General features: G+C 44.6%; 3 protein-coding genes across 3 annotated transcripts; 1 reads left to right on the plus strand and 2 right to left on the minus strand.

The window, feature by feature from the left end:
- The first annotated feature begins 13,692 nt into the window (after window positions 1–13,692).
- On the plus strand, window positions 13,693–40,825 carry LRP3 (LDL receptor related protein 3). The gene is made up of 7 exons (XM_043984061.1): window positions 13,693–14,273; window positions 20,605–20,652; window positions 27,426–27,564; window positions 35,161–35,369; window positions 35,888–36,974; window positions 38,252–38,384; window positions 39,110–40,825. Exons 1-7 carry the CDS (start codon window positions 13,817–13,819, stop codon window positions 39,806–39,808), a joined length of 2,772 nt encoding a protein of 923 aa, XP_043839996.1. The 5' UTR covers window positions 13,693–13,816; the 3' UTR covers window positions 39,809–40,825.
- Window positions 40,826–40,955: 130 nt separating this feature from the next.
- Window positions 40,956–94,210, minus strand: SLC7A10 (solute carrier family 7 member 10). Its single transcript, XM_043984062.1, has 11 exons — window positions 93,970–94,210; window positions 56,622–56,826; window positions 55,002–55,153; window positions 52,930–53,055; window positions 52,634–52,787; window positions 49,254–49,377; window positions 49,026–49,129; window positions 47,540–47,636; window positions 45,942–46,091; window positions 43,798–43,975; window positions 40,956–42,593 (listed from the first exon to the last, which is right to left on the minus strand). The coding sequence occupies exons 1-11, from the start codon at window positions 94,142–94,144 to the stop codon at window positions 42,463–42,465; spliced, it is 1,596 nt and encodes a 531-aa protein (XP_043839997.1). The 5' UTR covers window positions 94,145–94,210; the 3' UTR covers window positions 40,956–42,462.
- Window positions 94,211–110,814: 16,604 nt separating this feature from the next.
- LOC122738997 (26S proteasome non-ATPase regulatory subunit 8-like) lies at window positions 110,815–111,635 on the minus strand. Its single transcript, XM_043980865.1, has 3 exons — window positions 111,601–111,635; window positions 111,046–111,415; window positions 110,815–110,952 (listed from the first exon to the last, which is right to left on the minus strand). Exons 1-3 carry the CDS (start codon window positions 111,633–111,635, stop codon window positions 110,815–110,817), a joined length of 543 nt encoding a protein of 180 aa, XP_043836800.1.
- Window positions 111,636–144,179: the final 32,544 nt, after the last annotated feature.

Here is a 144,179-nt window from a genome sequence, read left to right on the forward strand (position 1 = left end):
CCTGCCCATGTGTCTTTCAGTTGCCCTCAGGATCATTTGTAATTCTGATTCTTCCAAGATAATAGCATTCCTTGATTGTGGCCATATAACATTGCCTTGAGAATGCTCATGTTAGATACAAGTTCTTGAAGCTACAAGCAGTTTGGTATTTGAAAACATGACACAATTTCCCAAATGTAATCCAATTGATCTTCTATTCTCCATTCTGTCAGAAGAATTATACCTGTGCCTCATGAATATTTCCTTTGAGAATAAAGTCAGAAAGCACTAGCAAGCCTTAAACTATATCCTGACTGATTATATAGAAGTAGCAGTCATTTAAGAATTAGTGGTAAGTGTATAGTCAGATCATCACCTGTTTAGAGTAAGAGTCAAAATAAATTCCAAATTAGAAGATTGAAGATTCCCATGAGGCAAACCTAGATTTCAACAAGTGTGAACACTAAACAAACACTTAGGACATACTTTTCCCCTAAGGTTCACTGCTCAGATAGCAAACCATTACAAACTTTGGGAAGATCAAGGTGGCTACTAAAAATACTAGAACTTTCTTCAGGGAAAATGTTTCACTAATTGAGACAGGAAAAAATAGCATGTAGTTAGTACTTAGGCAAATCCTTCATTCATCTTACTCTTTCCTTTCTCAAGTGCCACTGCCGCAGGACAGAACCTGTAGCCAGTTAGAACAGAGAAGTAACTCCCTTGGGCAGTCAGTAATAGCTCCCCTTTCTGGAACTTCCTGAGGCATCAGCGTAGACATAAAAGAACTTCTAGCAAAGTGACCAGGAGAATCTGTACACTTTATTGAGACATGCCAAACAGACTGGTACTGTTTCTGTTGATTGTATGCCTTTGTCTTCTTCTCATTGTGGGAAGAGGATCAGGGATTTGGAATGGAGGCCTGATTTTGGCAACTGATCTCTCTAAGGTTACTATTGGTCTCTGAGATAAAGCTGTTTACCTCTTTTCTCTCCTCTCACTCATTCCCTAGCCCTTTTGTAATTTGGCTTCTGACCTCCCCACTCAGCTGAAATGACTCTCTCCAAACTTACTAATGGTTTCTTGGTTTTCAAAACATCTTTTCTGAAGATTTTTTTGGATCCTATCCTTTTTGACCTCCCCACTGCATTTGACACCATTGACCACCTCCTCCTGTATACTCTAGCCTTTATGTTTTGTGACATTGCTCTCTTGGCACTCTTGGCACTCTTCCTACTTGTCTGACTGCTCCTTCTCAGTATTCTTTGTTGGTTCATCATTCATTTTATACTCCCTAACTGTGGCTGTCTCTCCAAGGTTCTGTCCTGGGCTCTCTTCTCTTTTCATTAAAATATTCTTTCTCTAGGTGACCTCATCAGTTCTTATGGGTTTAATGATCATTTCTATATAAATAACTCACAGACTGATAGAGCTAGCACCAGTCTTTCTCCTGACCTCCAATGCTGTATCACCAACTGCTTATTGGATGTTTCAAACTGGAGGTCCCAGATATATCTTAAATTCATCTGTATCATGTTCCCTATCAATCAGTGTTCCCCCCAAACTACATCCTGTGTCCCCCTTTTTTTCTCTGCACTCTTGGTGATCTTATTAGCTACCATGACTTCAATTATTATGTCCACAAATATGATTCCCATATTTATATGTCCAGTCCTAGTCTCTCTCCTGAGCTCCAGTCCCACCTCACCATATGCTTGTAAGACATCTCCATCTGTATGTCCTGTAGGCATCTAAAAGTCAAAATGACAAATTGTCTTTCCCCAAAACAGCCTTCCTCCTAACTCTTTTTTGTCAGACAATAAATGTTTATTAATCACCTACTATGTGCCACAAACTTTTAAGCACTGAGGATACAAAGAAAGTCAAGACAGCGCCCCCCCCCTTAGGAGCTGGTAGTATAATGGGGAGATGACATGTAAACAACTATGTATGAACCAGATAGATAAAGGATAAATATATATTATTTACAAACTATATACAAACTATATACAGGATAAACTTCCCTACCTATGTCCAGACCGCCAACATCCTTTTAATTATCTAGGTTCTTGACCTCAGAATCATACTTGTCTCTTCACTCTCCCCTCAGTTTTTACCCCACCCCCTCTATCCCATATTGACAAGTCCTGTACCATTCTCTTCCTTCAAGTCACTACCTTAGTTCAGGCCCTGGACATTGCAGTTAAAAGCCTCCTACTCATTTTCCCTGCCTTCAGTTTCTTTCCCTCTCAAATCAGTTTTCCACACAGCGGCCACATTAATATTTTAAAAGCACAGGTGTAGGGGCAGCTAGGTGGTGCAGTGGATAAAGCATTGGCCCTGGATTCAGAAGGACCTGAGTTCATATCCGGCCTCAGACACTTGACACTTACTAGCTGTGTGACCCTGGGCAAGTCACTTAACCCTCATTGCCCCACACACACACAAAAAAGAAAAAAAAGAAAAAAAGAAATAGTAAAAAAAAAAAAAAAGCACAGGTGTGACTATGTTTCTCCCTGATCAAGAAACTTCAGTGGCTCCCTATTGCCACTTGGATAAAATAAAAAATCCTCACTTTGTCTCATCAAACTCTTCATTATCTGACTCTGGCTAATCTTTTTTATAGACTACAAATCACTTCCTTCACACATGCTACATGTCATTCAGGCTGGACCACCTGCTATCCCTCCTGCAGTCTACCTCCCATTTCTGTGACTCCATGGCTGCAATTCTCTCCTTCCTTACTGCTGCACCTTAGAACTCAGCTCCCTTCAAGGCTCAACTCAAGCTCCTGCATGAGGCCATTCCTTATTCCCTCAGTTATTATTGTCTTTCCTACCCATTGACTTCATATATATTTTGCATTTATATGTACATATATTGCTACTTCCTTATAGAATGCAAGCTTCTTGAGGGCAGGTACTATTTTGTTTTTCTCTTCATACCCTCAGTGTCAATCTCAGTGTCTGGCACATTATAAATTCTTCATAAATGCTTGTTGAATGAATGTATGAATAAATGAATGTAGGGACTAGGACGCTTAGTTTTGCTTGTTTACTAAAGGCGTTGACACTTCAACTTATTTCTGATGCTTTGACATTGAGAAAAAGCATTACATTTCAACCTGGACTATTCTCTCTCTCTCTCTCTCTCTCTCTCTCTCTCTCTCTCTCTCTCTCTTTTTTTTTTTTTTAGTCAGTGGGGGTTAAGTGACTTGCCCAGGGTCACACAGCTAGTAAGTGTCAAGTGTCTGAGGCCAGATTTGAACTCAGGTCCTCCTGAATCCAGGGCTGGTACTCTATCCACTGCACCACCTAGCTGCCCCTACCTAGACTATTCTAACTGGGAATGTGTGCTCTCTTGTATTTAATATTAAGCTGGATGTAAAGGCCCACCGTGCCTGTCATGGGAGAGTAATAGCATCAGTGTAAAGAAAGTTTTTATTATCACGTTATTTCCAATAGCAATGGCACCATTTAATGGAAGCCATAGTGTTGAAATAGGCAACTGGGAGAAATATTTTGGTGGGGTGAGGGGAGGATGGTATGGGAATATTGTTAGCAAATGGCTATGGAGTTTCTGAATGACAACTTCCATACCTTCTCTATCTATATTCCCTCAGGTTTTAATGGAATCATAGAACTGGAAAGGGTTCCAGAGACTAACTATTCCTACTTATACTTGAATAAGAATCATGGAACTTTTGCTTGAAGATCTCCAATGACTGCCCCAGAGATAGGCCATTCCAATTTTGGACAGCTCTAAGTATTAGGACATTTCTCCCTTACATTATGTCTAAATTTGACTGTTTGTAGCTTCTGCCCACTGCTTCTAGTTCAATGTCTCTGGGAACAAGTAGAACAAATTAGTCAGTAAACATATATTAAGTGCCTACTATGTGCCAGGCATTGTATTAAGTACTGGGATATGAAAGGAGGTAAAAGGCAGCCCCTGCCCTCAAAAAACTTGCAGTCTAATGGAGGAGACAGCAAGAAAACAAATACGTTCAAATATGCATAAATAAGCTATATCAGGATAAATAGGAAATAATTAAAAGAGGGAAGGTACTAGAATTAAGAAATGTTTTGAAAGAAGATGGAATTTTTGCTGGGACTTGAAGGAAGCCAGAGAAGTCAGTAAGCAAAGAGAGCATCGGAGGCATGGGGAATAGCTAGAGAAAAATGTCCAAAGTTGAGAGATGAAGCATTTTGTCTGTGGAACAGCAAGGAGGCCAGTGTTACTGGATCAGAGTGTATGGCAGGGATTAAGATGTAAGTAGACGAGAAAGGTAAATGGGGATTAGGTTATAAAGGGCTTTGAATGCCAAACAGAGGATTTTGGATTTGATGCTACAGGTGATTGGGAGTCATTAAAATTTTTTTGGGGGGAGTCATTAAAATTAATTGAGTAGGGGGGCAGCTAGGTGGTACAGTGGATAAAGCACTGGCCTTGGATGCAGGATGACCTGAGTTCAAATCCAGCCTCAGACACTTGACACTTACTAGCTGTGTGACCTTGGGCAAGTCACTTAACCCTTATTGCCCTGCAAAAAAAAAAATTATTGAGTAGGGGTGTGACATGGTTGGATTTGTACTTTAGGAAAATCACTTTGGTGTCTGAATGGAGGATGGATTAGAGTGAGGGGAGACTTGAGGCAGCCTATTATTTTTTTTTTTTTTGCAGGGCAATGAGGGTTAAGTGACTTGCCCAGGGTCACACAGCTAGTAAGTGTTAAGTGTCTGAGGCTGGATTTGAACTCAGGTCCTCCTGAATCCAGGGCCAGTGCTTTATCCACTGTGCCACCTAGCTGCCCGAGGCAGCCTATTATAATAGTCCAGGCATGAGCTAATGTGGACCTGCACCACAGTGATGGCAATGTCAGAGATTAGAAGGGGGTATATTTGAAATATGTTGCAAGGGTGAAATCAGCAGGCCTCGGCAACAGATCGGATACAGAGAGAGAGTAATAGTGAGGAATCAAGGCTGATAGTTAGGTTGTGAGACTGAAAGATTTAGGAGATGAAGTTGCCCTCAATAGTAATAAGAAAGGGAAGAATTATTGGGAGGGGGAGGGTTTAGGGGAAAAGATGATGAATTGTTTGAACAAGTTTAGAATAAGTCTGATTCTTCTTCTGGTGATAGACTGTCAAATACTTGAAGAAAGTTATTATGTCTCCCTTAAGTCTTTTTTTTTTTAATTTCAGGTAAAACATCTTCAGTTCTTTAAAGTAAAACCTTTCAATATCCTGATTGCTCTCCTTTGGATGTGTCCAGATTGTCAGTGCCTTCCTAAAATATGGTTCCCAGGATTGTATACTGTACTCCAGATGTGGTTTGACTAGGGTAGAGTACAGTGGAACTATAACCTCCCTAGTTCTAGATATTATGCTATGCCTTTTAAAAAAATTAATAAAGTATTTTATTTTTTTCCCCATTACATGTAAAGATAGTTCTCAACTTTTGTTTATACAAGCTTTCCAGTTTCAGATTTTTCTCCCTTCCTTCCCCCCTCCCCTAGACAGCAGGTAATCTGACATAGGTTATATATATACACACATAATAACATTGAACATATTTCTGCATTAGTCATGTTATAAGAGAAAAATCAGAGCAATGACGAAAAACCTCAAAATAGAAAAACATCAGCACCAAAAACAAAAGAAATAGTATGGTTCATTCAGCATCTATACTCCACAGTTCTTTTTTTTTTTTTTCCTGGATTTGGAGATCCTCTTCTATCATGAGTCCCCTGGAACTCTTCTGTACCATTGCATTGGTGAGAAGAATATAGTCCATCACAGTAGATCAACACTCAATGTTGATGATACTGTGTACAATGTTCTTCTGGTTCTGCTCATCTTACTCATCATCAGCCCACGCAAGACCCTCAAACTTTCTCTGAACTCCTCCTGCTCATCGCTTCTTACAGCACAATAGTATTCCATTGTATTCATATACCACAACTTGTCCAGCCATTCCCCAATTGATGGGCATCCCCTCATCTTCCAATTCCTTGCCACCACATAAAGAGCAGCTATACATATTTTTGTACATGTGGGTCCCTTTCCCCTTTCCATGATTTCTTTGGGCAAAAGACCCAAAAGTGGTATTGCTGGGTCAAAGGGTATGCACAGCTTTATCGCCCTTTGGGCATAATTCCAAATTGCTCTCCAGAATGGTTGGATCAGTTCACAGCTCCACCAACAATGCATTAGTGTTCCAATTTTTCCACAGCTTCTCCAACATTTATTATTTTCCTTTTTTGTAATTTTAGCCAATCTGATAGGTGTCAGGTAGTACCTCAGAGTTGTTTTAATTTGCATCTCTCTAATCATTAGAGATGCCTTTCTTTTTGAAAAAAGATTGATCTTTTTAATTAACTAAAATGCACTTTATCTTCCTCCTACCTTTCCCTGATCATTCAGAAATAATGAAAAACAAAACAAATGTGTAGCCAAGCAAAATGAATCCCTATATTTTCTATATAAAAAATTCAACCTATACCCTGCCATGTTCCATCATGAGTCCTCTGGAATCATGATTGGTCATTTCATTAGTCAGAGTTCTTGAGTCTTTCAAAGTTGGTTGTCTTTATAATATTGTTGTCATGGTATAAACTATTCTTCTGATTTTGCTTCTTTCACTTTTTATCAGTTCATATAGGCCTCAGGTTTCTCTGAAACTATCCACTACATTTCTTATAGCACAAGACCATTTCATTACATTCATACCATACTCAGTCATTGCTCAATTGATGGACATCCCCTTAATGTTCAATTCTTTAAGATTGTAAAAAGATCTGCTTTAAATATTTTTAGACATGTGGGTCCTTTTTCTTCTTTCTTTGGGGTATAGAGCTAGTAATGAGTCTAGTATCTCTGGGTTAAAGGGTATGCACACTTTGGGCAGTTCCAAATTGCTCTCCAGAATGGTTGGATCAGTTCACAACTCTACCAACAATCTATTAGTGTCTCAATTTTCCCACATCCTCTTTTCATTTTTTTTGTCATATTAGTTAATTTGATAAGTGTGAGGTGGTACCTCAGAGTTGTTTTAATTTGCATTTCTCTAATCAAAAATGATTTAGAGAGGGGCAGCTAGGTGGCGCAGTGGATAGAGCACTGGCCTTGGAGTCGGGAGGAACTGAGTTCAAATTTGGCCTCAGACACTTGACACTTACTAGCTGTGTGACCCTGGGCAAGTCACTTAACCTCAATTGCCTCGCCGCCCCCCCCCCCCAATTTTTTTAAAAAAGTGATTTAGTGGGGCAGCTAGGTGGGGCAGTGGATAGAGCACCGGCCCTGGAATCAGGAGTACCTGAGTTCAAATCCGGCCTCAGACACATAACACTTACTAGCTGTGTGACCCTGGGCAAGTCACTTAACCCCAATTGCCTCACTAAAAAAACAAAAAAAAAACCCAAAAAGTGATTTAGAGCACTCTTCATATGATGATAGATAACTTTGATTTCTTTGTCTGAGAACTGCATGTTCATATTCTTTGACCATGTATCAATTGGGGAATGACTTGTATTCTTATCAATTTGAATCACTTCTCTATATATTTGAGAAATTAAGCCTTTATAAGAGATATTTGCTATAAAGATTCTTTCCCAGCTTTCTTCTTTCCTTCTAATCTTGGTTGCATTGGTTTTATTTGTGCAAAACCTTTTTAATTTAATATAATCAAAACTCCCTATTTTACATTTCATAATGCTATCTGTTTCTTATTTGGTCATAAATTCTTCCCTTCTCTATAGATCTGACAGGTAGACTATTGCTTGCTCTTCTAATTTGCTTATGGTGTCACTTTTTATGTCTAAATCTTGTACCCAATTTGACCTTATTTCGGTATACAATTTAGGATGTTGGTTTATACCTATTTTGTGCCCTGTTGTTTTCTACTACTTTTCCTAGTATTTTTTTTGTCAAATAGTGAGGTCTTATCCCAGAGGCTGAGGTCTTTGGGTTTATCAAATACTAGGTTACTATGGTCATTTACGATTGTATCTTGTGTACCTAATCTATTCCACTGATCTACCACTCTTATTTCTTAGCCAGTACTAGATAGTTTTGATGATTACTGCTTTATAATAAAGTTTGAGATCTAATATTGCTAGGCCACCTTCCTTTACATTTTTCATTACTTCATTACTTCCCTTGATATCCTTGACCTTTTGTTCTTCCAGATAAATTGTTGTCATTTTTTTCTAGCTCTATCAAATAATTTTTGGTAGTTTGATTGGTATGGCACTAGGTAAAATTAATTTAGGCAGCATTGTTATTTTTATTATATTGATTTAGCCGATTCATAAGCAATTGATATTTTTCCAGTTGTTTAGATCTGATTTTATTTATGTGAAAAGTGTTTTGTAATTGTGTCCATATAGTTCCTGGGTTTATCTTGGCAGGTAGACTCCCAAGTATTTTATATTGTTTACAGTTATTTTCAATGGAATTTCTCTATCTCTTGCTGCTGAGCTTTGTTGGTCATATATAGAAATGTTGATGATTTATGTGGGTTTATTTTATATCCTGCAATTTCCAAAATTGTTCATTATTTCAAGAAGTTTTTTAGTTGATTCTCTGGGATTCTCTAAGTATACCATCTTACCATCTACAAAGAGTGATAGTTTTATTTCCTCACTGCCTATTCTAATTTTTTCAATTTTTTTCTCCTCTTATTTCTAGTATAATATTGAATAATAGTGGTGATTATGGGCATCCTTGCTTCACCCCTGATCTTACTGGGAAGGCTTATAGCTTATCCCCATTACAAATAATGCTTGCTTATGGTTTTAGATAGATACAGCTTATCATTTTAAGGAGTACTCTTTTTATTCCAATGTTCTTTTACTAGGAATGGGTGCTATATTTTGTCAAAAGCTTTTTCAGCATCTACTGAGATAATCATTATTTCTGTTGGTTTTGTTATTGATATAGTCAATTATACTGATAGTTTTCCTAATATCGAACCAGCCCTACATTCCTGGTATAAATCTCACCTGCATCATTTGTTGCCTTGCTGGTATTTTATTTAAAATTTTTGCATCATCAATATTCATTAGGGAAATTGGTCTATAATTTGAATGAAGGAATGAATGAATGAAAGCATTTATTAAGTGACTACTATGTACAAAACACCATGTTTAGTGCTGGGGAGATACATAGACAATCAAGACAGTTCATACCCTCTAGAAGCTCACTTTCTTAAAAGGGAGACAACACATATGCCATATTTCAGTTGCGAGTCACTTGGTAGTCCCTGGGGTGCAGTGGCAAAGCAGATGGCTATATTTTTTCTTTAAAGTCATTTTCCTTGAAAAAGTTATATCTTTTTTTCCCTAATTTTGAATAATTTGACAATGCCAAAGACATATAATGGTGAGGACTTTCTTTTCCAGGTCTTCAGTAGCTGTGACTGCTGAGGAGGTATGGACTTGTAGCATCTTCTGATGCACTTGACAGTTTGCATATCCACAAAAGTTGCTTCCCTAAATGATGTCACTAGGAGCCAGGCTTGAAACAGGATTAGTAGTTGAGGGAGGGAAGACAAATGCTATTCCCTGGGCTCTTAGGAATAGATCCATAGGACACTTTACTTGAGACCTCATATTTCCTTGTGGGTCTAGCCATTTGGGGATAAGGGGGGGAAAGTTGTAGTTTTATATTATATCTTTGTTGCCTTTCCGATTTTCTTGATTTTTTTATTTTTAAATTTTAAAAATTCTATTTTAAGTTCTGAATTCTTCCCCCATCTATTGAGAAACCATCAAGAAAAACCAAAAACCATTAAAAATATGTATTGTCATACCAAACAAATCCCCACATTAGCCGTATTCTCCCTTCCCCCACCTCCCACCAAAAAAAAAAAAAAGGAGAGAGAGAAAGAAGAAAGAGAAGAAACCTTATTTAATCTGTACTCTGACTCCATCAGTTCTTGTCTGAAGGTGGTTTCATCCTGAGTCCTTTGGAATTGTGACTTGTCTTTGTGTTGATCAGAGTTCCTAAGTCTTTCAAAATTGACTATCTTTACATTATTTCTGGTATTGTATAAATTGTTCTCCTGATTCTTCTTATTTCACTTTACATCTGTTTATACAGTTCTTCCCAGGTTTTTCTGAAATCATGTTCCCTATCCTCTTTCCCCATGCTGGTTTTCACGGATTCCCTATACAAATAATGAGATAGTTTTCAGTGACCCTCAGATGACTAAGTTTTGCTACATGATACTCTGGGGATAGAATTTCTAGACAAAGTTCAATCATCTTGTTGGAGAGATAGATCTATAAGCCCATTGCTAAACACGCCTAGGCCTATGGTATCTTAGAAAGTGCTCTATATCCAAATAAAACTGCTTGGCTCAGGCAAGTCCAAAGCTTTTGAGAAACTGGAATAGAACAAAAGGTTGAAGTAGAATGTTATAAAGCAGTTAGGTGAGCACATTTTGGCAAGTATGCCACCTGGATAGCGTTCAGAAGATGGGGCCAGGGAACAGAGGAGCAGGGGAGAGGACTTATGTGCCTTAGAGAGTTTGGCAGAGAGGCCCTCTGGCAGTTAGCTCAGCCACAAAGCTAAGGTAGCAACATAGTTGAATATTATTTGGGTGTCCAGTCTCTGGCATATCCTTGGTAGGATGGCTTGCCAAATGGAGTCTGCTGCAAGTGTGGGCCTGGCCACGTGCTTGGTCAATATGGAGTAATGTTAAAATATCTGTGATGGCTACTGTTTTGTGATGTGGATTCAGTTCTTGGGGATACATTGAGTTTCTGCTCTTAGAGTTTCTTGTGAATTGCACATCTTTCCCATAGACTATAGATTGCTCCATGCCGTACATACATAATCAATCTACTTTCTTGCCATAATCATGACTCTTAGATAGCAAAGGGTAACCCTTTGAGGGTAGGAGGTTTGAAGATGTAAAGAGTCAAAATATCCCTAGACTCTTATAACCACCCTGCTACTTCATTAATTCATAACCCAAGATGACTTAAATCTATAGGGGAGCAGCCTTGCCTATGGAAAATCAAAATACAAGCCACCAACTCTGCTGCAGAAGATATAAAGGGGAGAATGTCTCTAACGGATTTCCTTTCCATCCACTTCAGTTCTGTTGTTTCTTTTTCAGTTCTTTGGCTGGTTGCTGATATCATTATACCTGGTTATTAAAGGCTAGTTGGCCACCACCAACTGGTATGTAGGAAAGTGAGTCAGAGAATCATAGGGTTAGAGCTGGAAGGGACTTCAGAGTTTATCTGGTCCAACTTCCTCATTTGACAATCTTTCCCCCTTAGCTTCTTTGTAAAACTCTAGCCATATCTCAGAGAAAAGCAATATATTTCGATATACTTGTTTTGAAATAAGAGTAAAAACTATGAAAATCTAAAAATATGAACTTAGAGAATATAGCTTTCTGATCTTAACTAACACATATTGGCTGGACTGTTATATCATACCATGAACTGAATCAATCTCCGTTTCTAAATAACACAGATTGGCTGGACTGTGATAGCTTACAGTGCACTGAATCAGTCTCCATTTATTTTACCTTGCCTCAACCCTGTTTGGTTAGTAGCCATGTGACTGGCTTATTGGGTGCCATATTTAGCAGAAACCATTCAGATTAGTAGCTGGTTATATAGCCAGTCATTTCCTGTTTCAAAGCCCAAACTCCTTTTTGGGCTGCATACTAAGTTCCTGTTTTTGCTCTGAGAGGAACCTTCCAATTTTCAGTGCATTTGCTGGGCATAGATAGCTGACATATTCTGAGCTAAATGAATGGTGAAGCCTTTCCTGTCTCAGGTTACTAGCTCTGTCCCCTTCCCTAAGTAGTTTTGATGATTCATCTCTCAGGTGCCACAGGGGAGATGATTTCTAGAATCCTATCACTACAAATTTCCAAGGGGAAAAGGGAGTATTCTATAACAAGGAGCAGCATGAAGAAATGGAAAGAGATTGAGGAAAGGTATTTTTTATGGTGGTGGTGGTGGTAGTAGTGTGTGTGTGTGTGTGTGTGTGTGTACAGGGATGCATTAGAGTTTTCTCAGATCACCTTAGGGTCTGTGGACAGAAGAGTTGTCTCCTTTACATTTAGTAATATAAGATCTCAGAGTTCAGAGCAGGGAGGGTTTTTATAGCTCAAGGTTACACAACTAGAAGAATCCTGAGATTCTTACTTCAGTTTCCTGATTCTGGATCCATTCCTCCTCCTACTGTACCATGTTGTTTCCTCAGTGCCCCTTAGCTTATCCTTAGTACCTCTCTTCCCTTATCCCTTACCCCTTTACCTTGTACTTATTGGTGTTGGGACTCTGAAGAAAAGTCGTAAGCATGGCTGTAGCTTTTGCTCTGCAGCACACCCTCCCCCACACACCCTAATTTATGTTCAGATCTTTGGGTTCTCATGGCTGTAAATGTTTGAACAGCCTTTTTTTAGGGAGCACTTGCTGCTTCACCCACAGCCTCAAGCCTGGGTTGCTCAGTGGATATCCCTCCTGTTTTATGGAGGCATTCAGCAATTTTGTGTCATTTAGGACATCACCATCTTGAAAAGGGGGCTTCTGTTTTTCCATATGCCAAGACTTTATTATTTTTGGGGGGTGGAACAATAAGGATTAAGTTACTTGCCCAGGGTCACACAGCTAGCATGTGTCAAGTGTCTGAGGCCGGATTTGAACTCAGGTCCTCATGAATCCAGGACTGGTTCTTTATCCACTTCGCCACCTAACTGCCCCCAATATGCCAAGTCTTTATGCTTCTCTTCTATTGGAGAAGTTGATACATAGGTTTCCTATGAGGTAGAAAATTTATATATAGCAGATAGACTTTTTTCCATTGTCCTATGGAGAATTAAGTAGCTTGATATTTGAATTGTGAAACCCCGCTGGAGAGTAGATCTGGCTATTGTTGGTTTGGGTAAGAAAATTGGATGCACAGGCTCTCCCTGCTTAAGATTTAGAATTCTCTCGTAGCAGGAGGGCCAGGCCTTAGCTACCAAAGTGAAGGGAGCTCAGGAAAGCTAAATGCAGCCTTCTTTCTCTGCTTACATTCCACCTTGCATTCCCCTCCTCCCTAGGGGCCCCAGTACCCTCTTCCTCCCAATGCCAAGGCTCTTTCTTTCCCAAAAGAGACCAGATTGGAGGTGGAAGTAGTGCTTTTAAATAATAAGGTTGCTTATGTTTTTTACTGGTCTCCCCTCATTTCAGAAACTAAGGCCTGGCCATCTATTATGAGTGAATTTTAAATCTTCAAAAGGAAGGGCCCAGTGCATCCTGTTCTCCCATCCAGACCAACAGTCAGATCCACTATTTAGCAGTGGCTATACCATTGACTTAAGTCTTTGAATACTCTGCTCTTATGATATAGACACAGACGACAGGCGTCTTGGAAAACGAGAGCTGGTGGGCGTTTAGGTAGGCCTCTTAGAGGATCTTAGAGATGAGGCCTGCCATGACGTGCTGAAAGGTCTGGGTCGCACAGCCAATATCCAGGTATCTATCCACCCCGCCATCCCTAATGGAGCAGTGGCGGCTACTCTTCCTTTGCAGTGCCCAGTGGGGCAGGCGGGCGGGCTGGCATGCAGCTTTCAGGGGAGCTGTCCAGCAGGGGCCTGGGCCTGGGGGCGGGCTACACTCTAGCTGTGGACCCCTCCTCCAGGAGAGGCCCGCCCAGCCAATGGGCTCCCCGGGCCGGGCCATTGCCTAGCCCACGGGGCCGTCACGTGTCAGCCGTCTGGCTCTGCTGGGCTCGGTGTTCGTCTCCCTGCTGGTGTTGGGGAAGCAGGTTCGGGGATTGGCATCTGCGGGCGCGGAGCCGGAGTCCCGGCCTGCCGGGAATGGATGCGCTCGCGTTCCTCCGGCGCCACCGCCTCGCGCCGCGGCTCAAGGGTCCAGCAGGCAGCGGGCAGAGGCTGGCCGAGCCCGGGGCGCAGGGTGCCTCCTCCAGGGCAGCCGCTTCTCCAGCTCCTTCTCCTTCTTCTCCGTAGCAGTAGCAGCCGCAGCCGCAGCAGCAGCAGCAGCAGCAGCAGCAGTAGCAGCAGCAGCAGTAGCAGCAGCAGCGTCGTCCTTGAAGCCGCCAGTTGCAGCCATCCCGGGCCCGGCGCGGCCGCCGCGGATGTGGCCCCCCGGCGCCCCCGGGCCTCTGCACAAAGAAGCCTCCGCAATTGCAGGAGATCGAAGAGCCAGAGGCTCCCACGGCTGGCCAGCCCTCGCCCCGGCTACAGCATGGAGAAGCCACCCGCTGCCGGGTTGGAGGGGGGCCCCGGAGCCCGGGCGCAACTCGCTGTGGTCTGCTTGGGTGAGTCCGGCTCGGGTGGGGCGTTGGGGGGTGTGTATGGAAGAGGGGGACCTACGGCTTTGGGACGTGTGTGTGTGTGTGTTTGTGTGTGTGTGTATTCTGAAAAGACTTGAATTCCTCCCTGCCCCCCACCCCCACCCCACCCGATTCTCTCAGCACACCTGCCGGGTGGCTCCTCCTCCCCAAGCCCCCGGAAGTTGGAGACTCGCCTGAGGTTGCCCCTAACCTACATTCCCCCCCCCCAATCTGCTCTGGGTGCTTTGATTACTGTGATTTGGAGTGCAGATCTTTCTTAGGGTAGCGGGGGGCGGGGCGGGAAAGGGGGAGAGGATGTGCAAACCCAAAGCCCTCCAGCTGCCTTCGGCGTAGCCCGGTCTGCTGCTCTTCTGACAGGGCTGCAACTGGGCCTGGGTTTAAAAAAAGGGGGGGGGAGGGGTGTAAAAAAAATCATTAAATTCCCTGCTAATTGGAACTGCATCCCTCCCCTCCAGGTAGCAACGCCACCTGAACTGAGCCCTAGGTTCATCTCAGAAGGTTGAAGAGGTGGGCCTGGGTCTGTTTTGGCCCCCATCTTCCACCAAACCCATCGGCCTTTCCCGAGGGTAGGAGGTCACAGACAAGACTTAAGGTTTTAAGGGAACCCATGTTGGAGACTTTACCATGACCTAAAGACGGGTCTGGGGTCTCCCAGAGAGAACCCAGCATCTCCCAGAGTCTCATTGGACAACCATCATCATTCTAGACCTCAAAACCGATAAAGATTCCATACAGTAGCTCCCAGTTGCTAAAACCTGAGGCTTCATGGCTCTCAAACCCAGCATTCATTAGGTCGAAGGGAAGAGGGGCTTACAGAAAGCCGGTTGTGTATATGGGGTGGGGGAGGGGCAGCGTCTACTGAGGGATTGTTGCATGGGACAGGGCTATAAGAAGTATTGAAGCAGGAATAGTGAGGTCTACATACTCAACTATGTGTAGATTTTGTTTCAACCTCCATCCCTTTCCTTAATTTCCCCGAAATTTGAGCAGCTGGTTATCTCTCAGATAAAGTAAAATTGTTCCCTGGGGAGGGAGGTCTCTTGCAGGTTGGCCTAGTTAGAACTGGCCCGGTTTTGTGCCACCTGCTATTTAAATAGGGTCTCTGATTTAAGTGGGTTGCCCTGCAGAGAGCTGGACTTCTGAGACTTCCACATGATGAACAGAATGAAGAGTATTTTAGACTGATAAGTTTTTATACTAAAATGACCTCAAATGACCTGTTCTCCATTTGTCTCCAGGCACTTTTGTCAAAGAAGCCTGTTCAGAGTATGTAGGGGTGGTGATGAGTCCTGCAGTGGAGTTGGGGGGCTTTCTCAGTTGGAGACAGAAGGGGAATCAGAGCTCTTTCTAGGTATCTTTTTGCTAGCATTTTTTTTTATGACCATCTCATTCCAGCCCCCCCCCCCCACTATTGTTTGGATTTTGAAAACTCAAAGTATACACTAAATTCTTTAATAAGTGTACTTCCAGGGGCAGCTAGGTGGCACAGTGGATAGAGCACTGGCCCTGGAGTCAGGAGGACCTGAGTTCAAATCCGACCTCAGACACTTAACACTTACTAGCTGTGTGACCCTGGGCAAGTCACTTAACCCCAATTGCCTCTAAAAAAAATAAGTGTACTTCCAGTTACTTTTAAATTAGCTAAATTTTCATGATCCACCAATACAGATAGATGAGTGGGGGTGTTCAATAGAGATACAATGGTGGGGGTGACCGATACAGATGTAAGGGTGAGGGTGATCAGAAAATTAATCATAGTGTTTAATATTCACAATTTGAATTTAATAAAAATAAAAGTTTGTATCTTTTTAAGAAAAAGGTGTATTTCTAGCTACAAAAATTTAAGAACCCAAAAGTCTCTCCCTTTCTCCTCTCCCCACTGTCTTTACCTTCCTGGGGTGGCAGGAAAAATCCCCACCAGACTCCCTGTAGGCAAATTGAATTCTGATTTTAGAAACTGCCTAAAGCTGGTTCAGACTTGGGGAGCTGACTCATCTTACCTAAGAGGAGTAGAGCTCTCTGGGCAATTGAAGGAGCCCTCTTGTGGTGTGTGTGGTACCTGGCATTGCTGACATCACTGGCATCACTGATCAGACCCCTTGGGGGTACTGCCAGGCTTACATCTTGCTGCTGCTGCTGCTGCTGGTTGTTGCCTGGGTCTGAAAGCTATTTGCTGCAACACTGCTCTGTTTCTTCTGTAGCTTCTGATTGGGATTTTTCTCTGCTTCTTTAAAGGCAGAACAGGAAGGGATAATTGAGGGTTACCTTTCTTTTAGCCTTTCTGCTTAGGCTCATATTGAAGTGATTCTTTTAGGCTTACATAGCACTCTAGGACTGGGGAAGAGAACTAAGTTTCTGCTTCAGGACTCTGGGCATATGTTTTCTTCATTCATTCATCTGATCTCTATTTGGCACCCTCTGTATGCTAGTCCTCCCTACAGGGGTTACAGGGATTAAAATATAAAGACCTATCACCCCCCCCCCTTCCTTTCTTCTCTTGGCCTTTTGATCTTCTGTCTCTCCCTTTAGTTTCATCTCTTTAGCTTCTCTTTGTGATCCTAGCTTTGTTTCGGTAAACAGAGTTAGCATTAGATTTCTAGAAACCCAGGAGGAGGGTTGAAGTCCCAAGTCAATAGGTGTAGTAGGAGGATCCTGAACTTGGGGGAAGCCTTTCTTTGGGGGAGGGGAGAGTAGAGGCCAGAGCCATGGTTAGTCTTCTTGGGGATGATGAGCTGTTCCTTCCAGTCTTGGAGCTCTGCTAGAAGGTGGCTATTGAATTAGACAGCTAGTGCCACTCACAGGGATGGGACCCGAGCTCTTCTTTGCCTTCCCTTTCTTCTTTTTTAGCCTCTAAATACAGAAACAGCTCAGATGGTCCTACTTGGGGTCCTGGCAAGGTAATCAGAGCAGGGGTGGGTACAAGGAAAGCCTGGAGTTCTCTGTTACCTAGCTGGAGAAGGTGCCTGTCTAGTACCTGTCCACAATGTGGGCAGGGAAAGGGATGTGGCCTGGAGTTTCAGGAAGAGCTGGAGTTAGAGAATGGGGAGAGTAGACACCCCCAGTTTGGAGCCACAGGCTTGATAGGTTGAGTGTTCCCTTCAGTGACTGGAAAAACATACAAATCTGCTTTAGCTTTGAGGCTGGGTTTGTACAAAAAGGTTATTTTGGCTTTATAGTGGGAGAGATACCTCAGAAGGTTTTTTTTAGTGATTTAGAGTCAGGCCTAGGATGGGCTGAGAATTCGGGTTCAGGGGTTGATCAGATAGCCCTTTCTACCTTGGTTTTATTCTCCCTGTGATTGCACACACCCTGCACCCAATTCTATGTTTGAGGTGATCATAAAAATTTCAATTGTATGTGGATTTTTTGAGTCTCTTCTCATTGATGGAAGTAATCTAATTAACTAAGCAATAAATGATTTGGGGTAATGACTATGACCACCAGAAAGCTGGGATTGTAGAAAACTCAAATGAACTTCACTAATAGTATGCAGGTAGGCAATCCCATATTGACCATTGGGAATTCTGGAAGTGACAATTTTGAGGTTGGGGAGTGAATGGGAGTGGTCAGCCTAGAGCTGATCTTGGTTGATCCAGGGCCATGGGGTAACTAGATTATTTTAGAAGTAAAATGTGAATTAGTCAGACTGGAGAATTTTTTTTTAATTATTCTACTTCAGCATATTATTTCTAAATTTTAGAATTTTCTTTTGCCTTATAATTCAGTTCAGTGAATATTTATTTTGTGCCCAGTGTAAACAAGGAACTCAGTTTAGTAGATGTTAGATAGATAATGAGGAAAAATGACAGAACCCCTGCTCTCAAGAAGTTTGTCATCTTAATCCTAGGAAATGTATTGTAGCTGCTTGGAGAGATGGGATGGGGAAAGGCAGAAGGGAAATGTATGCCAGGAATCAGATACTTATGGTTTATCAGATCTCTGAACATAGGAAGCTAAGAAGGCTTAAAGTCTAGGAAGCTTAAGGTCTAGAAGCGAAGTGTTTTGGGTTCAGCTTTAGAAACCAGTAGAGGTAAAGAAAAAATAGAAAGAAAAAGAAAAACAAGGGAAGGTAAAAGCCCTGGCATCAAGGGCAAGGTCTCCTGGATCAGTTCCAAAGAGGACATGAACTCCCTGGAAAGTTGGGGGAGAAGCAGAGAGGCCCAGCCAAGTTCTAGGACTGGACCCTCTTGTAGCACTTAGCAAGTATTTGTTAACTCATCCCTAGCATTGTGCTGCCCACTGAGACAAGATGGGGCTTGCCTTCTAGAAATTCCCAGTCTGGTGGTGGGGATTAGCCAGTTAACTATATAATACAAGGTAGAATACTGTAAGTGCTTAGAAAAGGAAAGAAGAGCTGGGGCATGGGGTGGGAGGTGCTTAGAGGAGGGCAAGATCCATTTTAATTCTCAATCTTACCTTGTCCTATGCTTTTCTCTAATTGTTTTACAGGTTTGAGACTTGCCTCCCCAGGCAGACTGTGAACATTTTCCTGGGTGTTTTCCATGCCACCAAAGCCTCCTAACTGGGCAGGATGTGTGTGTGTGTGTGTGTGTGAGAGAGAGAGAGAGAGAGAGAGAGAGAGAGAGAGAGAGAGAGAGAGAGAGAGAGAGAGAAGTCAAAAGGCCAGAGAAAACTAGGTACCTGAAACTAGTCACTTAGGGGCTTAGGAAGGTAAAAGAGGTTCTGGGGGGCGGAGTAAGCCCAGGGATAAACACTGGGAACCAGCTGTGTTGTAGAGGAATGGAACCTGGCTATTGCTGTGGGGAATTGGGGGAAGAGTGTTGGATTGTGTTGGGACCCTTTCCAGGCTCAACTTATTATTTTTTTTACATACTAAATGACTACAACACTAATCCCCACTAATTAACTGCCCTGTGTAATAGAAAACCTTTGAAAGAGCAGCTTTGGAAAGCAGAGTCCCCTTTATGGGACTAGGGGAATGAACAATCGTTTGTGTGTGTGTGTGTGTGTGTGTGTGTGTGTGTGTGTGTGTGTGTGTGTGTGTGTGTGTGTGAAGATGAAGATGAAGGAGGGGGAAGTCTTCCTCACTAACTGTGCTGGATAGTAGAAAGAGCCTTGGGCTTTCTTTGTCAGGAAACCTGGGAAAGCTGGGCTTAAGGGGGCTAGTTTTGTAAAAAAGCCTTGGGTCAAACCATTCTTCCACCTGGGCCTCAGTATTCTTGTTGTTGTTGTTCAATCGTGTCTGACTCTTCATGACCCATTTAGGGTTTTCTTTGCAAAGATAATGGAGTGGTTTTGCCATTTCTTTCTCCAGCTCATTTAACAGATGAGGAAACTGAGGCAAACAGGGTTAAATGATTTGCTCAGGGTCACACAGCCAGTAAGTATCTGAGGCTGGATTTGAACTCAAATCTTCTGACTCCAGGCCTGGCACTCTATCCACTGAGCCACCTAGCTGTAGTATCCTCAGTAACCTATAAATTGAAAATAATAATACATACACAGGAACACTAAGAGATAGTTTGGCATAGTGGAGACAGCTGGCCATGAAGTTAGGAAGAATTGAGATCACAGTCTACTTCTGGCAAACACTGGCTCATGTGAACCTGGGTCAAATCACTCAACCTCTCAGTGTCCCCAACTACTATCTAAAGCTATAAATGGCAGAGCAGGTGCCCATTTGCATGAAGGGAGCTCCTCATTGGGGCGGGGGGGGGGGGCTCCCTAGACTGATGAAATCAGAGGTTGATGCAAATGTGTATGTGTACATGTAGGTATACTGGTCAAGCTCCAGGTGAGAAACTCCCTCTCTTAATGCAGATGGGCACCTAGTTTGCCACATATGGCTTTGTAAATATACCTATACACACATACACATACATTTATATATACACATTGCCTATTCACAGGATGAAAGAAGATAAGATGCTGAAGTAGTTATATTTATTTATATATATGATATAGAGTGTGTATGCACGTATATGCTATATTTTGTATATATGTGATATATGTATATATGCTTTATTATGTGTAAATGATATGTTGTATCTGTATATGCTATACATATGTATATATTATGTTATAGTGTATGTATGTGTTATATTGTATGTGTATGTATGTGTGCTATATTATGTGCATGTTATGTTGTATGTATGTATATATATGTATGTGTATGTGTGTGTGTATATGCTCACAATTAACTAATTGTGGGGGATTTTAAAAAGCAAAGCGCATAGTCTTAGTTAGACTGTGGCTTACATCATTAGTCCTGCTGTATGTGGCCTTTGGGGAATGAGATAAGGTTGGTAACATACTATTTTTGTGTCTCTTGCAGTGAATCTCTTCTTAACTGGGAGGCTCAGCAGTGCAGTTCCTTCCTTAGGTAAGATGCTCCTATCGTTTCCTCCAGGGGATTGAGCTTCCTACTTCCTCTGCTGCTGATGTTGCTCTTTTATCCCCCATTAGGTGACTTCCTGAGTCTGAGCAGAACAGAATCTGACTCTGAATTTATTTTCCCCTCTGTCCTTGTTTGGCACTGATAATACTGAGAAGTGAAGTCTTTTTTTTTTTTTTTTTTGCTTTTCTATAAAAGCTTTGCATCTGTAACCCCTAAGGCCACTCTAGGAAGTGAGGCTTCTTCCGGGCAAAGGACCATGTCTGAAATGTAGTCTCCAAAGTCAAATATGTATATAGATGATTACCTACCCCAAGACAGAATTAGCCAGTCAAGTGGCAGCTGAGTTTTCTTATGTGCTCAGTACTGGGTGAACTATACTACAGGGAGGCCTGGCAAAGGCGGAGGTGGAACAGCAGAAGTTGGTGTAGATTGTTTTTCTCTCCTCCTCCCATCCCCTCCCACACTTCCTGATTTTACCAAATTCTGCTTCTGTCCACATTTATTCGAGGAGTCCCTTAGGGAACAGGATTTTTTTAGGGGCCCATAATCTGACCGAGACCAATCATCATGAACTATTTTTTTTTTTTTCCGGAGAAGCTCAGAAAAGTTTTTCAGGGACTCTGTGTTTCAAAACAGGTCGGGGTCCATTAATTATGCGTGAGCTTTTCCACCTTCTCCCCCCCCACCCCCACCCCCCAGCGCCACTGCAGGCATGTTAGCCTTTGCATTCTGTGCTCTTAGGCTGAGTCTGGGGCTTGCTTTTTGTAAATTGATTTGGAAGAAATAGGCAAATCTTTATTTCAAAGGTATCTCCACCAAAGGCTATTCTACACCTCACTTTAAGGCAGCATTGCCCTTTTTTCCTAATTCTCTTTAGTATATGACTCAAATGATCTTATTTCGATCATATTTTTTTTGGGGGGGGGTCCCTTGTGAGAACAAAGGATAGTATACATCAAGTCCTTTATCCTAATGCTAGATCAGGAATTCTTAACCTTTTTGGATCATGAACCTCTTTGGTAGTCTGGTGAAGCTTAGGAACTCCTTCCCAGAATAACATTTTTAAATAATTGAAGGAAATGCTAAATTTCAGATAGTGGTTAATGAAAATGAACAGGTAATTTTTTTCTCCATCCAAGTTCATGAACCCCCTGAAGTCTATTCATGGACACCAGGGTAACAGCCCTTGTCCTTGAAGCTACTTCCCTTTTTCGATTTTAGTGGCCACGGCTTTGTGGTTTTTCTGTGTTTTGTGTCTCACAATTGTGTCATCTCTTCATAATATTTTCATGCGGCTTTTTGGACCATTTGGCCAGTCTCCTGGGAGCATCTTTTTTCTGAATTATTTTAGGAAGCTTTTTTTTGTTTTGTTTTGAAATCAACAGTGACTTATCCCCTGTAAATATTAATATTCCCATTTGACAAACCCTTTGGCTTCTTTTGGATTAAGCCTGGATTTTCTTCATCACCTAGTCTGTGGGTAAGATCCTCAGGCAATGTCTGTAGAGGCAAATGTTCTGCTTTACCCTTGCTCCAGGAAGCACAGAGTATATTGGGGAGCTGGAGACATATGGGGTTCTGGTGTTTGTCCTTCGGTATATCTTTGTGATGGAGGTACATAGAACTTAGTTTTTTTTGTTTGTTTGTTTTTGTTTTGTTTTTAGTGAGGCAATTGGGGTTAAGTGACTTGCCCAGGGTCACATAGCTAGTAAGTGTTAAGCATCTGAGGCTGGATTTGAACTCAGGTCCTCCTGACTCCAGAGCTGGTGCTCTATCCACTGCGCCACCTAGCTGCCCCTGGTACATAGAACTTAGAAACAGCAGGGATATTGTGAGCCACAAATAGGGCTTTTGGTCAGAAAGGTATGAATACACTTGTAGGAAAGAATAGCCCTGTGTCTGCTGTCCTGGAGAACCTTTCATGGGCCCCCTCTTCACTCAGACTCCTGTGAATGATGGTCAGATTCCTGGAGGCATACAAGTGCACCCCTCACTTTGGCTGAGAGCAAATGTATATATCTGGAAAATCTCCAAGCAAAGGCCAATTCTTTGGAGAAGGTGCTAGGTTTTCTTACTTGCATGCTGCACTCAAGGGTTAGAACTGAGGGCAGAAGACTCAAGTATTGATCTCCTTTTTTGAAAATCGTTTCAGCCAATAGTTCATGATCAGTACTTGAATTTAAATATTTTTAGAGATAGGAAATTATTGTTTTGCTTTGGTGTTTCCTTGGCCCAGGAAATTGGGGAAAGGGGTGATTTGAGTGTTGAACTCTGCCCTGAGGAACATGCCAAGCTGAGATGGCATCTTGACCCATATAACTTAGACAAGTGTGGTTTTTGTGTCTGGCTTGAATAGAGCCAGTGAAATTGTCTTTCTCCACCCTCCTGTTCTCTAACCTCCATCACCCATTGGATTTGACTTCATTTGGACCTGAATTTGATACCTGGTTATACTATTGACAATCCATATGACGTTGGGTAAGTTATTTCACCAAAATCTGAGCCTCAGTTGCCACATATGTAAAATGAGAGTGATGAACTAGATCATCTCTCAAGTTCTTTCCAGCTCTTAATCTATAATCTTGTGTACACATGCATTCTCTCTTTTACCTGAGACACCGCTGAATGCAGAAGTGGCCATGATCTCAGGACTCTCAGGTTTAAGGGACCCTCAAACTCCTTTTAAAATTAGACTGTATCATAAACAGTGACACCCTCATTGACCGAGACAGCTTGTGACTATTGCCATAGATCTAGCCTGTTCTTCATGGCCCTTGCAGGATCCTCTTACCTTTTCTCTTTTATTTATTTATTTATGTTTTGGTGGGGCAATGAGGGTTAAGTGACTTGCCCAGGGTCACACAGCTAGTAAGTGTCAAGTGTCTGAGGCCAGATTTGAACCCAGGTCCTCCTGAATCCAGAGCCAGTGCCCTATCCACTGCACCACCTAGCTGCCCCTATCCTCTCAGCTTTTATAAATTTTCTCATCTTCCAACAATACTGACAGGCTCCATTTTGTATAGTGGGATCCTGAGACAAGAGAAAAGCAAATGCCAGGATACTGGAGCCCTGACATGCTCCCTGCCCCTCCTCCCCAACCTATCTCTTTTTCTGAGGGCTCAGCATTTCAGCTTTCTGGCCAGAATGATTCCTTAGGGCATGTTAAGTTGAAGAAATTTATTAAAAACCACCTGCTATGTAAAGGATTTTGCTTTGGCCAACCAAAATGAGCAGCTGGAGGACTCTTGACTGTCTTAAATGAAGTTTGGTCAGACTAATGGTCTCGAAGGATTGGCAGTTGATTTATGCTTCTTGTTACTAAGGCCTGGGACCATGGCTACCCAAGAAGATGGGGGAGCGAGTAGCCTCTTACTGATGCTAGACACATCCTAAAGCATCTTGCTGGCCTATATCTCTTTCTTACCCTTTGAGGCTAGGTGGACAGAAAATAGAGTCTCAGAGGTTAATGGCCTTGCCCAATGGCCACAGAGCTAGTAAGTGCCAGACGAAAATGTGAACTTTGGTCTTCCTGGATCCATGTTCAGTGACTTATTTTCTACATTGTGCTGCAAAAACGGTGCTGCTAGTTCTGAAGCTTGTTTCTTCTGGGCTGACCAACTTTGTCTCAGTAGGAAGGAGTCTGTTCAGTGGAGAAAAAGCAAGCTTGAGGTATGGTCAATTACACCCCTGAGATTTCCAGAATGCTCTCTTTCCCTCTCTCTGTCTCTTCCTTTCTCTCCATCTTTGTCTCTCTCTACATCCCTGACCCCCTCTCTCTGACTCTGTCTTTCTCTTTGTGTCCATCTGTCTCTGTCTGTCCCAGTTTTCTCTCTGTCTCTCTTTCTGTCTCTCTCTCCCTTCTTTCCTCTCTTCCTCTCTCACTCTGTCTCCCTCTCTTTCTTGCTACCTCTCCCCATCTTTGTCTCTGACTCTGTCGCCTTCCCTTCTTCTTTTTGTCTCCTTCCCTCTCTCCTTCCTCCTCTTTCTCTCTTCTCAGGGAGGTTCTTCTCCTCTTGTCTCCCCCAGCCTTCCTGTCCTCATCCCACACTTCCAAAATGGAGATGAGTTCACACCTGCAGCCTCTTGTGATGATCAAGGATTAAAATGTCCTATTGCAGAACTAAACTGGAAGATAGAAATTTTGGGGCCCGCTTACAACCCTTTAAACCCATGGTCTGAGTTTACAAAGGAAATTGGAATCTGAGGCATCTGACTTTTTTCTTAAGTGTTGAGAAACTTGGCCACTGTGGATGTTCTAAAATATTCTGACCAGATCAGCAAATATGTGAAACTTCACAGCTCTTCCTTGGATCTCCTGATCATGACATGCTGATTACGTTCTTTTATAATTAACTTTAGAGAATTTTTTCCCAGGATCATAGATACAGAACTAAGAACGACCTTAGAGGCTAGCTAGGCCTTTGTCCTTTTACAGATGAGGGAAAAATTAACAACATTTTCTATTTCTGGGAATGTCTCTTCTTAGATCTTTTACCTATATATAGTCTTGGGCTTTTATTCTGGCAAACACTACATGATCCAGAATGCTTTATGTATGATTTCTATTAGCTGGTGCTTCCAAGCTCTGATTGCAGTCATCTTTCATATTTGTACAACATTTTTGGCTTTCTAAGGCACTTTTTTATTCATTAGTATAGGCAAGTAGATTGTGTAATAGATAGAGTGATGGAGATGGAGCCAGGTAGACCTGAGTTCAAATCCTTCTTTAGTCACTTACTAGCTTCATGACCCTTACTAGCAAGCCACTTAACCTCTCACCATCAGTTTCTTATCTATAAAATGGGAATAATAATAATAACAACTGCCTTACAGGGTTGTTATGAGGATGCAATGAGATTATATATGGAAAGCACTTTGCAAACCTTAAAATTGTTAAGGGCTAAAATTCTAGCTAGATTGTCTAAAATCTAATGAGTGGTCGCCAATAAATTATAAGCTTTAGCAAGAGTTAGACTTTTAGGCATTTATTAAGGAGAATAAGAATTTGGTAAAGAGAGAGAAAGGCCTACATTCATCTATCTATTAAAGGGAGAGCACATTTCTAGCTCCCTTCTCCACCAGAGTCCTCAGGAAAGAGCGTGAGACCTAGTGCCAGTCTCTTCCTTCCTCCTCCCACTAGCCTGCGTCACTTCCTGACGCCAAAGAAAAGACTCCTGGTCTTGCCCTCAAAGACCTTCGCTTCATGGGCGGAACTCTTCTACAGTAAGTTTCCAGCAGGTGGCGTCATTCCAATCGTTACAAAATACTATGTAAACCTTAGCTATTTCTCTTGAACCTAACAACACCCCCTTGAGAAAGGTAGGGCATATTATGGTATCTCCATTTTATGGATAAGAGAACTGAATTCCAGAGACTAGCTGTGTGATCCTGGGCCTCAGTTTCCTCACCTGTATAATGAGGGAGTTAGACCACGTGGCCTCTAAGGTCCCTTCCAGGGCATAGTTTGTAACAAGCACTTAAAAATGCTTATTGATTGATGGTCACAAGGTAAGTCGGTGTTAGAGCCAGCACTGCTAATATATTACATGTGTATAACACTTTGAAGTTCTCCCGGTGTTTGTATGAATGTTCCTTATTAGAGCCTCACAACAACTCTGTGAGGTAGGTAGGGAGTGAGGAAGTTGATGTTCAGAGAGGTTAAGGGAACTGTAGAAAGTTACACAGCTAGCAAGTAATGGTATAGCCAGGAACAAAGTCTTCTTACCATGCTTTACTAGCTCTGCTATTTGGAAAGGATTCAAATAGTTTCAGTCTAGTTTTAATGTTGAGTATATGGTTTCCAATACATTGATATATTTAGTGATAGCTAGGTGGCACAGTAGATACATAGAGTGCTGGCCTTGGAGTCAGGAAAACCTGAATTCAGGTCTAGCCTCAGATACTTACTAGCTATGTGACCCTGGGCAAGTCACTTACCCTGCCTGTCTCAGTTTCCTCATCTGTAAAATGGGAATTTTAATGGCACCTGCCTCCCAGAGTTGTCAAATGAGATAATATTTTTATGAACTTTGCAAACCTTAAAATGCTATATAAATGCTAGCTATTATTATTTTGCAAGATTTGCAGCCCTTTGTATGTAATTCCCACCTAGACCATTAGCTTCTCAAGGGGGCAAAGCTGGTGCCCTCTCTCTTCCTTGCAATGTATGGTAGACACTTGGTTATGATCAGTTTAGCCTATCATTGATTTGTCGCCTCTGGCCTCTGTTTCATGTGTATGGTCTGAGCGCCTTCAGCCAGCTGTGTCTTGTCTTTCTTTCTTTAAGGCAAAGTTAAATCTGTTGTTAGGCACATGGGAGGAGGTAGGAAGAGGCAGGAAGAGGCAGGAAGGGGAAGTAATCAAATGCAGGTAGCAGCAATCAAGGCCCCTCTGCTTCCTGAATCTGGGTTCTGACCCTATTGACTTCTCTCTTCTGGTGTTATTTGCAAAGCAAACCTTGCCTCTGGTGGGAAGGAAGTATCTGCCAGATCTGGCCATGCTAGGGGACAGATTCTAGTGCCTCTGCCTGCTTATAGACAGCTTCAGTGTGGGAGCTCCCGGGCCTGGGCCCTGTGCAAGTGGAGGGTAGTAGTCTTGGGCCTTCTTTCTTGCTCATGATCCTCCTTGCTCCTCAGCCTGAAGCTATGGCGCATTTGGGGTGAGTCTGGGATTTGGTGGGAACGGCCCAGGAATCCCTGATTCTATTTCTGAGCCAGCCTGGCTTGGCTCATTTGGTTTCTCTGCTCTGTCTCCTTTAGCTGCCTGCAGTGGGAAGCTGGAACAGCATACTGAGAGGCGTGGAGTCATCTACAGTCCATCCTGGCCCCTCAACTACCCCCCTGGCACCAACTGCAGCTGGTACATTCAGGGGGACCACGGGGACATGATCACCATCAGGTACGGATGGGCCCTGGAGTTGGAAGAAAAGGCTTGGGGTCTATTCAACTGATCAGCTAGCATTTATTAACTAATTGCTGTGTTCCAAGTGCTGGACTGGCATTGGAGACAGGCCCTGCCCTCAAGGAACTGCCATTCCCTTCCTGAGCCTGGGAAGAGAGAGCCTTTTCCTGCGTTGGTTGAAGCCACCTCAGAAAGCCTGGGTAGAGCCTGGGGCCTGTCTATATGGTCTTACATTTATATGTTTGCATGGATGATCATATGGTTATGAGTGTCAGGCTGGAAGGGATCTTAGAAATTATCAATTCTCTGACCCCTCTTTTTGAAACCCAGAGAGGTTAAGTGATTTACCAAGAGTCACACAGGTAGCAAGGGGAAGAGTTGGGATTGGAACTCGAGTCCTTTGCCTCTAAATCCAGTGTCCCCTCCACCATGCCATCCTAGTTTGAGAGGCTGTACCTTCTGTGCATGAGTCTTTACCTAGAGATTTTAGAAATGAGGGCCTAATTCAGTTGTCAGGAAACATTCTTGTCTAAGGACGTCCTGCATTTCAAAGGCCCCAGGACTTGAATGATAACCACTGAGCAGTAACCTTGGTGCCAGTCCTGAGTCTTTGCTAAGGGCTAAGAAGTGGGGCTCCCCAGGCTGATTGAGAAACCCTTTCTAAGCTGCTGAAGCTCAGGGAAGTCCTGAGGGGGAGCAGGACTGACACCCCTTCCCTGCTCCCCTCCTTCACAACACAGACTTAGAGGAGAGGCCCACCTCCTGAAGCCTGCTTTGAGATATGTCCCCAGCTCTTGGCTATTGGGTCTTTTCTGCATGTGGGAAAAGAGAGGCCTGGAAATCATGTAGGACTTTATCTGGAACCCTCTCTCATTCTTGTGCTGTTTCAGGGATATAGTGAGTAAGGGAAGAGCTGAGGATTAGGGGGCCTCATGGGGCACTTATAGGAGTACTTTGAGCCTCAGTCAGGAGTTGGTGAGCAGCTTCTTCCTTCGGTGAGAATTCTTTCTCTATGTCAAGGTCCCCGGCCCCATTTTGGGGGATCAGGAAGCAGTGTTGGGAAGCATCAGGCTTCCCCCATCTATAAAATGGGCAACATCCCAGAGAGGGTAAAAGGAACGTGATGAGCTGGGTGGGAGCAGTGTGAGTCCAATGTGACCTGGGCTTTTGGGATGCGGGGGTGGGGGGTTGTTCTGATGCTGGGTGAAGTGTGGGTGCCCAGGGGTGGAAATCCTCAAGCAGTTGAGAGATGGCTGGCATTTGCATACATCCTGGGCTGCTGAGTCTAGGTGCCACCACTGCCCGTGGCTGCCAGCAAACACAGCCACCTTCCTGCTGGCGGGTGTGTACAAGGCAGTGACTCATTCTGCTCCGCACCATCTGCCAGCTCAGCTGCTGCATGTGGCGGGAAACACAAGCTGCCTCACCATTCCACTGCTAGTGGAGTGCTTTTAAATGCAATCAAAAAGGTCAGTCTGACCATGGGCAGGAGTGGACAGGGGCTTGGCCTACAGGCTAAAAATCAGCCTGTGGACCAGAAGCCCAAGAACTGGTCCTCACAGTCCTAAGTTCCTAGTCCCTGTGCCTTGGCATTTCTTAAATCTCCTGACTGACGGCTATGATAAGCTGTGGAAGTGGGCAGAAGATAAGTGAATCCCACTGAATAATTTTGCATGCACTTAGCTGAGGAGAAACTCGCTGGGGGGGCTGAGGTCCTGGATGCTAGAGTTTTGTTTCTTTGGATATTGGCAAAGGCAACTCTGCCCTTCATGGGGAGGAAGTCCCTACTTTACAAAGTAAGAAAAGTGTTGGGGTGTGGAGATTGGATCAAATTAAGTGAGGAGTGCTAAAGACCCAGACCAGGACCAGGGGAGAGGAAGTGTGGAAAATGAAGAAGTCTGTGAGAAGTCAGTCTGCCAAAGGCAGACCTTGGAATCTATCTGCCTACTCTGACGCTTGTAAGGTATCAGTCAACTTCAGGCATGTTTCCTAAGGAGATCTCTTGGCCGCTACTTACCAGACCTGAGGGTTATGTGGTTTGAGACACTCAGACTAGGGACTATCCCATGGTAGTCCTGACAATGGAGCCCTAATTCTATCTACACACTTTGGGGTGATTAGGATAGTCACAGGAAAAAAAAATCCTGCAAATCCCGAGTATTTGTTGCAAAGCAGAACTAAATCGATACAAGCGGATTTGGACGCAAATGAGCTTATACCATGCTTCTTAATGACTAATCACCTGATACAATCACTTCTGAATAGACATCTCAGGTGTCAGAGGCACAGAACACAAACCCCAGAGCATACAACTAATGTCAATGTTGGCTCTTGAGGATGAGGCTATCCCAGAGGGCCTAAGCTGTCTTCTAGTTGGAGATCCGGAAGCATGTGTCTGTATTCAAGGGCAGTGGGCTGTGATTGGTTTAATAAGCAAACTTTCTATGGTTAGGGTAGACTTAAGGGAGAACGTAGGAAAAGGTTATTGATTCTCATGAGTGGTCTGAACATCATCTAGTTACCACTGCAGATAGTGGGTCCCCCTTTCTCATAATCCTGCTGATCTTGTCACCCACTTAGTCCCTTTTTCAGGAAGGAAATAAGCATTTATTAAGCATCCACTGTGCTAAGGGCTTTTAGATATTATTATCTCATATAGATATTTATAGATATTATTGTTTGATTCTCACAGCAACCCTGGGAGGTAGATGCTATCATGATCCATATTTTATAGTTGAGAAAACTGAGGCAGACAGGTTAAGAGACTTGTCCAAGGTCATACAGCTATCCAGTGTCTGAGGCCAGATTTCTGGATACCAGGCCCAGGGCTCTATCCACTGCACCACCGCAGAACAGGGAGCTGGTCAAACATCTCTATGTGAGTGTACAGAGTTGGAAGAGACCTTAGAGGTCATCGGGTCCATTTTTTGGATGAGGAATAGAGGAGGAGATCTGGGATTCTGCAAATCCTGTGCTTTTCCACTGTGGCACACGTTATTTTTGTCCACACAGATCCAGGTGGAGGCAGACACATGCTCATGTGTAGGTGTCTGTCATCCCTCCCACACCTCCTCCTTGCTGTGTGAGAGGGCAGACAGCTGGCCCAGCATTCTCAGCATGGGGCAGGTGTCTGGACTGTCTTCTTTCCTGGCTCCAAGGATGTGCAAGGCTGCGCTTTCCAGCTGTTGGCAGCTGTTGTGTTCCTCTGGGGGTTTGGTTAGAAGGTGTGGGTCACAGCCATGGTATAAACATGGCGTGACTTGGAGGAAGAAGACTTCACTGGGAGAACATGGGGCATCTGAGACGAGATTTGTGCAGTGCCTCACACCAGGTGGGAAGGAAATCTGTGGGCACATGTGCTGACCCCCTTGGGTATTTAGGGGTTGTTAGGGAGTTTTGACCTGCCTCTAGCTACATCATGTTTTGCTAATATTTTCTTAAAAGAAATTGAATCCTTGCCTCTAAATGATACCTACAGAAAGAGGAGGAACTGTGAGCTTGGGGTAGTAGGCAGCTGCACTCAAAAAGACCCCCAAGAAAAGGTTGGATTGGTCTGGGTGTGGCAGTCAGATCCAGCAATAAGGATTTTTCTATTCAGATTTTCTAAAAGAATCCTAAATCACTCAGATTTTTTTCTTAGCTTGGTTGACTTGAAGAGCACAGAACTTTCCCTGTTCTGATAGACCTCAAAGGAGACTTTGTCTCCGTGGGGTCACAAATTTAACAAGCTGCACTCTCCCCATTAGATAGAGATGGTTTGGGAAGGCTTCCTAGAGGGAGGAAATTTTAAGTAGAGTTTGTCAGGAGAAGGAAAAAGGATCTTAGGGTCATGCATCTAGAGTTAGAATGAACCTTAGAAGCCAATTAGGTGGGGCAGCTAGGTGGCACAGTGGATAAAACACCAGCCCTGGATTCAGGAGGACCTGAGTTCAAATCCGGCCTCAGACACTTGACACTTACTAGCTGTGTAACCCTGGGCTTAATGCCACTTAATGCCAATTGCCCCCCCACACACACACACATTAAAAAGCCAATTAGGTCATCAGCATTTCTATACATGACCAACAAAGTCCAGCAGCAAGAGATAGAAAGAGAAATTCCATTTAAAGTAACGGTAGATAATATAAAATACTTGGGAGTCTACTTGCCAAGACAAACCCAGGAACTCTATGAACACAACTACCAAACACTCTTCACACAAATCAAATCAGATCTAAATAATTGGAAAGATATCAATTGCTCATGGATAGGCAGAGCTAATATAGTAAAAATGACAATACTGCCTAAATTAATTTACTTATTCAGTGCCATACCAATCAGATTACCTAAAAATTATTTTATACAGCTAGAAAAAATAATAACAAAATTCATCTGGAAAAACAAAAAATCAAGAATATCCAGGGAAATAATGAAAAAAAATTCACAGGAAGGTGGGTTAGCGGTACCAAACCTGGAGCTTTACTATAAAGCGGCAGTCATCAAAACTATCTGGTACTGGCTAAAAAATAGAGTGGTAGATCAATGGAATAGGCTAGGCTCAGGAAATGCAGTAGTAAATGACACTAGTAATGTAGTGTTTGATAAACCCAAAGACTCCAGCTTCTGGGATAGGAACTCAGTATTTGACAAGAACTGCTGGGAAAACTGGAAGATAGTATGGCAGAAATTAGGCATAGACCAACATCTTACACCTTATACTAAAATAAGGTCAAAGTGGATACATGATTTAGACATAAGAGGCGATACCATAGGTAAATTAGGAGAGAAAGGAATAGTGTACCTATCAGATCTTTGGAAAGGAGAACAGTTTTTGACCAAACAAGAGATAGAGTATATTATAAAATGCAAAATGGATGATTTTGATTATATTAAATTAAAAAATTTTTGTACAAACAGAAGCAATGCATCCAAAATTGGAAGGGAGGCAGAAAACTGGGAAACAATTTTTGAGGCCAGTGCTTCTGATAAAGGCCTCATCTCTAAAATATATAGGGAAGTAAATCAAATTTATAAGAATCCAAGTCATTCCCCAATTGAGAAATGGTCAAAGGATATGAACAGGCAGTTTTCTGATGAAGAAACCAAAGCTATCTATTCCCATATGAAAAAATGCTCTAAATCTCTAATGATTAGAGAGATGCAAATTAAAACAACTCTGAGGTACCACCTGACACCTATCAGATTGGCTAAAATGACAAAAAAGGAAGATAATAAATGTTGGAGAGGCTGTGGGAAAATTGGAACACTAATGCATTGTTGGTGGAGCTGTGAGCTGATCCAACCATTCTGGAGAGCAATTTGGAATTATGCCCAAAGGGCAATAAAGCTGTGCATACCCTTTGACCCAGCAATTCCACTTTTAGGTCTTTTGCCCAAAGAAATCATGGAAGGGGGAAAGGGACCCACATGTACAAAAATAGTTATAGCTGCTCTTTACGTGGTAGCAAGGAATTGGAAGTTGAGGGGGTGCCCATCAATTGGGGAATGGCTGGACAAGTTGTGGTATATGAATACAATGGAATACTATTGTGCTGTAAGAAATGATGAGCAGGAAGAGTTCAGAGAAACCTGGAGGGTCTTACGTGAGCTGATGATGAGTGAGATGAGCAGAACCAGAAGAACATTGTACACAGTATCATCAACATTGAGTGTTGACCTACTGTGATGGACTATATTCTTCTCACCAATGCAATGGTACAGAAGAGTTCCAGGGAACTCATGATAGAAGAGGATCTCCAAATCCAAGAAAAAAAAAAGAAAGAAAGAACTGGAGTATAGATGCTGATTGAACAATATTATTTCTTTTGTTTTGGGTGCTGTTGGTTTTTTTTTCTATTTTGAGGTTTTGCATCACTGCTCTGATTTTTTCTCTTGTAACAGGATTAATGCAGAAATAGGATTAATGTTATTATGTGTATATATGTGTGTGTGTATATATCTATATCTATATGTATATGTATAGAGATATATAGACATAACCTATATCAGATTACCTGCTGTCTAGGGGAGGGGGGAGGGAGGGGAGGGAGGGAGAAAAATCTGAAATTGTAAAGCTTGTGTAAACAAAAGTTGAGAACTATCTTTACATGTAACAGAAAAAATAGAATACCTTATACATTAAAAAAAAAATTTAACCAAAAAAAAAAAAAAGAAGCCAATTAGGGAAGGACAACAGAAAGGGTCAGTATTTGAAGGGCTGTCATCTAGAAGAGGCATGTGAGATATCCTGAATTTTTTGTAGTTAATTTGCTATAGCTATAGATGCCAGTTTTGGGTAAGCATATTATCATTTTATTAAAATTATACCAGTAAAGGATTGATCACCACATGTCTCCCTAACTTCCCATGGCCTCAGGCCATGTGATAGAGAAAGTAGGGAGAGAGCTTCTGCATGAAAGTTAGTGCAAGAAGGAGAAAAGCCCCCAAATACCCATGCTATCTCCCAGAGAGACAGCAGGTGGTCTCAAGGAGACCCAGAGGGTTCAGAAGACCTAGAAGACCCCGCAAAGACCCGTGCTGTCTTAAAAGAGAGCCCCTCATGGTGTCTTCCAAGGATTTTTATCATCTTTTGATAGAGGCAGATACATTTATCAAAGCTAATTGGTTAGCATCATTCAATTCCATTGGTTGACATGACTTGAAGGTGGTCTACATTAAAATGAACTCTATGGATGACAAAGAATGCAAAAGACCCTCACTGAAGTTGTTCAAGGACATCAGTCCTTTACCCATCTGCACAAAAGAATCTATCTCCATTTCTTTTGTTCCCTTGGGTTTGTCCCAGATGAGATTTGACAAACTTTCTCAAGGAGAACTTGACTTTCTGGAGTGGGGTTGCAGGGGAAGGGAGAGAGAAAGCACTGAGAAACTGATCTCTGGGTCCCCCCAAGTAATCCATTATTAATCATTATTTTCTCACAATACCATTTGGTCCCAAGAGGGCAGAACGGAGAGCTGTGGGTGGAAACTACAAAGAGGCAAATTTGGTTTTGATGTCAGGAAAAAATTCCCCAGAGTTAGTTACCCCAAAGTAGAATGGGCTACATGGGGAAAAAGTGGACTCCCCTTTGCTAGAGGTACTCAAGCAAAGATTGGAAGGCCACATAGGGGTGCCTCACATGGGAAACTCCTCTTCTGGTTTGGGTTGGCCTGGGTGGTGGTTGAGTTCTCTTTAATTCTGTGATTCCAGAGCTCAGAAAGAAGCAGGAGACACAAGATACACACTTACATATAAGAGCACGTGGTTGTCTCTGTCTGGGAGAGATAAAATTCCATTGTTCTCCTTACTCTCCTTTCAGCTACCAGAACTCTAGGTTACTCTAGTCTGAGGGCACTAGATCTCTTATTGGCAGGTGGGGGCCCTTGGGCATAGCTTTTGAGTTGGGACTTGTGGTGGAGAGGTAAAAAAGTAAATCTTGAGTTCTTGGCTGTACGTTTCAGCTCAGATGTTGACTTCTCAAATTTTAAATCCTTCTCTCTGACCCCATGTCCCTCTCTCCTTTCCTGGGATGTGAGTCCCCATATCTGACCCCATGGTCCCTGCCTCTGGTTTGCTAGGCCTTCTTCACCTGTCTCTCTACTCCCCTGCCCTAGTTTCAGAAACTTTGATGTGGAAGAATCCCACCAGTGCACCACAGACTGGCTCATGCTGGGCCCATCATCTCGCCGGGATGATTATCGGATCTGTGGTTCAGCCATCCCCCCTGCCTTCATCTCAGCCCGAGACCACGTTTGGATCTTCTTCCACTCAGATGCTTCTAGTTCGGGCCAAGCCCAGGGCTTCCGCCTGTCCTACATCCGAGGTAGTGATGGGCTTCCCCACAAAGAAAAGCATGCCATGTTCAGGGTATTTTGTCCATGACTGAAGATGGGTGGGAAAAAGGAATTGGTTGAGGTATCCTCTCCCCAACCCTAACCATTCTCACTTGGCCCCACTTCCTCACCTTCCCCACCATGCCCATCCTAAAATGCGATCTCTCATGGGGAACTGTGCTAGCCTTTCCTCAAGTCCTCACAGGAGGTTAGGGACAGGCCCCCATACTACAAAATCTCCTAGATGATTTAATCCCTCAAGGGCAGGTACCTCTAGCAATATTACCAGTCCACACAGTGGTGCTTCAATTAATCTGGCACCCACTGCTTCACCTAATCCTTAGAAAGCTTTATGAGGTATGCAGTGTGATTTTTGTTCCCATTTCACAGATGAGAAAAATGAGGTTCTGGGAAGCTAGATGACTTATCCAAGGTAACATACTTAGTAAGTGGCAGAACCCAAACTGATACTTCCCTCCTTCCTTCCCCCGTGTCCCGTCTCCCGCAGGAAAGCTGGGCCAGGCAGCTTGCCAACCAGATGAATTTCTCTGTGGCAACGGCAAATGCCTCCCAGGCCCTTGGCACTGCAATGCCATAGACGAATGTGGGGATGGGTCAGATGAGAAGAACTGCTCAAATGTACCCACAGAGATCCCACCTAGCCTGTGCCCCCCTGGCACATTCCCCTGCAGCGGTGCCCGATCTACGCGGTGCCTGCCCACCGAGCGGCGCTGTGACGGAACTCAGGACTGCGGCGACAATTCAGATGAAGCCTATTGCCCTGACCTTTCCTGCGGGAGGCGGCTAGGCAACTTCTACGGGTCGTTCGCCTCTCCTGACCTCTTTGGAGCTGACCGCGGCTCTGATGACCTGCAGTGCACATGGCTTGTGGACACACAGGACGCCCGACGTGTCCTCTTGCAGCTGGAGCTGCAGCTAGGCTACGATGACTACGTGCAGGTCTACGACGGCCTTGGGGAGCGTGCGGATCGCCTGTTGCAGACCCTGTCCTACCGCAGCAACCACCGCCTGGTCAGCGTGGAGGCCTCTGAGGGCCAGCTGACAGTGACTTACCATGCTCGAGCCCATAGTGTTGGCCACGGCTTCAATGCCACTTACCAGGTGAAGGGCTACTGCTTGCCTTGGGAGCAGCCATGTGGGAGTGACGAAGGCTGCTTTTCGGAGATGCAGCGCTGTGACGGCTGGTGGCACTGTCCAGGGGGGAAGGATGAGGAGGGCTGCCCGGCCTGCCAGCAGGATGAATACCCCTGTGAGGGGGGCAGTGGGCTGTGCTATGCGCCCCCTGACCGCTGCAACAATCAGAAGAATTGCCCCGATGGCTCTGACGAGAAGAATTGCTTCTCTTGCCAGCCGGGGACCTTCCACTGTGGCACCAACCTGTGTGTCTTTGAGACGTGGCGCTGTGATGGCCAGGAGGATTGCCAGGATGGCAGCGATGAACGGGACTGCTTGGCAGCGGTGCCCCGGAAGGTCATCACCGCTGCCCTCATTGGCAGCCTGGTCTGTGGCCTCCTCCTCGTCATTGCCCTTGGCTGCGCCTTCAAGCTCTACTCCTTGCGCACACAGGAGTACAGGTGAGCACCTGGGGGGAGGCTGGGGCCCCCTGCCCTTCCACTGGAAATCTGGGTCACAGGATAAGGCTTGGGCAGCTAGGTGCATCAGTGGATAGAGTACCAGCCCTAGATTCAGGAAGACCTGAGTTCAAATCTGACCTCAAACACTCAACACTTACTAGCTATGTGACCCTGGGCAAGTCACTTAACCCTCATTGCCCCGCAAAACAAAACAAACAAAACAAAAACAAAAACAAAAACAAAACACAGGGCAAGGCTCTAGGTCACAGAGTCTGAACCTGGAGTCCCTAGATCACCAAAGAGTCAATGGGTAGATTTCACGGAGTCCATGAACTTGAATGGGAACCCAATTACATCTTCATTTTCACTCACCTCTAACTGAATTTTGGCATTTCATTCAATTAAAAAACAAAACAAAAACAAAACATTCTTCTAAGAAGGGGTCCATATTCTAAGAAGGCAGTCCACCAGACTGTCAAAAGGGTGCAAAAAAAAAAAATTATGAAGCTCTGTTCTCATCTAATTCCTACTGAATTGTAATTTTTTTCTTCTGGCTTTCAACTCCATGAAGCACAATCACATTTGTAGGCTGTGTACATCACAGCTAGGCAGGGGTGATTGTCAACATTTTGTGAATGAGCAAATTGGAGTGTGGAAGAGAAGGAAAGCAAGCTGCTTCCAGAGCTGGACTTTTGACTGACCACTAGGTGCTGTGGTTCCACTGGTGGGATATGTGACACAGAGGCTGGAACTCCCAAGTTTTGTTTCTGGGCCTGTCCCTCCTTCCTCCCCACCCCTGCATGTGCTAGAGATCCTGTTGGGAAATCCTCTTTGATCTCTTCATATGTTGGTTTTCCCTTCTTCCTGATAGGTTTGCATTATTGGCATCTCTTCCCATAGTCATTTGGAGATTTTGAGGCAGGATCAGTCTCTGATCAACCTGCATTTGGGGTTACTTTTGGAAGATCCTGTAGGAAGAGGGGTGTGTGTCTGCATACTAACTCAACTACCAACTAGGCACTAAAGTTAACGGGTACCATTACCATGGAACCCAGAGATAGAACCAAGTCCATTGTCCAAGAGTTGGGCCTTGGGGACTTTCTGTAGCAAGCATCCTGTGGCCTTGCCCTTTGAAGGTTTAGGTTAGGAGCTTCAAAATGAATATATGGGATGGTGCTTGGGGACAGGGAGAGGCCTATATCCCACGTGGCCCAGGCAGAGGCTCTTGTCTGACATAGAAGGAAAGGTGCCTATAACAAAGATTCTATTGATCCCAGGGCATTTGAGACCCAAATGACTCGCCTAGAGGCTGAATTTGTTCGAAGAGAGGCCCCTCCATCCTATGGCCAACTCATTGCCCAGGGCCTCATCCCCCCAGTGGAGGACTTCCCTGTCTACAATGCATCTCAGGTAAGGCATGTCCCTGGGTCTTATTTTTGGATTCCCTTCCCTGAGCCATGGGGGCCAGTGGTGATGATGGGTGTGTGTGGGGGAGGGCAGGGTTGTGTGTTGGGGTGCATTATGGAATGCTTCAAAGAGATTTAATTTCGTTTTAAAAAAAAACACCAATACAGGCTATTTGGCCCTATTAGGGACGAGGGTAACCCTAAATCAGAATACTATTGGGTGCTAAAAAAAAAAAGATTGGATAGAGGCAGCTAGGTGGCACAGTGGATAAAGCACCAGCCCTGGATTCAGGAGGACTTGAGTTCAAATCTAACCTCAGACACTTGACATTTACTGGGCAAATCACTTAACACACATTGCCCCACCAAAAAAAAAAAAAGATTGGAGAGGGCAGGGGTGTCTTTGGCCCATGGCCCAGATCAAAAATGGGAGGACATTTAGCCCATTTCCAAGCCCTCTGCCTCTATCTGTGACATTGTGGACTCAAGTTAGCTATGGGTCTCAAAGTAAAATGTTTAGACCCAACAGAGATGGCAGATTGAGACATGGACCAGGTGATGTTTTCAGGGCCACTCAGGCTTTGGGTTCTCAGCTCTTTGGGGAAGTTGGGGAATTTATCTCATGACAGGCTGTACAGAGGGAGAGGATTCACCATAGATCAGAGGGAAGAAGGAGGAAGGTATAGTGGGAGCTAGCATCTCGATGATGATGTTGGGCTTGTGTTGCAGGCATCGGTACTGCAGAACATCAGGACGGCCATGAGACGCCAGATGCGGCGCCACACTTCTCGTCGGAGTGCCTCCCGCCGCCGCCTGGGCCGCATCTGGAACAGACTGTTCCACCGACCCCGGGCGCGAGGGCAGATCCCACTGCTGACTCCATCACGTGCCTCACAGACTGTGCTGGGGGATGGGATCATTCGCCGGGCCGGGGGCACCTCCTCGAGCCCCACTGTGTCCTCTACAGGGCCTCCTCCCATGCCCCCAGAGACTGTAGGTCAGGTGGTGGGGGATGGGCCACCAGCTGTTTCCAGCTGTGCCCTGGTAACTGAAACAGAACCCTTGGGGTCCCCCGCCCCAGGCACTGCAGCTCCTACTTGTGCAGCACATGGCCTAGAGCCCAGGCACTTGAACAAGGAGCTCAGAGCCACTGGCCCTGCCGAGCCAAGAAAGGCCTTCAGAGACCCCTTGTCCGAAAGTGTTGCCGAGAGGCTCCAAACCCAGGGTGACCCCCGAGGTACCAGTTCTCCCCCGCGGAGTGAGGGACCGGTTCGGCTGCCCCTCAGGAAGCGGGAACCAGTCTCCTCAGGTGGTTCTCTGCGTCCACTCCAGACATGCCAAGAGGAGCCCCTAGGTGTCCATGGGCCAACTTCACCCCACTCCTTGCTTTCTGATGCCAGTGATGATGAGTCCCTCCTGGTGTGCTGATGTGGCCCCTGCTACAATGGAGTGGCGGGAAGTGTCTCAAGTCTGACAGGGTGACCTCACACTACTTGCTGTGACCATTTCCCGGGAGAGGTGACTGGACTAAACATGGGTGGTTGGGGCCCCTGGCGGGCATATCAGCTGTCACCATCCAGACTGGGGGAATACTCCTGCCCTTCACCACCTCTCCCAATCCTCCTTGTCCGTGTTTTACAATCAGGGAATACAAGATGATTTTTACCCTTGTTATGGTTTTCTTTCTTTTCTTTGTCAAGGATTCCTCATTAGAGGCCTGGCTGGGTAGGTGGGGTTGGATATGGTGAAAGGGTCACATGTGCTTGCCTAGAAGTGTCAATGTTTTCTTGAGAGAGCTCAGAGCTCTGTTAGGCACCTAGCTGCCTGAGTGGCCTTTCCCAGTGTGGGCATGATATGGGTGCTGGGTTTCCCTGCCAGCTTTTTCTGAAAACTTCATTCAAAATTTGAGGTGTCCAGTGAAGAAGGTTATATACCAAGAAAGGGACAATGAGCCCAGTTCTAGGACAGTCTGAACCTGGTTTGGGGGGTGCCCAAAGAAGTTATGGCTGGGATAGCCTGAGTGAAGTTATCTGTATAAGGCATGAGCTTGGGCATGTATCCCTTCAAAAGATGGGGTAAGACCAGTTCCTTTGGGGTATGGTAGGAACAGCTTGAGGGGGAAAGGTTAAATATCAGAGTACTCTACTATAGTCCTTAAATCTATAGGCGGAGAAGCAAGACCACCTTAGGGTTGAGATTAGGCTCACTATGTAACTAGCCTGGAATGACCAGGGCTTTGACATAGGGCACCAAATTTAGAGGGACCACCCTGAGATGACTTGTTCTGTTATTTCTCTTGGACACACTTTGTGGTATAGAAATTCCTAGTAACCTCTCTGGTATCAGGTGCTATTGGCCACAGTAAGGGCAAAGATCTGGGGGGCCAAGATGGAAGTAGGGGATTTCATATGGCCAGTCCATTCTTTGCTTCTTTATTTTTGTCTCCAATTCTCACATATATGGAGATGGCTGAGCAAGCCCGCCTATTTGTTCTCCAACACATTCACCTGTGTACATACGGCCAGTGAAGGTTCAGGAGGTAGGTTGTAAAGTATTATTGGGAAAGAAAGCTGGGGAGTGGGGACAAAGATTCAGAAAAGCTCAATGGTTCCCGCTGCTGTGCCCCTCCTTGAGGTTGGCTGGGTCCCAGAAGCCCCAGACCTCACCATCTTTTCCCTCCTTTAGAATGCTCACACCATAAGATGAAGCCAAGTTCAAGAGGACCCATCAACATTCAGGGCTCAGGGCAGTGTTTGCACATATCTCTGGGTCTGGATACAGGTGGTGGTTATTGACTGATGTAGCTCCTGAGGCCTCGGGACTGAAGCTGCCCTCCTGCTGCTCACAGAGCCATGACAAGGGTAATTCATCCTGTGACTAGCTCTAGGGTGGCAGAAATGTCTTTCATCAGGGTGACATGCAGGCACCCACAAATTCTTGTGGGTTCTTTCCCTGTGCTGCAGTGGTTTGGGATTTCTGCTGCCAAGGGGAGGAGCCCCTCTGGATCAGCTGTCATTCAGATGAACAGCTATGGTGCTCATCCTAAGCCTCGGTTTTACCAGGTCCATTCCTGACACTTCCACCCAGTCCTGTTCACTCCCTTTCAGTGCACAAATCAACCTCATTCCAGCTGTCTTGCTTGGTCACATCTTTATAGAGGAAGGGGCAGCCCCCCCAAATCTTTTCTTCCCCCCTGCAAACCTTTTTAAGTTGACATTGCTATTTCTGTCTTTTAGAGAAGCCTGCTTTGTTAATCCCAGTTCCACCCACGGCAGATGGAAAATGCTGGAAAATCAGCCCAATCCTCCCTCCAGCCCTAGCCTATCATCATCCTTTGTTGTCTCTATCTCTTCCCCCTGCTGTCTTTTCCTGGCGTCCATTATTTCTCGTACCAATCAAGTATGACTAGGGGCCAAGAATAAGTGAAAGACAAGGATATTCATTTTTTCTTGAAAAGGTGTTTGAGAAAGGAACGGGGTCCCCATATTCAGACTACAGGATCCTCTCAGGTATGAGTGACTGGTGTTTCCTCCATTCTCAAGATTAATCTCCTAAAATTCTCCTTTCTTTGCATAAAGGTGGAACTCCTTCAAACTTGCCTACTGACCATATGCCCTCAACCTGTGGCCATCCAGGGCCTGAACCATGCATGAGCTGTGACTATATTATATGGAATTACAAATCCAGTATATGTGACCATATTGGTTCTATTTCTTTTTTCCCCCTCTGAGATGGGAAGCTGTCAGGCAGAGGTATGAGTATGGGCCTGTATTCCCAGTTTGGCTGGCCCATCAGGACTTGAGCTAGTTCACCTGGCCGCCATACATTGTACTTCCAAATCAACCTTACTGATAGACTGAACCAAGTGTCAGCATTAACCAATTGCATCCTTGTTTTATTTATAGACTTCCTGCTGTTTGCATAGCTAGGGTGGGCTGATCTAGGGTGGGAACTGGTGTTTGGGAGAGGGTTGCTATTAAAAGTGTCTACGAAACATATCTTTTTTTTCCCCAAGAAAACTTTTTCAAAAACAAAAACATAACATGTAAACAAAAAAATCTACTTGAGTCTTGATAAGCATCTCATTGTGTCTTCAAAGTCTTTTCACTTCCAGGGAGGGTGGGGTGAGGGCAGGGACCATTTTCCTCTTCAGGGGCATCACTCTGAGGGTATACCACGAAGCACAACTTCTGGCCCCACCATGTAATGCACTCTAAGGGCAGACAGAAGCCGTTAGGCGAAGGCTAGGACTGGCCACCTTGCTTTGCAAATCACTTTTTGGTTTGCAGAAATCTGAAATGTATCCCAGCCAGGATTGGAAACCTATGCAGGTCTTGCTACCCCTCAATAACACAACCCCAAAGCAGCTACTTCTTAAATATGTCCCTTGGAAAACAACCCCCATTCCCATACCTGCTGGTCTCTGGGGTCACAGAATCACAGACTGTCAGAGCTGGGAGGGACCTTAAAGATCATCTCATTCAACCCCCTCACTTTACATGTGGTGAAGAAGGCCCAGAGAAGGGAAGGGACTTGCTGAAAGTCACATAGGAAGTTAGTGGTAGGGCCAGGACTAGAATCCAGCTCTCCTGACTCCTGGCCCAGGGCTTTTCCTACTGCCTCACAGTACAGTGTTATCTAGTTATACTAGGAGCTGGTCTAGTCTTCCCTCCCTCCCTTCCTTTCTTCCTTCCTACTTTTCTTCCTTCATTCCTTTCTCCTTTCCTCCCTCCCAAGTTAACCTTCCTTTTCCCCTTCCTTCTTCCCTTTATTCCTCCCTTTCTCCCTTCTTTCCTATTTTGTTCCTTTATGCCTTTCTTCCTTTCTCCTTTCCTCCCTACTTACCTTCCCTCCTTTTCCCCTCCCTCCCTCCTTCCCTTCCTTTCTTCCCTCTTTCCTCTCTTCTTTCTGAGATGACTAGGAGAAGGGAGTGTGATTGGAGGTTCACAATGGTGAAAGAGTCCTCTATCAGCATAATGATTTGTCCAGAGCTTAGAGGCCCAGAAGATCAACTTTTCCAGGGACTTTGAAGATCAACTTTTCCAGGGACTGGAGAACTCTCCTCTCCAGTGGAGTTCCTTCCATTTAGCCTTTAATTGTATGTGTTGGCTTTTCCTGGCCAATCAAGGCTCTGCTCCCTTTGGGCTCCTACAGGCCAACAGATAGCTTAGTAGTGTGGTACAGTGGAAAGAGGGCCAGTTCTGGAGTCAGAGGACCTGGGTTCAAATCTTGCTTCTGATAGCTTACTACCTGTGTGACTTTGGGCAAGTCACTTAACCTCCCTGGGCCTCAGTGTCCTCATGGGTAAAATGAGGAAGTTGGACTAAATGGGCTCTGGGGTCCCCTCCGGCTCTAGCTATCAGTTCTATGATTCTAACCCTCCTGCCAGCCACCCCTCGCCCAGTCCCCTCACTCACCAACGAGCCTGTGCACACACTTTGGTTTGTTTCTCCAGGACACACCCAGGAAGAACACAGGGACGCCTGTGAGAATGATGATGAGGCCAATGCCACAGACCACAGGCTCTGAGTAAAAGCTGAAGATCAGCAGAAATGCCCAAAAGGTCAAGTAGGTGATTGGGATGAGAAGATTTACCTGGAGAAAGAAAGAGAGGGAGAGAGAGCGAGAGAGCAACAGAGACCAAGGGGGCCAGATTCTCCCAGTAGCTGGATGCCCAGTCCATGCGCACTTATTAAATGCCTACTATGTACTTTGCACTGTGCCAGGCACTGGAGAAACAAAGACAGAAATGAGACCCAGACAACTCTATTCTCTGCCCAACAATCTTCTATAACTCCTCATCCTTCCTGCCTGCATCTCCCCTTTCCCAACAATTATTAGAGAAGGGACTTGATTTTTGGAGAGAAATCAGTGAAAAAGCATCTATCAAGGGCTCCATGACAAAATACTGGGGATACAAAGAGAAAAGTCAAGACAGGGTCTGCTCTAGGGGTTCATGGCCTAATCACAGGGACAACATATAAAAGAAAAATCAACTGTGGGGCATGCAGAAAGACATGGAATGGCCAAGACTGTAACAAGGAGAGAATTCAGTGCCATCTAGGTACAAGTGTGTGGCAGCTGGGTTTCACAGTGGATGCAGCATAGGGCCTGGAGTCAAAAAGACCTGAGATCTGGGGCAGCTAGGTGGTACAGTGAATAAAGCACTGACCCTGGATTCAAGAGGACCTGAGTAAAAATCCAGCCTCAGACACTTGACGCTTACTAGCTGTGTGACCCTGGGCAAGTCACTTAACCTTCATTGCCCCGCAAAAAACAAACAACAAAAAAAACACCCCTGAGATCAAATCTGACCTCAGACAGATACTAGCTGGGTGACCCTGGGAAACTCACTTAGCTCTGTTTGCCTCAGTTTCCTCATCTGTTAAATGGGGATAATAACAGCACCAACCTCCCAGGGTTGTTGTGAGGATCAAATGAGATAATTGTAAAGTGCTCAGCACAGCACCTAGCTGTTATTATTAAGTTGGGTCATTGAGCAGGGTCATACAGGTGGGGTGAAAAATAAGAGACAATTTTGATGTAATGAGGGTGTGTGTGTGTGTGTATGTGTGTGTGTGTGTGTGTGTGTGTTTCCAAACTGGCTCTGAAGGTGATTCCTACAAATGTTGAGAGCAGCAGCAATGTTGCTTGTGTAAGTGCAGTCTCCAATGGGACTCTGGTGAGAGGAAAATATTCCTTTAGATGCACAAATTCTGGTATGTTCCTTGGGGAGGATTATTTTGCTCTATCCTGCTCAGCCTTGGCTGATGACGAGGCCTTGAGGTGGGACAGTGGATAAAGAGAGAGCCAAAAATAAACATATAAGAAAGACTCGAGTTCAAATAATGACTCAGACACTCAGTAGTTCTGTGACCCTGGAAGAGTCACTTAGCTTTTTTAGTCTCAGTTTCCTCACATGTAAAATAGGGGTGATGATAGCACCCATCTAACAAGGTTATTGTGAGTATTTAATAATCATCATCAATATAATAATAGCAGATATTTATATAGCACTTTAAGGTTTGTAAAGCACTATATAAATAACTTATTTTATCCTCACAACAACCCTATTCTAATTATTACCCCCATCTTACAGATGAATAAACTGAAGCAATGAAAGATTAAGTGACTCGCCCAAGGTCACACAGCTACTAAGTTATCTGGGCTCATATTTGAACTCTGGTCTTTTTTATTCCATTTCCAGTTCTCTAGTCAATGTGCCACCTAGCTGGCAAATGAGATAACATACGTTATGTTTGCCAACCTTAAGACACTATAGGGGAAGCTAGGTGGTGTGGTGGATAAAGCACTGACCCTGGATTCAGGAGGACCTGAGTTCAAATCCAGCCTCAGACACTTGACACTTACTAGCTGTGTGACCCTGGGCAAGTCACTTAACCCCTGTTGCCCTACAAAAAAAACCCCAACCCCCCCCACACACCACAACAAGACACTATAGAAATGCTGCTTGTTATTGTTTTTGTTGTTTTGGTCTCGGGGCTACCTGAGAGATGCTCATATCAGATTCAGTCCCTGGCTGGGGTTGAATGATACTTACCTTGATGGGTCTGAAGAGCTTGGGTCTCCTCCATCGAAGCACAAGCAAGCCAATGATGGTCACTCCATAAGAGAGGTAGTTGATGAAGGACACATAATTAATTAATGTATATGTGTCTCCCACAAGCATAATCACGGCTGTGGCCCCACACTAGAAGAGAAGGGGGGTTAACTGTTATTGCATCGGAATGCCTACAGATGGATTGCTCTGGTTGCCTTCAGTGCCCTTACCTACATGGACCCATTTAGGACTCAGCGGTGCCTTCTCTACTGCTACTTAAACCTCAGGTTCATTCCTTGCAAAGCTGGACCCAAGGAAAAAGAGGGTTAATGTAGTTTGGTAGTTTTAACGTAAAGTTGGCTTCCTCCTGGGATCTCCCAGGCCAGGTAAAGATGGGATAAAGATATTTGAGAAGGACGCATATCTTGAGGGTAGGGGATCCTAGAGGAAGATCCTGGGACAGGTGAGGGTTCTGTGCTAGAAGGAGGACTAGGTGATGCCCAGGGAGTTGGCCCTGGTGAAAGGAGGCAGAAGATAAAAGGAAGGCAGGGTGGGAGTTGACAACTTTCATCATTTCTCAGAAATCCTCTCAGGGTGAGTGAGAAAAGCATGGTCAGCTCTCTGTATTATGGGTGGATATCTGTGTCTTAGCTGGGAGAGATGGGGGGTGGGAGAGGGTTGAGAATCACAAGGGAATAGTGGAGAGTGCTCAGGTTAGCATAATGGGCGCAAGAGATGGTTAATGTCAAGATGGAGGTGGGAGAATGGAGTGGAGGAAGGAAGTGGAGCGGAGGCTTCATGTACCTATTAGGTCTGGCCTGGTACTACTTGGAGAGGTTTTCTGGGAATCTTCCTATTATCTGATAGGAGGTCCCTCGTCTGATTGGAGTAGGGGTAAGTCTGAGATTCAGAGAAGTCATTTCTTTACCCAGTCCTGCATGCAGTGCTTTATGGGAAGCTGAATGAGGTCTAGCTTTTTGTTTTCATTTATTTCTGAAGTGTGACAACTCTCTTGCCCCTGCAACCTTTACTTTGCATGTGTATTTTGTAGGAAGGTCCCATTTCTCATAGCTGCCCTAGAGGAACCTGCAGACTACTGCATCCCATTCCAAACCACTACAGTTGCCCCTTGGTCAGGGATGTTACTTCTTCCACCAAGACCTGATCTCATATGATGAGTCCTAGATCAGGGATGGAGGCCACTTGGACTGGTGACATTGTTAGGGGATCTGTGTAGGATAAGGGGAGTTCATGGGAGGTATATTTTCTTTTGCCTCTGAAAAGTTGGGACCAACCCAAGGAAAACCCTTAGAGTCCTACCAAAAAAAACCAAAAAAGCTGAAAAGTGACCCTCTTACAGCGATTGTGTAGACAGATTACGTACTTCAGCCAATCTACGGGTCATAGCCATGTATACTAGCAAAGTAAACCAAAGCTAATTATTTAGATGATTCAAGAAAGTTAATTTTCACTGCTCATGAGGTTCTACTGGCTCTGGCTTTGTGATTAAGGGTATATAGGAAGTTAGCAGGGCCCAGTTGAGCTCCAGAATCTCCTTGAGCAGGGGGTCAGGTCCAATCAATGATAGCAAGACTTACACAGACGAGAAGTGCAGGAATTGGGGTGCAGTGTTGGACATGAATCATGGCCAGCAGGCTGGGAAGGTGGCCTTCACGGGCTCCAGAAAAGCATAATCTGGAAGGAATAAATACCAATCTTGACCTGGAAAAGTTCTACACTGGATACATCAGACAATGGGGAATAGATGGCAGTAGAACATAGAACTGAGCCCTAGATTTCTCATCCCTTCCTGGAACCTTATTGATTGGGTATCTAAGACACTGGTTTGATTAGACTGTGACCAGTGGCTAGGTGATCCCTTTAACATTCCCCTCCACTGCCCAAACTCTGTATTTCTTTTTTACTTTTTTTTTTTTGTGGGGCAATGGGGGTTAAGTGACTTGCCCAGGGTCACACAGCTAGTAAGTGTCAAGTGTCTGAGGCCGGATTTGAACTCAGGAACTCCTGAATCCAGGGCCGGTGCTTTATCCACTGCACTGCCTAGCTGCCCCCAATCTCTGTATTTCTGAAGGAAACTCTTCTACTATGTCTTCTGACCTTCCCCTCATCTAGGGTTCGATAGCCCAGGTAGCCATGAAATTCTTCCTTTTCCCTACCCTGATTCCCTCTTGCTTTGTTTTGAATGTAATGAGAATTGTCCTTGGGAAGGAAGTTCATATACTACAACTTGTTCAGCCATTCCCCAATTGATGGACGTCCCCTCAATTTCCAATTCCTTGCCACCACAAAAAGAGCAGCTGTAAATATTTTTGTACATGTGGGTCCTTTTTCCTTTTTACGATCTCTTTGGGGAAAAGACCTAATAGTGGTATTGCTGGGTCAAAGGGTATGCACAGCTTTATAACTCTTTGGGCATAATTCTAAATTGCTCTCCAGAATGGTTGGATCAGTTCATAGCTCCACCAACAATGCATTAGTGTTCCAATTTTTCCACAGCTTCTCCAACATTTATCATTTTCCTTTTTTATCATATTAGCCATTATGATAGGTGTCAGGTGGTACCTCAGAGTTGTTTTAATTTGCATTTCTCTAATCAATAGTGATTTAGAGCATTTTCTCATATGGCATCAGAAAACTGCCTGTTATATCCTTTGACCATTTCTCAATTGGGGAATGATTTGCATTCTTATAAATTTGATTTAGTTACTGATATATTTTAGAAATGAGGCCTTTATCAGAAATACTAGCTATAAAAATTGTTTCCCAGCTTTCTGCTTCCCTTCTAATTTTGGATGCATTGCTTCTGTTTGTACAAAACCATTTTAATTTAATGTAATCAAAATCATTCATTTTGCATTTCGTAATATTCTCTATCTCTTGTTTGGTCATAAACTGTTCTCCTTCCCATAAATCTGAGAGGTAAACTATTCCTCTTAGGAAGGAAGTTCAATGTTAATGATAAATGAGGATTCATCCCAACTCTTTCTCACCTCCTTTGGAGGTCTTTAACCCTTCTCAGTCCCCCTGGCCATCACCCTTTCTTGATAGATCTAGGTTGCTCACCTGGAGGAGGTGAAAAGATATCCATTGATTCCTCCGAAGGTGGAGAGGGCGACAGAGACAGGCATGATCCAAGAGAAATAGCCCAGTAGCTTCTCTCCAAATGTCTACAGCAATGGAAGGCAGAGGGAGTGAGAAGGCTAGACTGCCTGGGGTGTGTCAGGGTTGGGATGGGCCAGGGGAGAGGGAAGCAGCATGAAAGGCCTTGGGTAAGGTGGCCATAGCACTTACCACAGCGACAGCGTTGGAAGACAAGAGCTCCTGTGGGGACATAGCTGTGAAGTATGCCACATTGGTCAAGGTGTACACGAATGTCACCAGGGGAATGGAGATGAAGATGGCTCGAGGTAGGTTCCTGTTGAGAACAATAAAGATTCATCATTATTGGTACTTGGGAGAGGGAAAGAACTGAGCCACAAGGGATGAGGCATAGCTGTGGGGACATCTGAGGTGCTGTCCCCTGGCTAGTGGCATACCATCCAGGCTGCTTTTGATTATCCATGGACCCTTACAACATATGTATAGTGGGGAGGAGAATGGGGTAGAAGACAAGGAGGGCAGAGGGCAGAGCTAAGAGCAATGGATATAAATTTGAGCAGTAAGTGGTGCACTGGCTAGAGTGCCAGGAGTCAAGACCTGAGTTAAAATCCTGCCTCATACACTTACTAGCTGTGGAACCCTGGGCAAGTCATTTAACCTGTTTGCCTCAGTTTCCCCATCTGTAAAATGGGGATAATAATAGCACCTACCTCCCAGGGTAGTTGTGAGGATGAATAAACAGCATTTTGCAAACCTTAAAGTGCTATAGAAATGCTAGCTATTATTATGTAGGCTAGACATAAGGACTAGCTTCCTAATGATCACAGCTATCTAGAAGTGGAAATAGGTTGCCTTTGCACAGAGAGGATTCTTTCTCACTTGAGATCTTTTTTTTTTTTTTTTTTGCAGGGCAATGGGGGTTAAGTGACTTGCCCAGGGTCACACAGCTAGTAAGTGTTAAGTGTCTGAGGCCGGATTTGAACTTAGGTACTCCTGAATCCAGGGCCAGCGCTTTAACCACTGCGCCATCTAGCTGCCCCTCACTTGAGATCTTAAAGCCAAAGCTAGCTAGATGGTTACTTATTGGGCATATATATCTAGGCAGACCTGAGTTGGACCAGATGGCCTCTGGGAAACCAGTGTCCCTGGAATCTAGGGAAATCACTCAACTCCCATCTCACCAACAGTGAGTTCTGAGCTACACCACAGATAGACATGGCTTACCAAGGAGCAACAGACCAGGTTTGTTTCTCCTTCCCTCCCCCAGGAGTAGAGGCCTGGAGGTCTGAATAATTCACTTTCTGGATCTTCAGCCTTCTGATAATGGAGAGGTCGTTGTCCCCCTCCTTGTAGTTTATAGTAAACTCTCTGGTACTGAGAGGTTCAGAAATCAGGATGGCTGCTAAGTAAGAGGGGTTGGCCCTGGCCCCATCTTCCTCTTCTCTAGCTAGTTAATATCAGGTTCTACCTTCATTTGCTTTTTGGATGACAATACAACTGTCTAGGTTTCTGTTTTGTTCTCCCCACTGTGTGTACAGGAAGCCTCCTCCTGCCTCGGCTGATTAAGGAGGAATCAGAATTGCCCATATTTGGAGCCACATGGGGCTGGGAAGGCTGCTCTGGGGTCTCCCAGCTGCATGGGGCTTTATACTTTCCAAGGCCTCTTAAATTGTGATCCGGTTGGAGCTTTGGCTCTGTCCCTAACTCACTGTGTGATCCCAAGCAAACATTTGACCTCTCTTGGCCTTAGTTCCAACATCTGAAGAGTAAAGGAGTTGAAGGGTCCCTCCAGCTTTAATGTTCTTTGATTCTAAGCCTCTTGAGATAGGGCAGAGATTCACAGAATCATAGAATCCCGGAACTAGGAGGTTGTCTAGTCAAATCTCTGGCTCAGTACCAGAATCCCAACTCTGTTTGTACACTTTTTTTCCCCTTAAACGAAGGGAAGACTGCTACCTCATAAGACCGTTCCACCCTTTCTTCCTTATACCAAGCTAAAAGGAACCTCTCTGTGACTCCCATCCATCAGTCCTAGTTCCATTCTCTGGGGCCAAGCAGAAAAAGTATAATTATTCTTCTATTTGACAGTCCTTTAACTAGGTTGGAGCAGCTAGTGGATAGAGCACTGGCCTTGGAGTCAGGAGGACATGAATTCAAATCTCACCTCAGATGCTTACTAGCTGTGTGACTCTATGCAAGTCACTTAACCCCAATTGCCTTAAACATCCGGGGCCACCTCCAGTCATCCTAAGCTATATCTTGCTACTGGACTCGGATGACTCTGGAGGAGAGAGTGTGGTTGGTGACCTTGCACAGCCCTCCCTCGCTTAAATCCAATTCAGTGCAAGTCATGACATCACCCAGATGTCATGATCCTCTTTAGGATGGACAAGCAGCAACAACAACTAGGTTATGGTAGTTCTCAATTGCCCCCCTTCTCCAGGTTAAATGTCCCCAGTCTTTTCATCTGATCCTCATATTATCCCCATTTTACAGATGAGGAAACTAAGCCTGGAAGTTAAATGACACCCAACAATATAATTAGTGCTAGTCATTATTCTGGAAGTAATAGGCAAGAACACAGGTTTTCTAACACCTAGGCTCCAATTATTTTTACTGGCACTCAGGAGATCATGGTACATCTACCCAAAGGCCACAGACCATTCAGTCTGGTCTCTAAGGGGTGGTCATTCCCTCTTAGAGAGGCAGGCTCCATTAATCTGTTCTTTGGAAAATCCATTCTTGCCTCTTGTCAACCCCTGAGATGAAAATTCTCTGAGAGCTGGGCTTTTTCCTCTGCAAGGCTCTATATACAGAAAGGATGTTTGTTTCAGGCCTTCTTTCATACTTAAAGAAGAAGATAATGATTGCTGACATAATTTACATACGGAGCATCCCAAAAGTCTTAATGCAGTTTCAAGCTTTAAAAGGTCAAAGCTGCACTAAAACTTTTGGGATACACTATATATTTCTTTTGATCCTCACAATAACTTTTTTTTGGGGGGGGGGCAGGACAATGAGGGTTAAGTGACTTGCCCAGGGTCACATAGCTAGTAAGTGTCAAGAGTCTGAGGCCAGATTTGAACTCGGGTCCTCCCAAATCCAGGGCCAGTGTTTTATCCACTGTGCCATCAAGCTGCCCCACAATAACTTTTTATGGTGAATAATTCTATAGGAAATATTATCCCCATTTTTCAAGTGAAGAAATTGAGGCTTTATAAGAGTTAAATTATAAGTGTGATTGTCCATGGTCACACAGCTAGTAAGTGTCGACTTTGAGATTCAAACTCATGTCTCTTGACTCCAATAAGGATTAGTTCTCATTGCTAGTTGGGGTAGAGGTATCAAAGATATGGCCTTCTGTTTCCCTTGGGAAAATAGCTATTGAAAACCTACCCTCATCTAATGGGACTACTCTTTGGCTTCCTCTGTCAGGATCTCTGCCTCTGTCTCCCCATCCCATTCCCCCATCCTGGGAGACATTTCACATTTTGCATCATTTCTCCATCAAGGTTTGTCTCCCAGAGCCTTAGACCTCATCAGTCCCCAGATCCCTGTTGATGCTTGCTCACTTTCGGGGATCAACCAGTTCTTCCGTAACATAGTTGAGGAAGTTCCAGCCGCTGAATGCAAAAGATGCCTGCAGAAAAGCAAGTGCCAGGTGCCCCACGGTAGGTGTCATCCAGAAGCTAAACGAGTTGCTGGGCCTCAGCTCCCCATAGTTACCTGTGAAAGCCAGATGGAGTATTGGGAGAAATAGGATGATGGAGGTCTCAAATCCCAAGGACCCATTCCTGGCAAAGCAGCCTCCTTTGGGGCCCAGGGGCCAGGCCTTCCCCCACCAGTTTGCCCACCCCTCTAGCAGTACCCTGGAAGATCTGGACGAAGCCAACGGTGATGATGAGGGCAAGTGCCAACAACTTCCCTCCTGTGAAGATGTCCTGGATCCGTGTGGCCCACCGGACACTGGAGCCATTCACAAAGGTGAGAAGCACTGCACAGAGGGAAAGGGGTGTTACTGGAACAGAGCATGGGACCACTAGGCATTATGTCCTGGAGATATGGCCACAAATTCAAGGTTTAAAATTCCTCCCCAGACCCTTCTTCATTATCTAACAAGCACTGAATACATTTGGATAAACCCAAACAACAAAATCCATTCCTGAAAAAGTGAGCAGAAACTAATTTTATTTTATTGGCTAGGGGGTGAGGCTTGGGATGGATTTAAGAGATCCTGTCCCTGTAACAGGTTGGACAAGGCAAAAATCAGGTTGCTTTTTAGGTCAACTGACTGGGGCATGGATGATCAAGTGTCCAGTTGTGCTTTGTGAGGGGTGGAATGAGAAGACCATGGTCTTGAGCCTATGGGCCACTTATCATATTCTATGAACATTCCCACAATTTCATGGGGAAGTCTGGAAGACAAAGCGAAACAAATGTCTGGGAGTGGCCCCCCAAATTCGGAAGGGGGACAGTTTATGTGCAGTCAAACCCCTGTCAGGATTTAACTCCCTCTAGCTATGTTCATGCTATCACAGTCAGGCTTCCCCCAAAATATTTTAACACCTTTTTGGTTTCTGGAGGTGAGAGACAGAGAGAGGGGGGAATGTGGCAGTGTGGTGTAGTGGATACAGAGGAAGTCTAGAGTGAGGAGAATGAAAGATCTGAGTTTGAGTCTCATCTCTGACATATAATAGCTGTGTGATCTTAGATAAGTCACTTCAATTTCTCAGTTCCCCCAGGCAACTCTCTCAGCCTATCAGTGGCAGTGTAGATGCAGTTCTACATTGGTAGAGTTTTCTCATCAGAAATGTCCTCTATCAATGAGATCATGACACTGGTTCAAGAGAAAATGGGCTAAGTCAGAAACCAAAAACCATCTCTGCCCTCAAGTAGCTCACATGCTACAAAGGGGAGACAATGTATTTTTTTTTTTTTGCACGGCAATGAGGGTTAAGTGACTTGCCCAGGGTCACACAGCTAGTAAGTGTCAAGTGTCATAGGTCGGATTTGAACTCAGGTCCTCCTGAATCCAGGGCCAGTGCTTTATCCACTGCGCCATCTAGCTGCCCCAGGGATACAATATTTAAATGGAGAAATAAATACAACACAATTTGAAGAGAGAGAGAGAGAACACACTAATATCTGTGTTGGGGAGGACCCTAGGTGTCTAATGTCTAACTTGTGGCCCAGCCCAGGGGCCTTTCCCCATCACTTACTGCTTCTGACAGAAACTCCCCTTTCCCCAACCCCTAACCCTTTGTAGGAAGGGAGGGAACAGGACGTCCTCATTCAGCTTCTCCCCATCCATCCTTCCATCCCAGAAACAGACCCAGTCCTAGGAGACTTTCTATAGATTGGGTAACAAAGGGGTAAAAGACAGGGTAAAATAACATATACAAGGAGTTCCAACATCTGGTGGAAAAGGCACAGGACTATGGCTGGAGCTTTGTTCAACCCTTGTCATCCCACCTAGCCCAGAACTATACTTCTTTCAGTCTCAGAGATAATAGTCTTGGGTCTTCCACCCTGGGATAAGGAGGGTTCTGAAACCTAACCCACTTCTCTGAGAATGGGATGGAGGAGTGGGTGGGAGGAACTGGGTTAGCTAGGAACTTACAAGGTAGACATTTGGAGAATCCTTTCCATTTCAGAGTGAATGCCAGGTATCTTTCTCAATATTAATATTTTCCCACTTTCCTAGGAAAGTGGTCGTTTCTTACCTGAGGTACAAAGTTGAAGAAAAATATAGAGAGATGTTTGACCTACACAAATGGAAGGGGAAGGGACTGGGCACAAGGTCCACTTTGTAGGAAGGTTGTATGTGTGTGTGTAGCCCTCAAGTGTTTTTCAACAAACCATGCAGTGGGTTCCCCAGGCACTATGGAGAGGAGGGGGCTGGAGAGGAGGGAAAGGAGACATAAGGTGGGTGGCACCTACACAGGCAGGCCATGGAGAGTACTCTGGATGCTATATAGGGTGGGATGCAGTTGGGGAACACAGGCTGGAGGACATAGTTGGAGAAGGTCAATGAGATGACAGCCAGGCTGGTGGGGTACATGATGAGCACTGCGCTCCAAAGCAGCAGGAAGCTGAAATTAGAGGAAAGAGAGGGTTGAGGGTCATCTGCCTGGAGAGCAGGGACTGCTGGGAGTAAGAAGCCCCAAATTTAGAAGCCAGGTCAAAACCAAGAGTCTTAAGCCCACAGCACAGAATCCAGAGCCTAGGAGCTTGGCCTATGTTTTCAGAGAGACCACAGCATAAATTTAGAGTTTGAAAGGACCTTCAAGGTCATCATTCCAACCCTTTCATTTTACAGATGAGAAAACTGGAACCCAGAGTGAGTCATTAGATGACTTACCTAAGGTCAGGCAGCCAACCATTTACCAGGGTGAGGCAGGGTTTCCTGACTCTAAATCCAGTACTCTAGCTATAATCAGGTTGCCTTTAATCAGGCCATTTGATGGAGCTGGCTGAGCTCCCATTTTCATTCATTGCCTTTTGACTTGAGAACTGGCCCAGATCCCCCACTGTCACTTTCTGTCCACTGGGGAGCTATAGGAAGAGCTATAAGAAGGGCCTCCAGGGAAGTGAAAAGGATTAGGCAGCCTAGGAGTTAGTTCTAGGTCTGCCACTAATTGTAAGACCCTGGAAAAGTTGCTTTACTTCTCCATGTCTCACTTTCCACATCTATAGAACACTGCATCCTCCCTAAGGTGGTGGGAGGATTTTGAGGGAGGTGATAAGCCCCTCCCCCCAGGCTCTTATAGTTTGTTTTTCTTCTCAAAAATGACATACTATTAGGGGCAGCTAGGTGGCGCAGTGGATAGAGCACCAGCCCTGGAGTCAGGAGTACCTGAGTTCAAATCTGGCCTCAGACACTTAACACTTACTAGCTGTGTGACCCTGGGCAAGTCACTTAACCCCAATTGCCTCACTAAATAAAAAGAAAGAAAGAAAGAAAAAAAATGACATGCTATTGATCAATACTGTTTTTTTCATAGAGTAGAAATATTTATCAATAAATAATTAATTAGCAATTATTTGATAAATGTATAACAAAGAATTGTGTGATTGAATGGGTTATACCACCTTGCATTTCATTGCATGGATTTACTATACTTAACTATTAGGGAAAGGTTTTCTCTTTTCTGCTGTATATTTGTGATTATTGTGTGATTTCCAAACCCCCAGCCCCCTTTTTATTGCCAGTTCTATCACAAAGCTTCTATAACTCATTTGCTCCAATTTATCCAGATTTTTATATACTCAGTTTGCTTCAAATGAGATATTCCTGCTTACTCCTCTCCCCACCCAAAAGAGAAGAAAGCTCCCCCTCCCACCATGGACACAGAAAAGGTCCATTATTTACAAAAGAGGCAGATAAGACACAGTGAGAACAAGTGAATGGCTGTAGTTTGTCCCTTAGGATCTGGAGTCTGTAAACAAACATGTGCTTGTATAGGTTTGGATATGTACAACCAAGCTTTAAGCTATATGACACACAACCAAGCCCACAGGTCACTGGTCCTGTCCCAGAATTTACTCCTTAGTACTCACCCTGCAAGGCCTCCAAAGATTTCAGTCACATAGGAGTAGTCACCTCCAGATTTGGGGATGGCCACTCCAAGCTCAGCATAACACAAGGAGCCCAGGGCTGCAATTCCTCCACCTAGTACCCAGACCACAAGGGCTAGGCCTACTGAGCCTGTATGCTCCAGCACACCTTTGGGGGAGATGAAGATCCCAGAGCCAATGATGTTACCTGTAAAGGGGAAAGGGAGGAAGAAGAATGCAACAGGAATTCAGGATCCCAAAGTTCTCATGGTTCTTCCAAAACCAGGCTTGGGCACTCAGGACCCTCATGTTTCAGTCATGGAAAATGCAACAACACAGATATTCCCAAATGGCAAATGATCCCCAAACCTTCCTCTTCTGTTTTACAATGTGCAGGGTTTATTCGACTCAGATACCGAGCCTACCCAGAGCATGCTGAGGCTCTGCCAGCCAGGCCATCAGGGGAGCTGGAGTCCAGCCCAGCTGAGAGGGATTGAGGATTCCCTGTGGCTAATCCTCATGGAATCTCTAGCCCAGGGGCAAAACTAAGGAGGCAGGGAGGTCTGGGAGAAATAGCACTGCTGGGAGTCAGGAGATTTGGATTCTGGTCTCAACTTGACCACTAACCCATTGGGGAGCCCAGGAAAAATTATTTCCTCTCACTTAGCCTTCCTACTGGAAGAAGAATATCTACCTAAGAACTATGACTACCATAGGGGGACTAAGACTGTGATCCAGGGCACCAGTATTCAAGGGAGTCATACTTCTTCCTTGTAGCAAATGCCTTTCCTGTACTGTGTCTCATTATCTTTTGCTGGCCCCAGCTTCCAAAAAGCACGTGTCACCAGGGTATCATTCCCAGAGTTCCATTGCCATGGCATACCTTCCCTGTTGCCCCTCTCCCTCCTCAAGCTGCAAGGAATGAACTCTTAGAGAGACTGGCTACTCTCTCTTCCAGGGTGACTACACCCCCAGTCAGACCATCCTCCACACCATACCCCCCAGCTGAATTTGCACCTTGCACAAGAATTCATAATTATGACTGCCACAGAACTTTTTTATTTTTAGCAAGTTAGGCAAGTTTGTGAATTCATGTGTGTAGCATTCCCTGTCCACCTATTGTAAGGATCAAATGAGATCACCAGATTTGGACCTGAAGAGCAAGGATCATATGGCTTGTTGGTCTTAGAGCTAGAAAAGACCTACCTAACCCTTCATTTCATGGAGGAGGACACTTAGATTCAGAGAGGGAAATCGAATTGCCATGGTTATGCAGGTAAAAAGCAGCAGAATGGACATTTGAACTCAAGTCTTCTACCTCTGAATCAAGGAACTGTTTCAGTCCACCATGCTGCTTCTCAGTAATGATTGTGAAAGCCACTTAGTAAAGTGTCTAGTGTTTTGTAAACAAAGTAAGAACATTATTTTTATTTACAGGGGAAGGGTCTGGCTTACAGAAGCTGCCAACTTAGTTGGCAATGCATTGGTTAGGATCTCTGAGCCAAGAAGTCTCCCAGGAGAATGAGTGATGTGTTTGCCCAAGTGCCTGAAATCTGCACAGGCCCAAAGGACCACCATACCACAACCCCCCTGCTGTTCCCCATCAGACCTAGCACTTTCCCTGAAGCTGCTTTTGTCCACCAATAAGCAAACCCTGCAAAGACTTATCTTGGGAACCTCACGATCACAGCTCATGAAGCAGATGAATCCTCTCACTCTGGAGATCTTGGGGAGAATGCCCATTGAGATGATGGAGATGGGTGGAGAGAGCAGAGTTAGGGGATTTAAAGTTTTCTTGATCTGACATTGAGCTGTCCTTGTGGCTCACTGACTGTCAGCCAATCAATATCTAGCAAATGAAACAGCTAGGATTGGGAGACTGACTTGGAGGGTGAGGCACAGGGAGTGCCAGAATGAGTGAGACACATAAAAATGGGCTATGTATGCAGAGAAGGGGAGGACACTGGGGGCTCCTAGAAGAGGTAGCTAGCTGTCTCAGGACATCATTGATTCCTCCAACATTCAAACATTTGCTCTGGAACACTGCTAAGAAGACCTTTTCTCCCCCAATCTGGAGGGAGGTGTAGACTTCAGTGCAGGACAAAGAGCACTGGATTGGGGACCAGAAAACCTGGGTTTGCCTTCCAGCTCTGTTCCTATTACCTAGAGAGCTTTAGAGCAAAACCTTCCTTTTCTGAGGTCTAGGTTTCCTAATCTGTAAAACAAGGAAATTGAAGTAGATGATCTCTAAGTTCCCTTCCAGCCTTTAAACCTGTTTTTAGGCAAAACCTCAAGGGGGAACAGATGGAGGGGTGGTTGGTTTTATGATCAGCACAGGGCTGTAATTCAGAGCTGGAACTCATGCCTTTCTAGCCAAAAGACGGTCTCTTTCCTCTTTGCCTGCTGAAATACCGCTCATCCTTCAAGGTTCAGCTCTAGTAATAGCTCCTCCATGAAGTTATCCTGAATTGGGCCCAGACCTGGGACATCTCCCACTTCTGAGCATCTGGAGCACTTGTGGGACCAAGCTGCTGTCATGCGAGGAACAAGTAAACCAAGTTTCTTGGCAAGCAAGTAATAAAAGCTAAGTAACTATAGCCTTGGGCGGCTGCTACTTTCTTTCCTGATCATGAAACTTGTCTCCAGACAATTCAATTCAACAAGTGCTTAGCTTTTATTGTATGAAAGTTGCTGTGCCAGGTGATGGGGATGCAAAGACAGAAAAGGGAACAGTTTTGATTCTCAAAGAGCTTACTTTCTATTAGAGGAGACAGTATGAACACAGATGAGTCAACAGAGAATATTGACAAAAGATATACAAAATTACTTAGGTGGGGAACACCACCAACCTCTGTGTGTATGTGTGCGTGTGTGCATGTGTGTGTGTGTGTGTGTGTGTGTGTGTGAGAGAGAGAGAGAGAGAGAGAGAGAGAGAGAGAGAGAGAGAGAGAGAGAGAGAGGGAGAGAGGGAGGAGGGGAAGGCTAGGTGGCGCAGTGGATAGAGCACCGGCTCTGGATTCAGGAGGACCAGAGTTGAAATCTGGCCTCAGACACTTGACACTTACCAGCTGTGTAACCCTGGGCAAGTCACTTAACCCTCATTGCTCTGCGCACACAAGAAAGAGAGAGAGAGAGACTGATGATGGAGGTAGTAACACTTGAACTGAGCCTCCAAGGAAGTTAGGGATTAGAAGAGTCAGAGGAGACATGGGGGTGGGATGGGGCTTGGGGTAGGGAAGAGACAGTTTAAGTAAAGTATAGCTATGGGAGATGGAATGGAAGGCACAGGGAATAGCAAGTAGTCCAGTTTGACTGGAAGGTAGAGTTCATAAAGGGGAATAAAGTGAAATCAATCTGGAGAGACAGGCTGGGGACAGATTGTGCAGAGTTTTAAATGTCAAAAGGAGTTTATATTTTATCCTAGAGACAACAGGGAATCTCTGAAATTTCTTAAGCATGAAGGAAATGACATGGTCAGATTTGTGCTTTGAAAAGATTTCTTTTGCAGTTTTCTAGAGGATGGACTGGAAAGGGGAGAGATGGGAGATACTGATACCAATTAGGAGGCCCTACAATAGTCCAGGTGAAAAGTGATGAAAGCTTGAACTAGGGTGGCTATGCAAGTAGGGGGGAAATGGAGGAGAATAAGAGAGATGTTGGGGAGGTAGAATGAATGTACAATACTTATCAGTGATGAGGAGTCAGCTATGAGGAAGTCAGGGATGACTGAGACCATTAAACTGGGTAACTGGAAAGATCATAGTGTCCTTGACAGGAACAGGTCATTTTGAAGAGGAACTGTTTTCAAGGGAAAGATAATGGGTTCTATTTTGGGCCCGTCGAGTTTGAGATACCAAGTTTGGGATATCAAATTGGAAATGTCCAATAGGCAGCAGGTGATGTGAGACTGGTGCTTAGGAGAAAGATGAGGGATGGATATGTAGATTTTGGAGTCATCTGCATAGAAATGATCATTAAATCTATGGGAGGTGATGATATCACTGAGACAGAGCATGGGAGTAAACCCACATGCAGTTTGCAGCCGAAGAGAGAGAATGATACAGCAAAAGAAACTGAAGAGTAGTCAGAGAGGTAGAAGGAGAAACCCAGGAGAGAACAAACCACCTGTACTTCAGTCCTTCCCTTCATCTTCCTCCCACTGGAACCTGGACTCTAACCCTGGGACTGTAATATGATAGGTGAACTTCTGTCCTACCTTGTCTAGAATGGGGTCTCCATGTTATTTCCTGGCTATTTCCAAACCATGATGCTATGTGCTCCCCCAGCTGCCATTTATGTGTTATCTTCTCCATTAGAATGTAAGGTCCTTGAGGCCAGAGAGAAATTTGCCTGCTTATGATTGTGCCCTCAGTAATTAGTATAGTGCTCGCTACATAGTAGGCACTTAATAAATGCTTTAGCATTCATTTATTGAGTGTCATGAAAGTTCAAGGAAGAAAGAGTGGTTAGGAGGTGGTTGTCAACAGTGACAAATATTGCAGAGAGATCAAGAAAGATATGGACTGAGAAAAGGACAGTGGATTGAGCAATTAGGAGATCACAGGTAGTCTTGGAGATAGCAGTTTCAGTGGAGTGGTAACATCAAGGCTAGATTAAAAGGAATTGAGAAGTGAATGGGAGGTAAGGCAGTGGAAGATATGAATGTAGAAGGCTTTTTCTAAGTGTTTGACTATGAAAGAGAAGAAAAGTCTGGAATAGTAGCTTGAGGAGGTGGCAGGATCAAGTAAAGGTTTAATTTGTTTATTTATTTTTAAAGGCTGGGAGAAATCTGATTGGATATTTCTAGGCAATCCAGGAAACATCCAGTGGATGAAGAAAGATTGAAAGTCAGAACAGCAGAAGATTAATGGAAAAAGTTCCACAAGAAGATCAGAGGGATGGGAAGGTTATAAATAGAAGGGTTGAATTTGGTTAGAATGGCCACCTCTTCTTCTGATACTGATACAAAAGAAGAATGAATGAGGAAAGAGGCTGAAATGACTTAAGGTAAAGAATTGGGGAGAAAAAGGAACTCATGCTAGACAGCCATGAGACCCTAAGGTAGGGCCCAAGTCATCTTCCAATCCAATTTCCCAAACAAAGCCAAGTACTTGGAGTTGAGAGGATTAGTATAGACACAACTTCTCTCATTCTGCCATCTCCCCACATCTGCCTCTCAGGACCAGGTGACAATGGAGAAGATTTAGGGAATTGGTTCCCACCTCGACATGTTTTCTACCCAGGAGAAATATTCTGGGGTTAAACTGAAGAATAAGGTTTATATGTCAGGGAAATATCACCACCATGAGTTTAGAGAGGTTAGGAACATAACCAGATGGAAAACAGGAACTACTGGGTAAAAGCCCAGAGATATATTTGTGCTGTATGTATGTCTATGTCGTTGTATATGTGTCTGGTTCTGTATGTGTGAGAGTCTTTGTGTTTTTATTTTTTGGGGGGGGGATGTTGTGGTGAGAAGTATGAGGATGTCACCACCTGCTGGCAGAACTTGGTAACCCACCCTCAGTTGCTCTAGCCTTATTCTCTGAAAAAGAGGATACTGTCTCCAAGAAAACAAGTGTTGTGATGCAGAATGAGGAGGAATTGTCATAGGATTATAAAATTAAAGTTGGAAGGGACCTTAGAAGGCATCTGGTCCAATCTTTTCCCCAATTTTTACAGATAAGAAATCAGAGATCCAGAGACATTAAGTGATTTATCAAAGGTTCGCAGAAAATGAGTGGCAGAGCTGAGAGTTGAACTTAGACTCTTTGACTCCAAATCTAGCATTCTTTGTTCTATACCCTGCTTATACTAAGGCATAATCTGCCTTCTTATAATTATCCCCCTGTAGTCTTAGTTTTATTCTTCCGCATGATAGTCTTTCAAATAATCAAAGATACTAATAATTACTCCCTCTTCCTCTACCTCCTCAACCCCAGGCTTTAGGCTAAACATTCTTAAATTCCCTCAACTGACTCTCTCCTTTCCAAGGGGAGCCAGGATGAGTCAATCTTGCATTGACATCTGTAATCAAAGTCTAGGATCTACTCAAGCTAGCAATTAATTATCCTTCAGGACAGGAATATGAACAGTACAAGGATTTATGAATTTCTTAATTATTTTTCCTGCTGTGGACATTAGCTGCTAAAAAAAAAATTAGCAAAAGTGAACAGAAATTCTAAAACCGGCAGTAGCAGCAATTTTTCCTATTTATATAGTCATGTCAGAACTAGATAGGAACTTAGAATATTGAATATCAGACCTGGGAGAGTCCTTAGAACAAAAAATATTGGGGGGCAGCTAGGTGGCGCAGTGGATAAAGCACTGGTCCTGGATTCAGGAGGATCTGAGTTCAAATCCTGCCTCAGACACTTGACACTTACTAGCTGTGTGACCCTGGGCAAGTCACTTAACCCTCATTGCCCCGCAAAAGAAAGAAAGAACACAAAATGTCAAAACTAGGAGAGATCTCAGAACATAGATTAGCATCTTGAGAGGGACCTCAGACCATAGACTGTCAGAACTGGGAGAGTCCTGGGAGACCACTGAATCCTTACTCCTTTAATTATATATGGGAAAACTGGGGGCAGCTAGATGGTGCAGTGGATAGAGCACCGGCCCTGGAGTCAGGAGTACCTGAGTTCAAATCCAGCCTCAGACACTTAACACTTACTAGCTGTGTGACCCTGGGCAAGTCACTTAACCCCAATTGCCTCACTAAAAAAAAGAAAAGAAAAGAAAGAAAGAAATGGGAAAACTGATGGGGAGAGGGAAAAGGGGGGAAGGCATGTGTCCAAGTTAAGTCCCAGAATTAATGGGGTCTCAATACTACAACCCACATCCCCTGACTTGCATTTCTAAGGTTTTTTCCACTGTTCCTCATCTGCTTTTTTGTCTGTATTCCATATGAATCTTTCAAAACAGCAGAGAGCTCAGACACTTTTCAGGAGAGATGGGAGGGGAGGGCATTAATTTATGGAAATGACTCTCTTATGGTTGAATACCCTATGGAGATCTGGGCCTCTCAGTGGGAATAGGAATGTTGATGAGATATACACTAGTCTGAATGGCATGCATAAGTCTTCACTGGCGGGAAGAGCTGCTTTGGAGTCCTACATGCCAATGTGATTGTAGAGGGATGACGGCTCCTGCTCCCCCCACCTCCCCACTAGGGGAGTGGAGGCATTGAGTAGGGCAGGTACTGAGCAGAACTGTGTTCCAGCCTTTGCTATGAGGGACTGGGGTTCCATCCTTTGCTATGAAATACAGTTAAGGGGAGCTTTGGATGGTCTGGGACCTCAGGGAGAGAAACACTCAGCATGCTTTAGCACGGGGGCACAGGCTGCTAATTAATGGAATGAAATGAACTTGTGGCCTAATTTAATTTAAACATTTATGTTAAATTCCTAACAAGTAAGAACAGAACCCTTGGCTAGAGCCCCACTGGGGAGTACCAAGTGGATCTGGGAGGTAAGAATGTGTAATCGGATTAAGGCAGGCCTAGCCCTAAAGATTTTTAAAATTAGTTACTTTAATTAATATTGACCAAGGATCATTCTCATAATAAAACTGCCCACCCAGTAGTCAGGAAATTCCTGACCCCTGGAGGGCTTAAGGCCTGGGTTTTGGACCCCATGTCCAATAAATATGGGCACGTTCCAATGAGGTAGGTAGTGGAACTGGGAGTAGGAGTGTCACATCAAAGTGGACAAATGAGGGAGTTGTGGTTTGGGGATACCCATAAGTCAATGACCTTGGGGAGGCACAGAGAGGTGGTGGTCAACCAGGGCTGGAGAAGCAGGTGTCATGGGGTGCAGAGTCCCCCAGAAGTTCTCTGGGGCACATCGAGGAATCTTCTCCTTGAGAAACTAAACCAGAGGACAGATACGCCTAGAGATAAGCAGAACCAAATGGGACTGAGCTAGCTTCTGGATCTCCACCCTTCATTCTGATCTCCCTTACCCCTGGGAGATAAATTTGGGTGTGGCTGTGGCCTTTGTGTCCGGAAGAGAGATCCAGAGCCATCCCTCACCCAGTTCCTCTAGTCACCACCAGTGGGGGATGGTCCTCCCTCACTAAAGGAACTTTCCACAGGCAGATGGTCTGCCCCCATCAGTCCCCTTTAAAAGTACCTGCCAGTCTCCTGCTTGAGGAGATTGGTACCTCAGAGCCACATGCTTTGTTCCATACCTATCTCCCCATGAGAAGTCCAAGGATTTCTTTCATGGTTGCTCTTCCCTTCCCTTGCCCCTAAATAAACTACCATCTTATTCTAACTGCTTTTGTGTGCAAGAGGGTGTAATTCTTTTTTTTTTTTTAGTGAGGCAATTGGGGTTAAGTGACTTTCCCAGGGTCACACAGCTAGTAAGTGTTAAGTGTCTGAGGCCAGATTTGAACTCAGGTACTTCTGACTTCAAGGCTGGTGCTCTATCCACTTCGCCACCCAGCTGCCCCAGGTGTAATTCTTTAAAGAGGAATTCCTAAGAACTCCTACCCCTAACCCAAACCCCATACCCCATTTCCCCCATAACACAGGGATCACTGGAAGCTAAAAGTCTGGGGATTTGCCACTGAAATTGCACCTCCTCTACCTACCCACCCACCCCCAAAACAAAGGGAGGGATCAATCAGGGTGGGCCAAAGCAAATTAGTGGCCTAGACTATTTTATAGATTTAAGAAGGGGCAAGAAGTAGGATGACAACTCAGTAGTAGGGATTTAGTCAAGGCAACAGAAAGAATTCACTGAGAGTGAAGATGACTAAGCAGTTTTATATACAATGAGATGAGAGCAAGAGAAATATGTAGAATTTTATGAATAATCCTCTAACCTAAACTAGAATCAATTAGATGAGTCATGCAAAGAAGCAGGGGACAGGTCAAATTGGCCTCTCAGAATATTATCAAGATCTTCATTCTTCACATTTTCACATCAACCATCAATCAACAATCAATGGTCAAGTGCTTTTTGCAAAGATGCCTAGTAATGACTGCTTTCATTTCTCTAGGGCATTAAGATTTGCAAAACAAATTCAATATTCCTTTGCATTTATTTATCATAAATTCATAGAACTAAAGAATATTAGAGCTGTAAAACATCTTAGAAATCACCTATAGTAAACCAACTCTTTTATATTTACAGATGGGAAAACTGAGACCCACAGAAGCAAAGGAAATTTGATTTTGACCTTTATTTTAGTACTATTCCTAGTAGGCAATTTGCTTGACTTTATTATAACATAAAACAATAAAATTTAATATTAAAAAAGGATTTACAAAACATCCTCATTATAATAATCCTGTGAAGTAGGTCATGAAAATATTATTATTCCCATCTCAGAAATGAGAAAACTGAGGCACCCAGAGTCTAAGTAACTTTCCTAGATTCAGAGCTGGAATTTGGACCTACATCTCTTGTCAATTTCTAGTATACTAGGGGCAGCTAGGCAGTGCAGTGGATAAAGCACCGGCCCTGAAGTCAGGAGGACCTGAGTTCAAATCCGGCTTCAGACACTTAACACTTACTAGCTGTGTGACCCTGGGCAAGTCACTTAACCCCAAATGCCTCACCAAAATAACCCCAAAAAACCCAACCAAACAAACAAAAACAAAAAAACAAAAAACAATTCCTAGTATAATATTCTTGTCATTATGTCATGCTCTCTCTGGCCACAACCTATGTAGAGGGCTTTGTGGAAAGGGCCTGGGGAGCTCGAAAACATGGCCTCTGACACTGAAGTTAAGTCTAGGGTACCCCTATCTGTGGAGCTCACCTTGCTATGTGCAGAGACTTTAGTAAATTTTTATGAGCTTAAGCAGCCTGAGATCCAAGTTCTAGAACCCAAGCACACCTGGCTGCAGAGATGTAGGTTAACTCCAGAGTCCTCAAGTCTCCTCCAGAGGAAGGACTTCACCTATCCCTGGTTACCTCAGGATGCCTATTGCTATAGCCAATGCTTAGCACAGTGCCTGGCAATAAATAGTAAGTACTTAAAAGTACTTAAAGAACTTTTAGCTTTCAGTACTTTAAGCTACATACCAAAAACTTTTAGGATATCCTGTATAAAGGAGGATGGAAGAAATAAAGAGGAAAGGTAGAAGCTGGTTGTCATTGACTTCTGTGGATTTTAATAATAATATTAGCTAGTATTTCTATAGCACCTACTATGTGCCACTCACTGTGTTAAGTGCTTTATAAATATTATCTTGTCCGATTCTCACAGTAACTGAGGAAACTGAGGCAAACAGAGGCTGACTTGCCCAGGGTCACACTGCTAGTAAGTAGACATCTTAACCTGGATTTGAACACAGGCCCAGTGTTCTATCCACTGCATCACCTAGCTTCCTATACTCTTACTTGTTCAATCTCCCTCTCAGCCACCCTCTTCTTCTCCACTCCCTCTGCCACAATTCAATCCAGGTCCTCATCACTCATGGATTATTGCAATAGCTTCTAAGTGGGTCTCCCTTCTTCCACTACCAATCTTCCCTAGTACATTCTGCACAAAAGTATGAGAATGACATTTTCATAATAATACTAACTTTTATATAGTGCTTACTACATGCCAGACACTGTGTTAAGTACTTTACAATTTTTATTTCATTTGATCCTCATAACAACCCTAGGAGGTAGGTGCTGTTATTATCCGCATTTTACAACTGAGGCAGACAGAAGTTATTTGGCTCAGGGTCTGGATTTTCTTTCTCTGTTTTTTTCTTTATTACATGTGATGACTTTCTTGGGAAGGGAGAGAGGGAATATGGATATAAATCTGGAAATTGAGATGATGTAAAGGCAAACAATATCAATGAAAAATAGCTTCCCCTTTCTTCCTCATTCTCTGACACTGCCCCATCCCCAATCATTTGCACTGAGCTGGGCCCACAAAGCCATATAATAAACACTTCACAAGTACAAAATGGGGAGCCATGACTTGACAGCAGTTCATTTGAAATGAATCTGGAGGTTTTAGTGAACTTCAAGCTCCATCTGAATCAATACCAAGATCTGGCAGCCAAGAACGCTAATGTAATCTTAGCCTGCATTTATGATAGCAGCACTTTTCATCGTGGCAAAGAACTGAAAATGAAGAAGATGCCCACTGACTGGGGAATGGCTTAACATATTGTGATACAAGAATATAATGAACTACTGCTGTGCTATAAGAAATGGATAACATGTTAAATGCAGAGAAGCATGAAAAGATTTACATGAACTGATGCAGAATGAAGTAAAAAGAGATGAGAAAACAAAATATACAATGTCTATAACAATGTCAACGGAAAGAGCAACCATCACAAAATAACTGAAACTAAAAATTGCAAGAGTGCAAGTAACAACCTTGGTCCCAAAAAAGAGCTTTGGGAAGACATTTCTGAGCTACATTCCCCTCCTTTGTAGAAGCCAGCATCTTTGAATGTGTAACATTTCATGGGATATCAGTTTTTTTCCAAAGTGCTGATTGATTGGTTTTATGAATTTTTTCCCCCTTCTTCTTTAGGGGGCAGCTCCAGCCCTGGATTCAGGAGGACCTGAGTTCAAATTTGGTCTCAGACACTTGACACTTACTAGCTGTGTGACCCTGGGCAAGTCACTTAACCCTCATTGCCTCACCCCCCCCCCAAAAAAAAGAAGACTTTGTTATTAGGGAGCAGCTAGGTGGCACAGTGGATAAAGCACCAGCTTTATCTTTGAATGTGTAACATTTCATGGGATATCAGTTTTTTTCCAAAGTGCTGATTGATTGGTTTTATGGATTTTTTCCCCCTTCTTCTTTAGGGGGCAGCTCCAGCCCTGGATTCCTGAGTACCTGAGTTCAAACCTGGCCTCAAACACTTGACACTTACTAGCTGTGTGACCCTGGGCAAGTCACTTAACCCTCATTGCCCTGCAAAACCAAACCAAACCAAAACCAAAAACCAAAAAAAAAAAAACAAAACCCCAAACCAAAAAAGACTTTGTTATTAAAAATGGTGCTGGCAGGGAATAGCGGAGGGATGCAGGGGAAATCTAGGCTATGTGGAAACAAGGAAAGAAGGGAAGGAATTATTTAAGAGATATTATGGAAGGAGAATTAATAAAATTCATCAATTAATTAGATATGGGGGGAGATAGAGTTTGAGGATGACTCTGAAGTTACCAGCCAGGGAACCAATGTAGAAATGTCCAATGGACAGTTGATGATGATGGTAGTAACCAAGATAGTGAGGTTTATGTTTATATGAGGATATGTTGAAGGAATTAGGAATCCTTAGCCTGGAGAAGAGAAGACTCAGGGAGGACATGATAGTCAAATTAAAATATTTAAAGTGTTGTCATGTGGAAGAGAGACTAGATGTGTCCGGGACTAACAGTTGTAAACTGCAAAGACAATGAATGTTTGGAATGATGCCAAAGTGCCCTGGATTGCCTTGAGAGGTTCTGGGTTCCCTCTCTTTGGAAGTCTTAAGCTGAGGCTGGATAAGCACCTGGTAGGTGTATTTGAATGGGGCTTCTTTTCCATTACGGGTTGGACTAGATGACTCCTGAGGGCTATACTTTTTTTTTTTTTTTTGGGTGAGGCAATTGGGGTTAAGTGACTTACCCAAGGTCACACAGCTAGTAAGTGTTAAGTGTCTGAGGCCGGATTTGAACTCAAGTACTCCTGAATCCCGGGCTGGTGCTTTATCCACTGCGCCACCTAGCTGCCCTAGCTGTTACTTTTTAAGAAAATCATTTGCAGGCTTAAGAGTGCCACAGAAATGTACATTATAAGAGGATGGATAGACATCATATAAATGATTGCTGACTGATGTTGTAGGGTATTCCATCATGTTATAATATATCCATGCTTTGTATAGTATCATACTATACTCTACGAATACGGCACATAGATCTCTCCTGGGGAACTTTTAGATGTCAGAACTGAAAATCTAAACCAGGACTGGGCTTAGGAGCTGGTGGGACCTCTGCTATCACTTATTTGTCAGAGTGGGGAGTAGTAGGCCCAATCTAATTTCCTAGGCTGTGCAAGAAGACATTTGGGGTGGGGGGCCATTAAGGGAATCCGTTGTGGGGCCAGGACACCCGGAGCTGGAAGGCGGCAGCTGCCATGCCAGGAGCTGAGCTGGACTGTGGGTGCCTGGCCAGGCTGAAGTCTGGCAGGGGCAGGACTTAGTATTCAGCTGGCCTCCTCACTCCTGGGGGGCAACTTCCTTTTCTTCCCGAGTCTTGGCCTGGCTGTTTCCCTGTACATACCCTGGTGCAACAACTCAGAAACCCAGTCCAGAACAGTCATGAGGGGCTACATAAAGATGGGACAGAGTCTCTAGGAAGTGCTGAGGAGGGTTCAGGGCTCTTGGCCTTGAAAGGCCAGGCTGGGCAGGGCATTTGCCACAATTGGCTTGGGATTAATTGGGCCTTTTATGCGGGGAGCCTGGAGAAGGAGGGCTTTCACCTGATGCATTTGCAGCAGCCTTGCTTGTGGCCCCACAACCCCTCCTGGAAAGGCTGCTGCTAAGTCCTAGTGAGGTCTGTGGGGGCTGGCTACAGTTACAATGGGCACAGTCTTCCAAACCCTTGGCAGGACCTTCCACCCCCCGGCCCGTCCACTACTACAGGGCAAGAAGGAGAAGTTGGAAAGCCCATTCTAGCCGGAAAGCCTGCTGCCCTGAGCCAGCCATCAGTTCTGGAAGGAAATGCTCTTTTCAAACTTTCTGTAAAGACCCAGGCTGGGCTGTGATTCAGGATTCCTCCCAAAGTTAAAAAAAATATATTGTGAAGAACCTGGATTTCCACTAAGGCTATGGATCACTTTCTACAACTCAGGTATGAACCCTTCTGTGCCAGGAAAAACCTCAGGCATGAAGGAGTTCCAGCTACTCCTCTAAGCCTCTAGAGAAACCCCTTCTCATGAGGCAAGGACGGAGCCATGCTGCCTTCCTATAGGCCTGGCCTCCTAGCCTCCCTAGAACAGAGACCAGAGAAGGGAACATACTAAGTGTTTTTGCTCTTCTACTCACTTGCTGTGGTCGTGGTCAAGTCATTTTGTTTTTGTTTTTGGTTTTTTTGCGAGGGGAAATGGGGGTTAAGTGACTTGCCCAGGGCCACACAGCTAGTTAAGTGTCAAGTGTCTGAGGCCAGATTTGAACTCAGGTCCTCCTGACTCCAGGGTTGGTGCTCTATCTACTGCACCACCTAGATGCCCCTCAAGTCATTTTTAAGAATTAGAGGACTGAGAACACAAACACACCAATACTTGATTGAAAATAAAATAAAATAACCCTGGGTGCTCTCCTCCACCAAATTACTTTGCATGTATTGCTCTTGTTTCAGTTATGTCTGACTCTTCTTGACCCCATTTATGGTTTTCTTGGCAGAGAGACTGGTTTGCCATTTCCTTTTCCAGATCATTTTACAGATGAGGAAACTGAGGCAAACAGCATTAAGTGACTTGCCCAGGGTCACACAGCTAGTAAAAACGTTTGAGGTTGTATTTGAACGCGGGTCTTTCTGACTCCAGGCCCAGTGCTCTGTGCCTATGGTGCCACCTAGTGCCCCTTTGTATATATTTTATATTTATCCATATGCCTTGTGTTCCATCCTCTCTGTACCCAACATACACACAAACACATTTATTCCTTCAGTAGAATATAAACTCCTTAAGAGCAGGGACTATTTGGTTTGGTCATTGTATTCTCAGCACAGTGCTTGACACAGTCAACACTTAACTATTTTGCCCAAATAACTAATGCTTATTGAATTGAATTCCCTGCAGAAAGTATTTTTTTTTCTGCAGAAAGTATTTTAAACTTTTTCTTCTCTTTTCCCACTATCAATCCTTCCCTTACCCTCCAATTAAGAATAAAGAATTATAGGATATTTCTCTATAGGGACCTTAGAACTCATCTAATACCAGGCTGTCATTGTGCAGGGTGACACCATGGATAGTGTTGGACTTTGAGTCAGGAAGACCTGGGTTCAAATCTCACCTTAGAATTCTATGGCCCTGGGCAAGTTGCTTCAACACTCAGAAGTCTCAGTTTTCCCATCTATAAAATGAGCATAATAATAGGACCTACCTGGCTCACAAGGATACTAGAAGGGCCAAATGAAATGATGCCTATAAGGTCTTAAAGAACTATATAAATATCTACTATGAGAGGCAGAATGGTGAGTTGGATAGAAAATTGGCCTCAAGGTCAGGAAGACTGTTGTCTGCAACATAACTTTTTTTTTTTTTGCGGGGCAATGGGGGTTAAGTGACTTGCCCAGGGTCACACAGCTAGTAACTGTCAAGTGTCTGAGGTCGGATTTGAACTCAGGTACTCCTGAATCCAGGGCCGGTGCTTTATCCACTGCGCTACCTAGCCGCCCCCTGCAACATAACTTCTTAAACAATCATGGGCAAGTGACTTAGCTTCTTGGAGCTCCCTAATGCTACAAGTTGCAGAAGAGAGGCTCATTTGCATTGGCAGAGGGAATTTCCTCACCTGGGAGTCTTTTATGCCAAGGAAAACACATGCCTTACTCCTATTGCCCATCCCTAAGATTATGTCTATTAGTTTCAAGCCCAGGGCCTCAGACTCTAAATCCAGCTTTCACCCTGAAGGTTGTTTCTTGGGCCATGCAAAGAAATAAAGAAAGGTGGAGGGGAGGGTCTTTTGTCTCTGGAGAGAAGAATTAGAGCAGAAGGTTGTGTCAGCAGATAAGAAAACACTCTCTGAGGAAAGATTCCTCTTTTTTTTTTTTTTTTTGGTGAGGCAATTGGGGTTAAGTGACCTGCCCAGAGTCACACAGCTAGTAAGTGTTAAATGTCTGAGGCCACATTTGAACTCAGGCCCTCCTGAATCCAGGGCCGGTGCTCTATCCGCTGTGCCACCTAGCTGTCCCAAGATTCCTCTTGTAAAGTGAATTATTTCACACATCTCCAAGCCCCTTCAATTTATTTGGTTTATAAATTTGGGTTTTTCCCCCACAGTGTGTTTTCTTAGAGCAAGGCACACCTGTAACACTCTGTACTAGGCCAGCAGTTTGTATTCCAACTGCATTTGCTCCCCACACCTTGGCCCTGACTTCTTTTGACTTTCCCATGAGCTCTCTGAAGGCAAGGTACGGTGTCTCAAATTCTTGTTAAAGATAAATTCTTGGTTTGAGTCAAGCACTGTGTAACCTTGGGTAAGTCACTTAACCAACCAAGCTATAAAATGGGGTTGGGAACATTTTGAAGTAGGCACCTCACAAACCTTCAGCTCGATAGAAATGTGAACTATTACTCAGTTTCTCCCCTCAGTGCCTAGACCAGGGTGGGTACACTGTCTTAGAATCACTATGGATTTCAAAAGTGGGGAGGTATGTTTGAATATGAACTGGAGCAAGAGGCATCAATTCAGATCTTATCTGCTGAGAACTGTAACCCCACCCATGTGCCTGAATTTGAGTAGCTTATAGATTGGGGGTTTGGGGTGGGGTTAGACATACTGGTTTAAATAACAATAATAATAACTGACATTTATATAGGCATTTAAGATTTACAAGCACTTTCTTCACAATAGCTTGGTTAGATAGGCAGTACAAGTACATATACTGATGAGTTGATCAGGGCTTGTTCATGGTCAAACAGCACTAAGTGTCTGAAGCAAGATTTGAACCCAGGTTTCCTGATTCTAAATCAAGTACTATTGATACTCTACCAGGTTGTCCCTCAGTAGGATGTGAGAAATGGCCAAATGTGTGGTTCAGATTCTAGGTGCTGTAGGAATCCAAAGAAGGAAGAGATCAGGGTAGGAATCCCGAAGAAGGCAGGACTTAAGACAGACTCTGAAGGAGATTGCTTAGTCAAACATCCAAACTTTAACTAGGTCTTCTGACAACAGGAGAAATCTAATTAGGTTTATTAGACTGAGGGAGAGGGAGGGAGGGAGGAGAGTGGAGAGAGGGAAAAAGAGAGAGAAAGGGAGGGGGAGAGAGAAAGAAGAGAGAGAGGAGAGGAAAAGGAGAGAGAGAGAGAGACAGAGACAGAGACAGACAGAGACAGCGAAACAGAGAGGAGACAGACAAATGGAGAAAGACATACAGAGACACACACACACAGAACAGGGGGCAAAGAAGGAAGAGGGTGGAGAGAGGGAGAGAAGGAAGAAAGAGAAAAAGAGATGTGGGTCACAAAACAGTTCCAGCAGCTAATTCAGTTCATATTCATTAGCTCCAGTCACTTAGTACTCCTTCCCCTCCCCACATCCTCAATTCACAAGTCACTTTGAACCACTGGCCTCAATCCTTGGTACTATTTCTCTAGGGACCACCCCCTGGGCTGGGCTGGGCTGGGCCAGGCCAGGCCGGGCCAGGCTAGGCCAGGCCAGGCTGCCTGTGATGTGAAGGAGAGACCAACTGGCCAGTTGCCCGTTGGTGCCAAAGCCACTGCCCTCAGGGAACTGCCAGGGAAATTGGCATCCATCCTGCTCTGTCCAACCCTCAGAGCTCTAGGGCCAGGTGGTGTCCACAGTTCAGCTAACATTCAGGAAGGGATGGGTGAAGAAGGGAATCGGACTATACCAGCTCCTTTCCTGATGCAGAAGGAGCCTGGAGAGGGAGGATACATACACAGGGTCAGCATGGCTCAGCCCTTGGGGCCCTCTTCTGACTGAAGTGTCTATCAATAGGAGTTAGTATGGGAGGGAGGACAGTCAGCTTAAGGGATATCATTCCAAATGTTTCATGAGACTGCTCACTGGAGGGAAGGTACCACAGAGATCCAAGGCAGGCAAGGTTCCCTCATTCCTTCCCTGCCTTCCTTTCAAATTATTGGTTGCCAGCTATGGGTAAGACCTTATGTTAAATCATGAGTTTATTTGGAGGTGGGCTTAGGGGAGGACCAAGATGACCAGGCCCTTCCTCTGATATCCTAAAGCCCCCAGCACAACCCTTACTACTCAATTATCCTTGGCCTCCCAGTGTTCCCTACGTTGTATATGAACCTCATCTCCTTGTTCACTCTGGGAGCACCCAGGGATATGTACTTTTCTGTGGGGACAACAAGGTGGCACAATGGATAGAGTGCCAGGCCTGGAATCACAAAGACTCATTCCTCAGACACTAGCTATGGGACCCTGAGCAAGTCATTTAACCCTAAGCAAGTCATTTAAACCCTGTATTCCTCACTTTCCTCATCTATAAAAAATGAACTGGAGAAGGAAATGGCAAATCACTCCATTATCTTTGCCAAGAAAACTCCAAAAGGGGTCATGAGAGGTTAGACACAGCAGGACTGGGGGCTCAGTAAGGCACTGATATGGATTATATTTAAATAGAGGCTCAGTGACCATGGATTTTATAGAAAGGATTAGAGTTGGAAGCTACCTCAGGCATCTAATCCAACCTCTTCTTAGGGAAACATGGGAACTGAGGCCCAAGGAGTCAAATGATTTATCCAAAGTATATATACTTCAGGCTTTCTTTTAGGACAACATGGGTCTTGGTGGGGTTTTCTAGAATCTTCTGGGGATTTGGGGGGCTTTTCTCCTGCTTGTGCTATCTGCCATGCGGAAGCTCTCTCCCTGCTTTCTCTATCATGTAGCCTGAGACCATGAGAAGTTAGGGAGAAAGGTGGTCAAACCTTTATTGATATAAAATTAATAAATAATAATATGCTTACCCAAACCTGATATCTATAATAATAGCAAATTAAATGGAAAAATCACAATGTTGGGGGTGGCTAGGTGGTGCAGTGGATAAAGCACTGGCCTTGGATTCAGAAGGACCTGAGTTCAAATCCAGCCTCAGACACTTGACACTTACTAGTTGTGTGACCTTAGGCAAGTCACTTAACCCTCACTGCCCTACAAAAAAAAAAACCAAGAAAAAAAAGGGAAAAAAAATCACAATGTTAAATATAAAGAAACTTGGTTTTTGAGGAAAGATGGAGTTTGATTTTGGATATGTTAAGCTTGAGGTATCAGCAGGATGTTGAAGTGAAGATGTCCAGCAGAAATTATAGATTCAGGCCTGGAATTCAAAGAGGTGGTTGAGAGTAAATACATAGATTTGTGTAATCTACATAGAGATAATCATAGCTATGGGAATCAGTGAGATCCACAGGAAAAGAGTCTAGGGAGAGAAGAGGCTAAAGCTTTGGGAGATGTCTATGTTTAAGAGACAGCAGGTAGATGAGGACCCAGTAAAACGCTTTCTAAGAGCATGTAATAGTTTACCTATCAGGTCTGTGGATAAGGAAAGAATTTATGACCAAACAAGAGATAGAGAGCATTACAAGATGTAAAATGGATAATTTTGATTACATTAAATTACAAAGGGTTTTGCACAATCAAACAAAAAACCCCCAAAGTATATACACTTCAGGTTATAAAAGGCAAAGCCAGTATTTGAATGCAGGTTCTGAAATTTCAAGTTCAACACACTTTCCACAGCACCACAGTGCCTCACTTTGGATAGTTGCCAAGGCCTGGGACAAGGGGATCCATAGGGTGGTAGGAGGCCATAAAGAACTGGGGGGTGGGGGGTGTGTGTGAGTAGAGGATCTAGCATAAGCCATCTGAGTTCACTTTGAACTCTGGGATTCCAAGCTTAATTTAGTTCAGGAAAGTTACCTTTGCTCTCTCTGCCTTAATCTTCTGTTTATCAACAGTAGCAAATGCTGAAGGGAAGGACATGTTCCCAGGCAGGACCATTTTATACTCTCAGCCATAGTAGGGTAGGTATGGGCATAATAGTCACCTGGTTGTTAATTATAATAATAATAAGCAACCATTATTATTATTATTTTTTTTTTTAGTGAGGCAATTGGGGTTAAGTGACTTGCCCAGGGTCACAAAGCTAGTAAGTGTTAAGTGTCTGAGGTCGGATTTGAACTCAGGTACTCCTGACTCCAGGGCCGGTGCTCTATCCACTGCACCATCTAGCTGCCCCAGCAACCATTATTATTATTATTAAGCTGGAAATGAACTTTTGTTTTCATGTGAGGAACTCCTTCTAGTGGGTACCTAAAAAGGCACCTTCTCTGCAATTATAATAGTCTTAGTGAATTGTCTGAGAGACTTGGAGGTTAAGTGACTTGTCTAGGTCAGTATATATCAATATGTATCAGCCAGAATATATCAGATGTAGGACTTGAATCCTCACATCTTTCTGACTTTGGGGCTGTTTCATTTAGTCCACTAGACCCCAATGCCAAAGATGACATGATGATGATGTTATGGAAAATCATTCTTTTCCTCTTTTTCTGTGGAGTTGAGATAGAAAGGATCCTGGGAGAAATTACTCTCCTGCTAGGATTCTTTTATACTGAATGCCCTTCAGACTATTGCACATGTGGATAAATTAACTGATTTTCATAGTTGAATCAAAGTATCAAGATGTAAGCTCATTGGGGGCAGCTAGGTGGCGCAGTGAATAGAGCACCAGCCCTGGAGTCAGGAGGACCTGAGTTCAAATCCAGCCTCAGACACTTAACAATTACTAGCTGTGTGACCCTGGGCAAGTCACTTAACTCCCAATTGCCTCATCCCCCCACCCCCCAAAAAAGATGTAAGCTCATCTCTACATCCTCAGTATAAGCAGCATCCTCTTGTAGCCAACAGGATGCTGGGAGATGACATGTATCTCACCCTGTTCCCACATGACTTGGATTTCTTTGGCTAGGTCCTTGGATTTTCAAAGCTTTTTGCTCTATGTAACTTGGAGATTATTGTTGTTGCTCTTCACATTTCTACAGCGCCCAAAAGCTACAAAATGCTTTCCTCACTCACAACAGCCCTGTGAACTGGGTAGTACAAATATTATTAATCCCATTTTACCAATGAGGGAACTGTGAAGCCCAGAGTAATTAAGTGACCTGCTGTAAGTCACCCAGCTCAGAAGTTGTGGACTTGGGATTCAAAGCCAAGTGTTCAGTTTTCAAAGACTGTGTCCATCACACCCCACTGCCCCTGCTAGCTGCCTCTCTGGGGTGCTTGGACAGGCCCTCCCTCAGCCCTGGTCTAGGGGGTTTATCACATTAAGATGTTTGGCCTGATGGAGCTTACGCAGCCGCCCGCTGCAGTCGGATGAAAGGGCCATTGTTCCCAGTGCTGTGTGGCTACCAGTCCTCCTGATGCTGACCTATTTAGTTCTGGGGAGTCGGAAACAAGGCTCTCCTGGGTTTGGTCCCTCCTGCAGAGCCCAAATGATGCACTGCACTTGCGACAGTCTTCTCTCCCACTTAGGAGATATCTTTGGATCCTGCCCCTTAAAATAGGCTATAAGACAGAGGAAGCTAAAGGGGAGTTGATGTCCAAGGACTTCGGTCCTCAGTCCAAATTGCTCTGGTGTCAACAACATTGTTCAAAAAAAGGCTGGATTGTACCTTGCAGAAGGATCTTGAGGAGGTCACTTCTACTTTAGGGGGGAGGGTCTCAGTATTCCCATCTGTTTACCCAACAAGGGAGTTGGAGTACATGATCACCCTTCTGACTTTGACAGTCTGTGATTCTCATCCGGATCCCAAAGTCCATACGTCTCTGCTCTTCAGGGAACTCTCTGAGAACCAAGGGACCAGCCAATTCCCACGGGCAGGTCAGTTAGCTCTCTTCCACCCCCCATTGATCTGGGGCCACATCTGCAAACTTGGGCTTGGCAAAAACCCAAGGATGGCCCAAGCCAGATTGCTCCCAGCACAGCTGGGTCAGAGTTGGTTTGGTCTTCACATCTGGATGGAGCAGAAGAAAATGCACCCTACCCAGGCAGCAAATCCTTGCACACCTCTGGAGAAAGAATCCTGGTTTGCCCCACTCTCCTCACTACCTTTAATGATAGGACAACACCAGGATGCTAGTGACCCAAACCCTTGCACTCACTGTCCATGCTGGCTGCTCCAGCCCCACCCTGCAGCACCACTCACATTTCAGGCCTCTGATGCTAGCCTCACATCTCAGTGTGTGTGTGTGTGTGTGTGTGTGTGTGTGTGTGTGTGAATTTCACTGTAGGTTAGATCTGCCCCCACCCCCCACCCCCACTTCCTATACCAGCACTACTACTACTGCTACTCAGCTTAGACCAGCTTCCAGAAGAAAAGGTTTCCAACCTCATTGGCAATCATTCCTCCCCCACTTCCCCCTCAAGTCCAGGGATAGCAAAGACAATAGCTTAGGTTTCCAGAAGACTTTTCAGGAAGGCATTTTTTATGCTCCTTGAGGTCCATCTGCACTTAATGTGGAAATCTCTGCATCCAAACTGGTCATTCCAGAGAGGATTAACTTCTCTACAGATATCTCTAATTATAGAGAGAATTCCTATAGCTCCTTACAAGTGCTTACAAAGCACTTTCTTCATATAACTTTATGATGGGGAGGGCTAGATATTATTATCCCCCATTTTATAGATGGGGCAGCTAGATAGCGCAATGGAAGACCTGACTTCAAATCTGACCTCAGACACTACCTGTGTGACCCTGGCCAAGTCATTTAATTGTGTTTGCTTCAGTTTCCTTATCTGTAAAGTGAGCTAGAGAAGGAAATGGCAAAAATACTCCAGTATCTTTGCCAAGAAAACCCTAAATGGGGTCGTGAAGAATCAGACATGACTGAATAATGAGTCAAAATGATAATTTTACACATGAGGAAACTGAGGTTCATAGAGGTGACAGCATTTATTTATTATACCAAGACCACAGCCTCTAGATTGAGAAAGGTACATCCATCTCTTTTTAGAGCCCAGTTTTCCCTAGGAACAGGGTCCTTTTATACAAATAAACACACACACACACACACACACACACACACACACACACACAAGTGTGGCAAGGCCCCATAATAGATTTGGGAGGGGATTTAACTTCACTCTTTGGAGAACTCACCTACTTGTGCCTGGACAGTGATTCACTGGTAAATAAGAATTTTTCTATGACAAGGCAGTGCTGGGGGAAAGGGAGAGGAAACACTAATCAAAACCCTAGGAGGCTTCTCTGCCATCCAGCCACCAATAGCACAGGTCAGGCACAGATCTGCATGCACATGTCTGTCTAATGCATACAGCTTCATATTAAATACACATGACTTATATGTAATGTATCCATCATACATGATACACACAAGCACACATTAAACACATGTATGAGCTTAAACTTACGAGCTCCTTGAGAGCAAATACTGTCTTTCTTTTCCTCTTCATATCACTAGCACATAATGCAGGGTGTGGAACCTTGAATGCTGGCTTACTTCATTCACAGTATAGATATGTGTGGTGTCTCCCACGTATGGTGCCCATGCACATATTGTACATATTGCAGGTATGATGCAGGTAAAAAAGCCACTTCAGCTACTACCTGTGACCTCCTTGGGCCTCAGTTTCCTGATCTGTAAAATGGAGAGGGCATATAGCCTCTGAGAGGGCCTTTGAGGTCCCTTCCAACTCAATGCGATCCTATGCCTAGCATTGAGGGTATGTGGGTTCACATTCCAGAGCTACTGCTTCCTTGTTTTGGGACATTGGGAAGGCTTTAACTTCTCTCAGACTTAATCTCTTCCCCTGTAAAATGGGGTTAATAATTGGACCTTACACAGTGGTTGGGAGGAAAGTATTTTGTAAACCTCAGAGAACTATAGAAATATGAGCTATGATATATCACATACATGTACCTGACATGCTTGGAGGTAGAGCTGTATATGTACATGTATTTCTTTCTGCACATGGGTATGACAAAAAAAAAAGAAAGAAATTTACAAAGTTTCCTCTGAGATCCCTCAACATAAGTATGTTTGTGGTCCTTGTTGCACACACAGAGCTTGAATGGGGTGAGGACAAGGATTTAAAGGGCACAGACTGTGAACCTATCCTCCCACAGGTAGGAACTCGCTCCGAAAGTTGGCCTTCCTTCCTGTGCTACATTGAGGATTCCAGAGAATTCAGAGAAGGAATTTCTCACCTCCCAGCCCACCCTCCAGTTTCAATTTTGTAAGAATCCTGGTGGTCATTTGCAGAGGGGGCCTGAGCCAGACCCTACAGAGGTCTCTTGAATTGGGCAAGAAGGACTTCTGTGCTTCTGAATTCTCCCCAGGACTCAGAAGTCCAGTGGAATGCAGGAGCCTGGGCAGGGAGATCTGGGCTGCTCCTCTGGGGGCTGTGCTGGCCCAGCTCCTTCCGGGACTCTCTAAGGACCCTTCTACCCCACAACACAGGGCCCTCTGCCTAACCCACTTTCTTTCCATATCAAGCTGGCATGAAGACCTTGGCCCTTGGCCCAGGACCAAGCTCTGCCCCTCCCTCCCTCCATCTCCATCTCCATTCCCACCCCAGCCCACCTCATTCCAGCTCAGCAAACTTGAGGTAACCAAGAGCGGGAGCAGGGAAGTGGGACCTTCACCAGTTATCTGAGAAAACAGGCTCTCTCCCCCTAAAAGGAGTGTTGGGACCAGATCTAGCCCAACATGTATAGAAATTTCTTGCTTCATGGTCATACAGGTTGAGTCCAGGGCTTGGGGAGAATTCAGATCTTGGTGAGGGGTGGGGACTGAGTGGTAGGGAGGGGAGTGTGTGGTGGTCCTTTGAGGAAGACTTATGGTTTTAGGTCTAGGAATTTTCCATGGGGATAGGTCTCACTGGTAGTAGAAAGAGGACTAAGCCAGACACCTGTGACCATGGGCAAATCATTTTACTTCTTGGAGCCTTAATTTTCTCATCTACAAAATGGTGAAAGTATTACTTGTATTCGTTGACTAGCAGATGTTGTGAGGAAATGTCTGTGTTAATCTTAAAGAAACTAGGCAGATCTGAGAGGGAATGTCAATGAGAGCAGGAAGTTTACAGAAATATCCTTAAAATAAGGTTTGAGAGGTTATCTTTGGGGAAGCATGGAAGACTCTCCTTTCCTTAAGAAAACCTTTCCTCTGCCTATCTCCTGGACTATGAAATGGCTTCTTAATGGGTCTCTCGGCCTCAAGTCTCTCCAACCTGAACTCCATCTTCCAGACAGCTGACATTCCATCATTAGCAACATTCCTTGGGTGCATTTTGACTGGGAGGGATAAGGCATGGAGTTGGAGTGTGTGTGTGTGTGTGGGGGGATGTTAATATGAATGTATGGATCACCTGGACTTGATGGAGGTGCCTTATTATCCAAAAGTATTTTTATGAAACCCTGAGTTAATAGAAGCAAAATGTCCTTCAACTGAACTCCAAACTGAACCCAGGTAGCTAGCAAATAAAAAGTCCCTACCTGGTGACTTCTTTCCTCAGGATAGTAAGTCCCTATCTTATGGGGACATCTGGGCATCCTCATCCTTGCCAAACCCTTTTTTGGAATCCTGTAATCTTATCATGATGCTTTTGTATTTCCTTCTTACTTGTTGTAAGTGAAATTATTAAACTGCTTTTGCTTCTGGATTGAATTTGTCCTACTACTGAAACTGATAATACTCTGTAACCAGTGGACAAAAAAACTTATATACCCTCAGAAAGAGGAAGTCCCCGAGCTCCTTTGGAAACTAGTCTCTAACATGATCATGTTATATTTCTTCTTGGGACAAAATAAATCGGTATTATGTTTTCCTGTCTGTCTCTGATCTGGTTTATCCTGTAGGAGACATTATGTTCACTGATCTGTTTTGTTCTGTGGGAGACATGTCTCTGCTTATTATTATTAATTTTTGTAAGAGATATAAAATTAATTTCTCTGATCTGTTTATTAATTAATTTTTATAAGAGACAGGCAGATTAAAAACTATATTTAATTTTCAACGGGGAGTTTATGGGAAAGAGGGGCTTAAGATGAATAGTTTGTATGGATGGGAACTGGAGGAGGAAGGAAAGATCTGTAGGCTGGGGACTCTGTGTGTGTGTGTGTGTGTGTGTGTGTGTGTGTGTGTGTGTGAAGTGGGGCTTGAACAGGCCCCTCTCCCTCCCATTGGAGGCCTGAAGAGATAAATGAGGGAACAGAGAATATGTGCATATTAATTGCATACTGGGAGACTAGGAGGACAGGGTGAACCTAGTTTGGAATCTAACTTCCTACAGAGGAGGCCATCACTCCAACCCTTAGGCTATGCCCCAGGTTCACTTCTAGTTCAGAGTTTGAAGCTATTTAAACCCTGGGTCTCCACACATAAATTTTTGAGCTAATTAAGGGATGGAGTTTGTTGTGCTGTTAGAACTTGGAACCTCCTTCCAGCTCAGAAAGCTCTCATTGGCCACAGGGAGGCTGGACACATTTTTAAAGTCCTTCACCCCCTTCCCCACCTCCCCCAACTACCTCCCCAAGAGGGGGCTAATGTATCTACCAAACTTCATAGCCATAGGATGGGGCAGCTTGGTGAAAAATGAGGGCCTAGTGGAGTCGGGGAGAGGGGAGGGAAGGAGAGGAACTCAGAACAATCAAACAGTATTGGGCCCAGCTGGGACTGGAGGGGAGGTGAGAAGGCAGGAAAACCAATTTGGTTATCTAAGCAGCCTGACACCATGCAACAAAGACAAGCCCAGCTGGGAGACTCCTTCCTAATGTCTCCCATAACCAGTTTCTTCCCAACAGCGATTTAGGTTGGGGTCTTTGTCACCAAAGTAGCTTCTTTTCATATTCATTTCCCCAGGTATTTGCTAGTATTTATCCCACCCCCCAATTCAGGATGTTTCTCCCCAACTATTGGAACGGCTTCTTAATTGATGTCTCTGCTTCAAGTCTATCCACTTTCAATGTCATGCCCCATACAGCTTTCCAAGTAACATTCTGACCATGTTAACCCCTACTCAATAAACTTCAGGTGTTTGCTGATGGGTACTAGGATCAAAAGCCAATTTCTCTATTTGTTATTTAAAGCTTTTCACAACCTGGGTCTAACCCACCTTTCTAGGTTTATTATCTTTCACACACTTTGGGCCAGCCAAGTCGGCATCCTTGCTCTTCCTCACACATGATGCTCAAGCTCCTCTCTCTGTACTTCTGTATAGGCTGGCCGGCATGCCTGGAGTGCTCTCCCTCCTCAACTCTACCTCTCTGAATCTCTAGGTCCCTTCAAAGCTCAGCTCCACAATGATGTCTTTCCCGTGCCTACCCCCAACTGCTAATGCTTCTCTCCCAAAGTGCCTTACCACCCTCCCCAATTCTTCCTTCCCTCTGAATGTGAACACTTTCTTCTCTGATCTTTTTAAAGGCAGTGTCAGTTTCCTCATCTCTAAAGTGGATATGATAACTACTGCACGGTCCTTGTATTCTACCCTACGCATGTATAAGAAGTTAATAATAGTTAATAGTAATAACAAATTAATAACAAGATAACAAGTTCTTGTTATAATTTCCTTTAGTAAAGCAGGAATTCTTTGGGCAGGGAACTGTCTTACTGGAAAATTAAGATATGTTAGCCTGAGAATCAGGCTGCTTCTAAGCTCCCATTGTACACAGAGATCCAGCTCTGATCCTTACAAGCTCTATGACCCTGGGCAAATCATTTCACCTTTCTGAGCCTTATATTTCTCATCTGCAAAATGGGGATAATAATACTTGTATTAATATCCGCATTCTAGAGTGGTTGTGAGCAAAGCATTTTGTAAATTTCCAAGTGTCATGTAAATGTGACTTATTATTTATCTTGGTATGCCTAGCAACTAAGGTATGGTCCTGTACAAAACAGGAGCTTAAAAAGTGATGGCTGGGGGCAGCTAGGTGGCACCGGCCCTGGATTCAGGAGTTCTTGAGTTCAAATCTGGCCTCAGACACTTGACACTTACTGGCTGTGTGACCCTAGGCAAGTCACTTAACCCCCATTGCCCTGCCAAAAAAAAAAATGATGGCTGAATCAAAAGATGTATCTATGACCTTGCATTTTTTTTGAAGCTTCAATTTCCTCAGATACAAAATGTGGGGTTTTGATGAGATGATTTTGTAAGATTTCTTCCAGATTTGATAGGCTAAATATCTAGAAGGAACCTTGGCGACCATCTCACCCAACCCCCCACTTTACAGATGAGGAAACTGAGGCCTAGGTTAATTGTCTGATTTGCCTGGGGTGATACAAATAGGAAGTGACAGAGTCAGGATTCAAACCCAGTTTCTCTGACTACAAATCCATGGATCAAAAAATCAGAGATTCAGAGCTAGAAGGGTGAGCTTAGAGGCCATTGAGTCCAGCTATCTCATTTCACAGGTGAGGAAACTAAGGCTGAGTGAGAGGCTAAATGACTTGGTCAGGGTCAGAGAGCTAATATGTATCTGAGGCAGGATTCACACTCAGGTCTTCTTAATTTCAAGGACAGTGCTCTAACCACTTTGGCCCCTAAGTCATTCACTTATTTTTTCCAACCCTCAGGAAAGGCTGCTGGTAGCACCTAGGAAGCTGCAACAAAAGAGGAAGGGCATGCTTAGAGGCAGCCTCTGAGTCTGAAATACTGGCTACTATGGCAGGTTTCAGCAGGCCATTATATTCTGGAACTATTCAAGGTCAGGCTGAGGTCAATTTAAGGAATGATTTTTTTTTTTGGTGGGGCAATGAGGATTAAGTGACTTGCCCAGGGTCACACAGCCAGTAAGTGTCAAGTGTCTGAAGCTGGATTTGAACTCAGGTCCTCCTGAATCCAAGGCCAGTGCTTTATCCACTGGGCCACCTAGCTGCCCCCAATGATTTTTTTTTGGTGAAAATTTGTATATTCTGCTTTTCCAATTACATGTAAAAACATTTTGTAACATTTGTTCTTTAAAATTTTGAGTAAGGAATGATTTTTACAAAGAGAAGAAGCACAGGCTCTCAATTATTCTCTATGCTTGAATTTTTGAAGATTCCCCATTACTGTTGCTCCAGTGCTTCCTTGACTCCCAGAGTAGCATTTACTAATTTATGTGGGGAGGGAGAGGTAGGGACCAGACTAGTATGCTAGCTAGATTTTGTTTTCCAGAATGAATAGTGGTGTGGCCCATAGTTCACACTCCCATTATTGCCACCAGAAAAATCGACCATCCAAGCACCTGTGCTGTGACAGTTCATTCTCTGGGATAGGCCATTTCAGTCCTGAAGCCTCCTCAATATACATACATGACCATTCAGTCAATGAAGGCCATAACTGCTCAGACCCAGGTCTCTCTTTTGGAACACCCAGCATGTTACAAAATAAATGTCAAATTTAGCTGATCTAGTCTCGAGGCAGAAGCTGTTGGGCAGCTAGGTGGTGCAGTGGATAAAGCACTGGCCCTGGATTCAGGAGGACCTGAGTTCAAATCCGACCTCAGACACTTGACACTTACTAGCTGTGTGACCCTGGGCAAGTCACTTAACCCTCATTGCCCTGCAAAAAAAAAAAAAAAAGAAAAGAAAAAAAAATTGAAATCTACTTTGAGCCAAAATGTCGGAGAAAAGGCAGTGACCTCCCAGACCTCTCCCCCCAGAAGCTGTCTCAACAGCCCTGTAACGACTGAGCTAGTACTCCATCTGAGTGAGAACAAATTTTTATTGGTCTCACTGACTCCAGTCTTTCTTCCTCCAAGCCAACCTCTACCTTCTCCTCCTACCAGATTAAACTAGCTGGAGCCGGAGCAGCTAGGTGGTGCAGTGGATAAAGGACCAGCCCTGGATTCAGGAGTACCTGAGTTCAAATCTGGCCTCAGACACTTGACATTTACTAGCTGTGTGACCCTGGGCAAGTCACTTAACCCCCATTGCTCCCCTCCACACACACACACACAAAATAAAATAAACTAGCTGGAGCACAGCTCTGATCAAACTATTCCCCACTCAAAAATCTTCTATTACCAACATCATAAGTTTTAAACTACTTATGTTGGCCCTCAAGACCTTCTACAATTTTGTTGCAATCCACCTTTTCAAACATAAGCTTCCCTCCACATATACGGTGCACTATTTTAACTCGCTGTCCCTCTGTATATACCCTATGCTTTCCCACCTCTATGCTTTTGCTGAGTTTGTCCCCAATGGTGGGAATGTCCTTTCTTTTGAAATCTTGTCCAGCCTTCAAGGCCCATCTCATAAGACATCTCCTTAAGGAAACCTTCCCTCACTTCCCAATCAGAAATGATCTTCTATCCATAGCATTTTGTGTCTCTTATGTTTTCATTATGTTCTGAATTTGGCTTAAAACCTATTATTTATATATTTGTGTATGTATTATGTAGGGCAGCTAGGTGGTACAATGAATAGAGTAGAGGGCCTGAAGTCAGGAAGAGTCATCTTTCTGGTCAAAACTAGCCTCAGACATTTACTAGCTAGCTGTGTGACCCTGGGCATGTCACTTAACCCTGTTTGCCTCAGTTCCTCATCTGTAAAATGATCTGGAATAAATAGCAAACTATTCCAGTACCTTTGCCAAAAAACAAAAACAAACAAAAAAAACCCCCCAAACCACAAATGGGGTCACAAAGAATTGGGACTGAAAAAAGTGTCTAAACAACAACAAATGTATTGTGTGGGCAGCTAGGTGGCAAACTGAATAGTGCACTAGGTCTGGAGTCAGGAAGACCTGAGTTCAAATCCAGCCTCAGACACCTACTAGCTGTGTGATTCTGGGCAAGTCACTTAATCTTGTTTACCTCTGTTTCTTCTAGTTTCCCCTATCTCCCACGATTGTGAAAGACCAACATTTGCTTGGGCAAATAAATAATTTCTCTGAGTCTCCATTTCTTCAGCTGTAAAATGAAGACTGTAGTATTTCCACTATCTACTTTACAGGATTGTTGGGAGTGAAACACTCTTTATAAACCATAAAATTTTATAGCAGCATGAGTTGTTATTATTATTTATATCTTCCCCAGTGGTTACTGAATGAATGATTGATGGCTTGGATTATCATTCTGCTGAATAGCTCTGAAAGAGAATGTGAGTAAAATCCTCTCTTCCCCTTTCCCCCAACATCGCAGATGCTTCCTCACTGCTCTGACTGCCAGAGGCCTGTGGGCATGAGTCCTTAGTAAGATGAGGGCACAGAGATGGAGACATTGCTAGTTCTGACACACAGCAGCAGTTTTCAATTCTAGAGAACATTGAGAGGGAATGAAAGCACTCAACAGGCTCTGGCCCTGCTCACTCACAGGTCCACTCATCTACTCAGAGGCACATTCCTAAATCTCATAGACAAGATGGACTGCCAGGGCAAGTTGTCACTACTACCAAAGAAGAGAGTATTTCCCCTTGTTTGCTTGCTCACTTGATCCTGGGGAAGGCAGTCGGGCAGTCAAGCAGGCAGGCAGAGAGAAGTGGGCCCTTTCTGTGGACTGTTTGTTTTGGGTGAGAACAGAAAGTTTTTGTGTTGTGCCTTTGAAATCACATCCGGGCCCCACACAGAGGTGGCCTTGTACAAGATCCCAGGCTGACCTCCGGGACCTTAGTGTCTGGGATGGGAGTCTGGACTCTGAGTCTGGGCTCTAGTCCTTCCCTTGCTACTGATGCACTGTGTGTCCTTGGAAAATTCTTTCTTATCTCTGGGCCACAGTTTCTTCATTTGTAAAATGACAGGCCTGACCTACATGATCTTTAATTGTTCCTTCCTGCTCTTACATTCTTCTTTTTTTTTTAATGAGGCAACTGGAGTTAAGTGACTTGCCCAGGGTCACACAGCTAGTAAGTGTTAAGTGTCTGAGGCCGGATTTGAACTCAGGTACTCCTGACTCCAGGGCCGGTGCTCTATCCACTGCGCCACCTAGCTGCCCCTTCTTACATTCTTTGATAGGGTGGTTCTAAGTATGAACTTGGCCTAGATTTCCCTGGGGGAGGCCATGTCAGGTAAGAGGACATAGTACTGGACAGGACAAAACAGGATAGCTCAAGGTGGTCAGGATGGGAAGGATAAGAAGGGTATTGCTTCCAGCTAGTGAAAATGGGACCCAGTAGTCACCCATACCCTGATTCATAGGCAGTCTTCCTCCCCTGGGCAAGGATGAGGAAAAGAGGAGGGGTACAGGGCTGGATAAAAAGTTGAACCCACAACAGGCATTTCCTAGGAGACAGAGTAAAAGTCACTTGGTAAGTGATAGCTGTTCTCTCCCCAAGCAAAAGCTGAGTCCTTGGCTAGCCCTAAATAAGGACTCCCTAAGGAGTTTTGAGTGAGGTCCCGGGATATAAACTCCTAGAAGACATGGGTTTCATCCAGTCTTATGCCAGAGCCAGTTCATACCCACTTCGTGATTGTTAAATTTTCCAGTGAGAGAATGTATACCTTGGAATTTGGTAAAGACTACAAATCAGGGTTTGGCTGATTTATTGTTCTGTTGATTATCCAGACATTAAAAAATAATGGAGAATATGTTAATAATGGAGATTAAATGCACGACACACATTTCCCTCCCAGAGACGCAGTTGTTAACCATTTACCATTACACCCCTGGTTTCATCCATCTGTCTCTTTCAAAGCACTGAATACAGAGCCATGACACCAGTAGGTATACAATAAATACGATGTACTTGAAAGTATTGGGATGAGGAGAGCAGTTTGTGAATCTTAGAACAATGGGAAGATGAGAATTATTATTGTTATCCCATTTTCATCTTTGTTCAACAGAGTTCAGAGAGAAATGGTCCAGAGACGGTCACTATCCTGCTATTATTCCTATATGTTGGATGTTCTGATGACTATTGCAGAGATGGATAAATAATTCAAGTACTGTGATATAAGCTCATCTTCTGTAGGATCAGTGAAAGCATCTAGAAGCAGACCAAGTCACTGTACTTGAGCCTAGTCTCACAGAGTTTTCATTTCTTCCAATAGATTTTTACATTTTGGAAGCTTTTCTTTCTGCCCAGCATAGAGATAAGGAGTACTTGGTATGGTGACATCAATTAAACACATTGTGGGGCAGCTAGATGGCGCAGTGGATAGAGCACCGGCCCTGGAGTCAGGAGTACCTGAGTTCAAATCCGGCCTCAGACACTTAACACTTACTAGCTGTGTGACCCTGGGCAAGTCACTTAACCCCAATTGCCTCACTAAAAAAAAAAAAATTAAACACATTGTTCTTAAATGTTTATGACTCAATGTTAGGTTCAGGCATCTGTGGGTGATAGTCTTGTCTGGAATAATGCTATGGTTCCTAGATAATTAATTTGTTGAATTATTAATGTCATTTTGAGGACTGTATTACAGCATGGACATTTGTCATCTATTAGGTTATGGATGATAGTGAGGTTCTGATGTAGTATGACTACCAGGTTGTGTCTGTCTTTCTGTAGGTGCTATTTTCTTTTTCTTTTTGTGGGGCAATGAGGGTTAAGTGACTTGCCAGGGTCACACAGGTAGTAAGTGTCAAGTGTTTGAGGCTGGATTTGAACTCAGGTCCTCCTGAATCCAAGGCTGGTGCTTTATCCACTTTGCCACCTAGCTGCCCCATGTAGGTGCAATGTTTTTACAACCTGCAATGATGTTGCTCAATTTCCACCATTCCCTTGCATAATTTGAATTAATCAATAAGTTTGGGTTCCTTCAAGTCAACACGCATTTATTAAGCACCTACTATATTCCAGGCACTGTGCTTGCCCATAAAGATAACCCTTCTATATTTTCTGGTGTCAATGGCCTAGTCCTGAATTATTATCATAAACCCCTCCATGTGCTATTATTCTATCATCACCACCACCACCATCATCATCAAGAGCCAGTGTGGTATAGTGGATAGGGAGCTAGCCTCTAAGCCTAGAAGACTTTGCTTCAAGTCCTGCCCCTGACATTCCGGGTATGTGAACCTGGGCAACTGACTTCAGCTTTCAGTACATTCGGCAGCTCTCTGAGATTGTAGGTCCCAGAAACTATAACTAGGTACTTGCTTTGATAGAGAGAATTTCTTCACCTGCAAGTTCCCCATACCAGGGAAATCTCATGTCCACTCCCTATCCCTGTTATTGTAATTTACCAATTCTGAGGTGTTCCTAGTGGACCCCCCGGGTGGCTCTGGGCCCCAACTATACTAGTAAAGAGTATTTGCTAGAATCTTATGGAATGCGGGGCTTTCAACTTAGCTGTGATGAAGCATCTAGATAAACCCTGGAAACAGTGAGACCCATGACAAAAACATAAGACTTTTCTATGTCTTTCTCCTGCCCCCCAAGACCAGTACAAAAGCTGGACTGTCAGGGATGCAAGCTAACATATTCAATTGGAGCCAAGAGAAGAACTGAACAGACAGAGGGAGGGAGCTGAAAAATCCTCAGAGAAATCCTGGCTTTGGGTAAGAATTTTTTTGGGGGGGTCTTGTGGGGTATATTCTGGGAAATAGCAGTTAAGACAGCTAACCAGTCTTTATTAAATCTCTCCCTCTGCCATCTGCCCAATGCTTTCTTTGCTGAGTCTTCTTAGAACTAGGGTTGGGGCTAGAGGTAGAAATCCATCAGAGAGAGAGAGAGAGAGAGAAAGAGAGAGAAGAGAAGAGGTCCCCCCTGGGCTCAGACATCATCAGTTGTGTTGTGCTGTTAGTATTTACACCTGGTACTACATTTAAGAATAAGACCCCCCCCCCCAATACTGCCTTCACTCACACTGGGAAGCAAAGACTTGTAAATACACTGCTCTTTCCTTAGCAATCATCATTTCTGTCCTCCTTGACCTCATGCTTCCTTAGTAGGGCCACTGACCATCCTGAGTCCAGTCATGGCTAGCCCTTCATCTGGGGAGGGGAAGGAAAGAGCAGTAATTTGATCCCCTGAACAGAGGCAGTATGGTATAATGGAAAGACAAACCTCGTTTTACTTCAGTTCTTGGTATGGGGTGAAATCCTGAATGAATTACTTAATCCATCTAGGCCTCAATTTGCTTATATCTAAAATGGAGATAGGCTACATAACCCTTAGAATACCCTCTTGATCTAAATCCTAAAATTTTATCAATATCGTGTCCCAGAGCCTGGTCTCTAGGGATGGTCCAACTCCTCCTGAAAGCTTTCTATGACCACTACAATCACATTGGGCTCTCCATTCTTTCAACTCCTAGATAACATAGAACTTGTACTGTTCATTTGACACTAATTATATACTGTCTTGCATTGTTCAATCTTGTTTCAGAGCTTCCTAATATTTAGCCTGTGCATCAATGGAATAGGTTGGCTTGATAGGTACTGAACTTCCCATCACTGGTTAGTATTCAAAAAGAGATCAGCACTGGGGGCAGCTAGGTGGCGCTGTGGATAGAGCCCCGCTCTGGAGTCAGGAGTACCTGAGTTCAAATCCGACCTCAGACATTTAACACTTACTAGCTGTGTGACCCTGGGCAAGTCACTTAACCCCAATTGCCTCACTTAAAAAAAAAAAGATCAGCACTGAGAGAGAAAGTAGCTGAACATCTGTGGTCCCGTCCGGCTATGGGAATCGGGGTGTGAGAGTCTTCTTTCCCCTAGTGGAGAGTCTTGAACAGTGTGTGTGGGAGTGGGGGCAGAGCGAGAGAGCGAGCGAGCGTGAAAGGAATATATTAGATGTTAATAAGAACCTGTTGATTCTACTGAAATATTTATTGAGGGATTGAAAATCTATTTTACATGTGGAGAAACTGAGGAATAGGGCTGCCGCCTGGAGTCCTGGAGTCAGACTCCAGGAGCTAAAATTAGAACCAGGAGTTATTCCTATTTCCAGTCTCTGGAGGTCCTCTGTCTCTCACTCGCCTCCTCTAGGCTCTACCTTCCTCCTCTACTCGCGCCTCACCCCGCCCAACCCCCCATCCCGCGGCCTGCCCTCTGAATCCTCAAGGTCAAACACCTTGAGGGCTCGATTCATTCCTTCTTTTAAGACCAAGTCCCTACTCCCTAGGATCTCCAACTTGCTACTTCTAGAAGCACTTTTTCAGCCACAACCTCACTCACAATATTCTTCGAATTAGACCCTCCCCCAACAGATATTGTTACTCCCACTTTACAGAGGAAGAAACTGAGGTTCAGACGTAAAGGTTATTTAGCAAGTTAGTAGCAGAGCTGGAGCCCTAACCCAAATGTACTGCCCAGGGCTCTTTGAAATACACCCCAGCTGCTTCTCCCATGCTTCTCAATTGCCGCCCCCTCCCTAGTCCTGTTACGGGGGTGGGGGATGGGAGTGGGGGGGTGGGGGAGGGAGGTTCAGGTGCTGAGCCCCAGTAAGGGGAGGTTTCTATCTCACTCAGCCGCTCTGCAAACTAAACACGCAACGCAGCCCCATCCACCAAAATTCTTCTCCTTTCCCCTTCCACCGCAACAATGTTTTCCGCTCTCTTCCGAAGTTCTTGGCTACAACGTCTCCCTTTCCCTCTTGGTTCTTTGCTACAAAGTTCTCTCTTCCCACTCTAAAGTTTATCGGTAAAATTTTCTCTCCTCTCCTCCTACAAAGTTCCCTCTACAAAAGTTCTTCGCCACAACATTGTTTCTTCTTGCTACTCTATTTTTTGCTACAGGCTCTCTGCTCCCAGGAGGTTCTGGTGCGGTAACAAAAGCCAGACCTGATTTCAAGACTTCTCCCCTCAAAAGTCCTCCCCTTTGAGACATTCTCCGCAGCTACCAGTCCCTCTCCCGAAGCTTTGATACTCTCTCCTTTGGCCAGCAACGTGGCTCCCAAAGTAGCACGAGGTTCTGTCGCCTTCCGGCGCCCTGATTCTGGAGAGCAACGACTAGCTTTGCAAGGGGAACTTTGCGCACCAACTTGGGCGCTTAAGAGAAAAGTCCTTCTGGCTCGGTGAGACGAGCCTGGTCCCCTGTGGTTGGGAAGGAGGAGGTGTCCCGGGAGAGGATGATCGCCATCCTGAGTTTGACGAGACGGGGTATTGGGGAATAAGAGCCTAGAGACTGAGGGCTGGGGGTGGGGGGTGCGCGCGCTCCAATGTTCAGACCAGGGAGGTGGAAACTGGCGACGTTTGATTCTATACATCGGGAGCCGTGGTACCCATGACTGGGAAACTGTCTTCCAAACAGGAGGGCTCTGGCCAGGCCAGGGAGGGCCGTAGCCCTGAGACTCAGTATTTCATCTGCAGCGGTTGCTCCTGGGAACCTCTCTCGGGGCCACGAGGGCAGGACATCACCGGCCCGCGCTATGCCGGGGGCCCTGCATCCCTGTCGTGGTCCCGGAGTTGGTGGTTGGGTAGCTCCTGGTAGTTGGAAGTGTTTGTTCAGGGGAGCCGGGGACGGAGGGGGTGGGGAGGGGAGACGCGTGGCCCTGACCTCTCGGGACCAGTCCCATCCCATCCAGTCTCGTCCCTTCAAGGGAGGGTGTCCCGAGCGCGGGCCGAGCCGGGCGGGGGCGCTGCGTGCAGAGGGAGCGAACCCCAGAGCAGCTGGCACTCCAACAGGTCTGACGGCAGCCAACTTTGCCCAACTCGCTGGGGGCCGCCCTGCTCCCGGAGTGCCCAGCGCAGCCAGCTTGCCCTGTGCCTGGGTCCCTAGCCCGACCCCAATAGCCTCCCTCCCCTTCTCCCCCCGACCCCCGTCCCGGCCCAGGATACCAGCCCCCGCTCACCGATGATGATGGCACAGGCGCTCACCAGCCCAATCTCCTTCTTCAGTGCCACCCTCTCTTCTACCGGCTCTGAGGCCGGAGCTGGGGCCGCGGCCAAGCCGTCCGCGGGCGGGCTTGGGCTCCGACTTGGGTCCCCGTCCCCGCCCCCGCTCGGCTGCTGCGTCTGTCCGGCCATGTCGCTGTCCCCGCGTCCCCTACTCAGTCTGCGCCCGGTCCGCGCCTCGCAGCCACGGGCAGCGACGACCCGCAGGCGCATGCGCTGGCGCTCCGCCCGGGGTCCGGGCCTTATCCCCCAGAGGGCGGGAGGACGGGGGGAGGGGCCCCAACGCGGACACTGACTAAGAGACCCTCCCTTAAAGCGAAATCTTTGTCGCTGAGCCCCGAGGCGCCTTGAGATAGAGAACAAGAAGGAAAAACTTTCAGATCCAGCTGCCAAGGTCCCGGGGACCCTGGAACTCCATTTTCACAGATGCCCACAAGCAGTGAGGTAGACCCAATCAGCCTCTAGAGAACTCTGTGCCCGACCCTGAGGAAATGATCCAAGGGGATCAGCTTATTAGGGGTATAAGGGAACCTTCGACCAGATGAGCCGCCAATAAAGGGCTCTATAATATTGTGTCTCAGCACAATACCTGGGGAACGTTATTGATATCTTCATCCTCCCCAATCTGGGAGGGGAGTCTGGGTTGTCTCCTGAAGAGCAAAATGATGGAGGACTTTGAGTATCCCACATTTTTATTCCTCATGACCAGCGACCCAAAAGTTGGGGAAGCTGAGTCTGAGGAGAGGTCTGTGATTGGGTGGGGGGCGGGGGCTAGTCTGTCAGACCAGGCTGGCACCAGGGTTCATCTCAGTCTAGGGTAAGGGTCATGGTTTCGTCTGAAGTGAGGCTCAGGTTTCAGTTAGATTTAGGGATCAGGCTATGCGGCAGGGCCAAGGCTCAATTTGAAGTCAATGTCTGGTTAGGGGATTTGTCATTGGTTCCAAAGAGGTTCAACTCCAAGCACATGGCTTTATTCAACAAGTATTTAATTAAGGGGTTTTTTTTTGGTTTTTGTTTTGTTTTGTTTTGTTTTGTTTTGTCAAGATGGGTGCTTTGAAGAAGTCAAGGGTGGTTAATATGTTGCATTTAGTCACCAAATGTTTATTAAATAAACACTTCAAACAGGCATTCATTAAGAGCCTACTATGTACTAGGTACTGGATACCATGATAGATGCTGAATTTAGAGAATATAATTTAGATAAAACAGGTTCCTGGACCCCTTGGAATTCATAGTTTAGTAGAGGAATAAGATACTAAAATAGATACTGATAACAGAGCACATGAAACTTGTGCATTACAGAGATAGAAATCAAAGGGCTCCCTGAGCCGGAGGGAAGAGACTGGTACCAACAGGGATTCAAGGAAGCTTTCATGAAAGGGCCATTTGGAAAGACCTGTAAAGAACAGGAATGCAAAGCTCAAAGAAGGAAAGGAGGGGGCTTCTATGTTTGGGTGGGGGGAAAGGAGTGAGCAAAGACAGAAACAGAAGGACATATGATGCATTTAGCAGACAGAGGCAAGTTTGGACAAAGTACAGAATGAGTTGAGAGATAGAGCTGGAAAAGTAGGTTGGAACAGTAGAATGCAAGCTTAATGAGGACAGAAACTACTTCACTTTGTGTGTGTGTGTGTGTGTGTGTGTGAGAATTGGGGTTAAGTGACTTGCCCAAGAGTCACACAGCTAGTAAGTGTCAAGTGTTGGAGGTTGGATTTGAACTTAGGTCATTCTGTCTGCAGGGCAGGTGCTCTATTCATTGGGCCACCTGACTGCTCCTACTGCTTCACTTTTGAAGGTAGGACACTCAGTGGATACAGTGCTGGGCCTTGAATCAGGAAGTCCAGAGTTCAAATCTAGCCTCAGACACTATGTGATGTTGGGCAACTCACTTAACCTGTTTGCCTCAGTTTCCTTATCTGTAAAATGGAGATTATAATAGCACCTACCTCTCAGCATTGTTGTGAGGATCAAATGAGATGATAATTATAATATGCTTAGTATACCGCCTGGCATATAGTTAAGTGCTATATAAATATTAGCTATTATCTATATCCCGATATCTGGCAAATAGTAGATGCTTATTAAATGTTTCTTAGTTGATTGATCAGAGGCCTTGTTTGCCATAAAAAAGAAGTTAAATAATGGCATTGCAGATAGAAATAGTGAAGTCAGAAAGGTGAACTGGTTTGGGGAAAAGATAATAAACTTGGTTTGGCATATGTTGAATTTAAGATAACTGGGGGATATCTTGATAGATATGACTTAAAAGCTAAAGGTAATAAATTGGCTCTCAGAAGGAGGTCATGGTTTTCCGTGTGTGTGTGTGTGTGTGTGTGTGTGTGTGTGTGTGTGTGTGTGTGTGTGTGTGTGTGTGTGTGTGTGTGTGTGTCTGGGAGCTGAAGGATGAATAGAGATGATGGTGAAAGCCTGAGGTGGGGGTGGGGTGGAGAATGCACTGACTGAAAAGAGAACACTGATGATAGAGGTTAGGAAAAGGATGAAAAGCAATGGTGGCAGGAGTAATTTGAGAGGAAAAAGAAGTAAGACAATTTAATTCTTCTGAAGCCAAGGAAAGAGAAGATCCAGGAAGAGTGAATGGTCAACTATACCCAAAACACCATAGACATAAAGGTTGGCAAAATTGGGATCCAGGAAAGCCTCAACAGGCTAGAATAATGGATTGAATATAATTTGATCAATTTATACTTGAGATCTTGGATGGATATATTGCTGTGTCCTCTTTCAATGCCTCTTTGGGGTATGGAGGTGACCTTGATTTCTTGAAGACTGTGTCGGGCAATCTAAAAAGCCCTACTAAGCTGAAAAGGAATATGACACAGGCAGTGGAATGCATGTCTCTTATCCAAGGAACATCTTGTTCATTTATGAGAGGCTTAGCAGGTTGTCCATTCGTCACTGAATTTTGGTCACAACTAAAGAAGATAGATTTCTAGTTTCAAATTTTTCTCCCTCCCTCCCCTCCCTCCTTAAGACAGCAAGCAATCTGATATAGGTCATATATGTACAATCACATTAAACATATTTTTGCGTTAGTCATGCTGTGAAAGAAGAATCAGAGCAAAAAGGAAAAACATCAAAAAACAAAAACAACAACAACAAAAAAATGGAAATAGTATGGTTCAATCTGCATCCAGATTCCACAGTTCTTTTTTTTTTCTGGACTTGGAGAGCATTTTCCATCATGAGTCCCTTGGAACTATCTTGGACCATTGTATTGCTGAGAAGAGTCAAGTCTATCATGGTTGATCAATACACAATGTTGTTGATACTGTGTACAATGTTCTCTTGGTTTTGCTCATCTCACTCAGCGTCAGTTCATGTAAGTCCTTCCAAGTTTCTCTGAAATCTGCCTGCTCATTGTTTCTTGTAGCACAGTAGTATTCCATTACATTCATATACCACAACTTGTTCAATCATTCCCCAATTGATGGACATCCCCTCAATTTCCAATTCCTTGCCACCACAAAAAGAGCAACTATAAATATTTTTGTACATGTGGGTCCTTTTCCCTTTTTTATGATCTCTTTGGGAACAAGACCTAATTATGGTATTGCTGGGTCAAAGGGTATGTACAGCTTTATAGCCCTTTGGGCATAATTCTAAATTGCTCTCCAGAATTGTTGGATCAGTTCACAGCTCCACCAACAATGCATTAGTGTTCCAATTTTTCCACAGCTTCTCCAACATTTATTATTTTCTTTTTTTGTCATATTAGCCAATCTGATAGGCATCAGATGGTACCTCAGAGTTGTTTTAATTTGCACTTCCCTAATCAATAGTGATTTAGGTCATTTTTTCATATGACAATAGATAGCTTTGATTTCTTCATCAGAAAACTGTCTGGGGGCAGTTAGGTGGCACAGTGGATAAAGCACCAGCCCTGGATTCAGGAGGACCTGAGTTCAAATTTGGCCTCAGACACTTGACACTTACCAGCTGTGTGCCCCTGGGCAAATCATTTGATCCTCATTGCCCAGCAAAAACCAAAAAACAAACAAAATCAAAACAAAAACAAGAAAAAAAAGAAAAAGTAAAAGAAAACTGTTCATATCCTTTGACCATTTCTCAACTGGAGAATGACTTGCATTCTTATAAATTTGATTTAGTTCCTGATATATTTTAGAAATGAGGCCTTTATCAGAAATACTAGCTGTAAAAATTGTTTCCCAGCTTTCTGCCTCCCTTCTAATTTTGGAAGCATTGCTTCTGTTTGTACAAAATCTTTTTAATTTAATGTAATCAAAATCATTCATTTTGCATTTCATAATATTCTTTATCTCTTGTTTGGTCACAAACTATTCCTTCCTCTCCTAATTTGCCTATCTATCATAGGTGATACCTATGGTATCACTTTTTATATCTATATCATGTACCCATTTGGACCTTATTTTAGTATAAGGTGTAAGATGTTGGTCTATGCCTTAACTAGGTAACAATTTAAGTAAAAAAGACCTGGGAGTATAATGTCCCTCAAGGTCAGAATAAGTCATCAGTATTACCTAGCAACTAAAAAGGCAAATATCATTTTAGGATTTATTAATAGACACTTAATGTCCAGAACAAGGGAGTTGAAAGTCTTGCTGTACCTTGGACAGAACACACCTAGAATATTGTGTCCAGTTCTGAAGGCCAAATTTTGTGAAGGACATTGACAACCTTGGGGGCAGACTTAAGAGCAGTGAGTTATAGAGAAGGAAGATTTGGGGCTAGATATAAGAAAGAATTTCCTAATAATCAGATTGCCCCAAAGTGGAATGGATTGTCCCTCTCCTCAAATTCACCCTTCATATTCTTCTAATCTAGTCTCCTAATACAGTAATCTTTGGTGTCTCCTGTCCTGGAATTTTTGACTTTCACAACAGCCACAGGAAAAGTGCTAAACTCCTATGATACCATTCAAGGTCCTTTGCAATAGGACGTCACCCTAACTTTCTTATGTTCCACAAACTGATATATTCACAAACCTTGGAACTGGCAGAATTTCCTTTCTTTCTTTCCAAAGTCTCTCCTTGGAGTCTTCCTTAATTATTCTAAATCCTCTGTCTACACTCTCCTCCAGGAAATATACAATGCTTTTGTTTCATTTTAATTTTTGTCCATTAGCAAAAATTTATTTTCTCTCTCTCCTACAAACCCCATTGGGAAAAGAAAAGAGAAACAAAAACCCTGTAATGAATATGCATAAATCAAAATAAATTCCCACATAGGCCATGTCCAAAAATGTACGTTTCATTCTGCACCTTGAGTCCATCACTCCTCTTTCAGGAAGAAGATAGCATGCTTCATTGTTAGTCCTCTGGAATTGTGGTTAACTGTTGCGTTGGAGACATAACTTTTTCCATAGGGGTGAGTACAGCCATAAGGTCCTATGATTTAGAACTAAAAGGGATCTTGGATATAATCAAGTCTTACATCTTCATTCTGACCCCCACCCAAAGGAAACTGAGGCCCAGAAAGGGAAAGACACCTGCCCAAGATCAGTAAATAGTGAAGGACAGGGCAGTTTAATAGGCTATGATTCCAAACCCAGTCCTTTTCCCTCTGATACCATGCAATAGTGTCTCTCCTAGGTCAGAGTTCCCAGGGGTCAGGTCCTGAGAAAAGGAAAGTTGATGCATCTGATGAGCCCCAAGGATCTCAACAAACTAGGATAGTCTGACTATGAATATGGAACTCTACACTAGTTCTAAGACCCAACTGTACAATTTAGTTTGAAGAGGTGTGTTTGGACAATCGTCCTATGAAAATGATCAGGGAGGGGCAGCTAGGTGGCACAGTGGATAAAGCACAGGCCCTGAATTCAGGAGGACCTGAGTTCAAATCCAGCCTCAGACACTTGACAATTAACTAGCTGTGTGACCCTGGGCAAGTCACTTTACCCTCATTGTCCCGCAAAAAAAAAAAACAAACCCAACCCCTCCCCCCCACAAAAAAAGAAAATGATCAGGGAGGGGGGTGTTAGTGGATTAGAAATTCAATATGAACCAAAAGTATGCTAAGGTAGTCTCCAAAAGTCTTGTGATTTTAGACTGCATTCACAGAGGTAGGATACATGGGAGCAGCAAGGTGATGGTATCACTGTCCTTGGCCTCGATTAGATCACATTCATTTGGATGATCATGTTTGTTTAGCGATACTCCATTTTGGAAGGGACACTTGTCCAGAGAAAGTGAGCTGATGGAAAATCATGTCATAGGAAGGCTGTTGAAAGGAACTAGAGACGTTTAGGCTGGGAAGGAAAGATTAGGTGCTCCAGGGGAAGCTCAGCTCTTCAGGTATTTGGAAGTTTGTTATGTGAAAGTATGTTTGAAGGGTAGAATTAGGATCTGGGGTGGACGATGAAGAGAAGCTGATACCTGCTCAGGGTAAGGAAAAGCTTCCTAACAGTTAGAGCCACCCAGAATTGGTATGGGCTGCATCAGGAGGTAGTAGAGGGCGTCTAGCGGGAGCTGAGTGATGGATGACTTCTCTGGTCTGTGATAGAAGGGATTCCTGCTGAGGTACAGGTTTGATTAGGAGACATCTGTGGTCCCCTTTAACTCAGAGATCTAATGAGTCTGCCCTCTATTTCCTCCTCCAGCTGCTGCTGCCCTTCCTTGTTCCTCCCCTGTCCCCTCCCCAATTCTTTTACTCTTCTCATAGTAACTCAGGGCAGGCATACTGCATCTCAGTAAAGATGAGGACCAGGGAGTGCTAGATTCCTGAGCCTTTTATAAGGGTATAAGGAGCCCACAGGTGGTTGGACTCTCTGCCCCCGGCCAGTTCCAAAGGGGGACAGACAGCGGACATCCCAGGCCCAGCAAACCCAAAGCTGGTGGAGAGGGAGGCTTCCCCTCACCGCCTGCCAACAAAATGTTCTTTTTTCCCCTTCCAGGCCCGGTGCCCAGGTCACACAGTGTCCCCTGCATTCGGATGAAGTACTTCCCCCCCTGCCCAGCCAAGGGAATTGTTTCTATATTTATGGGAAAGTGTGTGGTTCCCCCAGCCCAAGTAGCCTCTGCCTTGGGAGCCCCTGATGGGAGGACAGCAGATGGAGATCCTGATAAGGACTATCCCACCTGCTCTGGCCACATATTCTCTGAGGATGGGGAGCCAGGAATCTGAGCCAGAAACACAGAAACCTCTGGCCACCTGGCCATCACTCTGCCTGCAGCCTGGACCCACCTTCACTGCCTCAGGTTCCAGCTTTGAAATGGGCCCAAGGCTGAGATTTTTCTCTTGCAGTGTCCTTTGATGCTCCCAGAGAGGGAGAGCAGAAGAGGAAGGGAGGGAGAGAAGGAAAATGGAGGAGGGATGGAGGGAGCCCAACTGGGGGGCCCAGAGGATGCCAACTGAATTAAACATGACCTGGCAGAGGCCCCAGGGAAGGCTCTGTTTGTCTACGCAGGGAAAAGGGGGAGGGAGGGAGAAAATGATGTGTGTTGTCTACATAGGGAGGGAGGGAAGTAAAGAGGGAGAAATGGAGGGTAGGGGGTGGGGTGGGGGAAAACTGCACGTTGTGTGCAAATAGAATTGGTTAGAGGGATGTGGGAGCCAACATTTCCTCTGTGCTCTCCCTGTGTCTATCTGCAGGGAATTCTTGGTACACTTCCCGTCCTGCCCCAGATACCAGATACAGAGAGGTCAGTGCCTCCACTTTCTTAAAGAAAGCCTCAAGCCCCACTACACCTGCCAAGAGGGGTGAAGCCCAGTAATTTAGGACTAAAACCCATTTTCCCTTGAAACCTGCAGGTAATTCAAGTCCCCTCTGCTGGTGGAGACCCAGTGGCAATCCTAGAACTCCCAGGGAGAGTAGAGGAACCTATGGAGGACCAACAGCCAGATACGGAGGAGTCTCTGAGGATGTTTGTGGGGGCAGCGCATTTGACAGACTTTGGGGTCTCCGAAATTTAAACTTATCTTCTCCCTCACTCAGAAATCTTCAGCGACTCAATTCAATTGAACACCTACTACTGTAGAGCACTGGGAGATAATTAGGTGAATTAAGAAATGGTCAGAGCCATCAAGGAATTGATAGACTAGCTGGTGGGGGGTTGAGATGTATGGAAAGAATTAGAATGCAATGTGTCAGGATAGAATTATGGCAATGGGGGCCAGCTAGATGGTGCAGTGGATAGAGCACTGGCTCTGGAGTCAGGAGGACCTGAGTTCAAATCTGACCTCAGACACTTAACACTTACTAGCTGTGTGACCCTGGGCAAGTCATTTAACCCCAATTGCCTCACTAAAAAAAAAAAAAAGAATTATGGCAATGTTATGTTAAAGTGCACTGAATTTTTAAATAAAATAATACAGTCTGGGATTTCACTGGGTAGGGCACTCTTGGTGAGTAAACTCCCTACAGTCTTATTGAATTACTTGGGGGGTACTGAGGGGTTAAGTGACTTGTCTGGGTCACACAACCAGTACGTTAGAGGTGGAATTTGAGCCTAGGACTTCCTGACTCTAAAGCCAGCTATCTCTACACACCACACTAGACTGCCTCTTCTGAGTGAATATGTAGGAGATAGCAAAACTGAGGGAGGAAAGGTTTGAGAGAAATTTGGAATCAGCACTGGCTTCATGGAGGAGATGGTTACTTAGCTGGGCATTGATGTCTAGAGCAAGATGATAGTAGGGAATCAGGGAAGGGCTGAGCAGGCATGCATTTTGGCTGGAATGTAGAGTGTGTGAAGAGGAGTCTTGTGAAATAATGCTGAATGGGTGGGTTAAAGTCAGATCCTGAAGAACTTTGAATGTCAGAGTAAGGAATTTGTTTTGTAATTTACAGGCAATAGAGAACCACAGAGACTATTGAGCAAGGATTAAAAAAAAATAAGAATATATTTTTCCCAAGTACATGTTAAAACATTTTAAGCCTTTTTTTGAAAAGCTTTAAGTTCCAAATTCTATCCCTCCTTCGAAATTACCTTCCTTTCCTCCTCCCTGAGCAATTAGACATAGGTTATATATGTGCAATCATATATTTCCATATTAGTCATCTTGTACAAGAAAACACATAGAAAAGAAAAAGAATGAAAGTGAAAAATAGCATTTTTCAGTCTGTATTCAAACAATATCGGTTTTTGCTCTATAATCCCAAAGGACTAATGATGAAGGATTTTAAGACAGTTACATGTGTAGATTAGGAAAATGATTTTGGCAACTGAGTGAAGGTGGGGAAGACTGGAAGTGTGTATGTGGGGTCAGTTAAGAGACTTTCAGGGGCAGCTAGGTGGCACAGTGGATGAAGCACTGACCCTGGATTCAGGAAGATCTGAGTTCAAATTCAGCCTCAGACAATTGACACTTACTAGCGGTATGACCCTGGGCAAGTCACTTAACCCCCATTGCCTTGCAAAAACAAAAAAAGAGAGACTATTTCAAAGTTTCACATGAGAAAGTGATGAGGTCCTATAGCATTGGCTGTTGTGTGGTGGAGAAAAGGTGAAGAATTGTAATCCTCATTAAGTGCAATTGCCCTAGGCACACATAGGCTGCTTCAGAGCTATCTTTTCATCCCTATCACTTTGTCCTACCTTGCATTCTGATCAAAGTGGTCTCATTGTTCCCAGAACACAGCATGTTGTCCTCATTTCTAACTTGGCTCCCATTATTCTCTCCGTTTGAACAACCTTCCTGCCGCCTACTCTCCCTCCCCCCATTGCCCCCACCCCCCACAACCAGTTATCTAAGTTCTTTCCATTCCTTCCAGGTAAAGTACTTCTTCCTTCAACTTTGCCACTTAACTGTGAGTTAACTTGGGCAAGTCACTTTCCTTCTTGAGGTTTCCAATGACCTCATGTGTAAAGTGAGGGTGTTGGAATAGATGATTTCTATATGCTCTGAACCTATAATTGCTTCATCCCTCCTTTGATCTCCTATGAGGGAGGAAGAGGAAGGAGACTGGGAAAAAGGGAAAAGGGGAAGGGAACTCATGCCATCAGTGCATAAAGTTTGGGCCTTAGCTCTGGTCCTCATAAACCTGGGGAGAACACATACTCTGTGTGCCTCTGGAGCAATGATTTCTAATTTTTTTTTTAAGTGAGGCAATTGGGGTTAAGTGACTTGCCCAGGGTTATACAGCTAGTAAGTGTTAAGTGTCTGAGGCCAGATGGGAACTCAGGTACTCCTGACTCCAGGGCCAGTGATCTATCCACTGCGCCACCTAGCTGCCCCTATGATTTCCAATTTTTTAAAAAAATCACATTCCTGTATGTATGTATGTATGTACGTATGCATGCACACATCCATCCATCCATCCATCCATCCATCCATCCATCCATCTATCCATTGTTAATATGAATGTATGGATCACCTGGATTTGATGGAGATGCCTTATTATCCAAAAGTATTTTTTTTTAATGAAACCCTAGTTTAATAGGAATAAAATGTCCTTCAACTGAACTACACACTGAACCCAGGTAGCTAGCTGATAACAGTCCCTCCCTGGTGACTTCTTTTCTCAGGATAGTAACTCCCTATCTTATAGGGACATCTGCATTCCTCATCCTTGCCAAGCCCCCCCCCCTTTTTTTTGGAATCCTGTAATCTTATCACGATGCTTCTATATTTCCTCCATATTTGTTATAACTGAAATTGTTAAACTGCTTTTGCTTCTGGGTTGAATTTGTATCATACTATCGAAACTGATAACACTCTGTAACCAGTGGACAAAAAATCCTTATACACCCTCAGAAAGAGGGAGTCCCCAAGCTCCCTTCTTTGGAAGGGTCTCCAGCATGATCATGTTATATTTCTTCTTGGGACAAAATAAATTGGTATTATGTTTTTTCTATCTGTCTCTTATCTGGTTTATCCTGTAGGAGACATTATGTTCTTTGAACTGGTTTTGTTCTGTGGGAGACAAGTCTCTGTTCATTATTATTAATTTTTGTAGATGTTATAAAATTAATTTCTCTGATTTGTTTATTATTTTTATAGGAGACAGGCAGATAAAAACTATATTTAATTTTCAATACCATCCATTTTCTGATGTTTGTGTGAGGGGTGGGTGGGTGGGTAGTGGTGGTGGTTAGAAATTTCCCAATGGCATCAGTGCAGTTGTGGTTGCTTGAGCTGGAGTTAGTATCTAACAACATGAAGGGTTGATGCCCCTCTCAGAAGGTGGGAAGGTTAGAAGTTTGGGGTGGAGTGGAGTAGTTTTAGTTTGTAATAGGTGAAGGGCAGATATAATTACATTATTACATTACTTGGAGACAGCCCACAATTAGCTATTGAGGGGAGAGTGGTATGCAACCTATCTTCTTACCCTGATTTAGTTGATCACATACCCCTTAGGATCATTCTTTGGCCTCCATGAGAGCTCTGGCATCCACTTAGGAGCCACTGATCTAGAGGAGTCTAGGCTTGACCTGCCAACTTCACAGTCCTATGGAGGCTTATTAATTAGTTGATCTCTGTGATTTGACCCCTTCCCAGCTTGAGAGACCATGAATACCATGAAGGTACAGATTTATTTTTGCCTTATTCTCTTCTTCCTTGTGCCATTAAGATAGTACTCCCAAGGGGCAGCTAGGTGGCACAGTGGATAAAGCACGGGCCCTGGATTCAGGAGAACCTGAGTTCAAATCCAACCTCAGACACTCAACACATACTAGCTGTATGACCCTGGGTAAGTCACTTAACCCTCATTGCCCCGCCAAAAAACAAAAAAAGAAAAAAGAAAAAAAAAAGATAGTACTCCCAGAGGTAAACATTATCCTCTCCTTGGTTCCTCTGTTAGCCCTCCTGCACCCCACTCAAAGTGAATGAGCAAGTCAGAGTTCTCAATAGGCAAAGAGTACTGGATCTAAGGATAGAGGGAGGAAAATGACAAACACTGGTACTTTCATAGTTTTATAGGAAGACCACCCTTCTCTAGTTCAGTAACTGAGCTCATGTCTCAAAAGGATTTCTTAACCATGATCCCACTAGATCTTAGGAAGAAGGCAGGGCAGATTAACCTTATTTTTTAGGTAAGTAATTTAAAGGCCAGAGAGGGAAATGACTGACCAGAGACCCAGCAAATTAGTGGTAAAGATGGGATTAGAACTCGGGTGTCCTGATTCTCAATCTGGCATGTTACCTAGTGCCTCACTAACACATTGCCCTTCAGCAACCATGAAGAGAGAGCTCTGTTCCACTGTCCCCCTCCTCTCAAACCCCGAGGGAGTAAAAGCAGAGATCAAAGAGAAAGACAGTTGATGCCTAAGGGCAGAATCTCTGAATTTGAGTTGGAAGCGATGTCAGAGTTCATCTAGTCCACCTCATATGTAAATAGAAGTCATCTCTATAGCATCCCCAAAGAGGGGGTCATCTAGTCTCTATTGGAAGACCTTCAGTGTCCAGGAAACCATTACTTCCCAAGACAGTCCCTATCACTTTAGGAGAGCACTATCAGGAATTTTCAACCTGGGATCTGTACACTTTTCATTTAAAAAATTGATAACTATTTCAATATAACTGGATCTGTATGTAATCTTAAATATTTTATTTGATGTATTTAAAACATTATCCTGAAAAGGGGTCCAGAGGTTTCAGCAGCCTGCTAAAGGTCTCCATGACATACACAGAAAGGGTTAAGAAGCCCTGCTCTCGGGCAGCTAGGTGGTGCAGTGGATAGAGCACCGGCCTTGGATTCAGGAGGACCTGAGTTCAAATATGTCCTCAGACACTTAACACTTAACTAGCTGTGTGACCCTGGGCAAGTCACTTAACCCCAATTGCCTCAAAAAAAAAAAAAAAAGAAGCCCCCTTCTCGTTATTTGAGAGTTTTCCCACATATGGAAAGCTAAAGCTACTTCTAGACAATTTCTACCTATTAATTGCTCCTAGTTCTTCCCTCTGGGACTAAGGTGAACAATTCTTGCCCACTTTTCACTTCGATCCTGCCGCTCCCACTCTTCTGTGTCTCCAAATCCTGTCTGTCCTCAAAAGCTCAGCTTCTGTCCTATCTCTTTGATCCTGCACTGCTTCTCCTTTGAGCTCTGACAGTTCCCTTCCACATACGGTGCAACCCAAAAAGAGCTAGGAGAGACCTCAGGGGTTCTCTGCTCCAACACCTTAATTTGAAACATGTGGAAACTGAAGCTCTGAGAAGTGATACGTATGACTTGCCTGTATTATTTGTCTTGTTCTGTTGCACCAGACTGGCAGGTCTAGGTTCTGGGCTCGCTCCTTTGTCTTTCTCTCTCACTCCCTTTAACTGTGAGGCAATTGAGGTCTTCCATTAACTAGGAGTACCAAGAGCAGGGGACCTAGGTCTCCTCCTTCTCCTCTGTTCTCACTTCCCTAGCATAATTCAATTCAATCATGTACAAGGCACAGTGCTAGAGCCAGGGCTACAAAGCTAAAAACTGAAAGTCTCTGTCCCCAAGGAGTTTGCCTTCTACAAGGGGATAACAAGAGATAAGAAAATAAAGGGGGGAGGTGCAGCTAGGTGGCGAAGTGGATAGAGCACCAGCCCTGGAGTCAGCAAGACCTGAATTCAAATCCGGCCTCAGACATTTGACACTTACTAGCTGTGTGACCCCGGGCAAGTCACTTAACCCCAATTGCCTCACTAAAAAAAGAAAGAAAGAAAGAAAGAAAGAAAGAAAGAAAGAAAGAAAGAAAGAAAGAAAGAAAGAAAGAAAGAAAGAAAATAAAAGAAAGAAATTAAAGGGGGATTTGAAGAGGATGAAATGCTAACAACTGGAAAGATGATTGAATGTACATTTATCAAGTACCTACTATGTGCCAGACACTGTACTAGGTGATGGGGATACAAATATAAAAGTAAGTGTATGCCCTTGTGGAGCTTATATTCTCAAAGCTCCTTATATGGAAAGACAACGCATATAGGGGGATGGACATAAGGTAAGTAGTTTTGGTTTGGAGACCAGGTATTGGAGACATTGGAGACATTGTCACAGTCTTTCCAGAACCAATTATAGAACTGACTTTGTGGGGCAGCTAGGTGGCACAGTGAATAGAGCACCAGCCCCAGAGTCAGGAGTACCTGAGTTCAAATCTAACCTCAGACACTTGACACTTATTAGCTGTGTGACCCTGGGCAAGTCACTTAACTCCAATTTCCTCAAAAAAAAAAAAAAAAAAGAACTGACTTTGTGTTCCCAGAACAAAAGGTGAAAGTTAGAGAGGGCATGGGGATGTGAGATGAGTGGGAGGAGGATCATGGCAAGTCGCCCTTAGTAAGTGGTTGGATGGGATGTGCAGTTTGGGTTGAGGCTAGCTAGGCTGGGTTAGGTCTGTTTGTGTTGACTCAACAATCAGGATCTCTCAATCCCAGGCTGGGAGTTCTAAAACCGAACGAATGAACTTCCCCTTGGGGAGAGAGGAGCTGGCATGGCCTCGATGGGAAGGTGTTTCAGGCATGGGGGACATTTGTGCACTTCTACACAGACTCGGGGAAGGGAGAAGGGAGAAGCAAGGAGACCAGTTTTCTCTTGATCAGTTCTTCTAAGAAAAGACAGGCTGGGGCTTTGAAAGATTCTGAGGGTTGGAAGGTCAGCGACACTTTTTTTTTTTTTTTGTCAGGGACACTTTTAACCATGAAATTCAGCCTCATCTCTCTCACAGACCTCTGGGATACAACACTCCTGTTGGGCTGGAGCCAAAGGAGAGAGTGTCCCTAGGAGGAAGGGCAGAGACACTCATGGGCTTCCCAGGAGAGTCCAAATGTCAAAGACAAAAGAGAAGAGTGTTTCCTATGGCCACTGAAACCAACCTCCACCCCTCTCCCCACTAAATTATCCTTATTCTAGGCGTCCCTCATAGCTATTCCAGATAGTGCCACCAGATGGCAGTCTCTGCCCGCTCATAAGTAGGAATCAACCTCTTGTCTTTACCCCTTTGCAGACCTTAGCCTAGGGAATGACCTCTATGGGAAATTGTTGTTAGGCTGAAGTCAGAGGTCATTCCATGGCAAGCTGGGGCAAATGGTCAGGAGGTAAATGTTTGGCATTTGATGGAGGGGTTTGGAATATGGACAATGGGGGGCTTTGGCATTTTCCTTCAGAGTCTCAGTGGCTCTATTTCTATCTAGTGTTGTCCACCTCACATATCCCCTATGGGGAAAGTGGCTTTAGGCCAATGACTCCCTGCCCCCCTGTCCCCCTGTTGTGTGGGTTGAACACTGGGTCAAGGGCACAAAGCAGTCAGAAAGTGAGACCGGATTCTCTGATCTCAAGGAATCGAGAAATCTCAGAATTGGATGTTCCCCCAGAACTCAGGAAATCTAACCCTCTATAGTATCCCCAAGACTCCATCCAGCAGAAGCTGGATGACCTCCACATAAGGGAGAAGCCATCATCACCCTAGGAAGACCATTCCACATTGGGACAGTTCTAATTATTAGCATTAAAAAAAAGCCATTGGCAGCTAGATGGTGCAGTGGATAGAGCACCAGCCCTGGATTCAGGAGGACCTGAGTTCAAATTCGACCTATGACACTTGACACTTACTAGCTGTGTGACCCTGGGCAAGTCACTTAACCCTCATTGCCCTGCAAAACTCCCAAAAAACAAAAAAACAAAACAAACAAACAAACAAGCCATCAAGGGGGCAGCTAGCTGGCGCAGTAGATAGAGCACCAGCCCTGGAGTCAGGAGGACCTGAGTTCAGATCCAGCCTCAGACACTTGACACTTACTAGCTGTGTGACCTTGGGCAAGTCACTTAACCCCAATTGCCTCACCAAAAAAAAAAAAGAGCCATCAAGCCTAACTCTGCTTCTCTGCATTTTCTACCCACTGCTCCTCATTCTGCTTCTGGGTCCAATCAGATTAAGTTTAAACTTTCTTTCATATGGTGGCTTTCACATATTTGAAGATATCTCCTTATGTCCCCTTTTAGTCTTTTCATTTTTAAGCTAAACGTCCCTAGACCTTCAGATGACTTGGTGTCCAATCCTCTCAGCATCCTGGTCATTCTTCTCTGGACCTCCATACCTGGATGGATCTGTGATCTCCCTGACGTGGGCCCTTCCTGCAAGAGGGAAAATCAGAACCCATCCAAGCCTTCTTAAGCTGTGTAACTCTTGTCCATGGCCTCCTATAAATTCCCCACAGGATTCCACCCAGGGGGATGGGGGGCTAAAACTCTTGCCATTGCATGGTTGCCAAGAGAGCACTGTCTGCATATCAGTGGAACACATAGACCCTCCAGTAGTTGGACATGAAGTTACTTTGGCATTACCTTCCCTGATTCTGTAAAGTTTCATTGATGTCTCTTATTTTTATAGCCATTACTTCCTGATATACCTCCCTCTTCTCGCCACTGGATGCCCCCCTCCCTTTGTAACAGGAAGAACAGGTAAGCAAAATTAACCAAAACATCTCATCTCAACATACCTCATCTCATACTAAATGCAACATTCCTCATCCATCATCCCTTATATCTCTGCTCAGAGAAGGGAAGCATGTTTCATCAACCTTTCTTTGGGCTCAGGATTAGTCATCCGACCAGAGTTCAGCTGTCTTTCAGGGTTGTTTTTGTTTGTATCGTAATGATTTCATGTATTCTCCTGGTTCTTCCTATTTCATTCTTCACAGCATATTCTTTTTTTTTTTCAGGGCAATTGGGGTTAAGTGACTTGCCCAGGGTCTTACAGCCAGTAAGTGTCAAGTGTCTGAGGCCGGATTTGAACTCAGGTCCTCCTGAATCCAGGGCCGGTCCTTTATCTACCCACTGTGCCACCAGCTGCCCCTTCACAGCATATTCTTTTTTTTTTTAAATTTCATGTCATTTACTGACCCATCAGATGGTCTCTCAGCAGACCCCCCCCCCATCCCCACTGGTTCAGACAATCACCTCCAGCTGCCTGGCATACTTGATGACTTGCTTTGCCAGCTCTGTGGAGCGGATGGTTGTGTCCTCGGGCTTCTGCTGCTGACACTTGAAGCTGTAGTAATTGCTGGGGCCCAGGACCCATCCTCTCTGAAGGGCAGAGGGGGACACAGAAAGGGATGAAGGGAGGGGCTCCCCGAGACTCAAGCTCCACCCTCCCCTGCTCCCCCACTGCCCCAGTACCTTCTTGGTGTACTCAGTCATCTTCTTTGGGGCAGTGAAGAAAAGGATCTGAGTGGCTTTTACAAACAGGATCTTTTCATAGGCCTTCTCAACGCAGCCGGCAATCTCATCCCTTATCGTGTCAATGAAGAATGTGTAGCTCTCAGCAGGGATGTTTCCCTTGGCCAGGAACACCTTATTGTAGCTTCCTTCCATCAGGTACTGCTCCAAGGACACAGGGTGTTTGATGTAGACGTTGGTCTGGATGTCCTTAGCAGGCAGGCGCTCCAGCTCGGTGTGGAGCTTGGCCACTCGCTTCTGGGACTGCAGGAAGAGCATATTGAAGCCCAGAAGCTGGTGCATGTAGGCTGACTCCGGGAGCTGTTCCCTCCTAAAAATTCCATAACTTTGGTCCTCTCTGTTCCAGGTTCATACAACCAACCACTGATTTACTCAACCAAGCTTGCTCTAGGAGGATTCTTAAGCAATAGTCCATGCTAGGACCCTGAGGGAGGGGAGGCATGATTGGCTCCTAAGTCTCCCTTCCCCACCTTCATTGGTCTACTCCTAGCCTACATCCTCCCGTGCTCGAGTCTGGTATGATCCCTCATTCTTGAAGGATCCCAATTTCCCTTTCTAAACCCTTATAGATTCCTGGGACTCTACTGTACGTCTTCCAAACTGACATTGGCTCATTAAAAACTAATGAGTAGGGGCAGTTAGGTGGCGCAGAGGATAGAGAACCGGCCCTGGAGTCAGGAGTACCTGAGTTCCAGTCCGGCCTCAGACACTTGACACTTACTGGCTGTGTGACCTTGGGCAAGTCACTTAACCCCAATTGCCTCACTAAACACACACACACACACACACACACACACACACACACAACTAATGAGTAGGGAGCCTGCAACTGAAGGACTTTCTCTGGGACTGGTGAGGATGGATTCCAAGTGGGAGTCAGGAAAGGGTCCTGGAAGGAGTGGCCTTTCCTCTGACATACTGGCAGTTTCTAATCTCCAAGCTTCAGGCACTATGAATTAGAAGGCCATCAGCCAGTATGGAGCTGCTCCAAGCAAAGAACCAGTGCTGTGAACTAAACTAGATTTCCTATATTTCTTTTTTGAGGAGGAAGGGGGAAAGACTTGAGGTCAATACCTTTTCTCCAGAATCCCTCCTTCCTTCCTTCCTTTCATCCCCTTCCCCCCTTTCCTTTAGCCTTAGTCTCCCAGAACTAAATATTCTCCCAGGACCAGACATGTTACATCCATTTCTCAGGAATCTAGGGTTATCTTTTTTTTTTTTTTTTTTTTTTGCGGGGCAAAAGAACTCAGGTACTCCTGAATCCAGGGCCGGTGCTTTATCCACTGTGCTATCTAGCCACCCCCCTAGGGTTATCTTGAGAGACTTGGGAGTGTCTCCTCTAATGCCATCAGCTCAAACACCCCCCCCCCTTGTGTTCCTTTCACTGTTGGCTGCCAGCAACCAGTACCCTGTTTTGAATTTAACTGCTTAACATCAATTGCCTTCTAGAATGAGGTTTTTGCTTTGAAGCTATTTAGCAACACCAAAAGCACAACATTTCCCTTAACATGCTTGGGGCACACACTTTCCTATGTCACTCTCCCTATCATGGGGCATAGGCTCAAACTTCCCACACTTTCTACTTAGCATTGATCCCACCAGGTTCATGTCCAGATGTGATATGACTTCTGGACAAGCCCTTTTCTCAAAGGTTATTCACAAAGGTCACTCCTTGTTCCTCAGGGGCTTTGATGCTAAGCTGGCTACAAAACTAGTTTGCTCTGCTGGAACACATCAATTATCCTCCTGACTGTTCAAAACTCTCAAGGTTAGAACCTCGAGATTAATCTTTTTCTAGAAGGAAAGATCAAATACTGAAGCAGGCAAAGAACCCAGGCCATTTTCATGGCCCAACGTCTCTTCCTCAACAAAGGACTCACACCAATAGAAAGCAGTCTAAGAGAACAATGGCAAAGGCTCTGGTCCTAATTCTTTTTGAAGTCACCCTCAGTTCCAACTCTGTAACCAATCAAAGAGTGTTATTGCCCACATTGTTAGCCGACCAAAACCAGTTACAGAAGGTGTACCTACTCTCCAGTGTCTCCATTACATGTTATCTCCATTATTCTCTTGGAAGCAGGTTCCCTAGCCTCTGACTACTTGGGAAATTTGCACCACTCAAGTATGATGATGCATTCTGGGAATGTGTTAGTCCCCCATTTCATAATGAACCTTTGATTTCAACTGTGTAAAGAGTTCTGGATGAGGAACTTCCTCTCCCATTGCAGATCAGCACCGTCTCTGTAATTTAGAATCTTGACAAATTGCTTGGGGATACTAAAAAATGACTTGCTTAAGGTCACACAGCCAGTATGTCAGAGGAAAGGCTTGAACCCACATCTTTCTGACTCTGAGGCCCCCTCTCTATTCTCTCACTATTCCACACCACCTCTCAGAACACTAAAAGAAGCTGAGCTTTGTACAAAGCTGATACATTATCAGACCCAGAGAACTGATCGTGAAACATGCTCCCTCTTGTGGATAGCAAAGTGAGAGATTTAAGGAGGACAGAATGCTATAGACTCTGATAGGGAGGAGGGGTGCTGGTGAGTGAGTCAGGGGGAGTTCCAGCCTTCTTCTGGTGAGGCAATTGGGGTTAAGTGACTTGCCCAGGGTCACACAGCTAGTTAAGTGTCAAGTGTCCGAGGTCAAATTTGAACTCAGGTCCTCCTGAATCCAAGGCCCATGCTCTATCCACTGCGCCACCTAGCTGCCCCGCCAGCCCTTGTCTTACAGGCTTTTGGCTCACTTTGCACTGACTCTGGATATTCTGTTTTGGTTGTTTTTGCTTAGCTGTTTTCTTTACTTAGAAGAGAAGGTTCAATTCTGGGGTGGGGTGGGGTGTAGGGTATATCCAAGAATGACTATAAAGTAAGAAAAAAAGACATCAACAAGACTATTTTTGGGGGAGGAAAGTATTCTCTCCCTTCTTAAAATTTCCTTGTACACATTGGATCTTCCCTTCGTTTCCCTCATAACCTTCCACATACTGTATTTTCTGAATACCTGTCATATACTCCCCTACATAATATAAGCTCTTTGAAGACAAGGACTATGTAATTAAATCTTTCCATTCCCTAGGGCCTAATCCAGTTAGAGTCAGATATTCAAGCAACTAAAGGCCAGAGAAGGGAAGGGATCTTCTGCTCATAATCACACATATAATAGATACCTAATGAATGTTTGTTGAATGAATAAATGGATATCTATATTTTGAACAGCAGAGATCTCTAGTCCTTTTTCAGTTTGGCTTGTGTGGGGGTGGGGGTGGGAGGTTGGGGAGACATGAACTTCAAGAACTCAGCGCAATAGCTCAGGCAGGACCAGAGAGTTCAGCTTTTGACTCAGAATGAAACCCTTGAAGTGAATGGGTGGTGGAATCAGATCGAGGAGGGAGGGCTCTCCAGATTCCTGGGGCTTTGATTGGGCTTAGTTCCCTGAGAAGACCCCCCCCCCACCCCCCCAACCATTCTTACTGAGAGAAAAGAGAAAGAAGAGAGGAGAGAGAATGCCGGTCTGACCCGTGTCTGATCAGGAACCCTTCTTGGAGATCCCAGATCCCAATTTGGCCAGAAAATTGATTAGAGGAACAGAGTCGGGGGCAGTGGCTAAGGGATAGGTGGAGAGGGCTGGGGAGGAAAGGTAGGACTAGGGTCAATTCCCACTTATTTCTCTCCAGGTCCTGGTCTTGGGACTCATTCACTCAGTGAACAAGTATTTTTAAGGCAGCTTCTAATGTGCTAAGCGATAAGAATACAAAGAGAGGCAAAAGCAGTTGCTTCCCTCAACTAAGGCCAAGTCTGAGCATAGGAACTGAAACTCCAAGCTCAACCAGAAATAGCCCCCAAATGAAAAGCTTGAGTAAAGGAATTTAGGATGACACAAAGGCCCAAGAATCAGAAGGCTTGGGTTCTAGTCCCCTTTCCATCACTGACCAAAAGACCATGGCCATTTCACTTCCCATCTGCATAATTGGGGAGAATTCCAAGAGAATAATGGAGATAACATGTAATGGAGACACTGGAGAGTAGGTACACCTTCTGTAACTGGTTTTGGTCGGCTAACAATGTGGGCAATAACACTCTTTGATTGGTTACAGAGTTGGAACCTGCCTTTCTCTCTCACGGGTGTCTAAGCACTCTGAGAAAGATAAAGGATCAGAATGTCCTCTGATTGCTGGTTGAGCACCTTAGGGAGGTGAGGCCGAGTTTGGAGCTCAGGAAAGGAGCTGGGGTGTGAAGTAGGCTCTCAATTTCACCCCTGGTTTATGAAATGCTGAGATGGGTCCAAGAGGAAAAGATGAGCTGGCTTCTTTCTGCCCCTATTACAGATAAAGGAAGCTGAGGCCAGAGATTGAGTAAATTGCCCAGGGTCAAATAGGTAGTCAGTGGCAGAGGCAGGCCTCACCACCCACTTCCTCTGATTCCAAATCCATTGTTCTTTCAATTGTCTCAAGAAATCCTCTCCTATGGTGTCTCCTACCACCCACGGGGGGCAAAAGTTTGTCTCAAGCAGTTGGCTTGCCAGAGCCCATTGTTAACATTTCGACATGAGGGTTTACACCTCAAAAATCATTAGTGCTACAAGTCAGAGATTGATTTTTTTTTGGATGATTATTTAGACTTAAGAAAGTCATAATGCAGATTAAATTTATGAAGTGTGTGTATGCGTTCTCTCCCTGCCTGCCCACACCCCCTTGTTGTTGTTGTTGTTTTTTTTTAGTGAGGCAATTGGGGTTAAGTGACTTGCCCAGGGTCACACAGCTAGTAAGTGTTAAGTGTCTGAGGCTGGATTTGAACTCAGGTACTCCTGACTCCAGGGCTGGTGCTCTACCCACTGCGCCACCCAGCTGCCCCCACACCCCCCTTGTTAAACATTTACCAGTACACCTTTGGTATTGGATCATGCCTGCACCTTCTCCACAGCAGGGTCTCCCCAAACTTTCTTCCACTGTTCTTTGGGGGGACCCCACTACTCTAAGTCACCTCCCTATCCCCCCACCTGGTCATTGAAGAGCTTTGAGCAGAGGCAGCATCCTTTCATGGATGACAGGTGAGTTTGGAAGGGGTCCAAGTGAGTTCCTGCTCCTTCTCTAGTGTTCGCTCACTGCCACAGAGCTCCCACTTCTATCCCTCCAGGCACCTGGATCACCGGTTCTTGACTTTATTTCTTTTTTGGACAGGGCAATGAGGGTTAAGTGGTTTGCCCCTCTTCTTTTCCTGGAAATACAGACAGACCGACAGAGAGTTATCGGTGGCTTTTCCTTAGCGGGGGAGCCAGGTGACATGAGCCCCATACCTTGGCCTCATCAGGTGATCTTTATCAGGAGGGCAGCCTGCCTCCTTGCCCATCTCTCTGCCTACAGATCTCAGCCATGGAGGCCCACATCTTTCTCATGCTTAGTCTTGGCCCTCTGGGCCCAGAGATCCCCTGGGGGGGAGACTGCTGAGTGATCAGTTCATCTTAACCTTGATCTTTTTCTCTGTGGGACTTCAGCCCCACTCCCCTCCTTTCCCCTCCTACATCTCCTCCCTGGTTTTTCTCAATGCAGACAAAACTGAAACCCCACGGGGGCTGTAGATTGTGAAATGAATCATATTGTCTGGGCTGGGAGCCCCTGTCACTGCAAGATCTCAAAGTGCCTAGGAACAGGTGCCTTTTTGTGCCTTCCTAGCATCTTTTCAATGGCAACTCCCATCAGATCCTTTTAAAGTTTGTGAGAAAGCAGGTAGAAAGACTGAGCTATGATGAAGGATGGATGGATTGCAAGGCTCAGGGGCTCTGTGATCAATTTAGAAAGAAATTGTTGGGGGTGTTATTTATTTATTTATTTGTTTTTGGTGAGGCAATTGGGGTTAAGTGACTTGCCCAGGGTCACACAGCTAGTAAGTGTTAAGTGTCTGAGGCTGGATTTGAACTCAGGTACTCCTGACTCCAGGATCAGTGCTCTATCCACTGCACCACCTAGCTGGCATTGAGACTGTTTAGTGAGAAGAAGAAAAGGGGGAGAGCAGTGATAGTAATTGTTTTGAATATTTGAAAAGCTGGCACGTGGAGGAGAGATCAGATTTGTTTTGCAGAACCAAGACCAACAGGAAAAGGTCTAGAGAAATAGGGTCTTGACATAACGGAAGACTTCTGGACCATTAGAGCTGCCCCCAGGTAGAATGATGCACTTCAGAAGGCAGGGAACTCTTTCCCACTGGAGATCTTTAAGCTGAGGGCAGAAGACCACTTGCCTCTTCAGTTAGGAGTTGAACCAGATGGTGCCTCTCAGGTTCCTTCTAGCTCCCATATTCTGTGACTCTATGACTTTGTGGAGTGCTTTTCTGCCCCCTCCCCAGAAGCCTGGGAGTGTGTATATGTTGTCACAGGTTGTCTTGGGTAATACCTAGTTTGCAGATATCAATCTTTTCCCCCATCTCAATTAGACTTTGAAGCCTTTATGGTAGCATATGAGACCTCCTCAGTGTTTAATGGGCTTCATGCTCTTGTGCCTCTCAGCCCTTTACCCTTATCTCTGAATTGAGAGCCCCTGGGGATGCTACTTTTGCCCCAACTCAAACCCTAACCCTAAACCTGGTTGGAAGTAAGTCCCATCTCAACCAATCCAATAAGCATTTATTAACCACCTAATATGTTCATGGCACTGTGCTAGGTGCTGAGGTTATAGACACAAAAGAAACAGTCCCTGTTCTCAAGGGGGCATAACATGTACTTGTTTTATGTGTCTATGTATCTGTCCATACATACACATACATAGTTAATATATTATATAATTAGCACATGTCATATAACAGAATATATTACGTAATAATATAATATAGAAAAATATAAAATATTATCATGTTTTATATAAAATAAATAATTATGTGAGGAGGGACAAATCACTCCTACCTCAGGACAAGATTCCAGAAGGAGTTGGTCCCTGAGCTGAGCTGAGCTTTGAAGGGATCTAGGGAGTCTGTGGGATGTTCATCTTTTATTCTTTTTTTGTTTGTTTGTTTGTTTTTTTGTGAGGCAGTTGGGGTTAAGTGACTTGCCCAGGGTCACACAGCTAGTAAGTGTTAAGTGTCTGAGGCCGGATTTGAACTCAGGTACTCCTGACTCCAGGGCCGGTGCTCTATCCACTGCACCACCTAGCTGCCCCCCAATTTATTTTTTTATTTTTTTATTTTTTGGTGAGGCAATTGGGGTTAAGTGACTTGCCCAGGGTCACACAGCTAGTAAGTATCAAGTGCCTGAGGTCGGATTCGAACTCAGGTCCTCCTGAATGCAGAGCCAGTGCTCTATCCACTGTGCCACCTAGCTGCCCCTCATCTTTTATTCTAACAGCAACTGGAAGTACTAAAGATTCTTGAGCCGGGGAATGACAAGATCAGATCAGTGCTGTAGAAAGATGATTTGGGTAGCTGTGTGGAGCCCATATTGGAGAAGGGAGGAATTGGAAACCCAGAATTTGATCAGGAGGCTATTGCAAATGCAAAGGACTTTTAAAAAATTAATTTAATTGGGGCAGCTAGGTGGCACAGTGGATAAAGCACCAGTCCTGGAGTCAGGAGTACCTGAGTTCAAATCCAGCTTCAGACACCTGACACTTACTAGCTGTGTGACCCTGGGCAAGTCACTTAATCCTCATTTCCACATCCCCCCAAAATTAATTTAATTAAAAAATTATCAAGCATTTAGATTTTCTCCCCCCCCCCAAATAAAACAAAACAAAAACCTTGTGATAAATGTACATAGTCAGGTAAAATAGAATCCTCCAATGGTTATGCCCCAAAATGTATGTTGTTTTTCCTAGTTAGACTATCAGGAGTGCTATTTCCACCACATGGTTCTTTGTTCCCCATGGGTTCATGCATGTCAAGGTGTCTCTCTCAGACCCTGAGAGGAGGTATTGAGTCTTTCTTTAGCATTAAGTCTGACTTTCATTGGGTAGTCACTTGAGAAATGTTTGTGGACAATTTGACAAGAAATAGAGCAAGAGGGGCAGCTAGGTGGCGCAGTGAATAGAGTACCGGCCCTGGAGTCAGGAGTACCTGAGTTCAAATCCGGCCTCAGACACTTAACACTTACTAGCTGTGTGACCCTGGGCAAGTCACTTAACCCCAAATTACCTCACTAAAAAAAAAAAAAAGAAATAGAGCAAGAAAAGGAGAATAATAAAAAACAAAAAATAACCCAAAGATATTGGCAGATAGATGACTAAAAATGCTTCCAAAAGGACCCTAAGACTGGGGAGTATCTCAGTAAATAAAGCCTAGTGCTGGAGATCAGGAGCAAAAGATGAAGTTATGATTAGGGTGATTTAGATAAGGTAGTATCAAAATGGGCCCAAGGATTTGTCCCCGCTCCCCCCCTCACCCAAATCCCAAGTTCAGGGGTCCGATCTTGGCAGCTGATCCCAAAGGGTATTTTTTTTTCTTTTTGGCTTACTAACTTTGACCTGCTTGCTAAGAAATCTCTCAATATGTCCATGTTTCCACGAATGTAACTGACAGTGACTCTGACTCCCATATAGAGGCACTCAGAGCAACAAATGCATATCAGGTAAAGTCAGCTCTGATTTCACCCTATGGGAAAAATGCTGGTGGAACAGAGGACTAACAGGAGTCTGCAAAGAGAGAGAAAATGCACAAAACATGCACAGTAATTCACCTCAGAAAGACCTGAATTTTGACTTGCCCATGGGGCAGCTCTGACATCTAGGAAATGAGAAACTCTGTGTTTGGGGAGGAGTCATTGAAGATTGGGAATGAAGCAAAGAAAAGGGGGCCAAGGAGAGCAGACCTGGGATGGGGGTGACTTTATCTGGTCCCCAACTTTCATTGTACAGGGTCTGAAAGTGAATTGGATTTTGAAAAAAAGCAAACACAAAGTTATAGAGGTATACAGAGAGTCCGAGATAGAAAGAGAAAGAGAGATGGACAGAAGGACAGAGATACATGGGAAAAGGCAGAGTGCTTTACTCTGCTGTGGCCTGCTCTGCTCTCTTCTGTCTTTGCCCTTGCCCTGCTCAGTCTTTCCCTGCTCAGTCCTGCCCTGCCTGGCACTGTCTTATCCTGTCCTGTCCCGTCTAGCTCTCCCCTGCTCAGTCCTGCCCTGACCTGCCTTGCCCTGCTCTACCGTATCCTCCTCTGCCCTGTCCTATCCTTATGTGCCCTGGCCTGCCCTCCACCCTCCATCCCGATTTATCTTGTCCTCCCTGGACGACCTTGCCTTGCCCTACCTACCCTGTCCCCTCTATCCTGCTCTGGCCTGCTGTGCCCTTCTTTGCTTTGTCTTATCCTATCTTGCCCAGTCTAGTCCTGCCTGGCTCTTCTCTCCCCTACCCAATCCTGCCCTGCCCTGCCCTGCCCAGCCCTGCCCCACCTTGCTCTGCCCTACCTGACCCTACCTCTCCTCTTCTCCCCTGCCTTCCTTTGCCTGCTTTGCTCTGTGTAGGCAGTAACCACATTGCAATGCCCTCTTCACAGGAAATATTGGTCCTAGGGGAGCAGGAGGAAGTGCTCCCCCGCCCACCCCCCCAGCCACTGTTACCCAACAGAGCTGGGGGAGGGAGGATCCCGGATGATAATAAGGCCCGGGCTCCCACCAGCATGAAGGCACCTTCTGGGAAGCTGAGTCTAAGGACAGCAGGATGCATCACTCCTGGTGGGCCCTGGGCATCTCCTGGGGAGTGGAAGGCAGAGCACCAGCTAAGATCCTCACAGAGACCTGAGGGCCAGGGTGGGGGAGAGCAGCCTCTCTCTTCTGCTCATCTGTCCCCTCTTGTACCACACTAGCTTCTGCTACTCACCTGTGTTCACATTAGTCTTTTGTCAGGATGTCTGTCCTCATCTCTGCCCATTCATTTTCTGGCCACTCTTCTAGATCCCACTTCTTCTAGTAAGCTTTCTCCAACCACACCAACTCTGATCACACCCCATTCCCTGGAACTCCCCTTACTCCTAACCTTTGAATCACTTTGATTTTTCCACTATTAGGTCAAATTCCATGATTCCAGGGGGACTCTGGTCCTTGGAAAATGAGGGCTGGAGGGCCTTCATCCACTCACTCCCCACCCCCCAGTTTGACCCAACAAAGTCTTAGCACACAAGGGACTAAGAAAGGCTTGGATTCAGTCATAGGCTCACTGCTGGCTCTTAGCAGCCAAGGAACCTTGGGTGTATGGGGATGAAAAGAGGGATAGGTTGGATTTTGCAGGGTTGAAAACCCAGGTCTGGGAGCATTTTAGGGGATCTTTGTACTTCCTGGCTCTGTGGCCTATTGCAAGTTATTTCCCTTTTCTGGACCTTAGTTTCCTTTTCTGTAAAATGGAGGTGTTGGACTGGATGACCTATAAAATGTCTTCTAACCTGCAAGGTCTAACATTAAAGAGCCAGGGAGAAAAGAGCAAGGTTGGGCAGGGCAGGGCAGGGCAGGGTAGGGCAGGGCAGGGCAGGGCAGGGCAGGGCAGGCCTTCACACCTAGGCTATGCTGTTTCCAGGACACCCTCCTTTGCAGCTTCCCTGATGCAGATGCAGATGCCCTTCCCCATTGGCGGCAACCCCAGGAACAATTTCAATGCCAGCATCTTTCCCCCAGTTTCCTGCATGGACCTGGAGCTGACGCACATGGCCCGGGCGGTTTCCCAGCTAATCCTGTTCTTCTTGGCTAATTTGGACATGCCCGTTCTGCGCTGGCTCCTCCAGGGCCTGGCCAGGGCCCCCAGACCTGTGTTCCCATGGCCTGGAATGCGTCTGACCTCTAGGAACAAGGACTCCTCGTTCCTGTCTGTTCACCTGTTAGGACCTCACTTTGTTTTTTCTTTTTTAATTTTTTTTTTTTTAGTGAGGCAATTGGGGTTAAGTGACTTGCCCAGGGTCACACAGCTAGTAAGTGTTAAGTGTCTGAGGCCGGATTTGAACTTAGGTACTCCTGAATCCAGGGCTGGTGCTCTATCCACTGCGCCACCTAGCTGCCCCTAGGACCTCACTTTGTGAAAAGATTCTCCAAAAGAGCCTGAAGCTGGGAGTGAGGAGACCAAGGCCTAGCCCCAGCTCCGCCACTGACAGGTCTCTTTCCTTGTCTGAAGTTCTGTTTCTCCCTTTGTAAAAAGGAGTCCATCTGTGCCCTGCCTTCCTCACAGGAGGGAGGTGGGGGGTGTCAGGGTCAGATGGGACTGTGGATGTGAGCAGTCACCTAAAAGGAAAAAAAGAGCACTTGAATTTGGAGTCAGAGGAACCCGAGTGCAAATCCTGCCCCTCTCATTTAGTACCTAAGTGATCTCAGGCAAGTTATTTAACTTCTCTGGGCCTCACTTTCCTCATGATAAAAAAAAAAAAAGAGTAAATGCTTGCCTCAGTTTCCTCATCTGTAAATGAGCTGAAGAAGGAAATGGCAAGCGACTGCACTGTCTCTGCCAAGAAACCCCCAAATGGGATCACAAAGAGTCAGACACAACTGAAATGACTGAACATGACCTTGGAAAATAATTCAGCCTGTAACAGAAATTCCCAAGATGATCGGTAGATGGCACCTGAATCCTACAAGACTGAGAAGAAGCCTTAGCTGGCTCTCAACTGAGACCCTGCCCTCTCATTTCCACTTCTGTCCATCACAGGGCAAGGTTTTGGTTCCCTTATTTCCATCCCCAGATCTGATGCCCCCGGGTTCCTCCAGTCCCCACACTTTTTTGAAGCTCTGAATCTAGCTTCCTCTGATCTTATGGACAAAGATCTGAGGAGAAGTGGAGAAGCACTGGTGCAAAAGGTTGGACTGGTCCAACCTGCACATTTTACAGATGAGGAAATCGAGTCCCAGAGGTGCAGTGACTTGTCCAATGTCACAAGGCAGCAAAAGCAGGATTCGCACCTAAGACCTCTGACTCCAAATCCAACATGTTTTCCACAATGCTCTGATGCCTATATCAGACCTTACCACCTTCTATTCTGTTCCCTCTGAGCTCTGTTTCTGGGATCCCCTGGTCTCAATTTGTAGCCCCTGTGTTCTTCTGACCCTTCTAAGAAGCCTGTGGGTCCCTTTATACCCAATTTTTGCCCATGGTCCCCTACTCCTCTTCCTTTAGTCCTGACTGTACTCTCTATCCCTTATTCCTTAGGCTTCTAGCTCCATCCTAATGAGCTCATTTGGAGAGCTCAGCTGGGGTCTGGCTTGTTAGCTACCTCTCCATGTGTTCCTATGCAAATGTATGCAGAACATGATGGAAATGAGGATTCTGGGTTTCCTGGAAAACTCTTTTAGTTTTAAGTCCCAGAACAGTGTGACCTGTAGAGAACTTCAGCTAATCCTGGGCCCCACTGAGGAAGACACAGTGGATGATGTGTGGTCTGGTTTGGGGCACTTTTGGGGAAGGAGGGAGGATGCACGCAAACCTCCCCCCAACCCTACCCACCCACCCACTTCTTTGACCAAGTAGGAGTAAGGGTGCTGGAGGGCACCTCTTCCTAGGAGCTGACCCAGAGAAGGTAAGGGTTACAGGGGCCAACATCCTCAGGCCTGAGGGGACCCCCCCACCATAGTCTAGTCTTTGTCTGGCTTCTCCAGTTGTTCCTGCCATCAGACAAGCTGGTCCCTCTAGTTTTGACACACACATTGCTTCTGGCTGCAGGACTGAGGGTTTGTGGATAGATTATTAGACTTGGAATCAGGGAGACCTGATTTTTAATCTTGCCTCAGGAACTTACTAGGTATGTGACTCTGGGCAAGTCACTTAACCTCAGTTTGCCTCAATTTCCTCATCTGTAAAATGGGAATAATAATAGTACCTACCCCATGGGTTGTTGTGAGGCTCAAATGAAATACTATGTATAAAGCACTTTGCAGTCCTTAAAGTGCTTTATCATCATTATCATATTATTGCTATTATTATTTTCCCTGAGAAAGAGTCTCCTTAGGTTTCTCAAATGTTTCTGATTCTCCATAGGCACCAGCCCCCAGTAGCTTTCCTTAACTTCTCCTGAACCAAATTTTAGCCAAGCTTCTTGAGAAAGGATATACAGACAGGGCCCCTGCCTAGACCCATCTCAGTGTACCTGACAGGGGCTGGCCCCACCTCATGTTGGGGCTGTCTGTGGGTGTATGGAGGGTGGGGTGGGATTCTTTGTCAGGCTCTGGCAGAATCTCCTGAGCTGGGACTTTGGCTCATACTCTATCAGTCAGAGAGGCGTCACTAAAGGCCTATAGGGGCCAGGGAGAGTGACACAGGGGCCCACCGAGGCTGGGCCTGGGCCTGAGGCCAAGATGATGCATGTGGAGCAGAGAGTCTTGGCTGCTGCTCATCTGGTCCTAATTTATAATTCCAAGCTGGCCGGGTCTTCGGGCTGTAATAAACAGCATCTTATATCCAACAAATCACTTTTAGTGCCCCTGACCTTGACCCTGAAAAGGCAAATCTGCATTGTCAGCCCCTCTATGTCTACTTGATAGGGGTGCAAACCCAGAGAGGCTTCTGGGAGGCCCATGTGAGCCAGAATTGGTTCTGTAGAGCTTCATCTGTGTCACTGCTTCTGTGTCTGCAAGGAGTCAAAATTAGGGAATGAAGAAATGCAAATTAGTTACCTGCTATCAGGTAGACCCCAAACCTGTGTTGTTTTAGCCTCACTAGAGTGTGGGGAGAAAGTACAGTTCTCAGTCCGTACAGACAAAAGGACAGGTTGGATGGATTGCAGTTTGTCATTGTATAATGACAAGCCCGTGTTCTCCACATCTAGTGCCCCATCTCTTACCTCCGTGCTTTTGTGTAAGCTATTTCCCACTCCTGGGATACATTCCCTCCTTTCCTCTGCCTCTCAGAATTCCTAATGTTTTGTTCAAAGCTCTGTTTAGGTGTCTCTCCTAGAAGAAGCCTTTCTTGGTCCTTCTAGTCATTTGCACTCTCTTCTTCCTCCTTAAATTGTCATGGAAATCCTTAGTGTGGTATAGATCAAAGCTTCTTAAACTGTGGATTGTGACCCCATATTGGGTCATGTAACTGAACGTGGGGGTTACAAAAAATTTGGCAACAGTAAAAGGTTATATATACCTATTTTATATACCTATATGCCCAGGGTCACATAAAAATTTCTCGAGCAAAAAGGGATTGTGAGTGGAAAAAATTTATGAAGCCCTGGTATAGATGGTTGACTGTAGTGCTACAAGGATGAGGGTTGGTTTTTGTTTTGTTTTATTTAGTCTTTGTATTGTACCTTACATTAGAATATAGAATTGTCCCTTTACATTAGAATGTAAAGGCAGTATTAGTTTGGAATCAGGAAGATCTGAGTTTGAATCCTGCCTCAGAAGCTATATAGCTCTGAGGTCACTCAGTTTACCTCAGTTTCCTTATCTGTAAAATGGGAATAATGGGTGCTGGAGGGTGCCTCTTCCTAGCAGTTGACCCAGAGAAGGTACTGGTTACAGGGGTCAACATCCTCAGGCCTGAGGGGACCCCCCACCATAGTCTAGTCTTTGTCTGGCTTCTCCAGTTGTTCCTGCCATCAGACAAGCTGGTCCCTCTAGTTTTGACACACACACTGCTTCTAGCTGCAGGACTGAGGGTTTGTGGATAAACTATTAGACTTGGAATCAGGGAGACCTGGTTTTAATCTTGCCTCAGGAACTTACTAGGTATGTGATTCTGGGCAAGTCACTTAACCTCAGTTTGCCTCAGTTTCCTCATCTGTAAAATGGGAATAATAATAGTACCTACCCCATGGGTTGTTGTGAGGCTCAAATGAAATACTATGTATAAAGCACTTTGCAGTCCTTAAAGTTCTTTATCATCATTATCATATTATTGCTATTATTATTTTCCCTGAGAAAGAGTCTCCTTAGGTTTCTCAAATGTTTCTGATTTTCCATAGGCACCAGCCTCCTGACTCCTCCTGAACCAAATTTTAGCCAAGCTTCTTTTTGAGAAAGGATATATGGACAGGGCCCCTGCCTAGACCCATCTCAGTGTACCTGACAGGGGCTGGTCCCACCTCATGTTGGGGCTGTCTGTAGGTGTATGGAGGATGGGGTAGGGTTCTTTGTCAGGCTCTGGCAGAATCTCCTGAGCTGGGACTTTGGCTCATACTCTTATCAGTCAGAGAGGCGTCACTGAGGGTCCATAGAATCCAGGGAGAGATACATGGAGGCCCTATGAGTCCGATTCTTACATAAATCATCAGCATTTCTATGTATCACCAACATAGCCCTGCAAAAAGAGATAGCAAAATATATTTCATTTAAAATAACCAGACATTATAAAATGCCTGAGAGTGTACCTGCCAAGACAAACCCAGGAATTATATGAACATAATTATAAAACACTTTTTATACAAAGTCAGATTTAAATAATTGAAGAAATATTAATCATCCATGGGTGGGCAGAGCCAACATAATGAAAATAATAATTCTACCTAAACTAAGATACTTGTTCATGCCATCCCAATTAAAATACCCAAAATTATTTTATTGTGCTAGAAAACATAATAACAAATTCATTTGGAAGAATAAACGATCAAGAATATAAACAGAATTAATGAAAAAAAATGTAAAGGAAGGAGGTCTAGCAGTACCAGGTCTTAAACTGTATTATAAAATGGTAATTAGCCTAAACTTTTTGGTCCTGGCTAAGAAATAGAATGGTGTATGAGTGGAATAGAGTAGGTTTACAATACATAGTAGTAAATGATTTGGGTAACCTAGTATTTGGTAAATGGGAAGATCTAAAATTTTGGAATTTTAAGAAATCACTATTTGGTCAAAGTTCTGACAGAAACTAGGTTATAGACCAATATCTTACACTACTTACCAAGATAAAGAGATATCATAAGTAAGTCAGAAAAACATGAAACACATTACCTATTGGATTTATGGATAGAAGAACAATTTATGAATAAATAAGAGATAGAGAACATTGCAAGATATAAAATGAATAATTTTGATTATATTAAATTAAAATTTTTTATGTAAGTAAAATCATTGTAGCCAAGATTAGAAGGAAAGCAGAAAATTTTGGGAGAAATTTTATGGACAGTTTTTTAGATAAAAACTTCATTCTCAGGGGGCAGCTAGGTGGAGCCCTGGATTCAGGAGGACCTGAGTTCAAATCTGGCCTTGGATACTCAACACTTACTAGCTGTGTGACCCTGGGCAAGTCACTTAACCCTCACTGCCCTGCAAAAAAAAAAAAGTCAATTGGTCCAATGACCTCCTTTCCAAAAAAACAAAAAACAAAAACAAAAACTTCATTCTCAAATATATAGAGAACAGAGTCAAATTTATAAGAATATGAGTCATTCCCCAATTGATAAATGGTCAAAGGATATGAAAAGGCAGTTTTTGAAAGAAGAAATCAAAGCTATATATAGTTCTATGAAAAAATGCTGTAAATCATTATTGATTAGAGGAATGAAAATCCAAACAATTTTGAGGTATTATCTCACTCCTATCAGATTGGAAAAAGATAGATCTAAAAAAGATAGAAGATCTAAAAGATAGATCTAAAAAGATAGAAGAAGAAAATGACAAACATTGGAGGGGATATGGAAAAATTGGGACACTAACACTGTTGGTGGAATTGTGAATGAATCCAACCATTTTGGACAGCAATATGGAATTATGCCCAGTGTTATAAAACTGTAGATACTCTTTGACTCAGCAGCATCATAATTAGGTCTGTTGACCAAGATGATTAGCGAAAAAGGAAAAGAACCTATATGTTCTCGAATATTTATAGCAGTTCTTTGTGGTGGTAAAGAACTGGATATTGAGGGGATTCCCATCAAGTGAGGAAGGCTGAACAAATCATGGTGTGTAACTGTGATGGAATACTATTTTGCTATAAGAAATGACAAATGGGCAGCTAGGTGGCACAGTGGATAGAGCACTGGCCCTAGAGTCAGGTGTACCTGAGTTCAAATCCAGCCTCAGACATTTAACACTTACTAGATGTGTGACTCTGGGCAAGTCACTTAACCCCAATTGCCTCACTAAAAAAAAAAAAAAAAAGAAATGACAAACAGATTTGTTTTAGAAAAACATGGAAAGACTTGTATGAAATAATGTAGAGTGAAATGAGCAGAACCAAGAGAACATTGTATACAGTAACAGTAGTATTGTTTGAAGAGTAACTGAAGGACTAAACTATTCTGAGTCATATGAATAATCAAATCAACTATGAAAAACTGGTAAAGGAAAATTCCATCTACCTCCGGAGGAAGAACTCTTATATAGAAGCATGTTGTCTGGTTCGACATATATATATAGATATAAAATGTTGCTCTTCTCTAAAGCAGGGTGGAGAGGAAGGGAGGTAGACAACTTGGAACTCAAAATGTAACAAAAAAAATGTGAGGGCAGGAACAATATCGTTTGCTTGTTTTTGAATCCCTAGAACTTAGCACAGTAGTTGGCACATAATAAATGCATAAAAATGTTTTATCTGCTTCCCCCTCTGTCTGTTTATCATGTATTTATCACCTATCTGTCATCTATCAATAAATCATCTATCTACCTATTAATCATCTAAATACTCAATCAACTCCAAAAGGCTCCCTATTACCTCAAGGATCAAATAGAAAATTCTCTGGAGTTCAAAGCCCTTTATAACCCAACTTCCCATCCCCATCTTTCCTGTCTTCCTTTTTCTTTTCTTTTCATTTTTTTTTTTTTGCAGGCAATGGGGGTTAAGTGACTTGCCCAGGGTCACACAGCTAGTAAGTGTCAAGTGTCTGAGGTCGGATTTGAACTCAGGTCCTCCTGAATCCAGGACTGGTGCTTTAACCACTGTGCCATCTAGCTGCCCCTTTTCCTGTCTTCTTACACCTTATCCCCGCCCCCTTGCCACAACACGCTCTGATCCAATGATATTTGCATCCTGTTGTTCCTCAATGAGACATTCTGTCCCCGGATTCTAGGAATTTTCACTGACTGGTCCCATGCCTGGAAAGCTCTCCCTCCTCTTCTTCACCTGGTTTCTTATAAGTCCCAGGTAAAATCCCATGTTCTTCAGAAAGTCTTTTCTGATCCCTCTTCAGTCCAGTGCCTCCCCTCTAATGACTATTTCCTATTTATCTTGTACAAAGCCTATTTGTACATAGTTATTTGCATATTGTCTTTCCTACTGGGTTATGGTCTCCTCTAGGGCAGGGATTGCCTTTTGTCTTTTTTGTTGTTGTTGTTTATTCCTACCACTTGTAGGGCAGCTGGGTGGCACAGTGGATAGAGTGCCAGGCCTGGAGTCAGGAAGACTCATTTTCCTGAGTTCAAATCTAGTCTCAGACACTTAGTAACTGTGTGACCCCAGGCAAGTCACTTACATCTTGTGATGAAATAACGGGATTTATCTCTATCTTCATATCTATCTATCTATCATCTATCTATCTCTATCTTCATATCTACCTATCTACATAGTTTTCTATCCATCATCTATCTATCTATCTATCTATCTATCTATCTATCTATCTATCTATCTATCTATCTGTCTATTTATCTATCTATCTGTCTATCTATCTATCTACCTATCTATCTATCATCTATCTATCTACCTACCTATCTATCATCTATCTATCTATCTATCTATCTATCTATCTATCTATCTATCTATCTATCTATCTATCTATCTGTCTGTCTGTCTATTTATCTATCCATCTCCCTATGTCTATCATCAGTGTCTCACAATGACTCAAACATTGTAGGTACTTAATGAATACTTGCTAGATTCAAACAGGGACTCCTGCAATCACAACAGAGCTCCTTATCTTCACATGCAGACGCATGTGGAGACTCCTGGGCACACAGGCAATGCAAGACTTTCTATCTCACATCTTGATGACAGAAACAGGCTCTTCCTGTTTGTCTGTGCTTGGGTTGTGTGTGGTGGGGTGGAGCCTGACGGTGGGGTATATTCAAGGACAACTAGTAATAATCTCAATCATTTATATTTGTATCATGCTCATACTTTTTCAAAATACTTTCATATTCATGATCTCACTGGAAACATTGGAAGCATCCCTGTGAGGGAGGCAGGGCAGGGCTTGTCCACCTGATTTTACAGAGGAGGAAACCAAAGCACATAGAGATGGAGGGCTATATTTAAGTTTAGCATCAGAAAACACGCACACACAGACACACACAGACACACACCACCCCCCTTTACCCCCCTTGTCTTCCCCTCAAAAAAAATTCCCAACTCAATCAGTCACATTATTAGTAGAGTGCAATGGGTAGAGCACAGGACTTAGAGTCAGGAAGACCTAAGTTCAAGTGCCTCCTGGAATACTTACTCACTGTGTGATCCTGGGTAAGTCACAACCTCTCAGCCTTAGTTTCCTAATCTGTAAAATTTAGATAATGATGGCACCTACTTTTTTTTATAGCACAATAATATTTCATCACAGTCATATACCACAGCTTTTTTAGCCATTCCCCCAGTTTTGGAACTCAAAACTTAAAAAAAAACCTGACAATGAATGTTAAAAAATTGTTTTAATGTATAATTGGGGGAAAGTATTAATATTAGATATGAAAAAATTAGGGGGTTGGACTAGGAAAAAAGAAATATTTATAAAATGCTCTACAAACCTTAATGTGCTCTATAAATGATAATTATATAGCTATATAATTCAACAACCAACATAATTTAACATTATTATCATACCTGGGACCAGAGGTGATTATTGGTCCCATGCTCTTTCCTCTGTGTGCACTCTTATCCCCTTGTACACCATGTTTTAAAAGGCACAAGTGCTCACTGGTTCCTGTAGGAAACAGATAAACCCCCAAGAGACACCATTAGGAAGACTCATTGGGAATGGGGAGTTGGAAGTCCAACATCTAGGACATAAGGAAAGGGTCAGCGGGGAATACTTATTGCCTTTCTGACCAGCTTCTTTGCCTCCATTTGCAACTTCATCATGCATGACCTCTGCGGTGGTGATTGGGGTCATATGTTCATAGATTTCAAGCTGAAAGGGACATGAAAGGTCAAATAGTCCAACATCCTCATTTTACAGCTCAGAAAACTGAGGACTGGCTGGTCTAGTCTGGGTAAAGTGACTCCTCCAGGGTCACAGAGCTAGTAAGTGGTAGAGGTAGTATTTGAATCCAGTTTGATTGACTCTAAATATAGCAGTACTCCTCCCTCTGCACCACAGTGAAGGTTTCAAGTATTCTCTTGAAAACCTTGAGTGTTCAGTTGTGTTTTAAGACCTTGGCCCCAGGTTCAAGGCCCTTTTGCTTATGAGTAGATATTCAAGGGCTCACACAGTTAAAAGATGATGAAACATCTCTGTTTCTTTCTCCCTTGCCATGTATTTGCATATTCACTCATTCATCGAACAAACATTGATCAAGTTCTTACTCTGCAGAAGGCACTGTATTAGGGGCTAGGGTTACAAAGCTAGAAACAACAAGAATCTGCCCTTGAAAAGCTTATATTCTTTCGAATATGCCTGTGAATTGTACCCTCCGGTGCTTGGAAATGTGTTTGCTTCGGTGTGTGCAGTTCAGGAAGGAGATTGTAATTTTTAATATATTAAAGATAAATGTGTAGTGGATAGAGAGTTGGCTTTAGAACAAGAAGGCCAGGGTTCAAGTTCAGTCCCGGATACATATCCGCTGTGTGAGCCTTGGCAAACATTTAACCTCTCAGTGTCCCAGGCAACTCTTTAAGACTTTCATTGGTAGAGGAAGTTCCTTATTGGGATTTCCCGAGACTGATAAACTCATATGGCCAGTAAAATAAATAAATAAATTCAATGTTTTTACAAATAAAATAAAATAAAATAAAGCCACACTCATTCAGGCTTCTTTGGTTGCACTGAATAGTTCAGTTCCAACAAAGTTGGCTGCAAAATGAATCTGATTCTTCTGTTGACATATATTATAAATTAAGGATGAGCATCCAAGGGGAAAAAAATCCTCTACAGGCCAAGTTGGAAACTTCCTAAAGAAGGGAATTAAGAAGGCCCCGCCTTGGGGCATGCTGGACATCAGGGAAGAGCAGGGCTTTGTCTGCTAGGAGTTATAGCTATGGATGGTCTCTTCAGAGCTCACAGAATCAATCCTTAGGGGTATCTAGAAGGATGTGCAGAGATTGTTAAAGGTAGAAAGAAGCTTGTGGATCATCTAGTCCAACCTTATCCTATTACAGATGAAGAAACTGAGGCAGAGGTTAAATGACTTGCCCAAGGCCATGCTGCTCAAAAGTAAGTCTTTTTTTTTTTTTTTTGGTGGGGCAATGAGATTTGCCCAGGGTCACACGGCTAGTAAATGTCAAGTGTCTGAGGCCGGATTTGAATTCAGGTCCTCCTGAATCCAGGGCCAGTGCCACTGTGCCACCTAGCTGCCCCCAAAAGTAACAGTCTTCATAACTCTGGGAGCAGTGCTCTGAGGTAGGTAAACTGGAACTCTCTTTATAGAAGACCAGCCTCCCCTGATACTCTAACTCAACTTTCCTTCACAATTCAATCAATCAATGACTCAAGTGAAGTGCTTTTTTGAATCAGTCTGTTGACACGTATTTCTTTTTTTAATAATATTTTATTTTTCTCAATTACATGTAAAGATAATTTGAACCCATTTAAAAATATTTTGAGTTTCAAATTCTCTCCCTTCCTCCCCCTCATCCCACTCCAGTAGAGGGTAAGCAGTTTGATATAGGTCATATGTGTATAATCATAACACATATTTCTTTCTTTCTGAGGCAATCAGGGTTTGTCCAGGGTTACGCAGCTACTAAGCATCTAAAGCCAGATTTGAACTCAGGTCCTCCGGACTCCAGGACTGATGTTCTATCCACTGTGCTACCTAGCTGCCCCCATAGCATGTAGCTCTTGAACACATACTATGTGCCTAGACCTATGCTTTGTGCTATGGAATATAAAATAATAGCAATAATACTACTCACATTTATATAACACTTTAAGGTTTATAAATCCCTTTTCTTACAGAAACCTCATGCAAATATTATCCCTACCATACAGATGAAGAAACTGAACCTGAGAGAGGTTAAATAATTTGCTTATAGAGGACAGCTGGGTGATGCAGTGGATAAAGCACTAGTTCTGAAGTCAGGAGGACCTGAGTTCAAATCTGTCCTCAGACACTAGCTTGTATGACCCTGGGCAAGTCACTTAACCCTGATAGCCTAAAAAAAAATTTTGCTCATAAAGTCACACAGATACTAAATGTCAGATGTTCTAAATCAGAATTCTTTTCACTAATCCACATTTCCTTGAAAGAAATATGACAAGTCCCTGGCCTATGCATTGAGGGGAGATACAAAGCTGATTCCAGGATCTCCCATCAGCTGTTAGACACTCTTTCCCTACCAACCCAAAAGAATTTCCATTTTTACCAAGGGTGGTAGTGGGGGTGGGGGTGGGGGGTGGGAGCATGTCAACAATTCACACTTCTAGTAGTGAGCTTCTTTCCTTTCACCAGAAGTACAACAACTAATAGAGCTGGGCTATGAGATCCCATTTCTCCAGGAGGTGGCACCATCTCTATATGACGTGAACTCTTCTTTAAGTTTGAGGAAAGGCTGCAAAAACATTTAAAAATAATTTTCCTATAGCTTACTTGAATTTCTCCTATCTGTGCAAATGTACTTTAAATACAAATAATAATAGACAGATTGTAATTTTGCCTTGAAGAAAAATTTCTCCATCTCTATTTTCTTTGCCTTATGGATTAAAAACAAAACAAAACACTGTCAACTGGTGTTGGTATTTCAAGGTATTCTTAAATTCCAACCCCTCTAGTTAATAATAATGATAAAAGCATTTATATAGTGCTTTTAAGGTCTGCAAAAGCCCTTCACAAACATCATATCATTTTATCCTCGCAACCACCCTGAGAGGTAGGTACAATTATTATCCCCATTTTTCATCTGACTTTTCCAAGGCCATATAGCTAGTGTCTGAGGCTGGATTTGAACTTGGGTCTTCCTGACTCTACCTACAGCAATGACCTAAGTTAGAAATAGAGATAGACTCACCAGACCCTCATCCCACCTGGCCCTCTGGCTCCCAACCCTCATCCTGGTTTCTCAGCGTCCTTGATTGTCTGCACTGAGTCCCTTAATCCCTCAAGTTCTGGTTCTTTGCACTGCTCCCCCCCCACCCCATTCCTTGACCATCTGATCTTCTAGAATCCTTGGTTCCCTCTTTGCCTTAGTTTCCTGGTCACCCAGTCACCCTCACTCTCTTGACTCTGCCTCCCCCACCGTCCAGATCTCTCTGGCTCTTGATAACGGTCCCCATCTCTGCCTGGCTTCCCAGTCCCTTGGCTTCCTCTACATCTCTGGGTCCCTGGGCTCCCTCCCTGGTCCCCTGACCCCCCAGCTCGCTGCCCTCCTCCCCCATTCCCCTTCCCTCCCCTGCTCCCTGTGAGGGATGTGCAGTTCGCCTACCTCAGGGCCCAATCACGAGCTTTCACCAAGGCACCGCCTGCCAAGCCTGGGACCAGGGGACTTGTTATGATTCAGCTTTTATTGGGGCCACATCCAGGCCAAGCCTTTAGATGGGACGTTGATTGAGCCTCTCAGCTCAGCCTCTGGCCTGGCTCCTGCACACGCCTGACCCAATGGAATCCTCAGCCCAGAGGACGGCCTTACCCAACAGCTCATCAGTGGGGAACACACACACACACACACACACACACACACACACACACACGCACACACACACGCACACACACGCACACACACATGCACACACAGTATACTCAGACATGAACACAAATACACTCATGCTGTATACATGGACCCTTGCACATACACACATAGAGTTACATAGACATACAAATCTCTACATCCAGTTACCTGCACACACATACACTGACCCATTCAAATGCCACCCCCATCCCCTTCAATCTCTAATCAACCAGTTCTGGCCCGGGCTCCACCACAGACTTCCGCAGTAACAGCTTCCCAGCAGGCCTGCAAAGTAACACAAGGTAGTCAGTAATGATCACCCCTATGCCCACCCCGTCTCTTGCCCCGTCTGGGTCATCCCTGCCCCACTCCCCAACTCAGCACTGAAGTCTTCTCCCAGGATCCGGAATGACCTTGATTAAGTCCCTCCTTCTCTGGGGACTTGAGTTTTTTAACTCCAAAGTGAAGGGCTTAGCCTGGGTTCAGCCCCTGGGGGCTCCCCTGGCTGGGGATTTGGGGAACTTGTTGCTAGTTTCATCTGCTGTCTTTGGGGAGGGTCACTTTGCTGCTGGGTAACTCCATTCTGTTTTTGAGGGATGTGAAGGAAAGGGGAGGGAGAAGTAGTCCAGGCAGCCTCCCTTCCTGGGGTGTCTCTATTCTACACTTGCTCAGGAGAGTCAGCCAGTCCAAGGACAGCTGGAGTGAATGGGGGCCAGGGGCTGGCCCTGGGGAATGTTTTTGGAGGGTTTGCCTACACAACCTGCATCTGCAGTGTTGACAGAGGCACCTTTAATCCTGAGCTCCACCCCTACCCCCAGTAGAGTTCCTCCTTAATCAAGAGAACAGTGGAAACAATGAGGCCTCAAGTCCTGCCTGGATCAGAGCCTGGGACCTTGGTCAAGGTGGGTTTTATAAGATGCATGTGGGACCTTGCAGGGCTGGTCATCTTACCCACACGACTGTCTCTAGGCATGGAGATACATCATCAGATAATTTAAAGATGCCCACAACTTCTGACTTGGAGGTTGAGGTGCCTTTCCCAGCAAAGGCTGCCTTCCCTCAGCCCCACTGAGGGTTACATCCAGCCCGCAGTGGCCACCCCCATGGACTGAGAAGGACAGAGGTTAAGGATGTGGAGACTGCTATCCAAATGAATTGGGTGGGGAGGGGCAGGAGCCTTCCAGAAGGAATCTGGGAGCTAGAGAAAGACCGACAAGGCAAGCAGGCTTTCCTGGTCCCTTCAGGTAAATAAGGCTTCCTCTCTGGTTCTTCTCTCTGTCATTTGGGCACCCCCTGGGAAGGCTGGGCACACCCTTGCATGCTAAGCTGGTTTCTAAACAAGACAGAGAGATGAGCCTCCTGCCTCAGACCTACTCAGGCCCAGCCCCAGTTCACCCACAGAGACCCAGGCTTCTTTCCTCTCCCCCATGTGACCATGGGGAAGCCATTTATCCTTTCTATGGCTCAATTGCTTTACCTGGAAAATGAGAGTAATACCATTTGCTCTATCTATGTCACCAAAGAGCCTTGTAAACTTCATTGTGCTTGCTTTAAAGTCCAGAAGATACTGCACCTCGGGTTTTCCAGTCCTGTTCCCATCTCCCCCTGCCTTTGAGTGGGATCCATAAAAACACTTTTCTGACTGGGAAGTTTTGCAGTGAGTGGGAGATGGAGCTGATAGTAATGAGAGCCTGACACACATTTCCCGGCTCCCTTCTTGACCCCCACCTTCCTGACTTCTTCAGCCCCTCTCCACTCTTGTTCTGTTGAATTCATAGTGAGATCAGACAGGAGAGAAAGAGAAAAGAATGAGTAGTCTTCTTGATTCTCCCAGTGCTCTCTGACCCCTGGCCTGATCCTCCTATAGTCCAATGCTTACAACTCCTGGCTAGGATTGCCAGGCATGGAGGATTGTCCCATATCTCATTTGTTCCCATCCTTCACAGCCTCCTTTAGGTGGCCTTTCCAACCATTCCAGCCTACACTCATTCTCTCTCTCTCTCTCTCTCTCTTTTTCTGAGCTCTAATAACCTCTACCTAGGTGGCAAATAGATGGCACAGTGGACAGAACATTGGACCCAGAGTCAGGAAGACTTTAGTTCAAATCTGGTCTTAGACACTTACTAGTTGTGTGAGTCTGGACAAGTCACTGAACCACTCTGTGCCTTAGTTTCCTCATCAATTAAATGGGGGTGATAATGGTACCTACCTTCCAGGATCATTGTAAGGACAAAATGAGATACTATTTGTAAAGCTTTTTTGTAAACCTTAAAGCACTACATAAATGCTAGCTGCTACTACCAGCCCTTTCTGCCACCAATGTCTGGCACACTGGCAGGTTGTGGGGTCCCTTCCTTCTGTATTTCCTAGCAGAGTGAAGCAATATAGTTTAGTGGACAGAAAGCTGAATTGGATATCAGTAAGAACTGGATTCAAATCCCACCTCTGACAGTAATTGTGTCACCATAGGCACCTTACTTAATTTCTGTTTCTCTTGTTCAATTCTCTAGAATTTACCTATTAAGTCAGAGATTATGAATTTCTCACACGGAATGAAATCTCAGAGATTTTCTGAGTATTCCAGTAGTACTCAGTGCAGAGTGTGGCACATGGTAGATACTCGATGAAAATAGGCATTCTGGGAAATGTAGTATTTTCCCTATCAGATATGCCTTCATGTTGTATCACTAAAAATGCTTGTTGATTAAAAGTGGTTATAGGGGGACAGGTAGGTGGCGCAGTGGATAAAGCACAGGCTCTGGATTCAGGAAGACCTGAGTTCAAATCCTGCCTCAGACACTTGACACTTACTAGTTGTGTGACCCTGGGCAAAATCACTTAACCCTCATTGCCCCACCAAAAAAAAAAAAGTGGTTATGATTTTCAGTGCTAACAATTAGAGATAATTGTTGAGTTAATAGGTGAGCCAGAGAGGTCCCTGGGGCAAGCTGTTCTTACACCATAAATTGAAAAGAAAGGGGAACCTAGATGCCCCAGAAGGAGGCAGAGGAGAATAAGAGAAAGGGTGAAGAGTGTAAACTAATCTTATCCCTAGCCACAGACTGATCTCTGACTCTGACCTGAGAACGCTCACCCCAGGCTCAGCTAAGCCCAATGCTGATCACAGACTGATCCCTAACCCCACAAGCTGTTTGACAAAGTGGGTCATTGGTCACAAGGGGTCCTGGTGGATATAGATGTCTTGGACGCAGCTCAGAGCGCCCAGCCTGCTGAGCAGCCTGGGAGTGTCCTTTTTATCCAAGGAAAGTCCATTTGCTTGTGACTGAATAGGAGGTGTGAAGCACAGTATCCACACTTCATCCCCCTAGAGCTCAACAGCTGTGCTCAAGGAGGCGAGGGGGGTGGGGTGGGGGGGTATGTGTCAGGGGTGTGGATAAGGGCCAGAAAGAAACACTGCCTTTGATGTGGCCTGGCTGGCCCCATCCTCTTGGATGCCCAGGGCAATCAGCAGCTTCCTTTTCATTCTACACTTTAGGACTGGACGGGCCCTGGATGCCTGCCCACATCTCCTGGCCTGTCAGTTCTGTTAGCCTTGATCCTGTCCTCTCTTCTCCCTCCTTCCTGGACCCCATCTGAGACTTCTCTCAAGGGGTCACTCAGGAACAGGGAGAGATTTTGTCTTGAAAGGGTGACGGAGCCCCATGCGCACTCCTATCTTAGATCTGAATATACTGGGCCTGGGAACAAGTCTGTAATCATTAAAATATCAGTTACCTGGCATAACATGCTCCTTCTGCAGATGAGGACACTGAGGCTCAGAAGGGGAAAGCCTTCTCAGGAGGCTCCACTATCACACAACAAGCCAAGTGCTTTTTCTCCTGCTCCTGGGAAGGACCACCCCATCGAATGGACAAATCAAAGTTGGAAATATTCCTCTAAGCCAGGAGCTTACTTGGGCTCTGGAGTTAAGGTTAGCGATGTCTCTCTGAGAGCTGGCTAAGCCACAGGCTTTCCACAATGCCACTTTGCCATCTGGCTGCCCATTGAATGACCACAGCCAGAGATCTGGTCTCAGTAGTGGAGACCTACTGTTACAGCCAATAGCCGTCAGTGGCCAGATACAGGGTAGTGTTTGCCAGATGTTCTCCAGGCTCTCAACTGGGCTCTGGCTCCCAGGCCCGGGCTAGGCTTCCCTGCCTCGGTCCCTGCATGGCCACATCAGGAGATGAAGGCAGGGCCCTTTCTTTTCTTCAAGAGATAAAGATGAAGCTTGGACAATCCAAGCTCAGGGTTTGGGATTTGGAGGGGTGGGAGTGGGCGTTCTTGCATATAAAACTATCAACCAAAGCCCCATGTGAGGAGATCTTTATTTAATATCTGCAACAGGTTCCCATCCTCCTCTCTAGTGGTCTAGTGCTGAGGATAAAGAGAGACAGGAGGGAACCCGACAGCAGGCAAAGGCCCCCAGAATGAACACATCCAACAGAGTATCAGGGCCCAAAGCCTTACATCTTATTCTTTGGCAGAAGTCATCAACAAGCGTGGAGTCATTTACAACGGGCCAGGCTCTATGCAAAGTTCCGGGAATGCAAAGGTAGACGATTTCCTATATTACAGATGGGGAAACTGAGGACCAGAAAGGTTAATTGCGATTGTATTATTTCTCATGTCTTTAGAGCTTGGCCATCCACAAAGCCTTTTTTCCTCATGACAATTCTGCGACGGAGGTAGTATAGGCATTCTTGGTACCAATTTCTGGACAAGGAAACCCAGACTCAAGAAGTGATGGGACTTACTCAAGGTCGCATAGCTAATAAAAGTTGGAGGCTCAGGCCTCCTGTCCCCTGCCTAAGGCTCTTTCCATTATAACACACTGCTTCTTGTTTAAGTGACTCACTCAATATGTCCCGACTTTCAGCCGTTCCTGAGGAAATATGGAGAAGCCACAGAGGGGCAGGGCAGGGAGGGGAGGAGCAGGTGGAGACACCAAATAATTTTTTCTTCCCCCTTTCCCTCAGCTCCTCCAGAATGTGGGTGTCCCTGCTCCCGCCCCTCCACGCCCCCTGTCCCTCCGCCAGCATCGTCCCCATGAGAATGTCTGGGCTGTGGGCCTGGTGAGCAAGACAGGACGGGATGGGGAAGGGTGGAAAATGCCAATTGTGTCCTACGGATCCCTGCCCCGGATCCCACCCCTTCTCCAGGGAGGGTTGTGGTTCCTGGGCCCCTGGTTCTCATTATCATTCCTGGCTAATTGGCTTTTCATAGCAAGTTAGGACTGGCCATCCAGCCCGTGGAGGGCCCCACCGATGGGCCTAGGGGGACGAGGAGGCTGGGCAGGCAGGCAGGGATGGGGTGGGATGGGGCCAGTCTCCACCAAGCTCTACAGGAACTGATAATAGATTCAGGGAAGTATGCAGGGACCTCAGAGCTCATGGAGGGAGGACTGCCCCTTTGTGGGACTGATGGTGTGACAGATGTCAAGGTCCTAGCTTGGCTGAGTCTGAACATCTATGCAGACTTCCTTCACTCCCAATCAATTTGGGTGGGAGGTCAAAACTGGGGGGGTGGGGGGAGGGGCATTGGTGCAGGTAACTTCTCTTCTGCCTTCTGTCAGTGTCAGACTGAAGTTCCTCCAGGTCTGGTTACCTGTAAGGGGGCAGGCAGGATGCAGGGGAGCCTTCCTCCGGGCTGGGAATAAGCCCCCTTTAGCTGGGCTCCTGGGCTTCCTGACTTTGTTCTTTTTCCTCTCAGCCCCTGGCCCGGACTGCCCTGAGCTATCTACCAAGGAGGATGGAAAGGGAGGGAAGGAAGCATTTGAACTTCTCACTGTCTGGGACAGCAGGGACTCCCCTCAAACCAGGTCTTGACAATATTTGGAGTCTCTGATATCCTTAAGTTAGAACAGGATGGGCTCATGTAACAAGGGATTAAATCAATAATTCTTAACTTTTTTTGTTGCTGAAGCCTATGAACTCCTCAGAATGTTTTTAAATTAATGAAATAAAATATATGATTACAAAAGAAACCAATTATGTTGAAATAGTTTCTATATGTTTTATATATGCTACACATGTGTATATGTACATGTGTGTTAAAGGTGGTCCTTGTGTGCAATATGGGGGGGCATCATAGTATGGCTTAGCATAGACACCCCTCTAGTCTCTCCCCCCCTTCTCTAAGGGACACTTTCATTCCTCCCAGGAGGGGAAGCAAGAAGTTGAGGCAAGAAGCTTAGCCACTCTGCTCTCCTCAGAGAGAGAGGGTACTGGGTTAGAGTTATATCTATTTGTTTCATTAAATATTGTTGGTCTAGGAGATGTGGTTTTCAGATTCAACTAAACTTCTGATCTCTTGTCATTAATTGGGGAAGAGAGGACCTAAGCTTTATATCCAAGGCTTGACTCTCTTTCCTACCAAATATAAGTTTCACAATGAACACACATCGGAAGAAGCAAAGAAACTCATTTATCCAAGAGAGGGTGTGTGTGTGTGTAGAGAGAGAAAGAGACAGAGACAGAGACAGACAGAGACAAACAGAGATACAGAGATTCAGAGACATGAGAGAAAGAGAAAGAGACAGACAGGGAGACAGAGACAGAGTCCTAGATCTCCCCCAAAAGGAAGTTCCCTGAAGTCTCTAGTGTAGCAAGTTGTAGATAGGGACGTGATAGTGCCTGCCAGCTCCTCTCTTGTCAGCTCCTTCCCAGAGTCTTTTCCTTCAGTTACCTGAATTGGGGTTGTCATCTTCCATCTTCTTTCTCAAAGCTGAACTGCATAAAGTAATGAACGGCAGAATTCAAAGAAACCGAAATCCTCCAAAGACTGAAGAGACTGGAACTTTCTTCTTTCCCACTCTTGATAAATCTGTCCCATCCCTCACGAAGGTGCTGGGCATTGATCTCTACCAGTGAGGAGAGAGTCCCATGCTAATGGGCTTTGGCACTTGGGTAATACACATATACACACATACATATAGACACATGTATACCCATGTATATGCATATGTGTATCTGTATATATCTATGTATACATGTATATATGTGTGTGTACATACAAGTTCATGGGCCCCAGGTTAAGAACTTTTGGGCTAGAGTATTATGTTGACCAGTCTATGCCAGCCTCTTCCTTCCCTGAGTCCCACTCTGGGGGAGAGGGACTATCTCCAGCTCCAATTCATTTCGATTCAATTTAACAAGCATTTGTTAAACAGTATAGGTAGGTTGGCTACTGGGGTAGCTACAAAGTTTAGACAGGAGATCCTTTCTGCCTTATGGGACTCTTGGTCTGTTGGGATCTAGCTCTTTGTGTGGTCCTAGGGGTCACCCATCTCCATCCGGGCCTTCCCCTTCATCTCCCCATCCCTTATTTCTCCTCACCTCCACCCTTAAGCATTAGACCCCTTCTCTAGGCTCTGGGTCGGGGTTAATTAGCTGTTATTTTCTTCTTCCCCCCGCCCCCATTCTCCCAATGCAATGACATGACTACCCCCAAATTCTCTGTGGCATGACATGGAGAAGTGGCCCAAACATTCGGTCCTGAAACTCTTCTGAGTGTAGAAAACGAATAGAAGAAAAGATGAAAGGGGGAAATGAGCACAGGCTGAAAAGAATGCTGAATCTGGGGTCAGATGATTAGGCTTGTAATGCCAGCCTGTCCACTAGATTTCTGGGGTGTATTCCAGCACTAACTGTATGGAATAGCCATGAGTAGGGGCAGAGAAGTACTACTCATGCCCTGACAAAGGTACTTTGGATATGCCTAATAAAGAACCCTCCCCTTTTAAAGATGGTAATGGTGGGGTCAGCCCATCCTCAAGCCTCCCTGGCATTTCTATGGACAGAAGCCCAGATCCAGCAAATACCCCTGGGAAGGGAACAGTGTGCATTGTTGGGTCCTGGTAGGAACCAAAGACTTGGGACTCAGTGACCGCAGTGACCTGAATGACCACAGCAACTGCAGTGACCCCACAGACCTTCATAGACTTATTCACTAGAGTGACCTGAGTGACCACAATGAGCAGAATGGTCCCAATGACTGCCATGACTCCAGTGACCTGTGATCCTAGAGACACCAGTGACCATAATTTCTTCCCTATCGGAGGCACCTCCCAGAAAAGATGAGGTAGCTGAAACCCCAAAGGAAGCTGGACTCTCTGGGTCTGGCTAACAGTGATCTTTCCTTCCACATGCATCTCGATGCTGAGGAGAAAGGAGGGGCTGGCTAGCCACTGCTCAGACACCTGGAGTCCCTTTGGAGGTAAAAGCTGCTGGGGGTGTCAGGAATCCTGATTTCATAGGGCAAAGGGAGCAGAGGGAAAGAAAGCACTTCCCATCCCCCATCCCATGTTTCCCCAGCTGGGGGCCTCTCTCAGCCTTTCTTCTATCTGCAGGGGATGAGGACAGATTCAGGTTCCCAGGACTGGAAGGGTCAGATATGGAGAGTGGACAATGGGATTTTCAATGATAAAGTGAATCTCTGGCCGGGTCCCTCTAGGGCAAAGGGAATGGTTCCATAAGGAGATGGCACCTCCTGGCCTCCCTTGCAGGGAGCTGAGCCTGAGTCAGACTCTAGGGCTGGCCCTATGGGCTTTCAGGCTAGGTTGGAAGGATCTGGCCTTACCCAGGAGAAAAAAATGCCCATGTCTATAGAGGTTGGAAAAGCTGGGAGGGATCTTAGAAGTAATCTTGTTCAATCTGTTCATCCTTCTCTAGCCTTTCTTTACCATGCCATAGAAATCCCTTCCCTGGGGATGCTCACTTGACTTGTGGACTTCTCACATTGGAAGTACCCTCTGCCCTTGTAGTCTCTCCTTTTGATTGGCTGGTTCCTCCCACAGACTCCATTTTAAGGAGGACGCTCAGGCCAGCCATGTTTTCTTTCCTTTCCAAGCTACACTTGACTCTACCAACTTTCTCTACTATGCCCCATTATGGTTAATTTTATCCTCTCCTTTCCCTGGTTCCTATCCTTTTCTATTTTCTTTTACACATTGTTCCCCACCTCGTTAGAATGTAAGTTCTGTGAGGATAGGGACTGTGTTTCTGTTTATATTTATATTCCCCACTCATAGCATTTGATGTCCCTTATTTTACAGATAATATTTGTATAGGTCTTGAAGGATTGCAAAGCACTTTTGCATATGCTATTCATTTTCATTAAACCCTGTAAAGTAAGTCTTATTATTATCCCCATTTTATGAATGAGGAAATAGAAGCTGGGAGAAGTTAAGTGAGTTGTTTAGGGTGACACAGCTAGCAAGTGTCTGAGGCAGGATTTGAACTCTGGTCTTCCTGACTCCAAGTCCAACACTCTCTCTAGAAAACTGAGGGTCAGAGAGGTTATATTACTTACCTAAGTTCACACATGTAGCAAATGGCAGACCCAGAATTTGAACTCATGTTCCCTGACTTCAAATCTACTGTTCTTTCCACTATGCCCCTTATTCTATAAGAAGTGGTCCAGAGTGGTGGATAGAAACTTG

Source organism: Dromiciops gliroides, chromosome 2, assembly GCF_019393635.1.
Source record: "Dromiciops gliroides isolate mDroGli1 chromosome 2, mDroGli1.pri, whole genome shotgun sequence".
NCBI lineage: Eukaryota > Metazoa > Chordata > Mammalia > Microbiotheria > Microbiotheriidae > Dromiciops > Dromiciops gliroides.

Excerpts from the sequence above, each read along its gene's own strand:
- LRP3 (XM_043984061.1), top strand. The coding sequence starts at position 13,817 with ATGCGCTCGCGTTCCTCCGGCGCCACCGCCTCGCGCCGCGGCTCAAGG. Across the intron at positions 35,370-35,887 it reads CCGCCTGTCCTACATCCGAG|GAAAGCTGGGCCAGGCAGCT; the intron begins GTAGTGATGGGC and ends CGTCTCCCGCAG. Across the intron at positions 38,385-39,109 it reads CTGTCTACAATGCATCTCAG|GCATCGGTACTGCAGAACAT; the intron begins GTAAGGCATGTC and ends CTTGTGTTGCAG.
- SLC7A10 (XM_043984062.1), bottom strand. The coding sequence starts at position 94,144 with ATGGCCGGACAGACGCAGCAGCCGAGCGGGGGCGGGGACGGGGACCCA. Across the intron at positions 53,056-55,001 it reads ACTCTCCATGGCCTGCCTGT|TGCTTCTCACCTTTGTGAAT; the intron begins GTAGGTGCCACC and ends CCCTCTGTGCAG. Across the intron at positions 49,130-49,253 it reads CTTCCAACGCTGTCGCTGTG|ACATTTGGAGAGAAGCTACT; the intron begins GTAAGTGCTATG and ends CCATTGCTGTAG.
- LOC122738997 (XM_043980865.1), bottom strand. The coding sequence starts at position 111,635 with ATGAGGGATCATACCAGACTCGAGCACGGGAGGAT. Across the intron at positions 111,416-111,600 it reads AGACTCGAGCACGGGAGGAT|GAGGGAACAGCTCCCGGAGT; the intron begins GTAGGCTAGGAG and ends TGGAATTTTTAG. Across the intron at positions 110,953-111,045 it reads TGACTGAGTACACCAAGAAG|AGAGGATGGGTCCTGGGCCC; the intron begins GTACTGGGGCAG and ends TCTGCCCTTCAG.